The sequence below is a fragment of the Nipponia nippon genome, unplaced genomic scaffold, assembly GCF_047370975.1.
Source record: "Nipponia nippon isolate SJK-2023a ecotype South Korea unplaced genomic scaffold, ASM4737097v1 scaffold_7, whole genome shotgun sequence".
Classification (NCBI taxonomy): domain Eukaryota; kingdom Metazoa; phylum Chordata; class Aves; order Pelecaniformes; family Threskiornithidae; genus Nipponia; species Nipponia nippon.
In genome coordinates, this window is record NW_028262391.1 from 22,359,646 (window position 1) to 22,497,338 (window position 137,693).

The window sequence follows — 137,693 nt, forward strand, 5'->3', positions numbered from 1 at the left end:
TAATATTTAGCTCAGCCTCTTTCCCTCTTTCCCTCTTTATAGCACTTTGAAACATTTATTAATACCCGAAGCGCACTTGGTTCTGCTGTTTGCTTGCCCAATCTCCCATCTATCAGCTCACACATTCTTTAATTCAGCTGCACATTCTCTCATCATTCATCAGTCCATTTACACATTCTTCTATCCATCCTCACGTTCTCTCTCTCTCTTCTTCTCACTTGCTGTTCTGTCACCTCTCTCATTTTTACAAAGCTCTACTGCCTGTCTCCTGTGGGCTCTGCAACCCTGGCTCTCCCAGAGTATCAAACAGTGTGTCATTGTATACCATCCTGCACTCAAAATTACCATGAAACATTTCACAGCTAATCATATCTGTAAATCCAAGTATGTTTTAGACATTCAGTGGTCCTGATTCTGATTTCATTCACTTCACAGTAAATTAAAGCAATGCTAGTGGGAATATACAGGTGTAAAATTAGTTTAAGTAAGATGAAAAAGAACTCATATTTTTTACCAATAACATCAGTACTAAAGGGCCAAAGAGGAAGTTAGATATGTCAAAATCCAGCAACTGATCTTTTGAGGAGAATGAAAGACCCTGGAAAATCGGAGGATCATTGTTTTCTTAGCAGAAGTGTCATAAAGAAACACTCCCTGAGCTCGTGTTATTTAGTCCCAGAGACTGTAATACAACGGAATATGCCTTCCTGAGTACAAAAGATATGAGAAACACACATTAAAAATTTGTACAAAATCCAGTACAAATACAATTGACTCCACAGAGATCCCTCTCAAGGTTCACACACGAGCACCCTAGCTAATGGAACTAACAGGCAAAAATAGTGCTTGTAACAAACATGAGAATCCATAGAAACAATGAAAAAACACAAGCAACATGGACAACTTCAGTTGTCTGCACAGGCCTTGGTCTGTTAGCAGTCAGGCAAGGCATGAAAAGGGGAGGCAGATTCTCCCCGCATACACACACAGATAAGAGCTCTTGAAACTGAGTTGATGGACTAGGCATTCACAAGATCTAAGAGACCAGATGAAGATTTAATTTGGACCTAAGCAATCAGAACTGAAATGGGCCGATATAATCGTCTTCAGCATAGAGATAGTCACTGAATTCCATTTGTACCAATAAAATTAACCAGGGACAAGATTATTCACTGAAAACATGCAAAGAAAAGAGAGGGTTCTGTGTGCCACCCTCAGACAGAAAGGAGGAAGAAGGAAGGGGCAGCTAGAAATGTAGCTGGAGTGCAAGAAAAGGACAGTCATCAGGTAATATGGCACAAATGGGACTGATGGCAAATGAAAATCCAAGGAAGAGAACGCAATGCCTACACTCAGAGAATAACACCACACAGGAGGAGGACTGAGAGATGAAAACCACAACACAGTCTTAGTCCAAGAAGAATGACCAAGGAACAATGCAAGAGAAAGAGATTGAGAAGCCATTGGATTTTAATTCCCACATGCAGAAAAGAAGAAAACCATGGAAAATACCACTTGGTCATGGAAAAAAGGAGATAGATCTAGAGGTAATGTCAGCACTACGTAATCACTTAGCATCAGGTTAAGAAAAGAGTATGATGAATGGACATTGCAGATCAAACTCCAAACACTGATCATAACATCATGCAAAAGTTCTGTCTTTCTTCTTCTGTTTTACTCCTGTCAATAGTTTCACTGAATTGAACAGAATTTGGTGAGACAGAAGAATGAAATTAAAGTGGTTCTTTCGTATAAAGAATAGAAAAAAAAAAAAAAACCTCACTCATCAATACCAGAAAAACTGAATGAGGAAAATCAAGACCACAGACAGACTAAAAGACCTGACAGAAAACACTCAAGCAGCCAGCCATTATCACAAAAGAAGAAATAGTATGATTTTGCTTCCACAAATAGCTACCACATCTTGGAGAGCTTGAAATGCATTGAAATGGAAGCCAATGGAGGCCACAGAGAGGAAGAGAGGGCAGCAGAGGTTATTTGAACCCAGGAATATGCGTCTTTACTGAGCTACAGTCATGTTGACCAAATGTTTTGGAGGTAATGGAATGCAGATTTAAAGATCATGGAAGAAGTATGGGGCAAATGAGTTCAAAGAGACCTCATTGACTCTGCCATTCATTCTTGACCTCCGAAATACTTGCAGCTTATGATGAAAGCAGTGACACAGGCTTTGCCATAGCCTTGTTAATTAACTAATTATCTAAGGCCACAATCATAATGAGAGCTACAAAAACAGCATTCAGAACATATTGTCATTCACCAGATCAAGTTAGAGTCAAGGAAAACTATTTTTGTGGTTTATTTTCTCCCTTTCAGACTACTACAGAATTACGATGATGTGTTAATGGCTTAAAAGTACCTTTAGCAAGTTGGTACAAGGCTCAGCTTTCACTGATAATCAGCAGTTCGAATGAGCCCATAATGATGCTTTAGATTCAGCTCTCAGTGGCTGAGTGCCTTTCCCCTCTCCAGAGCATTCATATGGTTTTGATCTTGTTGCCTTCTCCAGAGGAGACTACCTATAGCTTGCAGGGAGTGGGGAGAAAGGGTTTAAGAGTGTTATTTACATTTCTGGGGGATAGTTTTCTGGACTGAATGTTTTAGAAGCCTGCACTTGCCTAATGCAGTTCAACATCTGAACAACAGAAATGTCTGAACAACAGAAATGACTGGGTTTTAAAGTAACTGTAACCACTCAGGAAGGAAAACCAAAACCAAAACCAAAACCAAAACCAAAACCCTATGTATCAATGGATACCTCTGTTCAATGTGCATGAGTGTTTATGCAAGCAAACTTGAGCCTGGCTGAGGGATGGTAGGGATATGAATGCTAAAAATATTGCAAATTGCATCAGTTACCATTAACTTTTACTGTGGAATACTCAGTTATTTTTTGATTATGCTATGGAATAAACAGAAATAAAAGTATTGCAAAGACAGCGATGGGCATAACCAGAGATATGAACAGGTTTTTCAAGAAAGATCAAAACAACCAGAACTACCCACATCCATCCCTCCAGTGAAGCTGTTCCCTACCACATTACCAGGCAAAAGCTGTACAAGGGCCCATGGGGTGGAATCACTTCTCCATGACCATCCTACCAGCTCAGAGTCACCACATACGGAGCACAACAGCCATTTAGCCACATCCTTGTGGACTTCTGAGTGAGAGAATCACAGCACAGAGCTGGAAAGCTTAAACTCAAATGCAAACTGAAAAAAAATGGAGAAATAATTAATAAACCTTCTGAGAGACCAAGGGGGGCTGGTAGAGGTTTTTTGCAGTCCACGAAACAACTGAAATGAGTTAAACTAAGCAGAGAAGCAAGGATCTACCCTCCACCAGCATGGCAGAAGTGGGAAGGGACAGGGAGTAGGGAACATGACTGTTTATTTAAACTCCTTTATTTACATCCTGGCTGACTTGGACATAATAAATTTTGTTTATTTAAAAAGGTAAGTATCCTAGCGTATGTTGTAATAGAACTTGTTTGTTTGTTCCTAGCTTAAAGCTTTTGTTTTTCTTTGGGAAGAGGAGATTATGAGAGAAGGTCCTGGCATGTTTCTCTCAAAGCTTTTGCCAACTTGGGGTCCTGTCACTTCCCTTTACAACATTAACAGATGTCTGCAAGCCCAATCCATAAGGTCTATGGTATTTCATTTTTTGCACATATTCTATAATTGATGTCTCATTAAAAATGTTCTTTTGTGCTGTATTTCATGGCAGAGGCTAAAGGGGGGACACTTTCCTAGAATTATGTTTGAAAACCAGTCTCAGATTTCCATTGCTGCATGTGACAGATGGAATAACAGAGATGAAAGGAGGCCATGGAAATTTTGACTAATGAGGAGAACATGAAATGTAGTTAGCCTTTGGAAATAACTTACAGCAGCAAGTCTATATATTAACCTGTGTTCTTTCCTAGTTACACATACAGTTTTTATATAGGATTTACCACTGCAGTACCTAAACATTTCAAATACATCATTTCCATAGCATTTTTCTGGGGCACACCTCACTTTATTTATCCATGCACACATTGGACATGGAAGTGTTCTAGAAACAGAGTTTAGCCAGTGTTTCTGAAGAGAAGTCCACAACTGTTCCATTGGTTCCTATTGGAACACCATCAGAGTGCTGCAGAGCATTGCTCACAACGCCTCTCTCCGAGAGACCCAGGTAGTTGCTTTGGGACACACAGCAAGTACAAAGCAATGCTAGAAATAAAACTCCAACAGATTTAATTAGAGGCTGATGTTTTAACCCTCCTTTTTCCTATCATCTTCCCTGACCAATGGCTGAAATCAGGCATTGACAAAGAGAGCTTGAAACTGGTTCCAGGAGACAATTAACAAACTATCACACTGCTATCTCTCTGCATGGCTAAGCAGGCATATCAGCAACACAAATCTAGCCAGATCTCAGGCTCTGTTTATCAAACAACTTGTTCAAGGCCACTCAAATCATCTTGGGAAGAAGGCATGTTAAATTAAAAAAAAAAAAAAAAGAAGAAAGCATGGGCATTTTCTGAGAGCTGCATCTTCTTTGGATGATCAAAAGAATTTTGTCTTTTATAAGTTGTCAATACAGCATTTTAAATTAAATATTTATGTTATTTAATTCACCTATTAGGCTAAAACTGCTGGACTGGGATCCTAAATTTAAACCTGAAGTGGTACACATACTACTCCCTGTGTTTCTGACATCTCATTTTCAGTGGTTGTTAACAAACTCATTTCTTGTTCTCTCTGAAAGTTGGACCTCTCAAAAGTGCCAGAACATCTTGGCCAGCCAAATCCTGCATTGCTTTCTACACTCTACATCCAAGAACATTAATATTAAATTTCACATGTCTCCTCACACAGGCCACAGCTTACATGACTATCAGCATGACAAATAAAACAAGGAGTAATTTAACAAAGTGCACTTCTGAAAAGAAGCAAAACTTTCATCAGTTTTTCCTCACACTGCTGGTAGAGACTTAATGGAATAGCTAGAATTTTCTCTTCAAGATGGGAACTCCTTCAGGAGAATCAGCAAAAACATGGACTGTTTGAGGGGAACAAGTAGTTTCTCTCTCTATTGCTTTACTCTTCTAATTGACTTCCAGAATCCATCTCATAGTGATTGTTCTTCTAGGCTACCAAAAGGTGCATTTCACCTCTGTCACACCCTTTTTTCATTTCTGTACTGCCACAATTAGACATGAATCTTTCACATCTGGACAGCTGAGAATACAGAGCCAAAATTATACAAAAATACCAAGCATGCAGACAACGACAGAGAACAGTCACAATGTGGATATAATACAACACCAGCTGGTCTCCATGAACTTTTTTTTTTTATTTGTTCTGTTGTGAAAGTTGTATTTTTGTGACTCAACTTCCTTTACAGACTTGGGGACTGCATATCAGTTGTACTGAATTTCCAGCTGCCACAGCTCAACCCAGGGCTGTTGCATGTCAGGGTTTCAAATTAAACATGCAGAATGCAGAGAACAGTTACAATACATCCTTTGTGATGAGAATGAAAACATAAATAAGGAAATTAAAAAGCCCACGTCTAAAATAAAAATAGCAGTCACCGCCATAGAGACTGTATGAGGCAAAATGAGAACTACATTTCAGCAAAACTGCACACACTTCTGCAGCCAGACAAGAAAAACCTTCCCCTTTGCTCAGTGGGATGTTAAAGTTTATAGCTGTACTTCTTATTTTTAGATAGTTCTTTGAATGCATAGCTTCTGGCTTCCTTAATGTCTTTTGTATGCAATATGTTTTGGTTTTGATTTTTTTTTTTTTTAAAGAGCTGAACAGCCATAAATCAGTCCAGGCTGTGGAGGTTTTAAAAAAATGTAATAGTTAAAACTATAACATTCATAAATACTTTTATTATCCTTTCTAGGCTTGTGGAATAGCTTGACATTCATGTCTGTAACTTCGCACAGTAACCAGCATAACTTTAGACATGAGCAAGCACACTAACACCATCTAATTTCAGGCTGTTTAAGCAAGTAGAAGGGCCTATGCACACTCCTTATGTGCAGTAAGTGTTGTTAGTGCTATAAAGTGTGTGTGACATAAAGCAGCAAAGGAATCTCATACTCATTTTTCACAGAGGAGAATCACAATTGTTAAAGACTGATTCATGTTGCTGACAGACACATACTACGCACCTACATGCAATCTGGTTGCTACTTCCAGGGAGTACAGGCATGCTGGGGAGCCTTACTGAGTGAGTGCTATTGAACCTCTGGAAGAAGCATCATCACAGTTCTCCTAATGAGTTGGCTGATGATCTTTCAGTTCCACCAACCAAAGAAATTAAAATGAGTCCAAGAGCTGTGATCCATGTCCAAAGAGCCAAGCAGGGGACAGAGGGAATGACCAGTTGTCTTAAGATGTAGCATTATAATTGATGGGTCTGTTTTAGCTGTGAATGAAGATCTGAATCATTGTAATGCACAGAATTTGCAAGTCATTCTCAGAAAACTGGTACTAAGCCCATTAGGAAATTTCAGTGAACTCAGCCAAGCGCTGGTTTTCCTCAAATGTCATCTTTTCCATTGGACACATGTAAGCATAGGAATGTGTTTGATACCACAGCAAGGTGAGTCTCTCGGCCATGCATTCTATTAAATGTTAAGCTTCAGATGTAAAACAGGCTCATGCCACAAAAACCACATCTAGTTCTAATCCTTATTTTAGGCTAGACAATCACTCTTTTATTGCTTTGGAACTAAACATCTCCTTAGTTTTCAATCAAGTTCATTTGGTTCAAATGAATGCTCTGCAGTTGTAGGAAATGTCTGAAGGAATTAGTGATTGTTTTGTAGGAATCTCAGAAGAAACATCTGCATGTGGTCCTTTGAGACTGTCACACAGCAAAGGCTGGGATAAAAAAAAAAAAAAAAGGTCCACGAGGAGCTACATTCATGCTCACACATGATGCAAGGTGTGTTGGCTATTTCAAGACACAGGGAGGGCAAAGATCAGGTCTAGCAAACAGAGCTAGGATCAGCTGGAGAAAAACCCAAACACTGCATACAACATTTGGAGAAACAACTGAAACACAATTGCCAAGTACACAATGTAGAAATTGAACACAACACAATACACTGCCATCAGTTATCCCTTTAAATCAAAAGACTTGAAGATCTGAGTCTGGATTTGGCTACACCTACAATTCATGAGCCAAGTCAGGGCTAGTACTTTGATTCAGTTCTAATAATACCAACTTAAGTTACTTCCATGACATCTGAGCACCAAAGAACAGAAGTCTTGAGATTATCTGTTCTTATGAGGTGACTCAATCAAGTACAGAAGACTTCCTTGATTTAGAACTTACACGGATTCCCCCAAATTTAACATTTACTACTGCAAAAATTAATTGCAAATGCCACTGAGGAGGCATGAGGCACTTCTAGCTATCCTGAGAATGCTTTTGCAATACAATACTGATTATATTAAGGCTCCTAAGACACAAATAGTGTTAGTACATATAAGACATACTATTAAAGAATGATATAGAATCCGGGGGGGGGGGGTGGGGGGGTGGAAATCAGATTACGGTTCCCAGTTTTTGCTGCATTTGCAATTCATGCCGAATATGTTCAGTGTCAAGCTGTCATTTTATATTAGAAGTTAATTTTTCTGCTATCGATCCTCTCTCTGTTTATTCTTTTTCTCATTCTTCAGCTGCCAGGATTTTGGAAGAGCAGTAACAACCGAAACTATAACAAAGAACTTGAAGTCCCAAATAAATTTTGCACACATTTGCCCCATAACCATCAGCTAGACTGCCTTCTACTTTGCCTCATGCAAATTTTCATTAAAGCTCTCATGCATTTGAATAATGAGTCACCGTTTAAAGAGAAAAGAGTAAAAAAGGCATCTTGCTTTCATGTTGAAGAGGAAGCTAAAATCAAATAAAGGTACTTCACAGTGTAGGTGTACATAATATAGTAGTTGCTATACAGAACACACCTTGCGTTTGAAAACAAAATCAGACAAGGACAGAAATATGGCCCACAAATCAGGTGTTACATTTCAGTAAGGAATTAATGAAATACACCATAAAGGATAGATTGTTACATAAACAGAAAAGGAAAAAGAATTGTGATAGGTACAATTGCCCCCAGTGCATTCAAGCTACATTCTGTGCTCATTAACAAGTCTCGTCAGCATGAATATGCCTGAAAGTTAAGTGAAAGAGCCATACATACAGTCTTTCCGTCAACCTTTTCAAACACATTATTCTTTCACTAAGATTTACTGTCTTTGCACTTCTCCAAGCTGTTTTTGCCTGAGAGATAGCATGGGAAAAAGCAAACCAATGTGTAAGCCCTGAGCGTGTAAGATCTTTCTGGCCCGCAGTGATGGGACACCCTCTCCTGGAGAAATACACACACTTTCCCTGCTCCATCAGTTTAATAGGAAACAAGTGATATCCCTGGGGTCTGGAGCAAAACAGCCACAACAAATCTTGATATAATGACAATAACTAGGAATGTTTCCCCTTGATACACACAAGATTCTTCCCTGGACTGGCAAAGACCCTGTTAGATACAGTAGTCTTCAGAAAAATCACTCATTCACATTGAAAAGATTAACGGTGTTAGGCTATATTAGAATCACACTAGAAGAGGAGAATCTCTAGATGAAATCAGTCATGAAAGGAATTAACTCAAATTCAGATCTTCCACAAAAGAGATCCCACTGGTTGATTGACTCCCTACATTTCAAACTATTTCACTTTGAATCTGACAGCATATCACCCTTCAGGTGACTAGCTCCTAAAGTTAAAAACTAAAATAGCTCAGACTGAAACACAGGGTCATTTTTTTTGGCTAGAAGTCCGAGTCCTAGACATTTCCTCTTCCTGCTTCTTTAACACGACATGGTTTCACATCTTTATGGATTATGGTAATTCTCACTGATGCATTCATATTTGCTTAGAATGTTATCTGCAAAATTTATAAAAGTTAAGGCTGTGAAACTTCTTAAAGGGATGTCTGCAAGAGGCAACCTGAAAAAAATAATCAATATGCTACTGCCTGCAGATGAATCGTCTTTCAAAAGAAGGTGAATAGAGCAGGGATTTGTGGTGCCAGTAACCAGGACTAAGTGTGACAGAATGCAAGTTCCTGCCTGATTGTAGCCTTCAAAAATTAAAGAACTCTACAAGTACAGGGCTCCCAGATGAGCAGCCTGGCCTCCAACATGGCATGTTTCCATTGGCAACAATATCTCATATGATACTGTGGCACAAACACCTAGGGGATTAATTTCAACACCCTGAGGTGGCTGGCTGCTAAGCTGTATGCAGAAAGTGGGACGGCTCTCTCACTGAAGCTTCTGACCTGGACACTGCTGATTTGCACCTTAATTAGATGCAAAAAAGAATGGGAGGAGGAAGACAAGAAGTCATAGCTCAGTGTGGTAACAGATGTTAATTTTGAATTTCATTTGACATTGGTAACATATTTCTCTCATTTGGAGAGCTTCTAACCACAGTCTCCTGTGCTATGACAAGTTTTTAATAAAATACAAATTATCAAATTCCAGGTACCTCTCTCAGTTTGCAGCCCAATTTAGAAACAGTCAGCAGAAGAACAGAGCAGCAGCACACTGCTCAGGCTATGTCTGATCAAAGGGGAATTATTCCTCACAGCTTTAAGGAGCTTTCAGTCACTGTTTGCCTCAAGGCAGGAATGAATAGCAAGGGTAAGGCACTGCAGCCCCTAGGAAGTCCTTGCAGCCCTTAGAAAGTCTGTAGAGAAACTTTCTAAGATGCATTAAGCACAAAGGTTCTCAGTACCCAAGGCAAACTGGAAAACATTCCCTCCCTCAAGTTACCTGAACTCTAAATCATCACCTGCAGGCTGAAGCTGTCATTTCACACTGAGTAGCATCTTACAGTGTCAGGAGCTCACCTGAAACTTTACTCTCCCCCTCCCCATCCCAACACACACAGTGGTTTCTTACACAAGCATTAATGGAATACTGAATTGCTTTAAGGAAGGAGTGAGATTTACTTTAATATATAACATACATTAAAGCCCTGATTAAATTCAGCAGTTGCCTTCCAGTCACTTCAAACAGTTCTACATTCAATTACAGTTTGGGGTTTATAAAAAACATAATAATAAAGTTCTTAGCATTTCCTTGTGTAAGTGCTAGCCTAAGAATGTGTGGTTTGGTCTATAAACAGTAAGAATAGAGCTTAATGATATGATACTGCTGGTGCAAGAATCAGAGAGGCAAGATGCAAATTAAACATAAGCACTCCAAAGATGGTCTCGTACTGTAGACTTTATGGCATCAAACTGGCACTGGGCAAAACAGCTGAGGTTCTGGTGAGGATCAGACAGACAAAACATTTTTCTTTCACTGTCTAGTCAAAGCACTATGTCCAGTTCATTTTGGTAAAAGCATCATCTCTCAGAGTATACACAGTGGCATTATGGCAATGGGATCTAACCTCATCTGGCAGTTTCATGACTAAAAATACAAATATTTATATTAAAAAGGCAAACATAAGTAGGGAACTCAAATTGCCATTCTTATCATCATGCGAGTTGGATTAATGGAGAAGAACCAACAGAGTAAACCACTATCAGCCTAGGGCAACAGGCAATACTGAGTTACGCACAAGAATTTAATGCAGTCTGTAATGTTTCACATCCAGTATAAAGCCAAAACTCAGACTATAGATGTTGGAAGTCCTGTGCATTTCTGTGTTAGGAGTAGTGTTCAATTTGTAAATCCCTATCCACAGAACAGTGAACACTTGCTTAAAAAGAAAGTAATGCAAATCTCTTAACTCTGCTGCACCATAAATTACAAACTGGCTCCTTGAAGAAAAATCCTCCAAAAAACCTGTAAAAATCCGGTAAAGCCAAACAGCCTGTCAGCAATCCACCATGCAGACCAGCCCTCTTACACCACGACCTGCAGAATGATAGATACTGGGTAATGCCTGCATTTACAAAAATACGGAGAGATGGCACATACTTGACATCACCCAACTGCAGATTGCCTGTTTTTTCACTGCCTTTCCTCAAAACAGAGGATTAAAGACTTTCTATTTAAGATAATTATGCAATGGGAGCACATTCTTTCAGAGCTCATACACAACTGACCAGCAAATGGAACTCAGCAATAGCTCCTTAATGAGTACCATGGATTCTCTATGCAATCAACCAGACCTTTTTGCTGATCTGCTTTTACAAGGAGAGTTGACCTAAGTTCCAGGACACTAGATTGATGTATGTATATATTGATCATATGTATGGTGTATTTATGTTTTAAGTTTTAGCAAAACACACAATTAAGCATAAAAATTTAGCATCCCCAAAAAGTTAACTCATCAACCAGGTTGATAAAAAGTTTCTCCTCAAATAGTCTCTCATTTCTGCTGTGTATTTTATCCTGAAGAATCCTGAAGGGACTTTGAAAAATGCAACAAAGCACTGTATAAATTATATACATTATATGATTATTTATCTCTCAGGTGATCTCTAGCACCTGCTTGACACTGCGCAGCATAGCTGCACAGCAGGCTGCAGCTTGAAGCAGAACAGCTTTTTATATTAAAACTGCAGGTGGAGTTCAGGGCCAATGTAATTACAGAGTCTGGAATTTCATCAGAATGCTAAGTTTAAAATTCCTTTTGCTACTTTTTGTAAAAGTCTGTAGAACCTGAATTAATAAAAAGGTTTCCCTCTAGCCACTCTTATTTTGAATTGACATTTCTTCACTCAACTGTCCATGTCAGTGGTCAGTAAAATCACAGAGGAATCTTATCCTCAGTTAGAGCTTCCTGACAGACACTGCATGTCGGAATGAGTTCAGGAGTTTCAATCAGGGTGCAGACGAGCCTTTCCAAAGTTTGGTTCACAGCTGTGAAGGGGCCACGCTCCTTTGCCTATACTGTTAGCATCCATCATCAGGTAGATGGCATATATAATTCTTTAATGCAAATACCATACTAATGCTTCCAGCAAGATTCGTTTGAAATTGCTTCTTCTCTTGACACCAAGAAAGCAGACTGCCATGTCAAAAAAATAATTTGGAACTTACCCACCTGCTCTCCCTACAGACACTCTTCAGAGCAGATCAGCTACCTAAGACTACCGGCACAAATTTGGAAATGCTTAGTTGTACTACATTTATCAACAAATCTCTATTGATGGAGAACAACAAAGAAAAAAGTAGGTTCAGGATTTAAGAAGCCTGGTGTCTGTGCATTTTTTTCTCATCTCTGATCAACTTCAGTGTCTTCAGAACATGCTTTAACTTTCCCTAAAGATGGGGCAATTGGAGGATCTCTTTCTTCTGCCTGGTCATATATTGTCACAAAATCTGTAGAACTTGGGAGACTGCTACATTCCTGTCAAATGTTGTTGAAACCAGCCCAGGTTCAAAAGTTACCAAGGGGAGACCTCTCCCCAAACCAATGCTGGGTGTGATTACAAAAAACCTCACTTCTGTGTTAAAATGCTACCAATAGACCAGATTCAGTCAAGTACCAGGTTAAAGTACCAAAGCTTTGTGTTCTTTTCTTCCACACATCCAACAAATAGGTGATTTACAGAGCTGGCCTACCACGGTAACAGCAGCATATTGGCATTCTGTCAGACTGAGGAAAACTCTGCAATAGGAAAGGCAGCTGCTAAAAGTGCTTGATAAGAGGCACCTAACTCTACTAGCAAAAGTCATTTTCTGTTCCTAACATCTCAAGAAGGTAATTACCAGTATCTTTGCCTAGCTTTATGCACTATACACCTTCCAGTAGTTTTGATAGGAATTGAAAAATGCTGTAACAGCTTGAAAATTTAGATCAATATTTAACAGGACAGACTGTAATCTCCTCTTGCAGGGAAGTGATTTCATTACAAAAACTACTTTCCCTACAGGGAACACTGCTGGAAAATCGCATAAAGAAATTTTGAAAATTCTCATTTAGGAGGGCCTGAGGAAAGAGAACAGTACACACAGAGCAAAGCGTACCATTCAAGCCCAATTCTGACTTGACAGACTTGGGAGCCGGAGATAAAGCTTTTTTCCCCTATGTTATTTATGAAAATCCCCTATAAAAATTTGTATTTATATGCAGACACACAAACAAATGCACATGAACTCACAGGCACCATTTGGATTCTGCAAAAGCCAAACTTTGCAACAAGTTTAAATAAGTTTAAAATAAGAAGTTTAAAAATTTCTAAAAATAGTGGATCAGAGATGCAATAAGCCCTTCTAAATTCTGTGTCTGGAAAAGAAGCCCCCATACACACGTCAGTATTTTTAACACACCTGAGCTGTTACTGATTTAACAGAAAAATATTTCAACTTCTTTAGAAAGAGGGAAAAAAAAGGAAGTAATGAAAGGCAACAGGTTAAGACAGTATAGATTTTTCCCTCTGGAGGTTTTTGGCAGGAACCCAGGAATGAAATCTCCATTTGCACACTCCAATGGGAACTGAGAGAAACCCCAGCCCTGCCAAATTCTGTGGCTTCATTTTGATGGATGAGAAGTCATCACATAGCTAGCTGTACATGACTTGAAGACTCCGAAGTGTACAACTTCTGAATTCACAAGTAGTTTGCCAGGAGACTACCATGAATACATGCCAGCAGTATTTTATGTGATGGATATTAGGAACATACTTCCATAGAAGCAAAGAAAAATAAAGGATGAAAGAGACTTGGAAGTCACCTGTTTATCTCCTAGTTGCCAAAAACAAAACCAAAAAAAAACCAAACAAAAAAAACCCAAAACAATGCTCCCAGTGAGATGTTTGTATCTCCTATTCCTAAAGACACTGACAGCCTGTGACTTCAGTTCCCCTCCCACCAGTTCATTCCACCATTCTGCTAGGCTTACTCCTGTGTATTTTTTCTTAAATGTCCAACTTCAGTCTTTTTTACTGCAATTACTTCTTGTCCTAACCATGAGGAAGACGACATTATTTCCTTCTTTTTCACAGTAATCGTATATGCATTTGATTAAATCATTCTCCCCTTTCAGTGTTCTCTTCTGGAATCCACCTCAATCTAGGTTGTTCAACCATATTTTTGAGCTTTCTCAATGTTCTTGAGGTTCTGTGTCCAAAAGTGAACACACCACTTGAGGTAAGTGCTAAGAAAAGTGAAAGGATTACTCCATGCATTTCATAGGCCATACTACTTCTTTAGTCTACCACCCTTTTCTCCCTCTGCCTCTCCCTCATGCAGTCCACAGACAGTAACATTGCTTGGCTCTGGTTCTCTTTCTCTCACACATCTCTCAGGGTCCTCAAGAGCGTAGCTCCATTCCTGCTCTGCTAAAGACCCCTCTTCCTCCCAAATTGTCCTTCCTTGTCAATTTTATTGCTAAATATTTATATTTTGTCTTAATTTGTATCATCTGCAGAGCACTTGATCTTTAAGTTATCCTTAGAGTTATTTTTAATAAATATGGATGAGAGAAATCTTCAAAGATTGCACCAGTTATTTTTATTTCCTCTTTTAACACCATTTCATACTAATAAAATATTACACTTAAATGTGCTCAAGAACTTGACAAAGAAGAGAAACTGTGACTGTTTCCATGATAAATTGAAAGCTTAAGAAAATAAGGATAAAACTACAGCCATGTTTCATCCTATCTATATTCGCCATTTAAAAGAACATAGGACTGAGAAAACATGGTTTGGATTCTGTACTGATGAAACAGAATGTCATTTTAAAAAGAAAAGAAAGCAACACTGCATCTCCCCTTCCACAGCAGTAACTAAATTGCTCGTAGTATATTTAGAGCTGGAAGTATTCACAATGAACCATTTATTAATTCATCATCTTTCCATCCCCAAATTAACCACAAACCAATTTAATATTTTAATTTGATGCGCAACATCCAGAAGTATTCAAAGGGATTCCATGACATAGTTCTGAGCTCTCATGCAAACTGTTCCCTGCACCTGCTGTTTCCAGTTCTCAATACTTGACATTCTGTAGCTGCTTCATCTCATGCACATGCTATTCATATTCCTGTTCCCTGATCAGACAGTTTCCAAGTCCTCCATACAACTACCACAATACCTTTATGATGGCCAAAGTTGGATGAAATCTATACCCATATTTTTAGGGAAATATACTATACATTTGTACAAAAGCTGATAACTCTCTCTCAAAGTATACCCGTGCTGGTTTACTCCCTCTACACCTACAACACAAATACTCTCAGGCAGTAAAAAAATCATTTAATCATTTGAAGCTGGCGTACAACATCAGTACAGGACATGAACTCAACCTGCATACAAATTTTCTGGATGAAGCAAAAGGTTGATTGGGGTGGCATTCAAATTACTTGGAAGAAATAGCTTCTGGGGATTTGCTGTTAGGGAGAAGAGATCCCCTCTCTCGAGACCAATCCCTGGTTTGTACATTTCATCACAAATTACTGCTGCTAAGATTTTGCTGGCACAGTAAGTGAGCAAACACAAATACACAGGCCTGCAAATACGGCTGAAAGGAGCATGCATCTTAGTCCATCATTCACTCACAGAATCACATTCCATGTGGAAACACATTCCACAATTTTTTTACTGTCACAACTTAAATGCTAGCAACTTTGTAATGTGCTTGATTAAGACATTATTTTACTACTGTTTTCATACCTAAAAATTAAACCTTGGTTGTCCTTAGCTTTTTTGCCGATCGTGTTTTTTGACGAAGCTGTGCCAGTCTCTGCGGTGGTACTCAAAGTCCTGTGCCAATCTCAAAGTGATGCTCAAAGCCCTGGAGGAGAGGTGGGAGCCGACTGGGGGGTCTCAAAGCCCACCCTCGCCCATGGCAGCTGGCAGCAGCGCTGGGGGCTGGCACCGCCGGGCACAGCAAGGGCTCACAGGGCTGCCCAGGCCCAGCTCCCACTTCGCTCTCTCACATTTTGGTAACAACTTTCCATGTTCCCTGTGGCTTTGCCTTTTGGGTGACCATCATGCTATTATTATATGTTCCTACCAAAACTGTAGCAGGAGGAAGGACACCATTTTGTTGTCACATTTACCTTCTCCACACGTTCATCAAGGAACCGCCGTCTCCTGGCGGGGTGAGCTCCCTGACCGTTGGACATGGCACCCAGGCAGCGGGCAGGTGTCAGCGCCTCACCCACCTGAGGACGGGGTTGCCGCCTTCCTCCTCCCTCCTCTCCAGTTTCGCCACAGGACTTTCAAGCCGCAGCCGCAGGGCCAGCGGTACCGGCCGGGAGGTGACAGCCGAGGTGGTGACAGCCAGCGGCGGGGCTGGGCGGGCGCCGTGAGGACCCTGCATTTGAACGGCGTCTTCCCTGCCCCGCTCCAGCAGCACACACCATCCGCCCTCACAGCACCGCCATGAAGCTCTCCTGTGAGGCAAAAACTCCTCTGCCCTGCCAGCGGAGGGGCACAGGGCAAAGCCTCGCAACCGACCAGCTCTGGGGCTGCCTCTGCTTGAAAGCAAAACTGCAGAAAGGAAAACTGCCATTTTAAAGGACAGAAGCAGCCAGCATATGCTGCAATTACAAAGTCCATAGGTAGCATTTTTCAAGCACCCACACAAACATCAGAGAATGACAGAACTGAAAAGGAGAACAGCTACAAAAACAAGCAGGAGTAAATAAGCTGGATTTTAACTGTGTCACCAACGGGAGCATGGCAACAGGAGCTCAGTGGCACAGCTGTGCAGGTTGCCGGGCTAGATCCCCAGCAGCTGCCGCGAATCACAACTCCAGTGGCTACAGCAGAGGGTCAGACCTGTGGCATCGAAAACCACCCAGCCAAGGAGCTATCAAGGACAGAGAAATGCTGTTTTCCCTCCTGCCACATGCTTCCAGGATTTGCAGGAATTTTTCCTCCTAGCAGGCTGCTGGCCCAACAGACAGAAGTTAAGGTCTGCGTCTGATGGAGTGCTTTGCAAAAATTAGGGATGGCAAGCAGTCAGTCCTTCAAAAAAAGGCAAGATTCAATCAAATTCTGAGGTTTCACGTGGATATCAGGACACATGGATACTGCCGTGACAATTAACTCCCATTCTATGCCAGTCAGAGTAAGCACTGTCGGAAGTAGCACAGATGAACAACAAGCCCTTACAGCTAATGAGACCCTGTCTATCTACATGTTTAAGCTGGCTGCCTTCCTCCTTATAACCACCACTTCAGAGCATGACTGGCTGGTTCCAGTCCCCTATTAAAAGCAAAAATATTTTTATCACTCTTCTGCAAGCTGATGCATTTCAGTGTTCTTTCTTACCAAAAAGACAATTACCACATCACAGACTGAAGGAGAAGTTAATTATTAACAGGTAAAACTTTCCATAAACATACTTAACTGTGGGTTCACATCTAAAGGGTTAGGAACACAGCTGAGGGCACTGTAATTACTGACAAATGTCATCTTACACCAGCTCTATTACATAGTAATGGACATCATTTAAACCCCTGTGGAAGAGGTTTAAGCAAAAAGATACCTCTCTGGCACTTGAGATAGGAATAAGAACACACTCAAGACATTATTGTTGCCAACTTGATAGCCAGTAATGTCAGTAGCCATTAACTATCCTTCTGATGCCTGAACTATGCATGTATGAATGTAGCAGAAAAACACTATAGCTTGTTACTTACAAAGATTTTTTGTTGTTGTTGTTTTCTTTTTTAAATGAAATAGGCACTGAATTGGTCAAAAACCTGTTATAACTAGCATTGTCAAAGGAGAAGATTAAGTATATGACCAGTTCAAAAAGGAGAATGAAATTAGCAACCAGTGGGCCAGTATCAGTGCATCAGAAACTAGGCTTAGTTCCCTCTCTGTTGCTCACCGCTTTTGGGGCGAACAGACTTTTTTAAGGGAGAAACAGTTTTATCAGCATTACATTCATCCCTCCCATCATCTAAATCTGCAGAATCCCTTTTTAGATCACTATGTTTCTGATGACAAAATTGTTTGGAGCTCCCAAATCCAGTAGCCCTACAGAAGCAAGACTGCTGCAGCTCTGCCTACCCAGGTCCAGCCAGTAGCAAGACAGCACTCAAACTATCCAGCAACTGGCCCTGAACCCTTTAATCTTCCAGTTACCTCACACGCTCATGCATACATGCCAGCACTCACACATACACACTACAGATATCCCTGTAACTGGCCTTCATTCTGTCCCATAGCTGGTCCCGGATCCTCAGCCTCCTGGCTAGTATGCTTGAAAGAGCTGCTGGTTTGTACCTGCTCCAGGGAAGATGTGTGCAAGAATTTGCAAGAGAGGCCACTTTTTATATTTCCGTTATCTATTTTTCTTCTTTTATCCTGTGTGTCCTGTTTTGCAAGGGCCTTCAACAGCAACAACTTCAGCTTGTAAACTTTTTCTCCCCACATTCTCCAATGAACATTTTTCAAAGGCCTCTTAAAGACTGACAAACAGATATATTTTTTTTTCCTCTACCATAAAGACTATTCTTAGAATGAGATCTGGACTGCTTTACATTTCACCATCACTCTTTTTCACTCTTCTTTTTTACTTTCAATAGAAGAAAAACTTCTAATGATGATTTTTGTCAGGGGATCCTAAAGGAATAGCTTAGTAGTAGTTCTAAATCACTTTTGAAAATGGCTGTCCAGGACTTTTGGAAACAAAGGACTTAATGGTATTTGTTTTCCATTTGAAGGAACTTTGCAAAGTTCAGAGCCTGTCATATCTCAATTACTTGAATAACGACACACTACACACATGTGGCATAGCTCCTTTCATGTCGAAAAGGGGAAGAAACCAAACCACAAGGCAAGCAAACTACCCGAGACCAAACCAGCAAACTGATAGGGAAATAAATACTCTGTTTTATAATTCCATATACTAACTTCAAAAATTTCTCTGCTGAAAAAAGGAGGACTGAATTTGGTACAGAGGATACTACAGAGCTGTAGTTACCTGGAGAATACACTTGTGTTCAACAATATAAACGACTTGCTTCAAAATAACCATTATAGTTGTCATCATTATTCCTACTTCACCTCACAAGGTTTTGAGCGTCTTAGAATCATAGTTTTGAGTATCTTCTATAAATAAACAACCATTCATTTAAACCATGGAGAAGGAGGCCTCTTTTTCAGACTGCAGGATGAAACCCATCTAACAACTTACCTGGTTTTAACTCTACTTTTCCATAGCGATGCAATTTCAGAGTAAAGACATTTTTTCCCAGTTTAGTCCACACAAACCCATTGTTGTACAACGGAAAACCGCCACGAGAGGGCATCCTATCTTTTTCTGTCTTTGAATACCTTGCTCTCAGACAGCATTTTCAAAGAAAACCTTTCTGTACTACTTTGCACCCGAAGATTTTGCATTTAGATGCCTTCTCAGCCACTCCCAAATACAAAAATAGGATATGACAGCTCAAACCAAGACATTTGATATCCATAATGTTTAAGGAGCATTTGAAACTAAAGCTATTATACCTATCAGAACTCAAACGAATGAGGGGAGGGGAAGAGAAACTACACATCAGCACAACACTGAAAAAGAAGCTGGATTTTTTGAGGAAACACTAGACACATTTCACTCACACTACAAGTACTCAACATGTTTAAACATCAGTTTCTAAATACTGTGTTTAGCACACAAACAAAACATCCCACTCCTACATCAGTTTCAAGGCAACAAGATCTCAAACAGCATTCCTTAAAGCAGAAGCTTTTATTTCTGCTCTATCATTTGATTAAACTGTGGAACTGCGCACGTCAATGCTTCCCAGTTGGTAGGTCTAATTCATCGATTCATCCCTATAGAAAGAGTATTCGTCAATTCCAGGACAAATAAATTCCCACTAATTCCTGCAATATTATAAAGGTATTAGTTCTTGTTGGAGTTCTGGAAAAGTTCCATTGCCAGCAAAGCATACATATGTTTAAAATAAGCAAACCATAAGAACACACCGCAATGATCTGCATTTCCCCTAGAAACAGGAAAAGTTACTTACCTGTTAATTTTCATGTAACCTTATTTCTTCTTTAAACGAAGGACAAAAGCATGCAGGAAGAGCAACAAGCAGAAACAGTCAAAATAACGTAGGTGCCTTTTCACTATACTGCACACACATGGCCCTGATTGTAAAAGCTGTTATAGACTGGAAGCCAGAAGACAAACTGACAAAGACAAGACATCCACAACTATTAAGTGCATTGTTTCTTTCACCTTGTTACATTCTGTTACGGCCACACACCTCTCTTCTTATTCATTTCTCTATGCAAAACGGTTACATTCAGCCTGTGCTCCTCCATTTATATACTGTATATTTGTTTGTAAGTCACTCAGCACCACACTAACTTGCTTAAAAACATTATGTTAAGGATCATTCCTTTATTCAGAGACCGTGCAGTAAGGAGAGACAGCAGGGGGAGTGCTTGGCATGAACAAGGCTGGAAAGAGCATGAAGTATTCCTACACCCACTTTTCCATCCTCCTTAAACACAACAGAAGTTTACAGGTAACTGTAAAGCAAAGGCTGAGGAAGAGAACACGGAAATGAGGAATGAAATACCAGTTCCCATACCTCTCTAAGCCTAAAGAGAACTATGGCTAGAGGATAGCAATACTTCATATTCACCATTATCACCATTATTAGGGACACCCTTCAACATAGCAGCATTGATTGAGATTAGGCATCCAAAAAGGACAAATATTTGACATCTGGGGCAATCTGAGGAACTGCAGCTACTAACAGAATCTGATCTTTCTGCATCTGTCTCACTTTCTTCTTGATGTATGACTATACAGATGAATACATTTCCTGGCACCCAAGGTAACCGATTTTCCTAGGGGGATAACCACAAGGTCTCCTTGAGACTTCAAGTAGAGTGCTTATTAGTTGACCAGCAACCAAAGGTCCATAAAAATCAGTGCATTTTTGCTGCTCTACAAAAAAGTTAAGCTAGAAGTTTGGAAAACAGCTGCAATATCCATTAATATCTGGGATCTCAATGCTTCTTTGAGACCAACAAATGAGAAATCCATTCAAATTCACACCTCCTCCAATTCATGGCTGCATCTCAAAACCCCAACAACAAACAAAGGGTATCTTTCTGCACAAGGACATCAAAACAAAACACTTCTATTGTCTGTCTTCAGAAGAAGATGTAAAGTTGGATTCTATTCCTAGCACAGGCTTTTGAAGACACCAAGGCTGGCATTTGCAGAAGCTGTTAAGGGTTCAAAGTTTCTAAATAACACACTTGAAACACCCATGATATATGCCTATGGTAATGTTTTCTGCACTTCAGCATCATTCCTGCAAATGGTCACCAAACAGCATCAAAGCTCCAACAGATAATACTCTGAAGAGCTATAGCTGCCTTTTGCAGATAGCTCAACAGTTTTTTGGAGTATTTGGTACTTACGTTGGACAAATGGTCCAGTTCACATAATTTATACAAAGGGAGCTCAACTTTCAGATTCTCTATTCCTGTTTGCCCTCCAGCACACAAACATGTATGATGACTAACAGAGCTAGTCTCTTAAGACAGAAAGAAAACCTTTCCAGAAGTTACACATTCTAATGTGGTACAAAATCCCCAAATTTTCTATGATGATTTCTGTTTCAGTATTCATGAAATGTTTACCTGCTCCTTCTCAGACTGGGAACCAGAACATATTAAGTGCAGAAGTTACTAATGCAACGAGCAGCTTAACAATACACACTTACCTTGTTACTGCAAACAGCTAAGGAAGTCAGAATAAACATAACACACAAGTTTACAAAGAGTCTCCAAATTTTATTTAAAGAAACATGTTCAAATGCAGCATTGAAAACAGAGAGAGTGGAATGCCAATAGTCAGAGACTTATGCTGAGTTATGTTTTCTTTGATAAACTAGCACCATTGAATCACAAGTCACAGACTAAATTATTTCTAAAGGTGTAAAAAACCTCCACCATTATAAAATGTCTGAGTTCTATTAACAATTGTTCTCAATTTACTACTCCTAAAGAGATGAAAGCAGTTTGAAGTACAACTTTTCGTATCTACTCATTGTTCAAGTTACCCATAAAAGACGGTTTATTCTTAAGTCTAAACATCCTGACCAAGGGGAAAAAATGTCTAAAAGTCAGCTTCACAAGTCTTTACGAACTAAACAAGTAAGAAAGATCTACTGTGTTATAAATATACACAGTACAATATGTACAAGTCTGATCTTACAAAATAAGAGCTTCCCAGTCCATAAAAATACTAACTCAACTACAAAATTTTCTTAGTGTTTAGTCAAGCTGTCTCAAGCAGTCACTATATCAAATTCCTAAAACACTGACTTGTTCCATAGCACAGCTACATGTTCACAATGAGAAAGAGCCCAACACTTCACCATAAAACTGATTTCTAATCCTAATTTCCCACTCAAGTTCAGTGGTAATGTTAGTGTTTGCTATCTATTTTAATGTCACAAGACCTTTACATATTTCTAGACTGTGTTCGAACTATTCAAAGTGCTGAAAGTGCAATCAAAGAATAGAGTTTTGTATCCATTTTCCAGTACACCCTTCTCTGGCACTGGCAACAATAGCCAAGTATTTATCGGTCTGTGAGGTCAAAAAGGCACACGCCCATTTGTACACGGTCAGGTAGGTGTGCACAGAAACACACATGCACTTTGCTTTAAAGGCCTGCCCCTAAATATCAAAATGCTTCTTTTTGAGTAGGGAGCTTCAAGAATTCCTTACAAATGGTTTAATGCAGATGCCTGGAATTCATAAATACCTTGATAAAAACTGCTTAAAATGACTGAGATGGTGGTGAAAAAAATGGGTTTGGCTTTAAACTTATGGTATCCAAGTATTGCTCTGGAATACACAGCAACAAAGTCTATGCTCTCTCACTCTTTATCAAGCGACATCCAGGTTACAGTAACCTATGTGATTTATCATTTCATTACAGTTAACACAGCATATGTGAGCATACACATATACATAACACTCCCTCAGTATTTGTTCTTCTGTTGGAGACCATCTGCAGTTTGAATGAAAATAAAACTATTTGAAGAATGTTTCAAGCAATATCCTTTTGTACTTACACATAAAAGTACAAGAAATAACAAAACTGAACTGTGCCTCAACAAGAATACAGACTTCCATTGACACGCAAGTTAACATTGCTTTCTTTTCACTTTCCTTCCCTACAGTGGTCTTCTACGACATGCATCATAGTAACTAGTGCTGTTAAAAGCTAAGAACATATCCCTCTTGGCAAAGTTAACAAATTTTTCTAGTGGGCACATTGGCTTGTTGGAACGTTTATAATAATCCTTGCAAAACGAGGTCTGGAATGTGACATCAGCGCCATTATACAGGATGCGGATAAAGTGTTCTTTGGGTCTCTTCCCATCCTGCCACAGCTCAAAAACTAATCTGGCAGCAAATCTTGGAAATCTGGCCTCTGTAATGCCCAAGGCACTAAGAACAGGTGACAACGTGACATCATGTGCAGAGTAAAGAACAAATACTTCTTCTTTCTTGCCTTCTGCAATACGCTGCAGCCGATTAACAGTCTGGTTGAGGAGAGGATGAGTAGCCAATAGTGCATACAAGAAATAAAGTTTCTTTTCCTGTCTTTCTCTCTCATCCTCCAACTGGTGTCTTTTGATTACTTTGAAGTGTTCCATACCAATGCAGCCACTTTTGGTACATGGAAAACTGACATTGTGGCAAAAATAGCACAAGAGAGAATCTATTGGGTTAGAAGCTCTCAACTGCCTGGTGGGAATACCTACAATCTTTGCCATATCCACATATATTTTCTCCAAATCATTGTTTTTCACCCGTAAGCTGTACTGTCTGCGCTGTTCCTCTTCTAGGTAGTGGTTTCGCATAGGACAGTCGCAGCTTCCAGAGCAAAAAATGGTGCTCCACTGGTGCCTCATGTTAATTTTCTTCCAGTCAAAATCTGGCAAGAAAGCGTACAGCAGCGCCAACGCACTCTGCAGGGTTCGACTTTTTCCTGTTGTCTCCAAGTAGAGCTGTTTTGCTGTCCAGTCACTCAGAAGCAGTTTATGTTTGTTTATATAAATTTCTCGTAATAGTTGTCCATTTCGCAAGTGTTGTACAACCCCTGGAAGAGATGTTTTTAAATAAGTTAAAACACATGATTAGAATCTTCTTAGTTTTGCAGAAAAAATAAAATACACAGCTAGCAGTCTTACTGATAAATGCACAATTAGTTAACAGGTGATGAAATTCAAAACTGTACTTCACCTATGCTTGACTATTAGGAAAATTGCATGAAATATGAGGTACTTGCTATTCTTCGCTATCTCTCAGATTCTAGGAGCTAAACTGAGATATACTAGTTCCATAAAGTTTGTTTAAAGCCTTAGTGGTTTAATGTTTGATCTGTGGACTAGAGACACAGACTGAATGTGTCTAACATGATTATAAAAGTAAGATGGTTATGGAGGTGGATCCAGACTGCATCTGAGTCAGATTTCCAGACAGGTGGTGAATGCTGTGCTCCCTGCAAATTTGTGGCAGCCAGTAAAAGTACCAGCAGTCAGGAAATGAATACACAGAATGTAAACTAGTGTGCAAATTCACAAAACAGAGTGGTGAGGTGTGGCAATCGCATCAAACTTCATTCTCCATCTTCCTTCAGGAAGTATTCAACCTGCTTGGTAATTCTTACGCTAATGCTTTGCCTTTATCCAGCTGGAAGGGAAGAGGGTGCGTATCCTTCTCACATGCCAAAACCTTTACTCCAGCATCCACCTTGCATGTGTTATCCTCTCACAGCAAAGCAACAGGCATGAACCCTTTATGCACTAGAACATCTATATAACCTGCTACAGGCAACAGGAGTCCCAAATAGTAACTCAGTTACAAGCTGCATGTAATGATCAATCCAGTTTCATACCAACGTGCTGTGTTAGGAAGAGTTCCTTGCTAACCTGACCAGATTTCTCCTGAGGTCACTTTGCAAGACTTGACACTGGCCTAACACAAATATTTCTTCTGATGGGATCCTAGAACATATGAGGATTTGACAGGCAATTTTTGGACTAAAAAATACAGGAGATTCCTGGAAAGACAGTTGTCAAAAGGAAAATGGTGCTAACTCCCCAAATCTTTAGCGCTATGTTCATTCTCTCTAGTGAGTCTCCAAACCCGCTGACTACCCAGATCCACTGTGATAGGCTTATTCAGTCATTGGTATTTAAGATAAAAAGAGCAACACATTTAAAAGCAACGTGTGGCAATAAAATAGAATGGATCAATGTCAAAATTTGAAAAGACACAGGACAACAGAAAAGTATGATTAATGTGAATTTTCATATTAAATTAATGAATGTTGATGAGAAAAATCCACATGTGACCAGTCCTTTTCACAAACACACTTCTACCCAGTTGTGCAACAGTATGTTTCCACATGTTTGTGGGAAAGCACTTCTGTAATTTCACTTTTGATGCACTGATACAAATACATGCAGAAAAATCAGTGCAGAAAACAAACACACTGACTTCAGTTCATAGCAGTTCAGCTGGCTATTCTGGGTGCAGAACACAAACAATTCCAAGAGCTGTGGAGTCTGTGAAAATCCGTTTCTTACAAAGTGGCAACTTCCTTCTATACTTGTGTCTTCTTACCTTTTGTTTCTTTCATATTTTCTATTGCCTGCTGACAGCAGTCCCAGATCCTTCCCAATGGCGCTTTTATCACTGCTCTGATCCAGCACTACCTCCACTTTCCCTCTCCAATCTCAAACCCTTTGTCTCTTTCTAATATTCCCAGTGCCCACAGCACCACAATACTCCCATGTCTCTCCTTGCTGTCTTCTACATACTCAAATCCCTGACTGCAACACTTCCAGTTACTTCCCATCTCCTCTACCCTTTTGGCATAAACTAAAGAATATGTTCACTAGCAGAGTTCAGCAGCCTTTCTCTCAGTGGTAGTATTGATGAAGTCTCAAAACTTCATGTTTTTAAAGAAGTTGTTTGTAATTTCATTGCTGATAATTTCACCTTTTCTCCCAATAACTAGCTCAGTAGAAGTGATAGATGGAGTAAGAAAATAAACTTCATTTTCCTGTGGCAAAAATACACATAAGTAAATATTCCAGAAAACATGCTTTGTTCTTACAAAGCAGGGGGAGGGCGGCGGGGGGGAAGAAAGCGCTAGATGTTTAAAAGTTTTTCAATTTCCATAATACAAGCATCAAATGCGTCTGTTACATCTGAATCTCTTGCAGGGGACCCAGTAGTTGCATCAGAGGTGAAAACGGGCAGCTAAGTGATTGTTCTTCAGTTCCAGGGCCATTCTGAATTACAAACCACTCAGTAATAGAGTACCAGATCTTCCTCAGGAGGGATTGAGCAATGCCATTGCTCACAAGGGTGACAAAGCAATTTTGTGGTGTGGAGCAACCTCAAGGAAAGGTGCTCTGACTTGTTACAAATAAAGTTAAGAGAGATGTCAAGGGTGATCAATGTGTAACAGAATGCAAGCAAGCTACAGGATAAAGCATGGTTTCTAAAACTGTTACCACTTTTATAGTAGAGAGCCTAATACTTTATTCATATCCCAGCATAACCTAGGCGATGACCAACATTATAAGCTTCCCATAAAAAAAGCATTTATTTCAATATTAAGAAAAATAGAAGACCCTTTTCAAGCAGGCTGTATTTAACAGAGCAAAGGAAAAGACAGAGCTGCTATGGGAACTTACCTGTCTGTGTAAGCTCTCCCATTTCGCACAAAGAATGACTAGGGTAACGAGGCAGGCTGCTTAGGGAACCATCCATTTGGGCTGCAGACCCTTTGGACATATGTTTAATGAAAGCTTCAAGCTGAGGATGAGAAGGTTTCCTAGAAAGGTAAATCACAATGTGAAAACTTCCAAAAGCATATGGGAAAACAGCTCAAGAGACTCAAGTATTCTAAGTATGTCAGCTCAGAAATTTCATGGTGTGAGATTATTTCCCACTGAGACAACATCTGCTCTTACTCAGGACTTCTGCAAGTACGCAAAAGAAATCTAACTACTTACTAACTACCAAAGAGCTATAGAGAGACTGATGTCTTGTCATGTTAAAATTATGATACCTTTTGGTAAGGCTTTTGGAAAGATTTTTTTGGTTTTTTTGAACACAGTCACTAATACTGTTGTGAATTAAAAAAAAAAAAAATCCTTACCAAAAAAAATACTCTCTCCAGTTTCTGAAGTACCATTGCACTTTAACACCACAGCCAAAGGCACTACCAATCTATAAACGGGTTCAAATAACCAGTGTTTTAAGTAGATGATCTAGAAGGAATTCTCAAGTTTTGTAATGTACAATGCTGATTACAATCTCAGCCTTTATTTCTAATTACTTCAGGCTTCAAATCAAATAGCACTTGTAGCGTCAATTAAGTGGTACCCAGAAAGTAGCATCTAGTGGCCCCATTAAAATTGGAAGTCATTGTTTTGGATACTGTACTATTACACAGCAAGAAAGAATCCAACACTGCCGGACACTTAAACAGATAAGATACCCCCACAATGCAAGTAATGAATACAACTGGAAAAGAGATATACACAAAAAAGTCTAGGTTAACTCACTGAAACAGAATTCAAGTCACGGAAAGAATGCTTAGATCTCCTAAACTGTTCTGCAAATTTCAAATACACTACAGAGTCAGTTCACTGTTGTACTGCTGTGCTGAAAACTACATATACAAAACAGTCCACAAACAATGTAATCAAAAGGGATTTAAACCTCTAAAAAAAAAATAAAATCTATGATCACACTTCTACAACAGAAATACATTACATAGGGATTTCTTTGTCAAATGTCAATGTTCAACAAATGTCACGCACTTTTGTGCAGAACTAAATCAGAAACTGTTTGGCAACCCAACTCTGCCCCAGATGGTTCTCATTTTAATAGGACTTTCAGCCTGAAGACCGTAAATATTTTTTAAATGTTGCTCACTATATACACACACACACACACACATATATATATATAAAGAAGATAAATTTGGTAACAGAGAGCTTTTACAGAAGTCTGGGCTTTGTGTTTATTGTTCATATTAACACTTTGCTAGAATGATAAACTGTTTTGATACAAAAACCTCAGGTCTAAAAAATACTTTCAGAGTTGCAGGAACCACAAGAGGGAGCTGTAACACTACTAAAGTATGAATAAGTGTCTGGAATCAGAGTTTACTAGGACAAAGACACTCATGCTTACATAGAAGAGCCAACTGAGAAAGTCTCTTAAATGAGAAAGCACCTTTTGCAGTCATGCTCACAGCATGCATATACAGGATGTCTCATAAGAATCAGTGCCTCTTTCAACAGAAAGGTAGCTCATTGTCATATCATTTTGTAAAACTTGAATTTTCCAGTATTTACTTTAAAAAAAAAAATCTTGGTAGGAAAAAGTTACAATAAATTATGGTACAACTGCCAGTAAGGAAAAATGCGAAGTGAGACAAAAGCAAAATGAGAGAAAAATATCACCAGATTTTTTCATTTTTACTTCAAATTGAAAGGAAAACCAGCCAATTTATGACATTCTAAACCCACAGCTGCTTCTGTATAATTTTAACAACGCAAATGAAGACTAATATTTGAGAAGCAGAGGTATGTAAAAAAGGCTTTGTTCCTTTCTAAAGCGGTGGAGGCTTCCTGTTATACTAAGCATACATTAGAAAGCTTAATCCAGCTTCAGATGTGAATTTCAAACAGAACTTTTTGTAGATTTCATTATTTTTACAGTCCAGCAGTGTAATCTAAAAATGGAAGAATTAAGTTGAGAAAATTAAATTAAACCCATAAGCAAATAGCTTTTTAAGCTTATTACAGATGTAGCAGGCTGAACTACCAATTTTCTAAACTTTGCACTTTAAAAATTCTAAACACGAATAAACTGTCAATCATAATTTTCCTTAAACCCTGTTTACTTAATTAGCAAGTTTTGCAAATACATGTGCAAGAAAACTAAAAGAACTGCATTACCCATCCTGCTTCTTTTGCTCCTTTGCTTACAAAAACCTGAATTCTAACAGAATTAAACCTGTATTGATAAAACTGTCAGCAATTACTTGTGGGAAGGAAGAAGGAAAGAAGAAAGAAGAAAGAAAAGTATTTATCAGTGCTTTGCAAAAAGATTTATCTAAAAAATTGCAGGCAAGATAAACTAACATCCAAGATAGAACGATAAAATGTATGATAATTGATAAAATTATATGCCAATGTATTAATATAGCTATACATATGTAGATGCAAGTTACTTAACTTTGGATTACATTATTTTTAAATTGAGCACAAGTTAAGCACATGCTTGCAGAAGTGAATTATGAAATATGACTGTTAGATGTATTTCTGAATATAAATTCAAAGCTTACTACTTGTTAAATATATTCCAGAGGAAGAAAAAAATAAAAATCAAACAATAGAAATAAGAGCCATTCCACCTGAAGGGGACAGACATCTCAGGCTACAATATACTTCTATCCTGAATGTAATCCTCATGTATGTAACCAAATTCTGAACATACCAGCAATTCTCCTGATTAACCCCGTACAACTGAGCACATAAAAACTTATTTTTCTCAACAGCAAAATTTACAGCACCACTCAGGCTACTAGCTAACAAATGATTCCCGCTCCCCGCCCCAAGATTTCTCTTTTATTTAGAATATGAATCCTCCTGTTGAATTGGCCAATTTACAGATGCCGCAGGAGATGGAGTTTCTAGGCAACACATCTAAGACTGCTGGGGCTGTTTGAGCAGGAAGCAAAGAAAATTACTCAGTTGTAATGTTGAAAAGACTGAAATATCCTTAAAATTTCATTTCCATAAAAGTAACCAGAAAACAAAAATGGGCTAAAGAGATATTCTTCTGTAATCTGCTGGACGTTACGATGGTAAGCTACTACACTTGGGAAATGTATTAATACAATAAATATTTCAAATTTTGTCAGAACATGGAATGGCTTTTCACCTAACACCACTAGTAATAGCTATACTTTTTCCTATGTTTGAACATTTATTTCCCATTTTTAATGTCTGTTAATTTGCCTTTTAATGATTTTATTTTTGTAAAACAAAATAAATTTTATCTGTAACAAAACTGAGGATATTTCTGTTCCCCTCAAACAATGAATTCAGCTTGTCTTTCTGTTATTTACAAACTAAACACTGGGATAATAGATCCCAGATTTAATAGTGTAGTTTTCATGCACTAGCATTAAAATGGACCGATATTTAAATCCTTATTCAACATTTAAATAAGGCCTTAAAAAGCTTTAATACCAATATGTCATCTCTTTATTGCTACATTGAAACCAGTGTACATGGAAAGAAAACATACTGTGCAACTATTTGAACTATATGTGTATTTCTGCCAGCAACTGAGCTGACATCCTTCAATAAAAATTTCCTTTTTCCTTGAGGAGTTCAGATATGAAAATGTAGAAGTTTTTTTTTGTTGTTTTTTTTTTTATGAGAAGCAAACACTAACTTACTGGTTGTTCTGAATTAGCACAAAGTGAGAAATATAGTACCAGAGTGAGCATATGCATACCTCAGAAAATCTGCTGATAGATTCTGGATGGCTTAGCTATAATGGCACAATATACTGTGTCAGAAACATGCATGAAAATACATTTATTGCATCTATTATATATGTGCAAAGTTAGGAAATGTAACCCATGCAGCTCAACATCAAGCTGAAACATTATACAGCAAAGCCTCAAATCTCGCCTAGCAGCACAGAAACTTTGTTATACCCATGAGATTAATTGAATTCAAGACTTCAAAGTCATGAAGTTCCTAAATGGGAACTGCTATGGGAGACAATGGGGCTTTCTGCCCCTGGGTAAAGTGATGCTCAGACTGTCTGAGTGCATGGAAGCCTCTTTTGGTAAAAGGTTAGCTCTTTGAGATGTCTTTGTTTAAAAAATAAAATAACAATTACAATAATAATAATAATAAAGAATCACAGCATGAAGACCATTGCTAGACTCAACAGTTAATTCACAGAGCAAGACGAAAATCGTCCTTGCTTCTCAGGGCTACTTGTCTCAGGACCACCCAGGAAAATATTGCTATTGATTTATATTGTCTATTTGTGAAACATTTTCTTCCTTAGTGATCCTTGTGAGCAGAAACTGCTTTTATTAAACAATTAAATAGAAATCAGATCTAGAGCAGGGTTTTGTTCCTCCTTTAGACCTAAGCTGCAAATCAGAGCCAACAGGTCAATTTTGGTAAAAATTCCCCACCTCTCAATCCTTACGTTTATTAATTTTGGGACTACTTTTGATCAAAATTAATTCCTTGATAGGAATAGGCTAAGATTCTTTTAACATTCTTTCCTATCAAAGCTATTGGACCATTGAACTATTGCGTTATTTCTACTGTGTATACTGTAAAATGAAGTACAGTGTAAGCCTTGTTTCTTCAACAAACCTGATGGTCAACAAACTACAACGTTCAGTCTGTCCTCCAACACATTAAACTGAACACTCTTTTGAACCACCTACAAATATCAGACTACATATCTATAAAAATTGCAAAGTTAATCTAATTAAGATGAAGTACAGTATTTAAGAAACAGATGTGGAACGACGTTATCTTGACAAGACTACATGCAACTAGAGTTTATTAAATAATTTACATGTTCATAAAAATTCAAGAGTGGCATAAATCTTCACCACCATATAGGATGCTACAGACAAAAAACTATGTTGGTCAAGGTTATGATTAAAAGAGAAACTGCAATGGAAGAAATACTTTAATTATTGAGATCAATTATTAAGAGTCATTTATTTAAAAGCTAAAACTGAATCAAGTAGAAAACTAACAGCAGATTACGGATGTTTTGCAGAATTAAGGAGGGGTAAACTTTTTATTCATCTTACCTCTGTTACTGCACAGTGCTGTCCTCCGACAGCACTATAGAGTTCTGCAGGAGATCTATATGCCTCAGGAAAGAACTTGTGGAGGTGGACATTGATACAAATGAGATATTGATTTTTTTTTTTTTCTTCCCAAATGGCATTTATCTATGCAAATGTCACTTTTGTTAGCAAATGCAGAATTTGCAAAAGCCAAGAGCACCAAACTTCTCACAGGGAGCTGCAGAACCCTCAGGGTGTCACTTGGTGAGTAAACGTGACCACGCCAGGCACACACCAAGCTTCTGACAAATGAGCATTACCTTTTTGTAATCGTATTATACCAGATTCTGTGTGCTAACTGTACCAAAAGCAAGTCCCTTTTCTCTTTACTTAAAATGCAAAAAAACTATTTTATAACTTCAAGCAAAAATAACCTGTGCGTTCTGCGAAGTTCAAGTAGACAGAAGTACTAGATCAAAGGACTATACTGTTTCCTTTTTAGAAGGCAAATGAATGGAAAGAACCACTAAAAACAACAATAGATTATTGTAGTCTACAAAAGAGATCCTTAAGACAGCATTAGTACTGTTGGGGCTTATTCATAAAGGTCTTACACTTTTTACATTTTTGTAACAAACTCTAGTGATCCAGTCTACTTCACTGCTCTCTGTGTCTTTAGAGAAGTCAGAAGAGGCCTCAGGAGCCCTTTTTTCACCTAATTCTGGTCTGGATGATGTTTTGACCTCGCTCCAAGTCAAATCCACACCTCCTTTAGCTCACAGTATGATACTTGCCTCTCCCACACTTTTCTCTCTCATTTTTCTGGCAGTTTCAAGATATGCATATTGAACCCAAAATTCAAATATTTGTTACGAAGCTTCTTATGATTAACATCAACACCTCTCAAAATGCCTTAAAGCATATGCTAATTAACCTAGAATACTATTAAATTATAGCAGTCTTCCGAAATCATTTTAGCATCTTCCAAAAAGCATTTCTTCTCTATTGCATACAAATTCAACGAAGAAACATTGCATATTCTTTTACTTTTGACACTATAAATGTAAAATACAAAGGGAAAAAGAAGCGGGAGATTAATTTATCCCCCACCTTAAGCAAACACTACAATGAAAGGATTTTCATAACATCATTCAATTAATTTTCTTGAGGTAAAAAGTATATATTATTCAGTTCCCTTTGGAAATTTGCATCCAGAACAATGAAAATAATAATAATATTAATATTAATATTAATTGAAGTTTTAGATGGAAGAAATCTCCAAAGCATTTAATCCATTTGCTTATATTCATTCCATGCTTATATGTCACAATCCATAATTCACAAAACCGAAGCGTGACCTCAAGGCTATTTTGCATACCCATTAGAAGTCCATGGGGCTGGAGCATAATCTGCTTAATTAATGAATTCCATCAGCTGAATGCCAAGTCAAATAAAGAACAGACTGAATATGAGCAGCATACTTATTGGAAACTAAAGTCCAGAAAGCTTAAACGAGCCAGACTTTCAATCAGACATATCAACTTAATTACACAGCATCAAGAAACCTTCAGTTCAAAGGTAGCAATTATATACCGTGTAATATTCTCAATATAAATACATTTACAATCAAGCACCGAATTTACATCACAAAGGAATATAAGCCTGACAGCCAAACGCAGCAAATAACTTCCTGATGTTAAAGTAATAAATGTTCCATTCAAAACAACGGCAGAAACAGTAACAATTCTGGCTTTATTCAGAAAGGTCAACACATCTGGACAGAATGGTACAGAGCCAACTCCTTTAATCTTTCTGCTGGCCTTTCAAAGTTGGCCAGGAGATTCTATTTTAAATAAACATCATTCTCAAGGAGACAAGGTCATTTTGGTTCTCCGCTCATTTTTAGCGGCTGTAAATGATAGTGGCTGTATCATCTACACATTGATGTTCTAATGCTTCATAAATCATTTACAGCCAAGGGTATCTACACCGCTGGTCTCCTCACATTGTGACACTACACCCTCTTAACTGCTTGACTCGGCCATTCTGTTGGCAGTGTCAAAAGTTGCACTACTTGCATGCCTTTTATGGATAGTTTTCCTCACTCCAGGGCCCTCATGTTGTATTCCTTGCCTGAAACTGAAGTGGAAATAGCTATAAAAGCTTCTCTGACAAATACAAAACTAAGGTGTCCTGTGTAATATTGAGAAATACAGCTACTCATCCAACTTTGTCACTTGCAGTTAACACCTTTGCATAAAGTTTTCTTACATACATTCTAACGTGACAGATACTGAGCAAGATCAGAGCCTTTAAGAACTCCAGAAAGAATCTGGATCATATTTCTTTACTTAGTATTCCATGCTGAAAATAATCTCACCCCATAAGGTCATTAAAAATGTTATCGTAGATATTAGAAAATTATTCATTTTTCATCTTGTTAGAGAAATTAATTGCCCACTCAACACTATGGCAGAGATATCTGGAGTTTGGTCTCCTGTCGGCAACCTCAGGGCGGCATATCTAATTTCAGAAAGCCAGCTGGCTTGCAGCAGCCAAAGAACACTGTTGGGGTTGGGCACCTCCCAAAGAATTCAAACTTCTCTTGGAGGATGTTAGGTAAGACCACTGAATGCCAATTCTTGACAAAACAAACATTTTGTTGGAAGTTGAAGTATGAATAAAGAAAAGAAGCAGCCAACATGATAAAGTTGTGTTTGTTGTTTTTTTTAAATTGCATTATGTAAAAGGTCCCAGACCACTATCACTTATAAAAGTTATTCAGTATAGTCAGAAAATCAGATATTTTGGATTGTATTCATAGGCAGGCATTCCAAAAGAGTAGTCTCCTTTCAAAAAAGGAGGATGTGGTTTTGTTCAATGTCTGATTTTGATACTTGTACCAAGCAGCTAAGAAAGAGGTAAGTGCATATATACACTTTAAAACCAGTGAAATGAGAAGCTCTTTGAATCTTCTAAAGTCCAATGCCATGTTAGCTATAAAAAGCAGATTCCTCATGTCTATTTTGCTTCCCATTTTACTCTTAAAAATGTATACATACATTTTTGTATGTATACTTGTAGACATTGTAGACAAGTGTATATATGTGGAATGTTGTATTCTTCTTCTGTTTAGAGGAAAAAAAATTGTAAATTTTCCTCTGTTTAGATCTTCATACAAAATGTAGGCACATAGATAGGGTAGCCTGAATATAACTTAAGAGCTGCTGAGTCTGTTTCCTACGAATAGGTAGACACACAGATGGGCTAAAACTGATGATGGTTTCAAACTTTTGTAGGGTTACCCCAGCCACCATAACAGTAGCTTGATTCAGCAATAATGGTTACTGTCCAATTACTCATACCAGAATAGCCTTACAACACTGACTACAACTGAAGAGAGCTTTACAAGCTTTGCAAATTTCAGGACATCTGCTAATAAAAAGGGCAACTTCTTTTATGCAGCCAGATATCTGAAAGGGAAAGCAACACATTTCAGCTTTCTTCAGCGAAAGATCCAATTTGCTGATCATTTTCTGCCAGCCTTTGTGTCCACTACCACATGTGTCTAGTTAGCAAGCCTCTTTAATCAAGCTTCCCATCACCTTTACAAGCATGAGATGAAGCCATACTTAATAATTAGTTTCAGGTATTCTTTCATATCACTTCAGCATGTTTTAGCAACATTCCTACTGTGCAATATTACTACTGTGTTTGGTTTTTAATATACTTGAGCCAGAAATTGACGCAGGACCAGATATGAAAATTGGTTCGCTTTTCTAAATGGAACTGCCATAGACTAGCTAATCACAAACCTAAGCATGTACCATAATCCATCTTCTCCTTCAGAGAGATTCTTTTGTTAAAAGCCCACTGAGGAAAAGCTGAAAGGACAGAGTATTTCAGATATAAAAGATAAAATCATAAATGCTGCTGATGACAGGAAGCTACTAAAATTTTAAGGAACACGGCCCATAAATCTATCAAAACAAGAAACACGCATTTGATATATCTAAGTCAGAAATGCACTTTCACTGTCCCATTAACACTTTCAGCATGACAGAGTAAAGCCACTTCTGAATAATTCTACACCAGAAAAGCGAGAACAACATCTCTTTGAAGACAGATTCTATGCTATTCTGGAAAAAGGTATTTATGGTATATCTGCACTGCTGTGTATATCAGTAGATCAGGAGACCTATTATGCCTCTTTTCCTGAGTAATGTTATGCAGGTACACAAAGCAGATGCAGCCCCCACTCACTGAAATCTCCACACCTGATGCTGTTGAGTGGGCAGCAGTATAAAGCTGTGGATTTGCCTAGAGGTTTTGCTAACACATCTGATACACATCTGATACAGTTAAAAGAAAAATATCAAGAAAAACTAATTATTCAGTCAGTTCACTGGAAAGTCCTCTATTTGGAAAAAAAAAAATACCACAGATCCTACTTAAAAGGAGAAAAAAAAACATATGTAATCAAGCAAGCTAGGACAAAGGTTGGTGATTTACATCACCATTGTTTATTTCTATGCCATACTTCATCTTTATCAATGAGTCAACTCTAAACAAGAAAGGAAGGTTCTTCCACAAGGAAGAGAAGCAATTCAGACTATATCTACAGCTCAAACTGGTTCAGGTATGAAGACAAGCATCAGCAAGCTACAAAGACATTATGGTAGACAGAAACACAGTATATTGAAACAGAAAGGTAAATGATGTTTTAATGGCAGTCAGATGTAAATCACTTATGTATGACAGCCCTAAACAGCGAGTGGTAACTACATGAAAATGGTAGTTTTCAAGTAGCAAACAGTGCACTCCCTGTTTAACTTGTATTTTAATATTTAAATGTAACCCCGCCATTTTTTCCTTAAAAGTACTTTGATACAAATCATTAATTTAAGAAAACTCTGATAACCTATATTTCTGAAAAATAGAAAATAATAACATAAAACACAAATATTAATTTTCCTACAACAGTGACCAACTGAGATCTTTTCATATTCACACAAAAGAAAGCATGCTTAGCTGAAATGGAAAGGACATCCTCACACACTGCACTTACATTTTCAAAATGCGTAGAAGCTTATCTAACAGGAACGGTAATGTAAATATTCAATTAAATAGCTTTCGTTTTTTACAGAAATGCCAAGAATTTCTTCTGAACTGGTAGCAAGTAATTGTTCCTGTTTCAAAGGAAATATTGTACACCACTGATAGAGCGTTGTTTTTTTAAAATCCACCACAATACACAAACATCAGAAATCACAACATACTTCAAGCTGCACAAGTTTTTTCCTGAAGAGGAACAAAATAATTATCAAGCAAAACACGCACTTAGTAATGATAAAAGCCAAGAATTTTACCTGCTAGGCAGCAACATACAGTCAATGTCAGGCCTCTTTGTCTTGGGAATGGCATACAGCGGATACCTATCGCCATGTCGAATCAACACTTGAACTGACACTAGCTTAAAATAATGAGGTGCATTACCTAAAGCGAAGGGGATAAAAAAATGTAAAAAAAAAAAAATAAAAAAACAGGAAAAAAATGTGAAAAGTTAAGTGAATGTTACCTAAATCTTTCCCCTGCATACTTTTTCCTTTAAGAAAAAAAGCAGGTATAATTGGCTTGATAGATTTGGTGTTGCAATGAAAGAAAATCTCCATAAGAAATGATAACTTACTGTCCCAAGAAAGATTTCACTTTAAGTTGCATGACAACTTACACAAGACTCAGATTCTTAGCACATTCTCCATAGTATATCTAAAGTCCAAAAACCATACAAGAAATTCTTCAAACACTGATCTCTGCCAACGCAATATGGCTGCTCTACTCTTATGATGCCTCTCTTCCAGATCCCTATCATAATGACAGATTTTGCAACATGCCTAATTTGGAGCTTTTTGATACACTAATTTGTGATTTATTTTATATGCATTAGGGGGATATGCTAATAAGGGAATTCATTCAGGTTAACTTGATGCTGCAGCCACTATAAAGAATGCAAATATGTCTTCTAACTGACTATGCCTAATCGTTTGGAGTTTCAAAATGAATTACTTCTGATGGTTTTTTTTTTTTCAGAATTCCAAGTCAACTGTGTTTGAGATGTTAGTAATATAATTTGCAATGCAGCTCACTTAGAATAAGCATTAAAATTCAAATATTAAATATCTATATCACTTTCAATTTTAGGCCTCTCGTTGACCATTGACTAGAAGCAGAATCACTTCCAAAAATCAAGACAGCAGAGAGGTTACAAAGGGAAGGAAAGAAGAACAGCATATTTTGAAAGATTTAACATAATTCAGCAAACAGCTGGTGTTTGCTGTACCTTCTCCAAGCACCAAAGGTCTGACAATGTACAAAGTTATTGTTTCTAATGGCAGCACGTAGAAGCAAGCAACCAAAATGTCATTTGCATTCACAAAGCTTACCTTCCATGCTGCGTTCAGCAATGGTGGGAATATTGCAGTAAATATGAGCTTCGTAAACAGGATCTATTGCAGGAGGCTCAGTCAGCAAGTCAGGCATTATTCTCTTTCGGCTTTTAGGATTCAAACCATCTTCCCTGATGGGGTTTACAGGGATTAAATGCACTGAAAGATACAAAACACACAGCACATACCTTTAGGAGGCTTTAAGGACATATAGGACTATGACTTTTTTTTTTTTTAAAAAAGTAATTATGCACAAAGACTATGGTTTCCATGAAAGGATGCTACTCTACAGTTTAGATCTTTGTTGTGCATTTTTCTTGATTTACATAGTCAAGAAGGCAAGCCCAGAGAGTTCTTTAGCAAAGTCAATGCTTGGCTAAGAGTGCAGAAACACATCCGGATGTAGAACAACTCTGCCTTTTGCACTCTTCTTGGAGTTGCTTTTTATGTCAGTCTCTCATGAAGCTCTAAGAGTATGAATAGGAAGAAAAGGCCCATAACAGGCCCAGCTGTCTCTCATCATTGTAACTTAAAAACTGACATTGAAGGACATCAGCAAAAGACACAGCACAGTTATGATGATGGTACTACAAACCACTGGGAAAACAAAGCAGTCAAGATTGAAGGGGCTGGATTGTCCATCATTTTCCTTACTAATCCCTGGCCTCACATGGCTACCTTGCCAGCCTTAAACAGTCTGACTTGTATAAAGAAAACGCACACAAAATGTATTTCTTGATATATAACTGAGACTACCACAAAAATGTTAAATACAAAGAAATGCAATTAATGCTTACACACAGCAGGGAAATTAACAGAAATACCACCACTAGTCTTCTGACACGTAGAAACACGCTGAAGCATATCTGAATTTAAGGCCAGAGTTGTACTGACGGTGTCTTTTTACCTTGTCTTGATGTGAAAGCACTAGTTATTTTGTGAGCCTTACAAGACTACACTTGTAATAACGAATGTCCACTTTTTTTTTTTTCTATTAGTATTTTCTGGTATTTGAACAGGGGCAGATTTGGAAGTGAAAATGAGGAGGAAAAGTGTTCATATTTTTATCCCTATTAGTCTTCTGTGGTGAGAGAAAAAAAGAAAAAAAGAAGAAAGAAAAGACAAGAGAACAAATTTCAAAGCAGAATTTTACTAATTCTTCTGGGTCAGTTCCTCAGTTGCACCTTGACTCTCAGTCCTAATTTTAGAGGAGAATTTGTTCCGCGATAGAGAGTTGTGCGGACAAAGAAAACCAATGAAGACAGCAAACTAAAGTGAAACACACAAAGATTTTAAGAGCACGTAGCCATTAATACAACACAGACTCTTCATTCTTACACTACAATGCACTACTATAAATATTTTTATGTGGTTTCTCTTTGCCTGCCAAAACCAGAATGCAAGCATTTTCCATACCCTTGCTAGTGCTGTTGACATGGCTAATACCCGCAAAGTGCAGTGACTTTAAACTTTTCCTTAAGTGGTTTCAGATTTTGCATACAACTGCCCACAGGACGGTGCTGGGCAAGGATATTAAACCATAATTTTGACTTTGGTCACTTAAACTGCAGGGCTCAGCTGCCATTCCAGCATTTATTTATCAGATTCATTTTTTAGCTCCTTCCACGTTATTGTGAGACACTGCAAACCACCGACCAAGAAACTCTAGCAGTAACACAAAGCCTTGGCAATATCTGTCAGAGGCTTATAACTCTGGCTTGAAGGGCGCTTGCAGCAAATTTGTATTTGGGGTATAAATCCCAAACCTAAGAATGTGTTATAACAGTTGCTGGCCTTTGCAAATAAACAGCATTACAAGACAGTAGTTCCCTAAAGAGTATAAATGGGAAATTACAGCAGTTATACTGGTCAAGTTTCCTAGCCAGAAAAGGTTAGGAGCAACAACTCTCAGCTTTCTGTTATTTTCTCTAGAGCAACCCACACCATTGCTACTGCTCACTTAATGAATGTCACAAAAACATAGAGTTGGCTTAAGTACTCATGGAGGTAACGTAACTCAATTCAGCTTTGACCCATGAGTGTTTCAGAAGACAGGGGAAACCATACCCCAATAGCAACAGCTACGAACTCTGGTGCTAAAGTTTGGTTGGGAGATTTAAAAGCAAAATAAGGAACCTAATTTTTTATCCAAGGCAGTTTTAACTACAAAAAAATGAACAGATCACATTTTTGCACTGAGACTATTAGCTACAGCAGTCAACAAATGCATACATTATCTTATTAGGATCACATCCCTACGATTCATGGGGACAAATATTTTGTTTGCAGATAGCAAGTCTCATTTCTAATCAAACCAGTTGAATAAATACTTTAACACTGCCAAATTTAAGAATAAGGAAAAGCACTAAACCTTAAAGAGAAGAATCTACTCTATTTAAAATATCAAAAATAAAACTGAATATTAAAAATAGCACCTACAGAATTATCAGATTACACATTTGATGTTTAAAAAGCCACTGACAAAACACCCTTAAAGGAGATTCTTAAATCAACACAGCAGTTATGGGCGCAACATAAGACTATTTTGTGGACTAGAAACGGACTCAGAGATTAGGAACAACAATAGTTCATGTCACCAATTTTAAAAAGATTTTATTAAAAAACTATCCTTTTCTAAATCCTGCTAACTACATTTATTAATTACTTAGTAAAACCTGGTAGATATTGCCCTTATTGTATAGTGAATAAGCTTGGCTTATACCAGGGAAGAAGGGACACAACATTCCCCCACTAAACTACTACCACCCTGTCCACGTCCAAGTATCTCAGATTAGGGATTGGGCTAAAGAAGCTTCTAACTTTGAACCCACCTGGAGCATAACCATGTTGTCTGGATTTCTGAACATGTTTGAGCCACCTGATCTAGTGAAGAATATCCCTGTCCACAGCAGGGGAATTCATCTAGATTATTTTTAAAAGGTCCCTTCCAACACAAACCATTCTATGATTCAATTTAAATGATTCAAATTGTTTGTAGGTTTGGCAAAGAAAATAATCAAAAGGTCAAAAAACTCCAGTCACCTAAATAAGCACTATCATAACAAACGGTATTTACTTTTAGCACACTTGGAATAACACATATTGGGGGAAACAAAAATTAAAAAAATCAACCAAACTACCTATGCAAATAAAAAAACCAAAAAAACCCCCCAAAAACCAAAAAACAACAACAAAAAAACCCCAACATATGATCTGGGCACCAGTCTAGGCAGTCCACTGGAAATTTCCACCAAATGTATACACATAAAAATAGCAAGTATTTCAGAATAGGGGGAAAACAAGACCAAGGAGAGATGAATTCCCGTTGGAAAGCTGCCTTCTGTTTGCTCAGCCTTATCAGCACGGTGACCCTGAAGAGCTCACCCAGCATGGCTGGTCCTCCTCTCCCTTTGTTAAAGCTCCTCACAAGCTGGAACAATCCTGCAGTTTCCATGCATTGAGATGAGGACCCCAAGTGACGCAGCCCCCCTTCGTACTTCTGCCTGGTCCAAACAATGACAGAGGTAACTTCCATACTGACAGCTAAAGTCTCAGTCATCTCTCAACTGTTTTCTCATCTTCTGCCATTCCCTGGACATCGTTAGTGTCTCACGTATTTATGATGTTTTCTCCTTTCTCCCTCCTTTTTCACATCAAGAACTTGGGCTTCATGCTCCCTTGCTGTCTTCATTTATCCTGCTTCCTAGCTGCCAAGTCCTTCTCTGCACACCTCATCCTCTCCAGCTCCCTACTGCACGGAAGGCTCAATTTGTTCCTCCATTTTGGTACCCCTTATACCACATCAAGCAGTTATTTAAAGCTCTTTGAAGAGCTGACTGTCTCTCTGTATCCAAGTATTAATGTACTGGAAGTCCTCCTCTGCAGTGTCAATCCCACCTTTGTCTCCCAAGTGGGGTTTCTGGTCCCTATGCAACCAGGAAACCTACAAGTAGTATTGGACTGACACAGCTCAGAGGAGGAAAAAAAGAAAAAGAAAAAGGAAAAAAAAAAAAGTCGTCCCTCATATGGAGTTGAAATTCATCTTTGTACCAAACTCTATTCTGCTCTTTCAGCTGTAAACCATTATAAGATCTGAATTCTATTATGTAGTTTTCACACAACTTTTTATAGCTTAGCACTATTTTATATGACTTGTTGTACTAGTTCACAGTAACATGCACTTGCCCAAACCAGAAGTCTGCCAACATGTATATAGTCATACTTAAATCTTTGATTAAGAGAGTTTTTGAACAGGATCTTTACACTGTTGTGCCTTTCGAAGCTCGTGTTTTACTACAAAAGGAACACAACAATGTAAAACAGAAATGCAACAGATGATTTTGATGCATTTCCCACAGCCAGGGCAGTTAATAAAACATATCTGAAACATATTTGGTGATCTAACTGGAAACTTTGCCAACACTGAAAAGACACAGAATATGTACATATTATTATAGAGGTAGTTTGACATCAAAAAGAGAAAGAAAATACATTTTATTTCCCAATATTCATAAACTTATTTTTAAAAACTAAAGCAGCTACATAGAAACTACTTTGAAACATTAATTTTGAAAAAGTTCTATCTAGGAAAAAAAGTAGAAGGCTTACAGAAACAATAAAATGAAAGAGACCTCAATGCAACTCTGCTCGGTGTCCCACCAAGTTAAAATTGTTTGAAATACAAAGTAAAACTAAACACATGGGCTGGTATCAGACAAAAGCAAGACCTGATAGAACAGTCAAACAGCAACTGCTGTCCTGTCAGAGACAGGGGGGACTGGTCACACGGTAGCTTAGCTAAATACTGCTGCAGAATCAGGCCAAGAAATTTGCAGCTCCAAACTGAGATACGATTTTGTTTAAGGGAACAAAATCAAGAGGAAATAAAATCCAAACTCTGATACTAAGTTTAATTAAACAAAAAACCTCCAGTAATTTTTATTTTAAATCAAACCACTTACCCTATAGAACCTGAAGACAAAATTTTAAATGAAGTTAACAGATTGACTAAGAAATGTCTTTACGAGCAAAACCAATGGCGCCTGAAATATTATGACATATGGTTTTATTCTCAGCGTACATTAAATATGACCTATTTAAGGATCAAGAAGCTAATTCATCTGACTTCCATACCTCCCCAGTTCCTCAATGTCACAAAATATACCAAAAAAGACAAATATTAGACAAGTAGTTTCTAAGTGAGAGAGACAATCATTCAGAAGTGCTTTCAGTAAAATCATAGTAACAATTACTACGTAGCAACTAATCCCCTCTGGAAGTATGTCAAGTTTATCAAATCAACTATTGTACTCAGAAGCCCAAGCAGGGAGCCAGTCTGATATGAATTAGGGCTATAAAACTGACATGAATTTGACAGAATTCAGTACAGCAGAAAAAGAAACACAAAGCAAAGTGCAATTAACGTAGAAGAAACACCAAATTAAATGCTAAATCACTCCATTACCGGTTTCTTTCCCTCCTGCAGTCCTAGTTTCAGCTGGAAAAACAAAATGTATCACCACTGTTTACCAAGAAGAAAAAGATTTATCCACGAAAAAAATCACTAACATTTACCTAAAACCAGAAAGATAGGCAAGAAAACCATTTTCCATTTCTGTTTTCCCTTGTTGCTCCAACTAGTCTGAGAAGCAGCAGCACAAGTAGCCATGTTAGTCTCAATTTTCTGACTAAACCAAGACCTGAAGTTTTCACCTTTTGTAAAACAGGAGGTTCTTTCAGCCCCATGCAAACATACTGTTTAAAACAGTCACATGGAAATGAAGCCACACAGCAGAAATGCAAAAAAAAAAAAAAAAAAAGGCAAACCAAAAACCAACCCACTGTAGGTAACCTTATGCTAATGGGTAAAGAAAAGTAAATGCGCATGTCAGAAAGCACAAAAAGTTATTTATCCCTCTTCCACCTTTCCCCCCCCCCCCCCCCCCCGCCCTTTCTGCTCCTAGCAGGGCACTAGCAAGGCTGCCTAGCACAGAGGAGAACACTCAGGTTTCTGAAATTCTGGTGATGAATGTAAACTTCTCTTCTAGTTGCTCTCTCTGAAAAAAAAGGAAGCTAGAAAAGGAGAAGTGTAGGGAACAACAACCAGAAAGAGGAAGGAATGCTTCAAAACAAACGAGATGGGGGAAAAGGTGAAGATGTGTGCAGCAAGAAAAACAACCTGGAGAAAAGTAGCTAAGGCGCACATGGGCCGAAGAGCATGTAGTGCAACACCGAAGGTGGGCGCCGTCAGTCGGGAAGCGAGGCAGCCTGGGCACCGCGCTGCAGGAGCTCCTGCCAGCGTCCTGCCACCCCGGGCTGGATCCCTCCCGTCCTGCCCTCAGCCTGAGGAACACATCCCTAGGGCCACTTTTAGAGCTCCACTTGGGATTGCAAATGCATATTTGGACTTCAAGGAAGTTCAAATGCGCCTGTGTGACGAACAAACCACCTTTTTCATCTTTTTTCTTTTGTACAGCTAAAGAAAGGCTTTGCAACTCTCAAATATAAGATCGGTATTAACAGTGAAGGCCTTCATCCATAATGCACAATGCCACAACCGCTAATGTGCTGTATTTGAATGCTAAGTAATCACACAAACAAAAAAGGCTTATTAGCCTCACACTGGTCAAACTATCAAGTGCTATTAAGAAAAACAACCATAAAAAAAAAAATCTTTAAAAAGGCTTTCTAAGCCTATGAACATAAGCTTCTAAGCTTCAGATTTATATTTATATAAAAGATAAATGGAGCTACTAAACTTTTATGTAAGTTTGTCTTAAATTTTCACTGTCTTTTACTTTATTAAGAATGTGCAGTTTAATTAAACAAAAAAACTCCAGTAATTTTTATTTTAAATCAAACCACTTGCCCTACAGAACCTGATGACAAATTTTATATTTATATAAAATCTGTCCACACTGAACTTACGGAGAAGTGACAGTCCTCAGTATCTCTGCGGTCTCTATCCCTTACCCATCCACATCTGAGCGTACTTTCACCACATCCCTGTTTCGCCTCACATTTGCCCTTCCATTTTCTCCACTTCTGCTGTGTCTTCTGCCTGTTCAGGAGCAAGTGGAGCAGGGGGCCCCTGAAGCACAGATGTATTCTCTACAGAAAGCTCCATATGCAACTGCTGCTCTTTCTACTGCAGAGCAGGCTCCAAGCTCCAAGGTTTTCTTCCTACAGTGCTGCTAACTTCGCTCAGCACCACTCCAAAGAAAAAAAAGAGTGAAGGGAGCTATGGGGGAGGTGGGTAACAGAAAGAACAGCGGGGGCTGGGGGACACACACTTAAATTTAACCTAGAAGAACAACAACAAAAAGCTCTGCCTTGACAAATCCCTGACAAGCTAAAGAAGGTTCCTTGAAGTGTAATTTCTCCGCAATACTTCAACCTAGCAATAGTATGTTTCAAGGTCACATAGGTACAGCTTTCAGATTGGAACTGTGGTGGGGCAGCAGAGGCAAACACTTCCCTTCTTCTACACTTACAAATGTTATCAAACCAAAGGACTGAAAATGGATGACCCAAAGTACAGATTCATCAACCTCATTACAGAAGCGGACAGGAATTTCCAACCTCATGGTGTCCACTGAGCAGTCAAATGGGAGCAAACAGCGAACAGAGCACAGATCCCTTCCTCTGAGTTTCCAAGAATTTGCAAACATTCAGCACTAGTGGTGAGTTATGGTCCGAGAAGTGCCCAGACACATATACCTATCTGACATACATTCAGGTTTTGGATTGCTGCTGCTATTCTTCCTTCTGTAAGACAGATCATAGTAATTTAGAGAATCTTCAAGGAGTCTGTTGACTTACAGCACAATCCTATGGCCAGCACCCTATGTTTCAAGTTCTAATACAGACTTTAAAAAATATTCAGGAAAAGTATTTGTAAGTGTAGTAACCAAGTAGCAGGTATCATTGAATAAACATTCTTTTCAAGCCTGTGCTTCTAATGAAAAGCACTGAAAAATGCTTGCTATGGCAGCCTTGAATACATGCACTTCCTACTGCAGAACCCCAGATTTCTGCAATAGCCTTCATTACAGCATATTTTGACACCAGAAGTTAAAGCCCACTAGAAGAGTTCTATTGATCCTATCAGGTAAACACAGACAACTCCCTTCCTACAGCAAAAATATCAATTACTTTTGAAGACAATGAGGAACGCTGCAGCAGACTTGTGGAACAGAACATCGTATTTTGAATTCCTACGTATAAACATTAACCTGCCAAGAGAAATTGATTAAAGTCACAAAGTTGGTTTTGGTTGTTTTTTTTTCCATTTTGATGCACTGATTCTTGTAGGGTAAATTTCTGTATTACCTGGGAACATTAGAAAAAATATTAGAATATTAGAAAAGTGCTGCTTTTAAAATTCTGTTCTTTAGTGCTATGTTTGTATTTCCTCATGTTCCTTAAACTACATCTTCTGTTTCAAAGTGATGACACAGTAGTTATAGTCCCATTTCCTTGCCAAATTATTTCTTGTGATTTAATAAAGACAAGAGGTGGATTTCCCTTTTCTTTTATTCTTGCAGACCCAGTCATCACAGAGCCTGAAGCACCAGTTCCCTCGCTGCCCGCCCTCCACCCGGAGAACCCAGCCACAGTCAGTCTTCAACCCCAAACACGGTGGGGACAGGAGCAGGGCAGGCTACATGAGGAACCACTCTCCTCCAACTGGAAAAATGCTCATGGGAAATTTTAATTAAGATTTAGGATAAACAGATATTGGTTTTTTTCATGGCCAAAGAGAGAACATCAGCGTTGCCTCAACTGTTCTTCAGCAAAAAAGTATTCTGCAGCCCCTGGCAGGAAAGCTCAGCCCATGGTCACATATGCTGCATGACACAGTTTTTAGAACTGTCTTATATTAGTATAACATTTTGTCTATGAGAGGAGTGGTGTCATTCAAATTAAGGTGCATCGGTAATGACTGTTCCCCAAAACTTCACCTGAAGCCTTGCTTCTTATTTTAATTACCCAAGACACAAGCAGCAGTCAATCATGGTCCCCACTTGGGCAGAGTCTCCCTAAGGAAGCACAGCACGCACCCCAGAATGGCAAAACCTAGATGGCAGCTTGCACGATTCTGCATTGCCCACAGGAGTGAGCACATTATTACTGTGCTAACGTTACTCAACTTCAGCATTAAGTTATCAGCATTAAGTTGACCACTACAAAACATCAGCCCAAGCCACGTTTGCTGTCAATAAATACTTAAAAGTAAAGGCAGTTCAACTATCTTTTGAAGACTGTCAAAGACAACAGTAGAGGAAAAACTGCAGCAGACAATACAACTAACAAGAGCAACAGCTATAGCAACTTGCTATTTTTCAGCTTACAGTGAAAAGAAAACAAACACTTCTTGTTTTGCCTGCTACACTTTCTCTGATATTGTTTGTAACCCGAGGAAAACCACCTGTCCAAGGCTGAGATGGACAGATCTACTGCAAATAAGAAATTTAAAGAAATGATGCCTAAAGTTTTCTGTTTTCCATTATTTTTTTCTAGTTCCTTAAGCTTTGATTAATTTTTTTTTCAATAACTTTTCTGTACTACAGGGCAATTTTTCCCCTAAAAGTCTGAGCCACTTTTAATTATTTAAGTAAATAAAAATGCTGTTTCTCTGTTTAAAGTGCAGGAAAAAAGTTTTCAGGAGCATCCTGTATATCACAGGTTTACTGACAGAAAATGGAAACTCAGGAAGGCTAGGAGGTTGCAGATGTACCTCAACTAATCTAGCAGAAATCAGATCTGATTGAGGGGAGATGAGTGTGACCTCCAAAGTGTTTGTTTTATTAATGTGTGTGTTTTTAAGAAAACCTCATTTGTACTAGGCTATGAGGAAAACATCTTAAGACTTCACAGCAGTCTCCTGCCATGCACAAGCTCAAATACAAGCTACATTGTAGCTGAACAAAATGGGAGTCTATACATACAGCCCAGTATGAGCTTTCACAACACAGTCCCTTCTTTCTCCCCGGAGCAATCATAATGTGATTGTAGCTATAACTTGTAAGTGCATCTTAACTTTACTCATCAACATTGACATAATTTTACTGCATGAAATGCAACCAAACGCTTATTCTTCAGTCTAATGCTAGCTGAGTTTTCAGCCTTCTTGGTTTTGAGATCCCTAAAGTCCTCCACTGGAAATGCAAATCTCCATATGGACAATTGAGAACTACTGTAAATTGGCTGCTTTTTTTAACTGTTTTTCACAGACTTGGTCAGAAATAGCCAAATCTCCTACTGCTTTCCAGGAGTGGGTCAAGGCCTACTTGTCCGCCTATTTTCTGGATCACAAGTTGGGAACTTCTTTGAAGATTTTCCTCATCTCAGGACAACTGCTAAAAGTAGCTTTCTGCCCACAGAGCCACAGCTAGCAGGTATTGACCCAGGGCCTTATTCCTTATCAGACGCAGGGGAAAAGGCCAGATTGCCTTGTCTGTGTATTCATGTTCAAAAATAAGTAGAACAACTACACATGACCACCATGCATGGTGGCTCTACCAGCTTTAAACAACTCAGGCCAGGATTTCTGAGAACAAATCTCTTATTTCCAGCTGCATTAGCTGCATGCTTTGCTGATTTTTTACAGCGTCCCAATCTGACTTACACAAGGAAAATAAATATGTTAAGAAAATCTTTTTTGCACCAAAGTACAACATGGCAGGCCTTGTAGTGTTATGTTTTTGAGACCAAATTTAATCAGACATGTTAAATTATGCAATGGGTGCTTACATTTATTGAGTCCAGATGTGGCTCTGAAAAGAGCTTTATAGTTTTAGGAGATGTGTCCCCCCAATTGTTTTTCAATTGACAATTCAGAAGGGCATATGGCACTGCTTAAATAGCTTCCAGGATTTTCAGCTTGAGAGCCTTTTCAAGTTCTAAAGACAGTAATTTTCTACTTTTCCTTCCAAAGTGAAAAATTACTCTCTATATATTATTCTATTTTCCTACTCCACTGAGACACTACATTGTTTAACATGGAAAAGATTTATATTTCCATCAATTAAATACACTCCTTTCTTTAAAATAAATATATAACCATCATAAAGCTTTTCCTTACCAGCTTCTCACAATTTACCTCACTACTTGGCTCTCCAGTCGATTTGAAGGCACCAGGGGAGGTTCCTACTAGACATCTAGACAAGCAGACAGATTTCCTGCTCTATAAATACATTACTCAAGTCAGATACTACTTGTGCTCCCAGTTATTTAGTGGCAAGATGCAAGAAAAAAAAGCCTCACCACTGGTTATGATGAAGTAGTTATGTTGCCTACCCCAGGCTCGTTAGGATTCACAATGAGAAGTGTTACATAAACTGCACCACGATGCTATAAATGAAGTTATTCCTACCGATGTATCTGCCTGGCTGCCACGTCTCATCAGGCTATGTCATGACTTTGACTATACCAAATCAGTATCCTGAAGGCTACCAAACAAGGCTTAAGTATACAAAGACTAAGTAGGGCTTTTTTTATAGCATGAAAGCATGATTTTTATAAATACAGTACATCCAGCCATTGTTACTTATCTACCAAGATTCATGAGCACTACAATAAGATTTTAAAGCTCTGTCCTGCTTCTGTCTACAGAACTCAGCAACTGGTAAATGAACTGATCCAGCTGAATTGTCCTGGAACAGATTTTCAAAACAGCTTTTATCAGCTGTATTCAGAAACTGTTGGCGACTCTTCCCATTTCCATAGTATTGTCTCAAAATAAAGGTCAACATGAAAAGGTAGCTGCAGGACACAATACACTGAATGCTACTGCCATAATTTACCTGTGGGTGGTGACCTTTGTTTTTTCTTTTTGTCCTGTATATTTTTTGGATCTCACAAATACTGGAGTGGGAAGCTGTGCAGCAGTGTTTACATCATGAATGAAAAACATACACTTGGCAGATTTCACATGTGAACTGACCGCAAACATAGAGGCCAACTACACGAAGTGTTCAACATAGCAGAAGAAAACATAGCAAAAAGTATTTTGTCAGGAACATGGACTGCAAATCCTCTGACTTCTGTGATCTTTTCATCTACAGCAGCTGAGAATGAGAAAAAATATGCCCCATACAGTAGAGTTCAAGACAGTTCAACAGTTGCTCCTGTTCTGTTCTCTAGCAATCTGTTGCTAACACTTTACATCTTTGACAAGGGCTCTCTGCTGCTGAAACATGTATGATCCCCTGTGCTTATTCTTAAGGAATTCACTAACTCTTGCTACTAAGTTCTCGCTTCTCAAATGGATTTAAAGAGGAAGTGTGCACAATTGTTTTCTATTGTCCTACATAAAATGTTTTTTCCCCCCTTGAAAAGACCAAATGATAGGAGCATATAGTCATCTAGAGCTTCCAGTGCATGTTGTTGCCTCTTTTCCTTAGGGCTCTCCTTAGACAGCATCCCAAAATACTTGGAATGGCTTCTGAAACTCAAGTTGACTTTTATCAGGGCGTGTACTAGAACATCCAGCTATTGAAATAGAAATCACAAAATACATAGGTAAAAAAACAAAGAAATAAAAGGACTTAAAAGCACACCTTTACTCAGCCCACTACATCTTTACAAGTGTTGCTCCCCTGGTTTCAGACACCAAGTCAGCGGCTTTTTGGGCAACAAATTCTGTACATCTGCTCACTAGTGAAAGCATCTTTCTGTCACCTCTCAACAGAGCTGCTTTCTGCACTTCCCAGCAGTATCTCTGTGTCTGCACACCTGGGTCAGATAGAGAAATCTCTCTTTCTCTTAAAGGGCTACCACCCAAAAGGCAGGAAAACCCACCATGCCTACAGTTCAGCCATAGCCTCTGCAAAGGCACAGGACGCAAACTGGTTACTATGTTAATGTCATCAGTCAAACACAATCCACAGACATCTGGCACTTCCCTGCATCAGTGACCTTCCAAGAAATAAAGCCTTACACATTCAAATCAATATTTTAACTACTGCATTAAATTAGCACCTTTCTGTTTCACATCTAATCCCAACTGTTTTCTGCCCACGAACTGACCTGCTCAGGGAAGCGATCTCAACACCATATGCCACTGCTTACCCAAGCCAAGCCAGCTCACTTGTTTGTTCTCGTCAACACCAGGGCACAGAAAGCTGCCATGGATTTGCTAGCAGCAAACCCCAAACCAACATATTTAATACAGTAGAACCTGACAGATTTTTGTGCTGGAGAAGCCAGTAATGAATAAAGCTGTTAGTCTCGGAAATTCAGAAGAGTGTTCTCAGGATCAGAGAACCATTGATGTCTTCGGGACATTTGCCGTAAACCAGCTTAGAGGAAGATGGTGAATCATATTTCTTGTCTTCATCCAGTATTAATATGCACAGTTGGTAAACCCAAAATTACACCAGGTACCTAGGGTTTCCAGCTCTTTTAATTCAATCATCTCACAAAGAAAATCATAAAGGGAGATCACTTCTACTTTCCAAGACTTCGTATTTCACTGCAGCAAGTCCACAAAAGCCTCAGCCTTTTAAATACAAAACTACTTAGACCCCACCTCATAAACAAGTAAACCACAATGCCATTTAATATGTGCAAGTACTGCTTTTCTCTCAGTGAGTGAGCATTGAAAATTTAAAAGGGAAGTAACTTCAGGAACAGAGATTACTTTAAAAAACAAGTAATAAAAAACACAGTTCAGGTCAGTACACAACTAAGCTATGGAAGAATCCTAGGAACAATTTTTTTTGCTTTAAAAGACAGACATGCCAATCCAAAACACATCTGCAGTTATCTGTAGGGCATGAAAAAGGAACAGCAGAGAACTGAATTAATGAGCTTTTGTTGAGTTGATAAGGGTAACACTCCTGAAATTTTAAACAACAAAAAAGAATATGCTAATAAATAAATAAATAAACAAATCACCTTATTTACTGCGACAGAATAAACTAATCATTTAGGTTGGAAGGGACCTCTGCTAAAACCACCTACAACTTAGAATGATAGCAGACAGACTAAAGCTTGGTTATGACAAGGCAACTCTTAAAAGAAAAAAAAAAAAGTCCAAATTTCTTCACTGTCCTATGTCTTAACTGAAATTAGCCCTCATCCAGTTGATACTCATGAAAGGACAAACAGCCCTTTTCTGAGAAAAGATTAATGGACATAAAAAGGCAAGCAACTACTGGCTCGTAGAAGGAAAAGAGAAGGAAGAAAAAGCGGCATAGAAACAAGAGGTATACTCCATATTTAAAAAAAAAAAAATATACTCCATATTTAAAAAAAAAAAAAAGATAATTTCTTAAAGCTCTACAGGAAATCTGAGCTACTTATTCAATGTACTATTGTCTGCCACTGCAATGCCAGACAGTCCTAAGGAATGGTTCCAAAAAAAACAGTACTGATTTTGTAATAAACAACCTCACAGGACTGTAAAATGACTGCAATATCTGAAGAGGCAGGAAAAAAAAAATTGAGTCACCAGAAGAAAACATTGCTCAATCATCTTCTATTAGTTCCCCCAAAAGTCTTCACTGCACTTCCACAGACTTTCATGCAACGAAACTAGCTATGCACATGGTTATTAGAGTTCAACTGCAACAGAGCTTCTAGGAGTTACATTGGCACATCACTGATTTGCAAAAAAACCAAGTAGTCCAGGTCACTAAGGAATACACCCACTCCTCAGGGAGTCTCTTGGTCTAGAGATAATTCCACCTTTTGGGCCTCCACAAGAACAAGATATAAGAGGAGGGCCGTTGCCTGAAGAGCGCTTTAGGAGGAGCAAAGGCCTGACTCATGTTTTCACAAAACAAACCTATAGGTCTCTCTCACACAGTCACAATGAACAAAATGACCTTAAAGGTCTTTTCCAACCTAAACGATTCTATGATTCTATGAAAATTTATATCCTTCCTCATTTCATATTTTACCCTCATTTACTCTTACAGCCCCATTCCGGTGATAAACCCAAGTATCTCAAGATAGCAGGACTCCGTGGTGTGTAGAAAGACAAAGCTATTCCCCACGTCCTTGAAAGAAATGCAGGCCACATTTGTTTAAATAACATACGGCTACATACAAGTCATCTTCTGGTGGAACCTAGTTGTGGCATTATTTGCAATTAGTGCAAGAGCCCAGTTTGGCAGGAACAGGAAGGATTTCACTACAGCACAGGTATTTCAACAAAGATAGCTTAACTACTAGCAACAGACCAGAGTTCATCCCAGGTTAAATATACAGAGAGGGAATTAAGATCAATGCATTAGTCTAGGTAAAGACTGACAGAAATATTAATTACTGTAAGCATAACATTTTTTTCTCCTACTGCGAATATGCATTTTCCTTTGTTGTTTACTATTCATTCAAAACTCGAACAGTTAAGGACAGGTACACACCTATGAGACTGTCCGTACAAAAAGTTGCTGACCCTTTCACGTGTTTAAAATAATTGCAATATGTATCACTATAATTATAAAAAGACTGAAGCACAGATTTCAACACTTCCAAGATTTCTTGCAGGTATTAGGACTGAGATTTGAGTTGGATTTTGAGAGAAATGATGTTAAAATGCTTATTATTTTCCAGTCTTGTTTCCTTCCCTCTAGGATTTAACCTAACACTGTAGTAAGGATTTGCAGGAGCCTAACTAATAACTTCTGCTAGTTTTTGTGAAGTATTAGGCTTTATTTCAAGTAGCCTTCAACCATATGTTTTAACAGCTCATATTAATCTCTGCTTAAATACAGCTCAACTAACCATCATGGATGAAGCCAAAAATATATATATTTAAAGAAGATTTATGAAGTTCTGTAGCCTGCCAAGTAACGTCTACTGGTCAAATCCTGTCTGAAGCAACTTAACCTGACCTATATTTAAAGGAGATATTTAAAAATGATTGCTCTGTTTTTGTGGGAGAAAATAAGACTGTCCCATAGTATCCTTCTCAAGTATTCATCGCGTCTCCTCCCCCTTCAAGGGTTAATTTCTGGACTGGTACATTATACCACCACTTCTGAGAATCACAAAAAAGTTATATAAATCTCCAGTTACAACATAAAAAGCATCTTTAACAAAAATCTGTATATTTACAGTTAGTTTTCTTCATTCATTACTAAAACGTACACAGCCTTGGATATATTATTTGTGGGTTGTTTTTCCCTTTAATCTTAAATTCAGATTAAATTAGTACTTTCAAAAAAACCCAGGGAGACTTCTCATTAGTGGAAAATCTGCCATGCTTCTGAGCTTCAAGGCAAAATACAGGAAGGGAGATATCTGGTCTCCTTTTAATTTTGTGTGCTGGTAACACATGACAAAAACAAGTTCTCTGCATCAAGAATTCTAAAGTTTTGGCTTTTTAAATATAGATAGTTGTATAAATCAGCAAAATGCAATACTCTAATTTTACCTTCCACTGAAGAAATTATATTCTTAAAATATGAAACGTGAGTAGTTATTGTTTGTTGGTAAGGAACAGTAAGAGACAGTAAGGAATTCTCCTTAAAGAGGTGGTAAGGATATGTATTCTGTCCAGAAACAGCTTGTATTATCTTTTTACTGAATACCTTGGGTTTTTTCCCCCTTCTCCTTTAGAAACGAAGTTCTGGAAAAAACAACTCACCCATTTTTTCCACAGACTTCGCATACCCCAGCTCCTCTCGGCATCCCACTGGCAGTCTCTGGGCAAGGGGCTGCGGGTGCAGCTCACACCCCCATTCTGGTCCGGCGTGGAGAGAGGGGGGTGGTGGCAGCTCTGCAGTGCCACAGCTACAGCTTCACAAGTTGTGGAAGCACATCCTGCTTTGCAAATGGAAAGGCTGAACAGGGATGCTACACCCCCTCAGCTTCCACCTCTATTCACACATGCAAGTCCCTGCTGAGCGTTTGGCACTGGCACACACTCCCCCAGAGCCTCCTCCCCAGACCATCCAAGCACCCACTGCACCGCGGCTTGTCTTACAGTAGGAGCCGAAGCAAGCAGTGGCAAGGATACCGAGCTAAGTGCCGAAGGCTTCAGCATTGCTCTTGCACAGCTGTATTGGGCCACCAAGCAGGGATGCAAACAGCAGCAATCCCACCAGAGGGGCTGAGATTATTCAAGCAAACAGGCTTCTAAGAGGGGCTGTGCAGCGACACAGCAATCGCCTCCTACGGGCAACATCCTGCTGGGACTGCATATAGTGCCCACGCTGTCCTCATAAAATAAGAGCTGCCCGCAGCACTCCAGCCAATAAAATAAAACTCTACTATTTTTCCTTGTGGAGAATCCAGATTTCTGTTTCCTATGACTCATCTGTAAAACCAAAACCTCCAGTGCAAAAGAAGATGACAGAAAGTAGTGGGAAATTATTACTGGAAAAGCAACTTGTCATCTCCAGACATGCTGAAACACCAACACCCAAGCCTGAACAATTGTGGCAGAGAAAATATTTAAAAGAAAAAAAAAAAAAACAAACAAAACAAAACTCCCCACACTTTACACAGTAACCAACACCCTGCCAGGGTAGCTGCCGACATCCTAAAAAGCAGTGGCGGATACCAAAATTCTTTTTATCGAAAGACAGGCCTGAGGCACTGACCAAAGTATCAAAGTATTCAGGGAAACAAACTTCAAACCAGAAGAGAAGCTCCACATGCAGGTGCTGCCTGAGAGCCAGGGACTTCGCGATTCTGCAAGAGCCTGAAAGAGGCAGGCTGAAACGGAAAGTCTGTAATTTATGCCTGCACAGGGTTAAATAGCTAATAAAAACAGACGCTTTCCCACTATAGTTTTAGTCCTCCTCTGTTGACTGTTACTTTCCTTAGACTTTCTGTAAATGGAAACAAAAATAAAAAAGAAAGTAAACCAAAGGTATTTACTTTGCTGAAAAAAAAAAGTATTTACATGTATTTGATTAAAAAATAGAAATCCACAGTCATTGTCAAGTAAACTTCACAGAGATTACATATGGCATCTTAACAGCTAGCTTTTGAATTTCCCTCCAGTTTGGTGTATTCAAGGTAATTCAAAGACAAATAGTTGAGATCTCCTGAGGACACCCCCCTTCAGGCTTCCACAGTCAGTTACAGGTGTTCTAATATACTGCAGAGTCTGTGCTTGCCCCGTAATTGCGTTCTCATGTACCACACCAATCTTAAGGGGGAAAAAAGAAAGCAGCTCTTCAGGCATACTTGCAAGCTCCGGTTCCTGAGCTGACCTAAGGGTTAACCAATGTAATTAACATTGACAGGGTCCTAAACTATGTTTTTTTCCCCTCAGGGTCCTAAACTATGCTTTTTTCCCCGCAGCGTGAGGCTGCAGGACCACAGCCAGATTCTGACACATCCCTTAAAACACACTTGAATCTAGTCGTGCTGCCATCCTCAGTCTCTGTACTATAGGAATTCCCACCACCACTGCATTTACAATCCCTTTGCACTGCTCTGGGCGTTTTACACAGCACAGAGTAGGAAGGAGGACCTCAACCACTGCAACCTTTTCCTCTGGCAAAAAAGAATAAAGTATCCCAACTTGCATTCACTCTATTTGTACAGAAGTAAACTGCCCAGTTTCAGTCAACAGCATTACAGATAATATTTACAGAGACAAAAATACAGCCCACAATCTAGCACAGGTCATTTTTCCATTCTGCAGTTTTTCTGACAAAGCAAAACACTGAAGTCTCTTAAGAGAAAAACAACATAATTCCATTTTAGAACAGTCTAACTGTAAAGTCTATCAAAACCAGTTTTCCTTTTGTCTCTAGTACTGAAGTTTTAAATTGTTTTAGAACCATGACCATTACATAAACAAAGAGAGGGAAAATAAAAACATGTGTGAAGTGATAAATATTACAAGGAAAATACTTCTCTAGTCTTCTCCGTAGATCTGGCCCAAAACATAAAACCAGAGGGAAACAATGACAATTCCAATAAAACTTTAAGCTGCCAGTCATATTTGGTTTGGAAGTCAACAAGTCACCCTATCAAAAGGGTTTCCCAAACAAGAACTCTCATCACTGTAACTAGCCACCAGAGACATCATAGTAAGCTTTCAGTCAGGAGCGGAACATTTTTGGAGTTTCAACTTTTAACACTGTCATTTTTCTATATTATTTAAAAATTAAAACACATATGAAATTTGCAGACATTTGCCATTGAAGAGAGTTTCCTTTCATTGCTGATCTGGTCCAGGTTTCACACTGTACAGTTTATTAAAGGCCGAACTGAATTTGAGAACACATCTGGCTCCTAGTCTTTTGCTTCAAAGTCCAGGCCAGACAATTACATGAAAGATGCCTAGAACTATTAAGACTAGTACTTTTTCATGAAGTTAAATTTGTTTTTAAAAATCTTCTATGTCCCTACTAGAAACAATAAACAACCCTGGCAAAACTATGAATAGGTTTTGAAATACTCTAGTGAAGCTTTCAAACATGTCTCAAATGTCATTCTTCTATCACCTACCACCAAATATGTTCAGAAACAAAAACTGAGGAGTTATTTATGTAAAAAAATAGCCATAGCTTGAAAACAGTAGCACTTCTTGAAGAAAGTTTCCTTGCCCTACTGCTCCAAGTGAAATACCCAGGGAGCTGGCTAGCACCCCAGGCAGACAAGCCTGGCACCCGATGCAGTGGGAACCAGCATACAAAAAGACCGAACTCAGACCCTGTGCCTTTTGCTCACGTACGAGGGCATAAAGAACACAACTGTTCAAGTCCCTCGTTGCCCAAAACCTACGTGACAGAGGACTCTGGAAGTAGGAAGGAAGGTATCTTATGGGATCCACAGCAACTACATCACCTTGAAGAATGACTATTAGAGTTTAAAAAAAAAAAAAAAAAAAAGTCTTTTCTCCAACTGCTTGGCAAAGTGTAGTCTGCTTATATGACTCCCTCTCCTCAGGACAAGGAAATGAAGATATTTCAGCTGTACCAACAAGAAATGTCAGATCTGGCATTTGATCCAGCAAGCCAGTCAGGCACACAACACTTGACAAACGTGAACTGACTGCTCCACAGAGCTGCCTTCTGTATCTCTGGTACCATGGCATTGCAGACACAAGGCAGAGGGTAGCTTCTGCTCTTGTAAAAGTGATCCTTGCCAACCGGTCCATGTCTATTCACTGCAACTGTTGGTGGGACAGAATATTTTTAAGCACTCAGAGCTGTTAGTTGCCATCAAGAGAGATTTTGGGAGAAACTTTCTCAATGATTTAGCCTGCAAGTTAAGCAGTATTAGTATCTGTGTAGAGCACCAGTCCTAGGGGGGGGAAAAAAAAAAACAAAACCACCACACAGGAAAGCAGACTAATGTAGATCAGAACTCAGAAACCACAATAAAAGAGAGAGGGACCAAGAACAACATCAAAACAGGACGAAGTTTTCTATCAATCCTGGGTCCATCACCAGCCTACCAATACTGAAGACTCTGAGGTCCAATACTGATTGTTTTCCCCAGCATTTCTCTCCTTGTGTCTAAACCCGAGACGTGACAACTGTTAACTCTGAAACAATTGCCTTGGGACTTTGTCTTACAAGGAAGGACGGACTTGCATTAGGACTGCTGACTCTTACGACACCCATCACCTGCATTTCATCATGGCTGTAGAAATCACTGCTCTTAAAGGAGTTCCAGACCCTTCACAGCATAGTCTATTAAAGTAAACCAGCATCAGTTTCTGCTTGACTGGGCTGCAAACTACTGCAAGTGATTCCTGAACCCTCACAGCTCCAGCATGGGACAGACTGTAATCTTCTCAGCCATCCCAGTGTGGGCTGGTTTTAATATTGAGTCAGAATCTACAGAAAAACAGCTGAACTTGGCCTTCATTACGGCCTTCACGTCAGAGTCAGCTACAACTCACAAGTCTGGCTCCGAATTGCCACTGTTCCAGGTGTGGACAAGAGGGGATAAAATATCAAGCATTTACAGGAGTGATGCTATGCCCTAAGGTAGAAGTTTAAAAAGGAAGATAGGTACCATTTATGTAATTATGCATTTATTGTTACTGTTTCACTTTCCTGAACAAATTGAGCACAGAAAGGAAGAGACATTTTCAACATTTACTGCTTAGAAAAGCAGTAGTATGTTTTAAAGTGACCAGCCCTCCTCCGCAAAGCTGTGCGCTGCTTGCTAACAGAGAATCACAATCTCAAAACAGCAGAAAACATCTGTTTCCACTCCAAATGCTTCAGGAGGTAACTCCCGTCAATCAAAAAAAAAAAAAAATATCAGTGGCATGGGCATTTTCCTGAGTTTAAATGTAAAAACTCTCATTTTCATTCCATCTGACACAAATTATAAAGCCGTATAACCAAAATTTTTCTCCAGGCAGCTCAGAAGGGATCAAAATTTGGAAACCAAGTTTTACAGTTTGATGAAAAAGAAAAGAAGGACCTTGCTTTCAGAAAAAAAGTTTTATACATGAAACAAGACTACGTTACTACCACTTTGTGCAACAGTGAGTATCAAATCGTGAGGGATGCATGCCTCTGAACTGTGTCATGTCTTAAGAGCAACAGATTCAGTGCAAGGAAGGACCTTCAACATGGCAATAGGAAACAAATAGTAAATACAAATCTACTACGTACATAGTGCTACAACAAACAGAGTCTGTATTTGAATCCACAGTTAAAGAAAGCTCGTCCCTAAAAATACACGTAGTAATTGGAATTTTGCTGGTTTTCCAAAAAACAATAAACTCCAGGCTACTCAAAAGGAGACTGGCAGACCATTCTCTATGTCCCACTGAGCTGGACACTTAAATTTTCTGTCCTTCAATGCTCTATCACAGTGAAGTGCTCCATATCATGCAGTATCAGAGGGGCCGACAGACATTTTCTGAAGGATGTTCTGAAATTTCTCAGGTGAGGGTTACTGCCTTCTTGAGTCAGCACATCACCATGTGCTAGTACTTGGTCCACTTTTATCAAAACAGCGATTTTATGTATTCATATTAGTCATGGAGACTGACCAAATATTCTGCTCTAAGACAGTACTGAAACTATGCTTCCATTAATATCGTATCACAAGTATTTCCCTAAATATTTGCATGCTCATTTCATTAAATGAGCATGTTCATTAAAAGCTCAAGTTCGGAATCAAGTGCTTCCTTAGTTTAACATTAAACTAGCCAGGAACTATAATTTGGAGAAGACTAAAAATTTACAGCTATGTTTAATTTGAAAGCAGCTCACCAAGCACTTGTAGATTCTAATATAACTTAGCAGGTAGTCGGTTGTTTTGGGGTTGGAGGGGAAATACTGGTTTTGGCTTTAAGACTTTGCCTTGGTTTTTAAACTCTCCAAAATCCATCTGGTTTCCAAAGCGTTACATGGTGATAGAAGAAGGGACTTTTGTCTTTGCTTTGAGGATGGTCTTTCTTCCAAGTTTGAATTAATCTCTCTACAAGCTGAAGCTGGTAGAAGTTAAAATATCAGGTTACCTGCATGCCACAAACTACTTGGTTCCTGCTAGCCAGTACTGCAGTTCTCATTATGTAAAAATCTCTACATGTATTTTGGTATTGGCACTAAGTTTCATGATGCTGCTTGCTGTAGCTTAAGTGCTTTTTAAAGCACCCCTCAAACATCTTTATCTCCTGGAATTCCTCTTGCACAAATGTTATCTTCTAATTAAGTGGAAAATAACTTCCTCTTTTGATGAAATGTGATTCGTTCTCCTATATGCCTACCTCCTCATCTCTAAATAAAGCTCCTATTTGTTAATAATTCAGTTTCATATTTCAGCTGAAGTTCCTCTAGGACCTTCATCCTCTACACAATTCATAACCAATCACATAAGATCAAGGACAGACCCATAAAGAGCCTAATGGGCAAAACAAGCTGCAATCAGACCCACTGGCATGTACCCATAGGAGGCTGAAAAGGCAATTCGGAGCCACAGATCCCTGTATTACATGCACATCAGTTTAAGCACACAAAACATAATAACATAAAACCACAAAGTTTCTTTCCCTTTCCCCACCCCCCCTCTTTTTTCTTTTTTGTTTTTCTTTTTAAGGTGTCCATCATATGCAAAAGACACATGCTAAATCTAAAGTAATCCTCGGGCGGGGGAAAGGCTTACACTGTGCAAAAAAACCAAACAAACAAACATAGACCAGAAGGACCACACTCTTTACATTAAAACATGATGCAAGACAAAAACAACAATGAAGTTCTCCTGTACTATGGATAGGCATTTTTCCTTGCCTTCTAACAGCCACTAATTACATCAGCATGTATTAGTACATATTAGATTTACATCACTTTACCTAGCAAATGTTATCATTCATGAACTAGGTGATAAGCAGTCATAAGGCACAATGCTCATTTGTCAACATACACTAACCTGCATTCAGAACCACGTCCCTGCTTAGTCGTCAGTAAATGACGGCCCTCTGGTGACCCATGATTAATTGATCTGACACACAACATAATTTATCTTTTCTTAAACAAACCGGTCACTTGTGATGAGCCAATTCAACTGTTTAAAGTTTCCTAATGTGAGGGTACAAATAAGGAGAAGTTCCAACACTCAACCCTCTCACAGTACTTTTCTCAATCCCACCTGGTCTGATGCAATGTAAAATAGGAATTGCAGCAGGTTTTACTCAAATGTGTTTTGTCTACTTTCATGGAAGGATTCAATCACATTCAATTACTTAATTGCACTACAAAATTAAGATTTTTTTTTTTCTAAGATAGCCTGATTTGAAAAGTCTATAGTCCTGTATGGTGCACAAAACTATTTTTATTCTTACATTTATTTTCCTATTTTTGAAGAAAAAAAAACCACAACAAAACAACAAATATTTAAACACAGAAATAATGCTTAAACAACATGTAAGCATGGCCATTTTTAAACACACCCATAGACCACTATATATAGAAAACAAAAGGGGAGGACACTTACAGAATTGTAGACTGAGGCTCAAAAAGGCTAACAAGGCTGCCAAAGCCAGCAAGAACAGAAAACGGTTTCGGAAAAGCATTATTATTCGTTCAGCTTTCTTTTCATGGTTTCATCTTCATATATCAATGGTTCCTGCAAACAACAAAACATGGGCAAATATATTTCAGATGTGAAGCATCAGCTATAGCAAAGAAAATTCAAGTATCCTTTTGACAGTGTCAAGTTATTTATTAAAAACAAGCACATGAGGCAATTCAAATTGGCAACAACAGTATCAATAAGTTGTCTTCACCCTAGTTATGAGATTAACTATATTTTCACAAGACAGAACTTTCAAGTAAATTAAAAAAAAATTGCCATTTCCCATAAAATTAAGTTTTCTCCTGCTAACACAAGGTTAATGTTCATGTCATAACATTATCAACAGTTCTTTAACAAAAGTCCCTTGCCCCTGTGCAAAGCAAATCACAACATGAATATTATTACTTAAGGGGTCTCAAGAACAATTTGGTAAATCATCCCTAGAAACAAAATAATCCCATCACATGTTAAAAAGGTACACACACACACACACTTTCAAATAGAGGCTAAAAATTAGTTTCTCTAACTGGTAGCCCTTTTACTGATACAAAGTTCACAATTCTTATTTAAGAGAACTAAGAGTAAGAAAAATTACCAATACCACTACGCAGAAAATGGGAAAGTATATTGACTCAAGATTAACACCTGGAATAATTCTGTGTAACAATATTTTTAAAAAACTGTTTTGACAAGGATCAGAACAATATATTTCAAATCAATAGTATTTAATACGACTTCAAAACTCAAATAACTCATTGCAAAAGTTAAAAAAAGACAAAAACCCCCAGGTTTCTCCTGAAAATACCCAAACAAGAAGCATGCGCTGTTAGTAGAAAACACACTTTTCCTTGCAAAATGACATCCCAAAGTGCACAGAATTTGCTGAAGTGCCCTGTTTTCACAGATGTCCATTTTCCACTGGAAGATGGCTCTATATAAGGGATGGGGGGTTGTTCTCACACACGCACACTTTTTTTTTTTGTTAAAACAACCAGCTGCTCTTATGTGCCAGAGAGGCCTTTTCCTAGCACTGACAGTGTGTTGCAGGAAATTGGTTAGTCTTGAAAGAAATCTTCTGAGATTCCCAGATCCTTTGAACCGAGCTCTGTTTATGACAGCACATCCAAGCATGTTGACAGAAAATAACTTTTTTCCCCCACCAATGTTTCTTTTTGCCCCAGCACTTACTTGCTCATGGAAAGAGATCTCTCTTGCTTCTTTCCTGCTTTTGAGAATGAGAAGGCTTACATATACGTGCAATTGATACATATGTGTTTATCAAAACTCTTTTGCACTCCAAAACCTAACCATCTTAGCAAGATTGTCATCTCTATCTCTGAGCGCTGATAAAACATGTAAAAATCACAATCTCAAAATTCAGAATTTTTTTCCCCCAATTAATTTTCTCATCAGTATTTGAAAATGTCTCATGAATCACTGAATTTCTTATTTTATCTATTGTGGTTATTCTTAAGAAGAGTTGTGGGATCTACAAGTTGGTGCAAGGTGACCTCCATAGTACAAAACAACGGGACCAAGAGCATAAGTGGGGATCTTCTAGAAATGAAGGCAGTGGGGCTTGCAGTAAGTGAAATGTATTATGCATGTACGCTTTGCAGGACTGAGGTCTTTCCATCTCATTTTACTTGGAGAATTACCTTTACAGTTTCTGGAAACTCTGGAAAAATGGAGAGAAGTGGAGATTCTGAGAAGCAAGAAGCCAGAGCTATTACAGTATTTTTCCAAAATGCCAATAGCACCATTAATGGCATGTGCAAGCAATAATTATAAAATAAAGCTTAAAAAAAACAAAAAAAAAGAGATAGAGAAGGAACGATCTTAACAGTCTCAGTTTCACAACATCATAGCTCATCCTGGAACATGTTAGTGAAAGGTATGCTGGAACTAAACTGAACTAAACCACTGAAACTAAACAAAGCTGCCAAGGCTAGAAGGTATAAGGATTAGTGTATACAAAACACCAGGAGAAAATAAAGCAGTTAAACCAAACAGATGGAAGAACAGAAGGGGAACCACAGGAAAAAGCAAAATTAGACTTAGCAGGAAGGAGAAGGTAAAATCTATTAAAAAGCTCTCAGGAACAAGAGGTGTTGTGCACAGTCTACACTCATTAATACTGTTGCTGCATAAAAAAAAGTTGCCACAAAAAAAGGAAAAATTACAAGACTGGAAAAAAGGAGATCATACACACCTCATATTAGCAAAATGTTTTAGAGAAAAAGCTTAATTAGCTTTAAACCTGAATTGCAAGATCAGAAGTTTTAAAACATTTTGTTTTAAATGCAATATTCAAGAAATTATAAGTAAGGTGGAAAGATTTTTCTTTTAAATATACTTTAGCCTGTTAACAAATTAAAAGTTGCTGTGTTACAACTTATGAGGAATAGGAACAGCTCCTGTTAGGTAACTGTTAAATAAAAGTCTGTCAATACGATTTGTCAGCAGCTCCTACTTGTGATCAAGCTGCCAGGAATCAGGTGAACGTATGTAAGACTGAGCACTGAAGCCTCTGCTCCTCCGTGCTGGCACACAAGGTATTCCCAGGGAAAAGCAGCACTCAGTCAGCATGTATTAAGTGAAGACAGTACAATAAGCATTGTGAGCACTCACTGAAGTGAGCATTTGTAAGCTAAAAAAGATAAAACTGAGCCGGGGGGTGAGGGGGTGGGTGGTGTGGAATAAAAAGCTAACCAACCTTATCTCCCCACAAAACTATTTTTATATGCAGACGGATCAAAAACTAAACCACACAGAAAAACACATTTTGGGTCTTCAGAACATACTACCACACAGCAAGAGGCTGCAGCATTGCAGAGCATCTGCTGCGAACGTGACATTTAGAGAATATTGATCTCTACTCTGCGCGCAGGCCAGAGTGCAGGTCATGCCCCAGCCTCAGCATGCTGTAAGCTCTCCGTACTTAAAGGTCAATTCTATCAAAAACTGACAACACCGCTTCACTAGTCTCCAGGTATGGACCTTGGTTCTTTGCTTTGGAGATAAGTACTTATTTATTGCTTTGAAAGGTGAGTAAGCACCATATCGCCACAGAAGGGGTGGAACTCTGCATGGGGAGCAGGAGCGTTCTGGCAGCAGCTTCTAACGTGTGCCAGAAAAGCAGTGATTTATGCTCATCCCTGAGAACAGGCCTTTTGCTCAAGATCAAAGCGGTCTCAAGTTGCACCAGGGGAGGTTTAGATTGGATATTAGAAAAAAATTCTTCACTGAAAGAAGCACTGGACCAGACTGCCCAGGGAGGTGGTTGAGTCCCCATCCCTGGTGGTATTTAAAAGGCGTGTAGACGTGGCACTTCAGCACATGGTTTAGTGGTGGACTTGACAGTGTTAGATTTATAGTTGGAGTCAATGATCTCAAAGGTCTTTTCCAACCTAAATGATTCTACAATGCTATGATTCTATGAATGCAGGACTTGATAAAGATGACCTACAGAACCCCAAGCTTATTTCGGCAACGCTAATTATAAGCATGACACAGATAAGCAGCCTAGATATTCTGAAGGATAATAAAGCATCCTTTATTAAAATGCAGATAATTAAAAGGCTACTTCTGAGCCACCTTTTGCAGCGTACCTACCTACACACAGAATTTATCTTTTTCTTTTAACCATGATCCAAAAGTCTCAACTCATCAAAACATGCCAGAATGACTCACGGCATTTAGAGCACCCTCAGCTCTTACCTAATCTCACAAGACGGTGCCAACTCATGCTAGTGTAAGGTGCTAGGCTACTGCATGCTCACACAAGGGTAAAAACAGTCTTACGATTGAAGGCCAGGCCAGGGAGTCAGAAAACTAGCCAAGCCTCTGCTAGGCTCTTGGAAAAAATTGGTCAAGTCACATTCTCTGTTTTAGGCCATTTCACTGGAAAAGTTAGTAACTACCTAGAAATGCTGGGAGAGCAGCATGTCTGCTAAGAGCCTAGACTAAGCACACAGCTCCCAGAAGACAAGCCAGCATGACTAACCTACTTTTTGCTCAGCACTAGCTGGTTATTGCTAGCTAGTGCTCCACGTGGAACCTCCCCCCCCAGCACGCCCTTCTCCTGTGCAAAATATAAAGATGACATTTTTTGCAGGGTTGACTAGCTAAACTATTTCTTTTGATTATTTTAAGTCAGGCCCTGAAAATAACTTGACATCAATGCTTTCAAAGTGCTTGTGAGGTTAGACATGACACTAAACCACCACCACCAAACTTATGTGCCACTTGACTGATACTGTTACATCCTCTAAATCACCCGTATCCATCTAGAATACAAACCTACTATCTAGCATGAGGCATAAGCACATTATTACACTGACTCACCATGACAGCTTAAATGAATTTACTTGATTAAAATAGCATGTCTCCATAAATAATCAATAGTACTCTTCAAAGTCTGCCTCAATAAAATTACTGTATTTATCTGATGTGGTACATCAAAATGACATTGTCTACTGAAATACAAGCGAGCAGAAGTGGTTGCGATGAAGCAGCAAAGAGAAATGGTGACTTTACCCAAAAAGGAAAGTAGCATTAAGTCTGTACCTAACTGTATGTCAAAGACAGATAGAGGTATATTTTGTAGCAAGCTTATACAGCCTAGGAGGGAGAGCAAAAAGCCTACAAATAACATAAGGTTGATTTGGAGTAACATTCATAGATAGTTTTAGAAGAAGTCACAGGAGAACGCAGGGACCCACTTACTAGTCTGATGTCTCTACATTGTAGAAGCGAGTTTTTAATTGTAATTGCTTTTTGATGCATCTTTTATCTTTCATCTACATCTGCAGGCTTATTTTCTGACAAAACCTGTTTTGAAGACATCTGAAATGAAGGCGACAGCTCCTGATACAATTATAATGAAGACTTCTGCCTTTACTTTCATTTTAACTCATGATGCTCCATCAATTATTCCCCAGCCTTTTGGCCGCAGACTACCAGGCAGTACATTTTTCATCTACTAAAACCCACAAGTCCAGCATCCAGACATTCTCAGACAGCTGAAGAACTTTATACTCTTGAATTGGAAATTGCAGAAAATAGTTGTCTCAGCAAGTGGCGCAAGCCAAACCTTTTCTTTGGTACTTCAAAGGATTTGCTTTTTTTCCTGCAGGAATGAAAAATAGTGGCTGGGATCTTGTGGTTATGACCAAATCGACCAGTGCTACAAAGATCTATGGCAAGCACCAGAACAGAGAAGAAACGGGAACACTCAGCAGAATCAATTCTCCAGTCAGCACGACCTGCTTAGTTAACTCATGCTTCTAATCGTCACATTGAGGAAACCCTCACAAAACCCCTGTAGCTGACCATAACATCAGCAATTTAAACTGGACATATGATTCCTGCAACACTGAAGTTGCATTTTGCATAGCAACACAAAGTAACAAAGCTAGGATCTGCAATATTGTTAATCATAATTCTTCATTTTCCCATCGGAAAGAAGCAAGCATTCAATTTTTTTTAAAAAGCATTTGAGAAATAGGTCACATCACTTGGTGTAAAGAACTGCATTTCTAAGAAAGTAAAACCAGTTCATCATTGAAAAAACTATACAAAACCTGCTCAGTAATGTTACTCATGTTAGCCCACCCCATGACTTAAGCTGTAAGTTAGTAACCACAGGAAACACAGAACTTGACTGAAAGTACAAACAGGTCCACAGCCTCATAAAAAAAAAGTAAGTGAAGATAAGGAAAGCCATGGTAAAAAAAGGCAACATGTACCACTCCAGGGTAATCACGCAGGGAAACAGCAGGAAGCAGCGCCTATCCAATATAGCATAGCTACATGTTGATGTGTAAAAATTAATAGCTACTTATAATTTTATTTTCAAATTACTTAACATTTTAGCAGCAAGCATCTGATTAAAAAAATAAAACTAACACCTAAGTTGCTAAAGTTTAATATACTTTAGTATTTAGAACATTAAAATATCTACATCTAAATTTCTCTTTTCTCCTATTCCAAGTTTCTTCCTTATCTAGTCAGCTCCAGAGTCCTCATACTGGCACAGCTGGTCTTGAGATGTGCAAAAGCTATTGAAAATGGCACAGTTTGCCCAGTCTGTCAAAGCAACCAACACAAGCTCTCACTTCATTAAAGCTAAGGGATCAAACAGAGCTCTTACTCAAACAATTTTGTCCCTCTACAGCACTCATTATTGTCACTGTGCTGCAAATCTACCGCTGGATTTAATAAGTAAAGAGTTGCTTAGCATTCAGAAGTGAAGGGACCATTGGCCATACTGAAATCTGACCACACCTTGAAGATAATCTGCTGTTCTCAAAATAAAAGGTCCACTTGACTCTGAGATCTTAGCTTTTAAATCTCAAGGTGCACAAGCAGACAACACGGTGAACATTTTAAACATCTCTTTCTCCTCACCAGCTTTCAGGTTTGAGCAGGACTGTCACGCAGTTTTATGCTGGAAATTCTGGGAAAGCAGTCTTCAGCTTACAACTTTGGCTTGTATCCTTCAAAGGACAGTTTCCAGCTTTTCAATTCTGTCCTACTCAGATCACCATTATGAGTTGCCTTCTTTCAGAGATCAGCAGCTAAGAGAAGCAAGCAGAACAAGTTTTTACATAGTTTAGGTTTGCATTTGATTTTTGTCAGTCCAAGTCCTTTAGAAGATATTGCTTTTATTTAAATTAGAACCTACAAGTCTATGAATTTGAGCAATAAACACAGTCATGCAGAGACATCTATATTCAAGTTATGTTTAGGGCATTAATGTAGTTAATGTAATGTAACATTATAACATTACAACTACCCTTTATGTGTTTCCCAGCATTGGAAGTTTACTTATTTTGCAGCCAGAGATCTCCTGGTTTCTGGAATTTCCATAGACTTAACATCAGTTTTCTGATGAAATTATGCCCATGTTTTCTTGAACAAAGATAACTGGGGAAAAAAAAAAAAGTGTAGGCACTGTTAAAAAACATAAAAAGATCATTAAGTGATTGATTCTTTTATCTTTTTCACACTGCTGGTTTTGGCTGGGATAGAGTTAAATTTATTCATAGTAGCTGGTATGGGGCTATGTTTTGGATTTGGGCTGGAAACAGTGTTGCTAATACAGGATGTTTTTGTTACTGCTGAGCAGCGCTTACACAGAGTCAAGGCCTTTTCTGCCTCCCACCCCACCCCACCAGCGAGGAGGCTGGGGGTGCACAAGAAGCTGGGAGGGGACACAGCTGGGACAGCTGACCCCAACTGGCCAAAGGGTCAGTTCCATACCATATGATGTCATGCTCAGCACATAAAGCTGGGGGAAGAAGGAGAAGGGGAAGATGCTTGGAGTGATGGCGTTTGTCTTCCCAAGTAACCGTTATGTGTGATGGAGCCCTGCTTTCCTGGGGATGGCTGAACACCTGCCTGCCCATGGGAAGCAGTGAATGATTCCTTGTTTTGCTTTGCTTGCACGTGTGGCTTTTGCTTTACCTATTAAACTGTCTTTATCTCAACACACAAGTTTTCTCACTTTTACCTTTCTGATTCTCTCCCCCATCCCACTGTGGGGGGGTGAGCGGGCGGCTGCGTGGGGCTTAGTTGCCGGCTGGCGTTGAACCACGACAGGCACTTCCACGGAACACCATTTAGGTGTGTCAGCTTACCTCCCCTGTACTCTGACCACTAATCACCTTGCAAGGAACCACTTCTAAAACCAAATGCTTCTGACAATTCAAGCAAGAATTTTTGAAAGAAATACCATAATTGTGACCTGTAAATAGGCTTTTTATTCAGTAACATTGCAAAATCACACTTAAAAACACTTGAACACCAAAACAGTATTTTTTTTTTTAAGACCAAGCACAATAATTTTTGACATGTAGTCACTAAAGGGTATCAGTACTGCAGTTATTTTTACATAATCAATAGTTCCTAGGACCATTAATAAGAAAAAAATAAGTAAATGCATGAACCAACTTAGAGATGATGGAAACTATAGTGCCAAAGTGTAAGGTACTGTAAACATCCAATTCCATTGGGATGATGCCATTGCCCTAGACCACTCTTTTCCTTCTCCAGTCTCTCTGCTGTTCCTAAAATTATCAGTATATGCGAGAGAAGTTCTGAACAGCTGCAATCCAAATATAATTTCTATGTCCTGCACATCCTTCCCTTAAAAATAAATAAAAACATTTTAAATTGAGTCTCCTTTCCCTGTCTTCCCAGAACACTTACCCCTTTAGAGATTCAACTTGGAGACAGTTTGCTGCCTTCATGCCCAGGCTCTGGCAGCATCCTGACGGCAGAGGCATTTTTCCTCCTACCAGCTTCACTAGCCTATTTATAAAGAACACCAAGTGTTCCCATCAGCCAGGACACAGAGATGACATGCCCCTGCCTGCAGGAACTTACAAGAGTCTAAATTAGCTCTGACTGTAAACAAAGAGGAAAAGCAGGATTGCACACAGAAACAATTATGGAACTTTTTTTGCAACCTGCCTGTAGTCTCCTTTATGTTCTACTTTGTGCCAGATTTAGACATCTGTTTAGATCAGAGGACAAAGTGATGGTCAGCATCAAAATTCATGCTCGCCAACTCATGCATTCTCTCTCTTTTGGTTAGTACTGTTTGTCATACATGTTAGTCACTGGTGCTCTGCCATATCACTTCACTCCGGGAGGCTCAGAGCTGAGACAAGAACCTCTTCTGCTGAATTCTGCTCCACATTAAGGGAAACACGCAGGTTTTCCAGAGGAAAACAGGATGACTTATTCTGTCCTCTACCACTGCAAAGTGTCCCCACCCTTTAATCTGGTTCCTTTTATGGAGTCTGTACCTCTACACATTTTCAAGTCCCACCTACCCAACTGATTACTTTTTTCTCACCCTTCCTAGTAGGTTTTGGATAACCTTAATTCTGTCAGTACCTGTATATTAAAGAAAAAAAAAAAGAAAAAGAAAAAACACAACAACAAAAAAAAAAACAAAACCTACATAATCATATATACAACATATCCCTATACCAAAGGTATATATGATACACACGGTATTTCTCTTTCCTTGGTTATTCACCAAAATTGCTGTAGGTGCACAAGGTGGAAACAAGTCTTAATCTCTTCTGGTTAGCCAAATGTTTTTATTTAAGTCTGTATTTATGTCACTGCTTGCAAGCACTAAATGTGACCCAAGTTTTAATTTTGCTATTGCTGGTTACATCCAGCATAGGATCCATAAGATTGCATCTGTAGGATGCATCCAGGGAAGGAATGGCGACGGCTGCTGTGATGCCACACAATGTATCTGGGTTATCTTGCTGGGCTTGTTTCTAAACCAGTATGCTGCCAAGCAAGCCACCAAAACATGGGAATGAAAACACGCTAGAGCAGATTTCCATTGTGTTTTCCAGCTTCAGAGTTTACAGAGATCAGGTGGTAAGCCCAAATATGCCCTCACTACAGCTCGTTACAATCGATTTACACTGCTGTTATTTTTTTAAGTTGTAACAGATGTATAATCAATCTCTACAAACATGAGAGCAAAACATGGGCCTTCATACACCCTTGGGTTTCACGCCTATGCACTTTAACAGAAACAAAAATCTAAACTAAATATGCAGTACCTTTCAGTTTTTCTAATTACAAATACATAATAAAGATTTGTTACACTCCTACTAGGTAAAAGAAAGAACATAAAGCCTACCAAATAACATGAAAAAGCATCACTGAAAGCTGATTAATGACATCCCCTTCTGTAGCAAACAAAAAAACTTTGGAAACAAATTGGAGTATTTTGAACAAATATTTGTTTTCTGTCTGACAACAGAGAAAGTGCATGTAAATATAAAACTTTACATTTTCTAGGTCACACACTAGTCTGCCTTTGACCACTGCTTTGAGGACAGGGTTTACACGGAAACATTTGTGCTGCAGCCTGATTCACTGCTATAGATAAAAGATTTTAGAAACATGTCCTTGCACCTCACTAAGATAAGAAAAAAAGCCCCGTGAAAGTTCTACTACCAATAGCATTAAAAACAAGCACGTGCTGCTGCCATGTGCATTTCTGTAACACTTCGAAGAACCAAAATTTCTCTTGCTGTTCCGTTCCCAAACCTCCTTTCCCTCATCTCAGCCTATCGGGACTATTCATTTACTACACCGGCTACAATCCTGCTCAAATGAATCAAAAAGCTAAAAAAAAAAAAATTTCCCAGCTCTAAGGAACCTACACATTTTGGAGTACCCAAATGAAGACTGAGAAAGATCACTTCATTCAACAGGAAGAAACCCGCAGATCTACCACTGTTGTAAGGTCTCATAGTGCAGCAGATACTCTGAAGATGGATGTGGTTTTGAATTTGAAGCTGCATTTTGAACAGAACATGATACAGCATGGACCACTTCCTTTCAAACCACAGAGAAGCTTCACTGTTGTGTTAAGTCTATCAATAAAATCCAGTCTATAATAAAATCTGTCAAATTACAAAGCTTTAAACAGTCTTAAATAACTTTGGATCACAAACCATTCCCGTTCTTAAAAAGTCAGACTTCATGGCATGCCCAAATTATAAGTACTGAAAAGATGACTGCAATTCCTTTGCTACCTTAATACATCTCTCATTTTCATATTCCTTTTAGGAATTGTTGAAAGTTTCCATGCTTTGGGCTTTGGTTTTCCAACTATGATGATTTTACAGGTCTCATCGATTTACTTGTTGGAACAGCAAATGTATGAGAGCATGAAATATTTCAAGGAGTAGGTGTCCTTAACTTTGGATTCTTTTGGTCCATTTAAACCCTGAGTTCAAGACATGCTTCCATTGAGACAAACTTCTCAATAAGTGCTTTGATCTGGCCTTGACTACCTCTTTTTGGTTGGAAATAAGGTCAGTGTCCTACAGCTGTATACATTACTCCATAGAAATCTGAAAAAAGTTGAAGTCAGTAACAACCCACGAGTCCAGCACGTCACTTTGAAGGCCCTGTGGAAACAAAGTTTTAATATCTAGGAAAAACTGTCACAAGCCCAACTCTTCATCATCCACTTCAGGAATGTCACCATATTCCTACTCCTTTTCCTACGCAATGATAGGTCATACACGTCTCTGAACTGCAGGGAAAGTAAAAACAAAAACAAAGGAAGTTATTTTACTTCCTTAAAGGAAACCGAGCAACTCTTTTTTTAACATTATTATGAAACTTGAAAGAAACCTTATGATTTTGATGGCTCCAGGCCAGAACTGAATCTTAATTGGTGGCTAAACCACTCCAGAACATACAGACAATTAAATAATTCTTAAAAAACAGCACCAGAATGTGCTGTTTAAAAATTATTTTAAACTTAAAATTTTAAAATGGTATACCATATGCTCGTAATAGCATGAGTATAGATCCTAATCACACACAGATCACAGCCAGTGGGTGATCAGATAACATCACAGCTCTAAAGAGCACACAAAGGCAAAGCAGTTAATGTGTTTAAATCGTTATACGGGGTTTTTTTCCAGTTAAGCTTTTACTTTTTACAGTTTTAATTGTTTGAACAATTCCCTCTCCTACTATAACACTCCCCTCTGCATGCATTTCCGATATAAACCTTTGAACATGCCTCTGAACAGGAACATTTCTGTTCTATTCTTGTGCTCAAGCTATATTTTGACCCTCATCCCAAAATATTTTTTCTCCTGACTATGGCCCTGCTATGAGATCTGTTCCATCCCATCATCATATGCCAGGTCACCCAACACTTCCATATTCAACCACCTCTATACAATCACAAGGATTCAAAATTACGGCGTAAATGTACACTTCTGTTTCCTGTCTTCCAAATGGAAAACTTTTGTTTCTCTCCACAGGTTATACTGTTACCCATTGCAGCACCAACAGCTGGCAGCTCATACCAGAGAGAGAAAAAAAAAAAAAATAAAAATAAAAAAGACCAAACGGACTTTATTCAGCAATTTTGTCATCTTCCTGCAATCTAACCCCAAAATGGTGATTACACAGATGCGTTAGCAGACAGTCAGCATTTTCTGCTGCCCTTTCTTCCCCAAAACGCTTCGTACAACTGCCAACTTGCCTGGCTGCTGGACAGCCAAATGGGGAATAACACAGGCAACATACTGGGAAAACTGCTGTGCTGCTGGCAAAAGGGCGTGCCTGGTTTTTTCCTCGATCCTCACAGCAGCAGCACAAGCTAACCCCTAGAAACACACCATCTTACCGTTAGAGACAACCTGATCACAAAGGTGCAAGCAGACGAGTTACTTCTTGAAAAGGAAAAATAAATATAGGTTTAGGTAAACGGCACTGGCACTAAACACGATGTCCTAGCATTTCATTTGAAAGGCTCACTGCCCACATTTTTGTTGCTTAGTTCCACAAAGTTGTTTTCACAATTTACTGGCCCAACAGAAGCTCCTCATGAAGGTACCCAAAAGTCTTCATAGACAGAAATGCAAGCTTGTGTTCAGACTTCTACTTCAGGGGCAATCAGCAAACCAACATCATAACCATAGATGTGAGGAAGATGAACAAAGCATGAAAAACATGGCAAAGTACAAGATCCAGTGTCAGCATTGCTTTGTCCTTTTAAAATAATCATTAACAACAGAGTGTACCAGGTATTCACAGGGCCTCCCTTTTATCACCAGAGACTATCAGCATTAGGAAAACATAGTACAGTAACTTCCACTACGTAAGTAATCGTGGAATTCATCACAGCAGACATTGAGACAAAGTTATGGTGTTTATTTTTTTATTTTCACAAGAGAGGCCATGAATCATGTGACAACTCCCCGGGGGAAACTGACCTCATGCTTGGCACATGAAAAAGTTTAAGGTGGCTGTAGAAACTATGGATGAAACAGCTGGAAAACAGTCAATAATTAGTATTTCCAAACAGCATTTCTGAACAATGTCTTTACCATGTGGCACAAATAAGCCTAATTATATCAGCTTCCAAAAATCAATTCTTTTTTAAGAAATATGCCAGCTATCTAGCTTTTCAATGCCCAGTTTACCTCTCTAATCAATACAGAATAGCCTGTCACTCTTCCTCTGAATCCTTTGCCTGTCATCAGAACCACTTAGTGCAGAATTACACACCATCCACCTCTGTAGCCCTCCTGGAAAACGTTCCTATTATCATCTTGCCCAATGAAAAAAATGCTCTTTTTTGCTGCTTAGGATGAACCATTACATTTATGATTCAGGCATTCTCTGAACACAGTAAAATGACATTATCTGATTTTTTAAAAATAATCATAAACACTGATTGTCACAGTACACCTTCCCACTCTTTATTTCTTCACTGAGCAAGAAAACGTCTCACCAGCTGTAATCAGAGACCACCTAATACTTTTAAGGCAAACAAGAATATTAATTTTGAATTCTAACCTAAACCCAATCCCACAAAGCAAGCCACACGAGCAAAGCTCACGTGCTCCTGGGTAGACATAACTCAAGACGCATGTATCCTCCACTATAATGTTTTAGACAATAAAATTTGCAAAACTTTCTGCCCTAAATGGCTTGCAGAAACAAATGCTTGCTTAAGGGGACTCCATTTGGGTTCCACCAAAGTGCAGCCAGATTTTGACAGAACATGAAGCGTGTCATGGTCTGTACGACATTTCTACTATCTTTCTGGAAAGCTGCTACATAATCCTTCAGTCATCATCATCCTGTATGTAGCTTTATGATCAACCGTTTCTATTTCTGTGTCATTTATACCGTATATTGGCCTGCATTCATTACAGAAAGCATTTTGGAAAGTATTTCAAAGAAGAAAAAAAAATATGTATTTTAAAGCACAATCTTTTTATCAGCAGTGCAATATTTTAGTACAATTCCAGTAAAATTACCAGGACACTAAAACCCATGCAAGTAGAAATCTTGCATGAAATCTACATTTGAAGTCTCCTCCCAGGCATTTGGCATTTATTCCCTTTTTGCTACACAATTTAAGTTTTCATTTTTATATATAATTTATCACCAAAGCTACAGTATTTTTAAATACAACCTTCTGATTGTGAATCAATGCACAGCTCACTTGCCGATTCCCTCTCCCAGCGAGTCAAGATTAAAGGCTATGTTCAAACACTTTCCAAATGTGACACACTGCTTGAACAGTTTTGACCCAAACCACTCTGTTTGTCCAACATTTGGACCATTGAGGTTCTTTTTAAGCAAATCTTTCCTCACCCTTGAGGCTGCTGTCTAGCAGCGTTTGTGTGTGCTAGTCAAGTGCTTGCCAGTGCAGTTGAGCTGCCATGCTGGTTTTTTCGTGCATCGCATCAGTAACTATCTTGCGCACCCACCAGTAACTCCCCAAACCTTCCTGTATTACCTATAACAAACTCAATCTTCTTCGATCCTCTCATACTTCCTTCACCAAATGATTTCTTTAACACCTAAAGCAATAGCTGCATGTTGTGTGTGCGCTTCCCAATACTCCTTGAGAGAGCACCTTCCTCACTTTGGTAGAGGCAGACTTGAAGACACCACCCTCTTGAACAATTAAGGTACCACCACCTCCTTTGTAGCATCCATCATAAAGCATAAATCTAATCATATCTAAACGATAAAGCATATGTTAGTAGGTGGCTTAACATTTCATTTCTGCACTCACTTGATGTGTGTTTGTGAGCAATACACATCTCCCGGTGTTTTTTTGCATATTAATTGCCAATATTTTTTTAGTTAAAAAAGAATAAAAACCTTGGGGAGAAGAAGAGAATATGCAACTAGAATTGACCGTAAATCCAGATAAAAGCCACGCTTAGGACCACATGAATTCATCATTCATCTTTCCAGCAATAATATACAGATACACTTAAGAGACAACGCTTTTATAACTTAAAAAACAAAACAAAACAAAAACACAAAAAACCTGCAACTTCAGCAGAAAAAACATTCAGAAAAATTCAACCAAAGTCTAGTTTCAAAGGTCTCCTATGAGATTATGAAAATGAACAAAGACCTACATAAGAAACCTCACAGGACGCTTAAGGTTTCTTTCGTCTAAGGAGGTCGTGAGGGAAGATATGTATGTTAAAATATACATCTCATTGTAAAACCACTGGAGAAAGCAAACTTCATGGGGGACAGTAGTTTTGCACACACAGCGAAGCACCGCTTTTTGTGTGCATTCATTCCAAGGTGCCCGCTTTTTAAACTAAAAAAAGCCCAAAAGACAAATGAAGGCTGTTAGAGAAAAGCAAGTTCACAACTATGAAACTGAAACAATATAACTAAATGCCTGAAGTCTAACCAGAGGTACACCTCTCCTTAGGTACATAGGTCCAGATACATAGGTTTAGTTACACCAATGCAGTTTTATAGCTCTGTTGTTGTCTGACCTTCACACGAGACCCTGCAGTTCCTCAATACTTCCTTTTTTGCAGAACAGTGGGCTCATTTAGTACGTATTGAATCTTATAAAAATTAATGTTTCAGCACTACTGAGTTTACATAAAATATTTAAGAGACTACAATTAAAAGCCATTAGAGAGAGGAGCATATGTGTTTTAACCACGTGCGCTACTTTTAGTTACCTTTTTGAGAAGATTAAAATTAAGCAGCTTTTGCTTTTCATCCCACTCACACCCTCCCACTACAAATTCTGTCTGAGCTAATCCTCCTTCTACAGACGTCAAAACAGGGCATAAGTATTACAGCTACTTACTGCCAAAATGTGTTGGTTTAATATCCCATTACTATTGTAATACTGGCACAATAACTTATTATATGTGACAGCTTTTGCAGTTATTCAAGGATAGAGCCACTTACCGTGTAGTTTTTTTCATCCACATGAAACCATATTTGTAAAATTTGTAAAAGGGAAAATCTAAGGTCTGAACTAGATGCTCATCTCAGACTATAATGCCAGACAAAATAAAAGGCTTATAAGGTCATCACACACACTCTTCCCACCCTGTCATTTCCATTGTCCCAGCCTTTATGTAAAGTGATCTGCCCAGAAATCCAGGTTATGGTATTTACAAATACACTGTTTAAGCCCTTACTTCCCAGCATTTTAAAAAACAATTTCACAGATTTTTATTTTTAAAGTGCAACGTTCTGCATGCAGGCCAAGACGACCTCCGTGTCAGAACACACTTCCGATGAAAAGTCCATGCTTGTCAAAAGGTTCAGGATTATTCTTCAGGAACCTGCAGTGCAGAAATACACTAAGAAGCCTGCTCGAGGCTCTAAAAATATTTAGGTTAAAGTATATATGATGACAGGGACCGCTATCAGATGCACTAAAGACAACAGGCATCAAAAAAAAAGATAAATTCAAGTAAGTTACTCCACTCTAGCCACAGTATATCAGCCAACAACAGACGACAAAGTACCAGCGCACCGGAGAAGCACAGCAGCTCTGCAACAGTACTGTGTTATTTGCCAGCCCAGGCTGGTAAATACGAAGTCTGTCATCGCAGGGACGCCGAGGGACTGACGAGCCCGTCTCGGGCTCCTGCCTCGCACGATGCGTGCACGCACGGACGGTCTGAAGCCGCCGGACTGCAGGGACGGCGGGCACACGCCGAGTTCAGCCCGGGCACCGCGCCCTGGGTGCCCGCCAGCGGGTACCACCCGGAGGCAAAGTTTCCCCGCCGCGGCCTCGCGGCGGCGGCGGGGCTGGGCGCGGGGGCAGCTCGCCGCCGGCCGAGCCCCCGCCCGCCGGGCCGGTTCAGCCAGCCCGGCCGAGACCGCCGCTGCCCGCGGCGCTTCTGCTGCCCCAGGTCTCCCCGGTGCGCGGGGCAGGCGGGACCGGAGCGGACCCTTCCCGGCCCTCGGAGCCGGGCACGGGGCAGCCGCTCCCGCCGCGCCGTAAACGCCCGGGCCGCAGCCCCTCTCTCCCCAGGCGTCGGCAGCGACCGCCCGCCGGAGCCGCCGAGTATTTAACAGGGGGAGGGAAGCACGGCAGATGCAGCCGGCTCGCACCGGGGCACCAGCCCGAGCGCTCCCGGGCAGCGCAGCCAGGGCGCCGTCCCACCCGCCCGGCCGGGGGGGGCCACCCCCGCCCGCAGCGCCCCCTCACCTGCCCCGCCGCGCTCAGCACCTCCTCCTCGGCCGGGGCCGGAGCCGCTGCCCGCCGCCACGCCACGGCTCCGGCTGGGCAGCCCGCCCAGCGCCCGACTCCTGCCAGCACCGCCCCGCGCCGCCCGCCGGCGCCCCCTGCCGCCCAACGCCCGCCGCGCGCGGGGGGCGCCCGCCCCGCCCGGCCCCGCCCGCCGTGACGCCCCGCGGGGCGGCGCTGGCGGCAGCGGGACCTGCCCGGCCCCCGGCCCCCGGCCCCCGCACCCCGCCTCCCGCGGCCCGGCGTCGGGCGGGGCGGGGGGGGCACCGCTGCTGCCCGCGGCACACGCGGTCCCCGGGCCGGCCGCCAAGGGGCCCGGCGGTGTCAGCCCTCTGAGGGGGACTTCTTTCATGCCCGCAGTTGCGGGCGACCAGCGAGAGGCTCCGTGACCAGCAGCGGGCAGCTACTCCGACTGCCCCCGCATCACCGCCCCGTTTCTCAGCTGCCCGCTGCTTCCAGCGTTTGAGTTCCCTGGAGATGCGGCACAAACATCTAACGCGGCTGCTAGTGACCCCGCTCGCGAATTCTTCTCATACTTAACTTACCGGGGAGTACAGCTGGAAGTTGTCGTGGCCCTTTGTAAGAAACGCCAATTTCAAGTCCTTGTCAAAGGAGAATTCCACGAATTTCAATAAAAAAGATAAAACAAACATATTCCCTTGTATAACTGATGCAAGTGAAGTCATTTCGTAACTTGCAAAGTATTTGCCAGGATTTGTTGCCAACAAAGAAGCTCCCAGCTAATCAGCCTTTCCCCTCACAGGAGCAGATTCTTCTTTATCAGCGGGAACGCTTGTTTAATCCTACAAGCCGATCATCTTTCAAATACACCAATTTTTCATGTATCCCCAAAACAGACTCTAAAATTAATTCTGCAGATTTGGGGAATGCCTTAATTCCCTTCACACACCTACTTCAACATGTCTATGCAGAACCTATGCAAATACTGGGTGATCAAAGTAGATGCACTGACACCAAGCATTTGGCACCAGCGTTTATGGCAAATGGCTGTAGGGTTTTTTTGTTGCAGTCAGGAGTCACCTCAAGGAGCATATGTGGTTCACATACTCGTGTGGTTCCACCTGCAACCCTGGATACTTCTGCCAGCTTCCAGCTGCGTTGTCATGCTGCTCTGCCAGCCAAGCTACTTATCTGCGTGGCATCTACTCTTGGGTCGTGGCGACCGGTGGTCGCTGCCCTGTAAACAGCAGCATGGAGCCAAATCTGCTTGCTTTGATACTGCACATCCACAGAGTGAACTTGCCTAGCAAAAAGATGGGGCATGTTTTTCTAGCTAGACTAGTACTTTTGCCTGACTGGTATGATTTCACCTGGAAATGTGCTGAGGTTCTCCATCTTCTTTCCTTTGGGGATAAGAAGTAGGAATTAATTTAGTTCTAACCAACAGACTGCACAGTGATGTGGAAAGTGGTCATCCATCTGCAGATCAGAAGACCAGGGCCTTTACCAACTGCTGCTCTTTAAAAACCATGCCCAGAGATGCTCAGCAGCATGGTGGCTGGCCTGCCAACTGACAGCTACCCATCAAATACACAGACGCTGCTGGTCTTCCCTGCTACCAGCATCACATCAGATTAGAGCTAATCCATCACAACGATGATCTTATTTGTTAGAAAACCAGTGCCGACCATCTGAAAAAGAATGGTTTGCAGAAGAGCAGCAGACAAATTATGGGACCCTAGGTGTGGAACAGTGAGACTTCTGACTGCTGTTCACTAGACCACTTCAGGGCACGTTAGGATTGCATAGTGCCTGACATCAGCACAAAGAGATCCGGCCTTTCCCTACCCAGAAAGCAGAATGTGTACTTTACAGAAAAATCATCTCCATATGGAAACAATGATTTAGCATGATACCAAATGCTTACCAGGGCAGTTACATTTCCACCTCTGTCCAGAACAAAGTGCAATTCACAAAGGATTTGGGAGTCAGGAACTGTCAATCTGTTCTCCATGTAATAAAAGGATTTAATTTTCTTCACAGAATGTTTTTGCTTTGGAGAATAAAATATGGTTGTCTATACACACAAAAGAAATCAACTTCGTTAGAGATAAAGTCATTATGATATTTATAATACAAAAGACTATGTACTCAAAAGTTGTTAATAGCCTGAAAATTTCTCTGCAGAAACTCCATACACTTGGATTTTAAAGATGAAATTGGAGGAGAGAAACTGAATACTTGCAGGGCAGAGCAACTGTAACTACTGTCTTTGGAGGAGTCTTGGAGTTATGCACAGTCCCATATCACTTCACTCGATAATCTCGTCAGTTGGACCTACTTTCTCCTCTACGTGCTGTTATTCATCCAATGAACTTCTCATACTGCAACTATCATGTATCATCAGAATTTGGGCAAGTATGGTAAGGATGTCCTTACAGTAGAGTGAATTAGCTATGAACTAACAAAAATTTTGTTGCATTAACCAAACAGTAGCCATGAACATGTATGGATGCTAAAAATGTGAGCTCATTCACTAGCATCCACCAGCTGCTACTGAGACAATCCACGATTATATGTGGTCAAAACACTGTAGTGTTCCTCGGTCTGACCTCAATCCCAAGAGGTAAGCTGACAACCTGAATAACAGAGGATAGGTCATGGTGAAACACAGTCCCATCACCCAGGGAGGACAGTTCTAATTTTATAGTTTACTTAGATTGATCCTCATCCTGGTGCTTTTTTTTTTTTTTTTAAGGAAAAAAACAAACAGTTTCCAACTGGGTGGTAGGTTTTTTTCCCCTCCCCCTCCTTCATTTCTAGTCACAGAGTCAGAGCAACTACACATCCTTCTGTTTGCCAGAGTTTTGGAACAGGAGATTCTTGGGAGAAGGTAAGGGTTGGATCAGGGCTCTCCTGCAGACAAATTCTAACACACATAGTACACAATCAGTTACATTTTACAGTATAAATTAATTCAATTCTCTGTTTAATCCAACAGCTAATACTTTTGAAAGAAATGAGAACCAGAAGTAAGCCCAAAGACTTGAATCAAAATACCAGCTAGATCCCAGCTACTGCTCCTAGAAGCTGTGACAGCAATGGAGCAAAGTACATAAGCACAAGGGAGTGGGAAGAGAGCGAAGCAAGTCACTGCTCTACAGACAAGTTTGCAGTCAGTTTTGCTCATAAAGGAGGGTTGTACATTTGAACTATGTGAGTATTTTATACGAGGTAATATTTGAATAAGGTATTTCAGTTCTAGGGTTACTTCTTCACTCTAACAGTTTCAGGCCCTATATATTTGTAGGGTGTTTTTTTTCTTCTTTCAAGAACACAAGAGTTTCAGCGGTCTGAATCATTCTTTCAGTTCCATTGTTTGACTTTGGCTGCATTTCTCAGCTACATGCCTGAATGCTTTAGAGAGTCCTTACTCTTTATCTAGCAAAAGGTTGCTTCTGACAATACCCCATTCTTAGCAAGCACTGTTTTCAGTTTGCTAATTACTGACTGAGATGCTTTGTGTCTCAGTCCTACTGCTTTTAAGGATTTAAAGAAACTGCTGACAGTTCTGGAAGGAAACCCTTTTGAAAACAGTTATTTATGCCTGCTTTTTGCTACCACATACCTGAAGTCTGATGTCACCTCTTTCATTTGCTTTGTGCATGTTCCTGCGTCATTCCAAGTGTCATATGGCATATCTGTCCAATGCCGGACAAAGTTAGCCCTGGTTTTATAGCTCTGAGTGCCTTGAGGACTTCTGTATATTTCAACATTATATCCCTACAACCTCCTGGGATGCCAATATTGTTACCCATTAAGTTACCTCACTCCAACTCTCACTGGATCTTTTGGAATCTTTTAATAATGTCATAACCATTGCTCTAGATATGGTGCCGCAGCCACTCGCCCAGATTTCTGTAACTCTTCTGTTGCATTACAGCAGCTCCTGTTTTCTTCAGAGGCTGCCTATTATCTTATTCATCAGCATTTCTACATATATGACTTTACAGCATTTAAATTATCTCTGCAGGGAGTCACTCAATTCAACCCTCAAACATGCTGTTTTGCAGTGTATCGTGTTCATGTTCAATGTTATGTTTTCATCTCTTGCTCTCAGGCTTAACTTCCTGATAATATCACACTCAGCCTCATCAGTTTCAGCAGTAATCAAGCAATCAGCAATTAAAGTACATACTAGGAATATTACCACATATTTCATTATTTTTCCTCTACTCTTTCACTGGTTGATTAAACCCCAAATAATAATTACAAATTCTACATTGTTTCTAGGTGGTATTAAACAGACACAGCAGAAGATGCCTTGTCTGGCTGTACTTGCCAATATTCCCCTTTCTTCTGGATAGCATCATAAAAAAACCTGTTTATTTTTCAGAGTTCACAGAAGACTGCTGTTTGCATATGACTATGTCCTGGACTATAACCAGGTATATAATACTCCTTCATTTGCAAAATCATCTGATTTAGTTGCAGGATTTTCAAACATAAATTAGGAGCTCTGAACAAATAGAACTCGAATAGTTAGTTCGGCCCATTACTTCCTCCTCCTTCCTTTTCCAAGCCCCACTGTCATGCAGCTGGATGCTTACTAACCATGGGATTAAAATACAGGCATCTCATCCCAGCAGGTCCACATTTTATCCCAGCAGGACCCTACACAGTCACAAGAGGATTGCCAGTGCATGGCAGAATAACAAAGACCAGTTAATCAAGTCACTCGACGACAATGCAGTCAGCTACCTGTGAAGGTAGTTTTAGTGTTCGTGGGATAGGTATCACCAAATGGCAATATTGCACATCACATTCCAATTGTGCTTTTTCTAAATGTGTAAAGAGGGTGTCATATTTTGAAGAAAAGAGCTTGTTGTCACTTCTTTATGGAGAAATTACTGCAAGCAGCAGAAACCACAAACTAAATTTGGGGCTGAAATTTTTGAAAGAGGAAGTCTGTGTGGGACCACACTCATGGAGGAATGTGTGCAATATAAATAGACTTTATGAGTATGCTAAGAAAATACCCATACCATGCTTTGCTGATTTCTCCCCAACAGAAAACCAAACACCTGTTTCCACTCTGCAGAGGTTCAGCAATAGTCTTTGTAGCCAAATTTCTTCAGTATGGACATGCCAGTATAAGACACAGTATGAGAACCATAGCTCTCATTTCACTCAGTGCCACTAGAAAGGAAGCTTAAGTGACTTCTTTTTTTGGCATAATGCCTTATGACGAGTCATCATACACGAGTTCTGATCAAAGAGCTCCTGTTCATAATTCACACTTCAAAGCAGTTTTAACTAAGATCCTACACTCATTTGAGAGCATAAACAAGTGACTCAAACTCTAGCTTTTGTTACCATCTAAGATCTCTTTTAATGAGTATTGGTTACATTGATAATCGGTTCTTCTATTCATAGATTTTTATCCAGGTGTTCTTCTGAACACCTATCTAAGTTTGAATAGCACATATAATGAGATGTGACAGACAACTTCTTGAACAACAGCCCTAAAGCAAAATTAAATGTTAAGGAACTTTGCTCTTAAATCACTCCGCTTTGCCTCTCCAAATAGTAATGAGCAGTGTAGGGCTATGAGATGGAAACCGACTTGGAGAGAGCACCCACCTTTGCCACCCTAGTAGGTGCACTATTCGGCTAGCTTATTATTTCACCTATTTAAAGCTCTCTTTGGTAATTTTCCACTAGGATTAGCTTCTGAAAAGAAACTCCACAAGGGGTTTAGCATAGTCCTCTGAAACACAGGTCTCAGATTGTCTGAATATGTATCATTGCTTTTATTTGCATTTCAAACAACTCAGATGAAAGTACAAATGCCCAAAGAGGCAGCAGGTGCTCAGAAAAAGCCTCAAGAACAACCCTTAAAATAACTGCATCCATACACAACTACTCTCCACTGTCATTTATGATCCCAAACAGCTCCTTCTGCCTCCCCGGAATAAGGCAATGCATTCTTACAGCACTTAATTGGTTCTAGGGGTAACCAAGTCCAGCTGCTCTGTCTAGCAAAGCAGCACAGCTGCCTTCTCTCAGTCCAGAGGAGCTGAGGAGAGGGAAAAAAATGGAAAGTACCCACCACTTCAAGAGCTCCATTCCCAGGGTCTCACAAACCTGACTAGAATCTGGATTGGAATTTTAAACAAATCCCTTAGGAGCAGCAATCGGCTTCCTAGGCAACCAGGGTGGCCGCATTGCTGTGCTGCTTACATGGAGATAGGAGGAAGGGGAGGGGGTGTGGAAATATATATATGTATGTATAAAATTGCCCTTATACACTCACAGGAGGGTTTCCTAGTTCATAAATATTCTTGCTGCAAGCTGTGATTTTAGTTAAATTCAGACTCAACTTGCCAAAGTGGTAGGCAGTAAAGTTATTCAGAGTGACAGCTTTTAGCCCTTCTGTTGCTGGGTGAGTTGGGACCAGATGGTTAGATGCCAGCAAAACTGGCTTTAGAGTGTCTGAACGCTTCCCTGCGCCTGAGGAACACCCAGGTACCTTGCTGGGGAAGACTTCTGACCCCTCTGGTGAGCAGAACTAAAGAGTTGTCCATGAAGCTAGGTGAATTTTAAGCACATTATATTATTTCCCTGTTGTATTTAGTTCTCAGGGAAACTGCCAACTTTAAAAGTCTAATTAGGGAAACCTACCTAGAAAAAAAGCCCTCAGCACTGACATTATCACTGCCAACTGCCTTATTAGCCCATTCTCTGACATGCTTCAAACCTGCTCATGAGGGGCCCCAGCCAGACACAAAAAGGGATGGCTATTCCTCCTTAGTCGTTGTCTTTCTATTAAAACCAATGCCAAGGGCACCCATACAGTAAATCTACCTCCCATACTGCTGTCCAAAATCTGAAGATGAGAAATGCCTTGGAATACTTAATGAAGACACACATAGAAGCTCATGTTGACATACAAACATTATTCATACTGTACCCTTTGTCACCAGGGAGTCAAAAAATTCATATGGAACGGGACACGTCAGTCTCCTTAGCCTATAGTCAGTAACACCGGTTTGCATTAAAGCCAGCAGGTACAGCTGCATTTGGCATACTGACCTGATGTTCCATTAGGAAAGAATGTATGCATGAATACAGATAACATGGGTGGGTATACCAGAAACAACATTTAAATAAGAATATTAACTCATTGCTACTTGAAGTATGAATAACACCAAATAATTTTGGTATCTGAGTATCTTAGCTTCCTATTTCTGGGAACAAATCCATTGGCTGAGAATGCAAGACATGTATAGTCTGGAGCCATGTCCTAGCTTAAGTAAAGATAAATAGCACCGCAACATCCACCTTCCCAAACTTTTAATCCTTACTACTTAAAATTAACACTGACTGATATATTGTGAATCAGCAGAAGGCTGCTTCTACACATATACATGCACATACTGCTGTATCAGATGAGCTTCCAGTATGGACACATACAATTGCTCCAAGGCAGGAATAGTAACGTGCTAAGCAGATATAAAGCCAGACACTTCAATATAATTTATTTCTAACTTTATTTAATATTCATGTCAGGAATACACCACATTTTTAGGGCTCAATTCTTCTGCATTAACATACAGAAGGCACTTCTCCAGTGTTGTAGGAGTAAATAAGAAAGTGGGTAGAATGTAGAGAGTGAATGAGTTGTGTAGTGTTTTCTCAGCGTGAGAGAGGAAAAGCAGTCAGTGTGGCTAAGCCGGGCTTCTCTGTTTCTACGCCCACATAGGGCGAGGATTTCAAGTATTCATTTCCTCCTCACTACTTTAAGGTTTGTCAAATGAACAAATATGGTAACCTTAAGAGTACCTCCAACCCTAGGAGAACTTGCTTTCAGACAAGGAAGAGAAAAAGCCATATTTTAATATTTGATTCAACCTGGATGACCCCGCTGTGAACACCAGGGATGAGCAGGCAAGTGACAGTATTCTGAGAAGATCTAGATAAGGAAACTGCAATTGTAACACTGCCTGATTCCTTTCAGGTCATTTAAGCTTCTTCTATTCTTACAGATCTTCACTTAGTACATTCTGGGGAGAGAAAAAGAAAAAAAAATAATCCCCATTCTACTCTATACCTATGAACTCTTTAGCCAGTTAATTCTTAATCCTTCCCTTGCCTTTTTTAAGGGACTAGAATGCTTTGCTTTTCCATGTATAGGTTTCAGATACTGCACAGCTGAAGCTTCAGGGGTCAAAGCCAGAGCTTCATCAGAATTAGTTGTTGACAATATAACTGAAATAGAACAGAAACTGGGAAATAAATAGCAGCTGAAAATAAACATGCACACAGTCAGATGCATGGACTTTTAAGAAAGAATTTCTAGATCCCAATAAGCTTACTTCAATACTGAGGTAATGGGCCAGAGTGTTCTACACTGCTTAGGCAGCTCAGAACAGCTGAGAAACTATCAAGCAGGGCCCTCTCCCAGATGTGAATTCCTAAGCCCATTTCTAATATCATTTTTCCTAGGAGAAAAAGAAAAAGCTATTAGGTCCAATCCTCGCTAGTAAAGCCCTAAACAGATCTTTATTTTTGCTAGAACATGAAATAGAATTGGCAGACCCAAGAATCATGATTTGGTAAGGTGTTTACAGTTTCTTGCTGTTCAAGTTTTGTTAATGATTTAGTAATACGTTACTACAGACTCACAGGTCATAAGTGTCCTTATTTCCCTGAATTCTAGGGCTATCTGTTAAAGTTGTCTCCATATTCCTTTTTTTAAGGCTCCCCTTCTTTCCTCTGAAAATGTAATTTAGTAGCACTTCTTACATAGGGCGATAGTTCCACTACCTTCAGTAGAGTTACTGCTGATTTAAAGCCGCATAAGTGATATCAGAAAAAGACCTACTTACCTCAGGCTTTTGAAATCCTAGAGTCAAGTACCTTTGACACTGATGACTTCATTTGGTGCACACCCCATTCATACTGCTTCTAAACTGCAGCTGCCTACTGGGGGAGTGAAAGGGCCAGCTGCTCCCTATGGGGAGCGATACCACAGCCAGCAGCCGCCCGGGGCCAGCCCCACAGTACCCCCGCAAGGGGAGCAGGGCAGACCCGCAGGTGGGGGCCAGGTTCAACCAACAGCCCAGATCCTCAGGTGAGTTTGTGGTGAGGAAGCAGGTCGCAGGTCAAGCCAGGAAGTAAATCCACAGGTCAGAATCAGGACAAGTGATTGACAGGCAGGTCCATAGTGACAAGACATGCCCAAAGTCAAGCCAGAAAGTCAGCCCACAGATCAGTGGTGTCCATGGCAAGGCAGAGCTATAGCTGAACTAGAGACCAGCACCCCAACAGCATAGTTCATGCCGGGCCTGAAGGTCCCAGACTGAGCTTAAATGGGTTGCTGTGCCCTCGGGCAGGGGTTTGGATGGGGGCACCGGGTGAGGCTGGTCAGGAATATTAAGGCCCATTAGTGCCCTTAGGGCCGTAACACCTCTTTCTTTCCCATATGAGGTTTCTTGTTTACAGCCATGCCCAGTGACACCTTCCTCAGTGAACTGTGTATTAATCACTTCTTTTAATATTCTACAAATAGCATCACTGGCTCTCAACAATCAGCTCTTGGGATATTTCCACCATCAGTTCAGATATGTGTGAAATGTGGCAAACACGGTCCAAAGAGGCAAAGGGCCAGGATACTAAGCTGAAATGCGACAGTAGGTCAGGAGAATGACACCTTCCCACAGCTGAAGATCCAGTACCTACAATGGGATGGCAACAAAATCTACTTCAGTGGGTCTGACGATTGCTTGAAAAACCCTGTAACTTTTGAAGTGCTCTGTAAAATGACAGATACTAAAAAGGCTACTTGGAGGGTACCCTTTATTGCATATGTCATAAGGGGCAATGTAATACTTTTATTTTTGGTATGTTAAAGACAGCATAATTTTTTTAGGTTAAACCAACAAACAACAGACCAAGTGATGGTCCTAGAGGTCACCCCTATCTAGCATGAATACAGACTGTTTCAGCATTCAGTGTTCATGAAGAGTGCCTGCCAGTATAAATCATTTATCATTGTCACTCTGAGAACTCATGTTTGGTTTTGGTTTTTTTTTCCCAGAAAATCTGCGACTTCTTTGTCTTGTTAGTTTTTGCATACAGCTAGCTAGCACATTTCAAGGGCACGACAAGACCAAGAAAAGATGGGAGAGTATTAAGTCAGGAATGTTGAGAGAGACAAATGAGTTATGCACTGTGTGATGATAAAAGAAGACCATTTAATAATGGTCACTGCAGAGAATACCTAAATAACACAAATTGTATGCATGAGCGTCATATTGCCCGTAATGAAAAGAATCAACCAAGCAACAGCCCAAATGCTTATTAGCTCAAGTACGTGTCTGAAAACAAACATATTCATATGAATGGAGCTGTCAGTAAGAAACTGATTAATCCCATGATCCCAAATGAAGAGTGACCCAGCTGCAGCAGTCTTAAGAGCTTCCTTTTCAGATATAGGAAAGACATGAAGATTTTTACTACTGCTACCCAGAAAAAGCTGCAGGCCCCCTTAAACATGAATTAGGGACCATACCTGAGGGATCACAGGTCCTACCTAGGGATCAAAGCCTGAGGGATCCATCAAACTACTTATTTATGTATAGCATGGTAAAGAATACATACCGTGGACCTTACCAACCAGACAGACAGGCAGAGCATGAATACTCTCAGTCTGTCACTTGTTCAAAGGTCTACAAACACCTCCTGATTTGAACCTCCTCTCCACGTCTGTGCTATGGGAGGGCTGGGGTTCAGATCTGTATCCCAGCACCAAACATTTATACACATTGTGAGCTGTAGCCCAAGTGTGGAGAAAATAGAGCAACTTGCCTCTCTCTCACTGACAGTCATTAAAGTGAGCTCTCACTGCTTTCACAGCTGCAGGAAACCAGGGGACTATTTGCCTGACAGCGTTCAAGTGAAGAGAGGTTTCTATTTTGAGACTTTCAATTCCCTTCCCCACTTCCAATAGTTTGATATTCCTCTCCAGAAGCTTGAAAATAATATTAGCCACTGAAATTTATCCTTCATTTTTTTCTCAAAAACTGGTGTTCTAAAATTGAATTTGAAATTGAAATTTTGAATTTGAAACAGCATTTAAGTGATTTTTTTTTTCCTGCATGCAATGGCAGTCTTAGTAGATTCTTAGAGCTTTTAAAGTAGCCTATATTGGTTGTGCTTATTTTGTAGGCTGATTTCAGATACACAAAGAGGACTCTGCCATCTCCCCAGTGACCTCAGTGGGGTTATTTCAGGTTTACATCAGCATGACTAAGAGGAGGAGAATTAGCCCTTTTAAAAAGTCAGATAGCAATGAATGCCTCTTGCCCACAGCCAAGTGCAAGTTCTGAATGAAGAAAGCGTTCTTACATTTAATACATATTTGAGTTCCATTGAACTGCTGCTAATATTAGGTACATGTTTAAAGACTATTTAAAAAAAAAAAACAACAATTTCCTTTAAATTGACACAGATAAAAAACAAGCTACCTCTTACATTCTGCTCTCAGCTATGCTGGTGTCAGATTTACTACACCTCCCTGCATGAGAAAGAAAACCAAGCCAGATGGGACTTATGAAGATGAGCTGAGGTGTCTCAAAGGAACAATCAAAACCAGACCAGCCAACTATGCCAGGTAACTCAGGTAAATCCTTTTAAAGCTTTATGGCTCTTTAGGGGTGGACCGTGTGCAATTGGGAAAAAGGACAACTAAAACCAGACCTACACAGGGTGTGCTATGAAACTTAAATGTCTTTTTTTCTGACTGCCTGTACACAAAAAAGCAAAACCACTGTATAGGTCTCAGTCAGGTTCATGGGTTAAGCTTTCTATGAGTAAAGTGAGATTGTACTGTTTGCATGTGTTTGTTTATTTGACAGCTTGCACATGAGGAGCAAATGCTGTTTCTTAACAGATTATACAACAACCTGTGTTTCTCTACGGGTACTGTCTAACGTTTAGAGGTTAGAGGCCCCTATTCACAATGCACTGAAAGTGTGTTTTCTTTTTGATTTTTCTACTCTGGCAAATTAGAAATCCCCTGCAGAGGGGAAAATATGTAACTGTAGACTTTTAGTATGCCTTCAAACTCTTCCACTGAATAATTTGTTGATTAAATGTAGTAGCCTTCAGCCTCTTAACAGCTTTCTCATTGAAAATGGTAAGTAGGCAGCAGAATTGGTAAAAGACATCTTTTCCCAAAAAATCTATCACCAGCATTCTTGGGCATATTTTTTCCCCTCTCATGTACATAATTACTTACTCTTATAACAAATGTGCAGTTCATAGTCCAGTCAGTGTAGGGTTGAATAGACTTTAGGCCCTTGTGATTCTGGCTCTCATAATACAATCTTTTAAGATCTAATTCATCACAGCACTTGTCACAGCAAGCAATACTGTGTTAAGCCCTGTTTTGTTCTCAGCCAATGGATGAGTGCGGCATTAAACCACATATAGACGAGAAAGCTAATTTAACACTCTGAATGCTTAAACAAATAAGCTTATTAAAAGAGATGGTGATTTCATATAGCTTTCCTACTGCTGATAAATAAAAAATGACAGTTTTCCTCTCCGGTTTTAAAGCTAAACATTTCAGTTCTGAACAAAGAAGGTGGGTTAACAAGTGGCTTTGAGGACAGGAGGAAAACACTGCTATTCTTTGCAATGAATGCCCTAAAGCGTGAAAGCAGAATACTCTGCATTGTATCTATGATACTGCTCTCTCCCTAATGCACAAAGGGATGGCACATGGGCTCACACAACTTTGCAGCAAAGTAGCAGGGATCCCAATGGTGTTCCCATGGAGTTTTCATTAGAAATGGAGACTCATGGTGTGTTTAATCTCATCCCCTGAAAGACTTTGCTATGTGTCAGTTGGCAGCAGCACATAAAGATTAGAACAGCACTCTGGCAAAGTGGGTTTAAAGTTGCACAATTTAGTGTAAACTAGCACCCACCCCCAGAAAAAAAACCCTAAGAGAAAGGGAAGAAGGATCAGACTTCATTCCACCAAATATAAAGAGTCTGAATTATGATGCCTCTGCCTTTCCTCAGGATATCATTGTTATTACAGGACAAACTCCTGTTGGAGTTGCAGCCCATATGTCACGTGATTATGTACCGTTCTCGCTGTCAAAGTCAACAGAACGTAGGCACAAAGGTATTCATTAGTGAGCACCCTGATAAAACACAGATGAAACTTCAGACTCGAATGAGCCGGAACAGTAGTTGTATATTGAGGAATTTCTTGCCTGAAGAGGAAGACACAACTTCATTGTCTGTCTGCTCTAAAAATCTGAAAATGATGAGGTCAGACAGATCTGCCCACAAGGTTATTGTTTTATCTTATATGATCCCAGGTAGTGCCTCTGAAACAGCTGTTCAATAAATTTTCTCTCTAAGAAGGCAGCGTAACAAAAGACTGCGCCTAGTATCTCAGCTTTGCCTCTAATTATTTCAGTTTCTCTTTGTGTGTTTCTTTCTTCTGATACAGGTTACAGGTATAGCTGAGAAATTATTTTGTTAACCCAGAATCCTACAGGCTTAGCAAACTCCCCATACCTATGCCATCTTGCAGAATTTTATTTTCAGGTAATTTGTGAACAGACGAAGAGCAGAAATATTACTTCACACCAAATATGGATTAGTTTGACTACTTTTTGAAGTTAAAGAGTATTATAAGAGAAGACTTGAAATCAATCTTTATTCCTGTACATTTTAAACATCTTTTAACACATTGCCCAGTCTGGTGCCATACAGACTTTTAACTTGAAGGCTTTTCAAATATAAGTGATGGCAAACATGTTTCAGCTCTATAATTGCTTTCTCTTCTTTGTCAGAACTGGTAACAGAACACAAGTCCCGTATCCAATAATGCTGATATTAAAATATGCTGTAAATAAATTTTTTTTAGGCTAGTGATTCTTGTTACTCTGGCAAGTGACTATTTCAGCATCAGCCAGTTATTCTGGCTGTGACAATAACTCCCAAAAGTTTCCTAAGTGTCCACAGTAGTATAATATTCTCTGCTTTCAGTTTTGCTTCTTGCTTTTTGTCTTTTGGTTTTCCTTCATGAGACAATAGTAAAAAGGATCATTTAGTATTACCAATTACAAAAATACGTTGTTTTCAGTCCACTGCTGTATTTTATTTTGATTGCCTTTTCAATTATCTCCAGATGGATTCTGTTAAAATGTTTTTAATTGTACATATTTTGTTTGAAAAAAACATTGATATGTGGAATACGAGAAATTATTGTTGGAAGGAGTTCTTCAGGCTTGAGTTAAGTTCTTCAGTTTTAGCCAATGTTTTATATTTCCAACATACATACATTGTATAACCTGAATGGTGTTCCCAGAACTTTGTGCTCAAACTGAGCTCCACTGGGAAACTGCTAGTAAAGTAATCAGTACTTTTTGTAGACTGTATCTGTCTTGTCCATTGGTGATCTCATTACAAGCCTGAATAAGATACATGAATCTCTCTCAGATCTGCTGGCTTCTGGCATGTTGAGAGAGAAATCGTAAGAGCTAAGTAATACCTAAGGTAATAAAATAGACTGTTCTGTGATGTAAATAAGTGAGATATATGACGGAAGTTCTGCTTACAACTTGAAGCAAGCAGATCAAAAATACAGCCATGCCAAAGATCTTTTCCACTGCTTCCATCAGTTGATTTTGTTTGTTTTCTGCTGATTGATTTATACATCTTGTACTATCAGTCTTTATCCATTATGGATATAATAGGTATTAAAAGAAATTGGTAACTTGATCAGCAGCTGCCAGGTTTCAGCAGCCATTGCGTTTACTGTTTTACTTCTGGGAAAAACAGAGGAACTGCTGTGTCCTGCTTCCCAAAAGTGGCAAAAGACAAGGTGAAACTCCTTATTATCAGGCATGTGTAGGCTGGCTGCAGCTGAACAGTTTAATAGCAACAGACAGAAGCAGCCATGATATGTCTATACAGCAAAATAGGGATATCATTACATTGGCACTTACCTTGCTGGTCTGCTAATGCTTGCCATGAAGATGTGGCAGCCATCTCTGACAATAGCAAGCTCTATTAATATGGCTGCTATTCTGTGCCGGAGAGCATGCCACCAAATCTCTGCTGCATTCTTACTGCTGCTGGCTAAATTAAAGTTACCACGGATACAGCAATCATGCTGTGATCACTGTAATACATTTTATTGCACTCTGAGAGTATACGCAGAGAGAAATACCCCAGTACAAACAGCCCCTATGCACTGAATACTGCCCTAGACTTGATTTGCCAAAAAACAAGCTGAGTGCTTTGAACATTACCTGAAAAACCGCATGAATATTGCCTCAGCTTTCAGTAATGTGTATAATAAAGGACACAGAGGAAAAGGTAGGATCAATCAGAAGTTCTCTCTGGTAACTGCCAGTTTACACATTTGCAGTGGAATCAAAACTTAAATTGCCCATAGCACATACAGGGCTTCGATAATACCCATTTATGCTAAGTCTACCTGGCAGTCAGCAACTACTCGTGTCCCTCAGGGATCAGTGCTGGGATCAGTACTGTCTAATGTCTTCATTAGTGATTTGGATAGTGGGACAGAGTGCACTCAGCAAGTCTGCAGACAACACAAAATTGTGAAGAGCTGTCAACATGCTGGATGGCAGGGCTGCTCATCAGAGGGACCTGAACAGGCTAGAGAAACAGCCTGACAGGAACTTTGGGGTGTACAACAAAAGCAAATGCAAACTCCTGCATCTGGGATGGAATGACCCCTTGCAACCCAGACAGGCTGGGGCCAGCTGTCTGGGAAGCATCTCTGCAGAAAAAGATCTGAAGGTCCAGGTAGACAAGTTCACATGAACCAGCAATGTGTTCTTGGATCAAAGAAGGCTACCTTCAATCTGGGCTCTATTAATGTCGCCAGCAGGTCAAGGGAAGTGATCATTCCCTCTATAAGACCTCTCATTCCCACTCATGAGACCTCTCTGGGATATAATGTCCAGTACTGGGCTCTCCAGTACAAGAAAGATGTTGACATACTGGAGTGAGTCCAGTGGGTGGCCACCGAGATGGTTAGGGGGCTGGAGAACATGATATAACAGGAGAGGCAGAGAGAAGTGGGCCTGTTCAGCCTAGAAAAGAAAACACTTGCAGGGAGTCCTTACTGCTATCTACAACTACCTGGTCGGAGGGTACAGAAAAGATGGATCCAGATTCTTCTTGGAGGTGCACAATGGTAGGATGACAGGCAACAGATACAGGTTGGAACATTGGAAAGTGATTAGATATAAAGAAAATATCTTTACCATTAAAGCGGTCAAATGCTGGTGCAGGCTGCTGAGGAGATTGTGGAATCTCCCTCCCTCCTTGGAGGTGTTTAAGACTCAACTGGACACGTGTGGGTACAACCTGATCTCATTAGACCTCCTCTGAGCAGGGAGTTGGACTAGGTGACCTCTGGAGGTCCCATCCAACCCAAATTATTCTATGACGCTACGATTCCTAGGTATAAGAAAGAAATGCTACAGGGAGCTGTTGACAGCTAACCTGCACATGGCGGGAAAATAACAGGAAGAAAAGCAATCTAAGCACCTATGAGCCTGTTGGTCTATCTTCAACAGGTTTTAAGACTTTAGGATACATTTTAAAGGCAAGAAATACTGAAGACCAAGTGATGAATGGACACTGAGATAATATCCCATAGCAAATTACCAGCAGCACATCCTTCAGGTCATCCTAGTATCTTCTTTGATAAGAAATTCCAGGTAGTTCAGACCGGCTGTGTTTAAATAGCACTTTATGTTGGACGTTTTTCAGTCTGAGGAAAATGTTTAGTACAATAAGTATAAGCCAGCTAGGGATCTGATTAAACTAAGGAACTGATAATTTGTGCCAAAAAGAGAAGACTGGAAATTGGTTCCTAGCTGGTCTTTTCAAGGTCTGATATTGGGACTACCTCTCTCTTTAATATTTAATTTTGCCATTGCCATTACAAAGATGCGGGAGGTAATATTTGTCAATGTCAAAGATGGGCCATGTTATCAACATCAGAGAGGACTGAAATAACCTACAGAATGAAACGAAAGATCTTGGGGATGACAGCATAGGAACTGGATGATATGTAATTGCACAGCATGCAAAGCCATGTATTTAAGGAATTGCAGCCAGCTGGAAATGACTAAGGAAAAAGATCTGGACATGCTGGCAAATCACCCGCACTCTGTGTGGTGAGTCAAAGGGGTATGATGCAGTTGCACAAGAAATACAACTCAACAAAAGGTTGTAATTTTTACTGACTCTTTTGATGTTTCTAGATTTCCTCCCAGAGAGTGACCCTGAATATTGTACAGTTTTTCAGAACCAGCTTTTGAATTTTTAGAACCTTTTGGTTTCCCATACAGAGAACAGCAGATGAAAAGTGTGTGTGTGCACACAGAGGGAAAGCAATGGAAAAAGAGGAAAGACAGGGGAAACACCGAAGGAAAAATATAATTTTTAGGGGTTGTGATTTTCTGTTTGAATAAACAGCCATTAGTTCCAGAAATATGTCCAAAGACTACTTTTGAAAGATTTTGGCAACATCAGTTCCACTAAGTAAAGTACTACTACAGTAAGTGATTTTAGAGGGTATGAATGCAGAGATAGCAGGTGATGTCTTACCAGCTTCTCTTTTGGCAATGTTGTTATTTCTATGCTAGACCTACAGTAAAGATTCTGCATGCTTGAAGTATTCAGACAATGTTATTCATAGGCTGTGAAAGCCAGAAGTAACAATTTTCTTAAATTGAATCATATTAATAAGTTCTCTTATTTTGCTCTGATAGTTTCTTATTTTATTATTACATACTTTATTAACTATGCTAGCAGCAGGACATAACAAATGCAAAATACTTGTTCAAGAACACTACTGTTTTCAGCAGGGAATAATTAAGAATACATTTCAATAACATTTAGGATTCTAATGAATAAAAGATAACTCATGCAGGCAACTCAGAGGCCTGCATAATTTTCTCCAAGGAGGTTAAAATGCATGATGAGTGCCTAATTCATAAGGAAGCACTTTTGGGTCATATATTTCAATAGCAGACAAGATGTGATCAAGGTTCAGGTAACATATAGGTTTGAAATGTCATCTTTCCTGCAGGAAGCCTTCAAAAGGATGTCAGAACTCTTCAGTGTAATTCACCTGAAAGGCAGAAAATACCTCCGAGAGGTGGAATTTTAGAGCTTCAGCACTTTGCAAACAGGATGTGTATCAAAACCAGAAACTTCACTTCTCATTCATGGAAGCAGTGATTGCATTTTCCCAGCTGGATCCGAGTTAGTAAACAACCGCTAAGCACAACTGTGCTCCCATCTCCGTAACAGTGACATAATGAAAGCAGTAAAGAATACAACCATCAGACCGGCTTTCTTTCAGACCCTCCACCATTCCTCTAATTCTCCTAATTGCCAGATGCAGCTATTTAGTTTTGTATCCCCAAATTGCCTTGCTTTTAATTCTTCTAGAAAAATAACAAAGAAGGACAAAATGTGTTTATGTGGCTCAGTCCATTCAGCCAGCCTGTCTAATTTGGTTTAAACTTTGCTGTCTACAGCAAGTGTAGGCTGTAGCAGCATCGTCTTAATCCTCTTGGATTCCACACCACAGTACGGTAACAGCCCGACCAGAAATGACTCCTACCTCTTTATTACTCTTCATTTCAACTGGCATTCTGCATGCATTTTGGGAGCAGGGGGCAAGATGGGGGTTGTGGGGAGATAACATAACAAAGAAAGCAAGTGCAAGGGCTGTGATTGTACAGAACAGAGGCTTTAGATAACCAGGATTGAAAAGACAGGCATTTGTACATGGATCCACACACAGTGCTGCCCTTAAAACAGCAGATCCCAAAATTATCAGAAATTTCTAACGAACAAAGAACAAACAAGATTAGTTTGTTGGTTTGGGAGTTTTTAGATGCCTGTCTCTCAGTCACTTTGTCTGATAAAAGCAAATGCTGAAATTCAGCTACTGCCTTTGTACTCTCTTGGCATAGCCTCCTCCCTTACGCAACTCCAGCTGAACAGTTTTTCCAGATTTTCAAAAATTCCTCTTAAAGCTTGAGCCAAACCCAAAGAATATATTTTTTTGATAGATTACAACTGCCCATCCCTACCAACTGAGAAGACAGTAGCTATGACTCCCTGCGAGGCACTCTGGGGTTTTCAGACTGACATTAGCATCTGGGAGGTAACCAGGCACAGCCAGGCCTCCGGTGCAGACTGACGCTGTTCAGGGCTGGTGCAAGACACGCAGAGGAAATAAGAGCCTTTGTGTGGCCCATTTTATTGCCTATAGAATGAGAACAAAGAACTGCCACTTTTTGTCAGTGTTGTGCAAAATGCTTTTCAACTCATAAATCTGCTCGCCTGGCAGCCTGCTTTGTCTGTGTACATTCAGAGATTGCAACTAACTAGTTTCATTCCTATTCCAAGTTGGGATAAGCTACAACAGAGCTAGATTTAAGGCAGCTTTATCCTTCTACCTCTGTGCTGTTGCCAGGACTACAGATCGCAGACCAGGTTTTGGCTAGGTTGGTTCCTATGACGGATGGGCACAATGAAAGCTCTTCTGTCCCTTTGGGTGCTTCTTTCCCTTTCAGCATAGCTCCCTTCCTAAAGCAAGCCCTTTCCCTTAGCCCACTACCATGTCATATGTTTAAGTAGCTTGTTTTCATTTGTTTTATTCCTGCCACCCCATTTGTTTCTCTTTCAACCCAATTTCTTCTTCCTGTTATGAGGGAGACTAAATTTCTGTGTCCAATTCTGCAAGCTGTATTTTTCTAAAAGATTATGACTATTTCATCTATGGGCAGTGATGTGAATTCAAGCTACTGATCTCCTGGTTCCAGGGGCCTCCAGGTTTCTAGGGCTAGGTGATGCTTTTCCAAACTTTTAAGCTTTCATGGATTTAGAGCAAAACTTGGAAACATTATCAGAGCAAATCCCACGCTTAAAAGCCAGAAAGCAAGCCAAAATGGACCTAGAAGCATTAGTTTAAAACCCTCAATTGACACGTTTGTTTAAAGTCAGTATTCTAGGTGCTGCTTGGCCACAGGATATGTAATTAAAATGGTGTTTGTGACAAGGAAAGCAAAACCCTCGAGGTTGATCTCCCTTACCCAGACTCACTAACTGCAATGATTTAGCCCAAGGAGTATGTGGTGATGCTTTTACATCAGAGCTTTTGAGAGTATTTTTTAAAGAGCAAGCATGTGGTGGAGGCATATCAGGCAATTCGACATTGTAATATTGTCTGATCTCCACCAGCCAGACTCTGCAACCAGCAGCAGGAAACAGGGCATCAGCTGGCAGCTCTAAGTTCATATTCAAAAGGCTGAGGTACATCTTGCAAGCCATCTGTGGCCTGGTCTCGGGGGGAGAGAAAACACACAGGAGTGCTTTGAATTCTAATGCGTGCGTTGACTTCTCAGTGCCCTCTGCACTGGCACCCTATCTCCCTTCACGCTCAAAGTCATTTACCTCATACTTGCAAATACAGCTAAGGATCTACGCTAAGTCATCACAGTTCAGCTGAGGCACAGCGCTTTGTAATATCCTGACCATATAACTGCAGTTCTCCCTTTTCCCCCCATTCTCTGAGCAGACAGAGTTTCTTGCTTGGAAATAAGAATCTAATGAGGATGTGGAAAGAGCCTCTTTGCTAAAAATGGAGTTAGGTAGGCACCAGATAATATTTTTCTAGTTTCTGAGAAACGCTATACAGCACAGATCTTGAGACATCAGATACCAGAGGCCAAGCAACAACTTACTTGATGGATCTGTCTTTTCATTGACCAATCTAGGGAAATCATGTGAGATTTGCCACTCACTGACCATTTCCTGGAGATGTTTTCATGGGAAATTGTTACTAGTCCTGATAAATATTCTGCAAATCCCAAACCGGGAGAGGATGACAAGGGAGAAGGGTTCCACTACATGCAGAATAATTACGTTAGACTTACTGTGGTGCAAATGAAGTCAGTATTTGGCCCTAAGCCTCTGTTTTAAAGATCTAAGTCTAAATGTCTTTCTGAAAACAGCAGTTACAGTACTTTCCAGCAAATTAGGCAACATTCCAGGGGTATACTTGGGTTTACTGGAAATGATCCTTTAATTCATGGTAAATGAAGGACTAAAAATTATGATCAGGTCAAGAGACAGAAGGTCTGAGGTGCACTTCAGAATGTAGATCAATAGTCAGAAAAATTCAAAATAGACTCCCAGCTAAGTGTCAGTGCAGATTTTCCTCATGAAATGAATAAAGTGCTGCTCTATTGGCAACCTCATTATTCATTACTTAGCAGATGCAGTAATGACTTTAGGCAAATGTGAATATTGAACCTGAAAGGTCCTAGTACCATGAGCAGGAAATGAGCATAAATGACAGTTGTGTTATGTCGTGGCCCCTCAGAGGGCCAACAGAGCAGAAAACAGGAACTCAGAATTTGAGCAAATTGTTCTTCTAAAGCAGAGCTGCTCTGAGAGCAGGGGGATGGAAAGTGAACCAGAAAAACCCTGTGAAGTTCCCTTCCTTGTTTACTGTGTCTTTCTTTCTTTGAGAGAGTAGGGGCCCTGTGAGTGTGACACATTTCTAGTAATGTGCAGGGGTGGATGGATCGCATAGATTCCTACTTCCCTACTACACCACTAATGGGGAAAAACATGAACCATAGCTTCCCCCATAGGAATGCCAAGCTAAGCAAGGCGTAGAGTATGGGAAACACACATAGGAAGTCTGCATGAAACATACCACTGTATATAACTGCAAATTGTATTTCATCAGCCGATGACCCCTATTTTGTTTAACAGCTTGAATACTATCTAGGCAGAGCTGGGTTATTCCAAGAGACACTGTGGTCCTCACTCTGGTTCTGACAGGTCAGAGCAGGTTCAAAGCCCCCCAAAAGAACAGATCAGACTAAATTTTGCTGGCCCAAAACCCCTTTGAGCAGCAAAACCTTAGTGCCGTGATAAAGCAGGTTTGGAGTGGCAGTGAGACAAGGCCAATGGTATCTTGTGGAACAGATATTGTCAGCAGGGTTTAGGAGGAAAGGGAAAATGACAAGGAGTCATTTGGGATCTCGGGATAAGCCTGAGGACAGCTGTGAATTGCAGAGTCAGTCAGTAAGGTTTCAGACAAGAGCTCTCACATCAGCAAGCTTTGGAGGCTTTGTAGAAGGCTTTGAAAGACTTATAACTGCTTCTCCTGGAGATCCAGCTCCTTGCTCTTCATTGTCAGTTCTGTGAGGAACAACTGCTCCACCAGCAATGCCTTGAGAGAAGCTGGGGCTTACTCTGTAGGCTGAGAAAGAAACAGGGCTAGGAGGAAGATATCTGCCCATTTCCCAAAGTACTCTCTCCTTCAGCAGGGGCAAGGATTGTCTCTCTGGTTTGTGCTAATCCCAGCCTCCTTCAGTACAGGTACAGGAGACAATCTCCCACCACCCTACACTGCCAGGTTCTTTGCTAGTACTTTAAACTGTTAAAGTGGTAAATTACTCAGTTTGATAACTTCTCCTCAAAAGTGGAAGCCACTCTGCTGTGTTTCAACTAAGAAAAACATTTCTGAGGAAGATGAGAATGTAAGTAACTTCAATTCTTTTTCAAGACTTGACAAAGGAGGGAGCAGGGTCTTTGTGAGGAAGCTGGCTCTGGAAGATAGATATAGAAATGTCCTATTGCACTATGGATATTTAATGAGCTGTATCACATGTGTATAAAAGAGATGTCAGAATAAATTAGATGGGGCATACTGGTACTTTTTTAAAGAAAACAAAGGCACAATTGTCCTTTTCCTTCAAGGAAAAAGAATAGATGCAGTGATAACTTGCACTTATTTGAGACAGGTAATGAATGTCTCACCATAACAAGGTGCAGTCTGTTTAAAAGATTATGTACACGGTGCTTTTTCCTGCTCCTGAAAGCTTAGAAAAACCTAATAAAATTACAGGATGTTATGAAGTTTAAGAATAGCTATGGCTATGGTTAAGAATACTGCTGCTATTTAAAGTGCATGTGTATGATTAAAAACATTTTAGAGCTCCCAGATTCTCAGATCTCTCTGCAGGCTAAATGCCACCTTTATAGTGATGAAGCAGTAGTTTGCCATCTTGAACAATTGTCTTAAGCAGTTACTGAAGAAGCCATTTCAATCAATTGGCTCTAACATTTCAATCACTACCTAAAGTTTGAATAAAGTTGTCCTTAAAACTTTCCCATAAAAGTGGTAATTTGCAAAGAACTCATAGCTTTTCGGATGTGGCTCCTAGTGCAGGCTGCACTGTAACAAGATAGCAGGCTTCAGTTAATTGGTGTTTCTTGTGGTTCCTTGGACTCTAATAAGACTCGACATGATGCTTTGAGAAGATCATCTGTGGGCCCTTACAGTTCTAATACTATCTAGTTTCTTAAATCCCTCTGGCATCTTTGAAATGAATGTGATTGGAATAAACTGAGATCTGTCTCACTATTTGTTATACTTAATTGCTGTCTGTCCTCTGAATACTCCACAAAGGGCTGGATGAAAGGGGAATGTAGTAGGCCAATCTCTTCCTTAATGAGACCAGTTTGCATAGACAGGAATGCAGAAAAGGAAGTGAGAACTGGAATTCTGTCCGTTTTCCTTACTATTTCTCTGAAGTAGAAAAATTTTTTTTAGGCGTTGACAAATCTATGGACACCTAACGGAATTCAAAATCATCAGACAAGGAAAGGTGAGGAAAACACTGTTTTTTGAAGCCTTCTGTAATACACTGTGATTTCATTGTAAAATAAATGTTATTCACAAAACAACTCTATTTTATGTTCAATGCTGTAAGCAAAAGTAGCTGTGAAGAAGCATTTCTAGAATTAAGTGATGTAGCATTGAAAGGCTTAAAATGACTATTTGCTGTAAACATATATTGAAAAATCTACCAGTCAGTGTTTGTAAGTTTTGCAGCTTCTGACAGGTGAATTTTTTTCACAGGGGTAAACAGTCATCTTCAAAGACAATAGGTTTGAAGCGGTAGAGTTTTTATTTGTTCTTGGTTAGTTGGTTTTTTGGTGGTGTGGTTTTTTTTTCCTAATGTGGTTAGGAGGATTCATGCTTCTTCCAAGGTAGCTAAAGTTTGTGAATGAAGGTCAGTTGCCAGCTTGAGGAAACAGATCTAGAAAAAGTGAAATTACTTTGATTTAAAACCAGTCCTAGCACCTAAGTTATTCAACTTGGACCTCTGTCATGAAACTTCTTACCAGATTGTAAAGAACTGAGGCCATGGGTCCAAACACTTGAAGTTTAAAGAACTGCACTCTAATTAGGATCCAGATGTTGTGGAGAGCTCCCTTGACACTGCAGTTTAACACAACACCAGTCTTGGAGGACAGTGCTGTTGCATAACAGCAATCCTCATGTAACACCTCCCTTGTCCATTGTGCTTGAGACAAGTTAAGGTGTTAGTGCTCCTATAGAAACACACTGAACACTAAGGAATACATAAGCGAAACTTAACTGAGCAATTCCTTTAGTCCTCTGGTACAACAAAACTGCCTTTCTAGTTGTGCAACACATCCTGCCCTGTTGCTTGAAGTTGTATTGGATTCTCTCATGTGGACAGTTCGTTATTTCCCTCCCATTACTCAGTGTGAGTAAAATTAAATTACAAGTATAACATTAACTGGCTAGTGAGATAAAAATCCCAGTTCTTCCAAGTGCCACAACTTGAGCCTGTTGTATTTCAAGCCTGGGAAAAAAGCAAACAGTGAATTTCAATGGCATTAACATAGGCAGAAGGACCTGTCACAACCACCAGCACTGATTCTCAAAAGCAAATTTCCTCTGCCAAACAACTTATGTATTCTCAGACCAACAAACAAATTAAAGGGGAACCTGAAGCAGCTGAAGACTGCTCCAAATTCTGTCCGATTCTTATTTGGTTGCAAGTGAAAACACTTGTCGCAGTATGGCACAGAACTGTCCTCAGAAATGGTAGATGGAGGTGTCATTTCACAACGGGTTGAGGGAGGCTGCTCTGGAAGAAGCCGTCAGTTTTATGGCATCTGATTTAGTGTCATGAGAGGAATGTGTTGCAGATCTTGGCCTGTGTTCAGTTTAAAATTGGAAACACAAGAACTATAACTAATTTAGCTAAGGGGAAGCTACAGTAAACTGTAACTTCTAAAAGTAGTTGTTTGTATGATGTGTGAGGGGGAACCTTGCTGTTTGCTTCAACCCTACTGAGCAGAGTGTTTCCAAAATGAAAAAAGTGCACGGGGAGGAACTCCCCTCAGCCTCCAGCTCCCTTTGTAACTGCCTATCCTTGTAAATTTTAAATGCCTTTTGAAGGTCATGGCATGGAAATTACTAAATGGGGCTGCTTATGTGGTCTCCTAAAAACCACAGTGTACATCACCATTGTTTCATCTGTGTCATTTCCTTTGCACACTGGCTAGTATTCAGCTATGCTTAAAAAAAATTAAGCAACCCCACCCCATCTCTCACTGTTTCAGTGGACATCTCATCACTTGTTTACATCATTTTTCTGTGTCTTTCTTAAATGCACAAGCAAAGCATGCCGTTAATAGCAACCGGGGCAAGCTTTTGTGTTTTTAGGATGTGCTAAGTCCAGAAACACTCAGCATTTTGAAAAATCTGCTCGATAAGTAAAGATCGCCTGCCCTGCCTCCCTGTGGTTAGTGCGCTCCATCGCACATCACAAGGCTGAAAAGAGCACAACGTGTCCTGCGAACCCCTGCCAGGTTCAAAGCAAAACCCCTCCTGCAAGGGTTGCCTGACCAGCTTTTTTAAAAGGTTGCAGTGTTATCTGCTCTGTGCAGATGGCCCATGATTTCTCTGTGGATTCTCTTTAGGGAGGGCTGGCTTAGGCTTAGCAGGATGCAGTGCTGAATAGAGAGAACTTGTACTGAACTAATAGCCTGTACACCTCTGGAAAAGGCAGACACCTAGCAGAGCAAACAAGCTGCCAGGCCTGTAAATGGAAATCACTTGTGTGACCGCATATGTGGTCTCCTGCAACCACTTCATGGATCGTCAATGCTCCATCTGCGCCCCTTCCTTTACACACTAGCTAGTGCTCAGCTGTGCATAAAAGAAACACCCCCACCCCCCAATTTGTAAAGAGCTCTCTAGACACGGCTTCTGTCTCTGTGCTGGCATGGCCCTACCGAGCGGCTGAGTAGCGGACAGCTTGCCAGCAGCTCAGTAACTCATTTCTCTGACTTGCTTAAGCCTGAAAATATTTTGGAATAAGCAAAAGGGAATTCTATGTGCTGTGGAAGCCAAAAGCATCATCAGTGGCAAACTCTCACGTCAGTAATCCTGGAGTTTCTCTGATTATGAAGAGATATTTAAAAATACCAAGTAAAGTAAGACACATTCTAGTGTAAATCAGCTGAATTCTGATCTCGACTAACTGAATTAAAATTATTCTAAATTAACATATTAATCTCACAGAGTGAGGCTTTTCAAAGGAAGCTTTTATAAATCTCTTGTCTAGAATTTGGTTAAACTTCTCTTTTTCCAGTCTAAAGCGTGATTATAACACTGGTGTAGTATGCTTGTTTGCTTTCTGGAATAGGTTAAAGGGCATTTGTTATTATTAGCCTTTCCCTTTATTTTACAACAAAGAACACTTTAATGAAATTACTATGAATACTGAAACACTTCGCTTGGACACTTTAGAACAATTTTCATTATTTGCATAAAATAATCACTTGTATTTAGAACATTTTCAAAACTCTTTAATTCTTTTGGCTCACTGACGCTTGAAGGGTAGCTCACAAAGGGTGATGATCTATGCAGCTGATTTTTCAGTGTTTAAATACTGCAGATTGGTTTTAATATTTCTAACAGCTCTTGCAAGGTCTGAGCCTAGTCTTACTTCTCTCCACCACTAGAGGGCAAGATGTTCTCACATAACTGCTTAGCAAAAGACGTAACAAAAAATGTGTACAAGACGTTAATTATAAAAGTACATAAACTTTCCTGAAAACAAGAGAATTACACAGATAAGAAAAGGAAAGAATAAATATAGTCCCCAAAACTTAGGCAACACTAAATAGTTAATAGGTACAGGGGAAAAAAAAAATGTATCTTGGGAAACCATATAATCTCTTCTTTACCCTAAGATCCTATGTCTGCATTTTTCAATTATTCTAGAGTTATCAAACTAGAACAAAATTCTTCTATAACTACAAATGAATAACAACGCCCTATGAGATGTATGTCTGTGTCTGAACTTCAGGAAAATAGTTTTAGTATACTATTTTTTGTTCTTTGAGAATGAATTAATGCCCAAAATATCAATAGATCATGAATAAACAGAACTTCTACGCATAACCTCCTATCTGTTAATGTAGTGTAATGAGTCTAAATCAGATTGCATAGATGTAAGGAGATCTTTTTCCTCTATGTTTTCATTAAGTATTTGCTTAAAGGCTACAATAAATGAAGGGGTTTTCCTCCCTCCAGATTCCATCCCCCCCTCAGTATTTGAACAACCTGACTTTCACCAAGCATCAACTTCAAGGGTTCTCTCACCACTGCAACCTGCAAATGACTGTCCTCTGAACAAGCACTTTAAGGTTCTAACACTTTATGAATGTATTGGCTTTGATATTTGGGCACATTTTGATGGACCTGTGCTGGCACCAGCTTGCTTATTCTACAGTGCAGTCTTCCACATAGGAGCTATCAGCCAGCCGCTTGCTGTGAGATACAGGCGTCATTAGTATCGCCATTTTCATGTCTTTCTCAGAGACCATTTTCCAGTGGATTGCCATTTTAAACTGCAGTTAAAGCACAACTCTTCCAGCAGACCCCCAGAGGAAAGGCAAGCAGGAGAACTGTTTCACACATAGGTCTAAAGCACCCTCAGGCCCAAAGTGCAACATGGAGCCAAGAGGTACACTTAGCACTGGGAGATGCATTCTGTTATTGGTCATGTCTTTCTCTTGCATTGATGATCCTTCCCAGATAGAATTTTTTTCAAGGACTATTATCTCACTTCCAGAGAGATAATTTAATAGTAATTCCCAGAATTAATCATACATAGAGTTCCTGGGGAAAACTCTTGTCTCTGCTTTCATAACATTCTAGATAAATACTAGATGGCACTCAAAATTGCTGCAAAAAGTAACAAGTTGCAGAAACTTTTTAAAACCAAAGAAACATTAGCTTACATAGTAATATCCTTACTGAACAACTCTTCTACAATTTAATAGGAAATGAATGAAACATGGCATTTTTCTACTACATTGCCTCCAGTACTGACTAGTTTTGAGTTTGTTTTCGATTAAAAAACAAACATAAAATGACAACATTTCTCTTTCTAGGACTTTATAATCATTTCCTAGAAAGTGACTGATTGCCACAGAATGACAGGGCTTAGACATCATAGCAAGGAGCACAGTCTGAGAGCTGCAATGGAACAGAGAGATCTGAAACACTTAACACTACTGACAAGTCTCAGTGACGAATCTGCTTTCTAGCTAGAGTAAGAATCTGCTTTACCTAAAAGCAAAGCAGCTGATTGCTACCATTTGTTTATATATTTCAGCTAAATTTTCATGTGTTAACCTGAACTCTGAAGCAGAAAACGTGAATGAAAACTGAGAAGTATAAGGATCTAAGGGTTTATTTTCGAATAACACAATTCAAAATAAATGAGAACAATCAAAACTGCCACCCTCAAACAGTTCATCATCTGAGTCTCTCTAGTAACCAAGTAAGGTCAAGAGACTGCTTCAGTGTTTTGTATAAGTGCTTGAGGACCCAGTAAAGACACTAAAAAATATACATATGCTCCTTATCCTATTTATGTAGCTAGCAGAAAAATAAAACAAATAGACTTTCTATGTAAGACCGGCAATACCGTTAGTATAGGTGGTGCAATTGGGAGCAGACACTGGCTTGAAGGAACGATAGGGAAAGACATAAATAGAAATGGGGAGTGGAAAGAATGTTCTTTCCTGCCTTGCCATTCAGTGAACTGTGATGGCATTTTGTTGCCACCAAAAATGGGGCTGAGAGCTTCGCAATGTGGTCTGAAGGTAAGTGATAACTGGATGAGGAACAAGGCATAAGAATACCGCAGCCAAAACAAGTCATCCGTAAGTCATCCAGGATCCTGAGTATTTTTAACTGAGGTACCTACCATGTAGTAGATTAAGAAAAATTACTTTATTTGTTCAGTAATAACCCCTGAAGCAGAATATTAAATTCTTGCAAACTTACCATCTATTTTTCGAACAGGTTTGCTTTTTGAACTCATGTAACAGAAGCTTTAAATACATACCCATATTTATAGATGCAGATATGGCAAAATCCTGTAAACCTTTTATACGTAAAACATCTGGCTATCCTAATTAAAATAAATTTATACAGTAAAGGAACCAAACAATTAGCTGTTGGGATTCCACGTGGAACTGGGAACACACATAGTAGTGACTTCAAGTGTTTCCTCTGCAAATGTATCTCTACAAAATCAAATTGCCCATATTTAGAGCTCTCTTCTTCCCATGCACACGCCACTGGCAATGAGGAAACACCTCTTCAGTGAAAGTTTAGTACCTATGGCAAGAAGAAGGAAGCATGCAACATCTTGTTGCTATGATCTATATCCACCCACCAGCTATGCACATGTAAGAAGATATATTGCATACTTCATAAGAGATAGATGCAAAAACCAGCCTATCTAAAAGCAAGCTTTAAATTATAAAAGGCACATGCAGTGAATAATGTTCAGACAACATTTCATCCTGAAGGCCAGAGTGTTCTCAGTCCTTTTATGGATAACTCAAAATACAAAGAGAATAGCAGGAGCTCTTGTCACAGTATATCCTAAAAGGCCACAGACCTTTCTAGGCCAGTCCCAGGTTTTCTAAAGGCACAGAAACCATGTGAGAAGTGGGCTGAAGTCACCTAGCTCACCATGAGGCACTGGACCTCTGAGGAGCTCACTTCTTGCCCTTAATTCTGGTGCACTGGAGTGAATTCACACCACTCCAAATCACTGCTGCAAATATTGTCATGGAAGGAGCCTAATGGAGTAAAAGGAAGTGTGTTACAGAAATTAGCATACAGGCAGATTAAGAGTCCAGATTTCTAAAATTTGTTTATGCGCTCTAATGATAACTTACTTTCTAGTCTTGATTTATTTCTGGCTGTGGTTTCCTCTGGCCTTAGTTTAACTTGTCATGCTTCAGTTCACCAGTCTGTAAAGCAGGTTTTTAAAATGCACCACAGCTAGGTAGTGGGCCTTTTCAGGGTTTGGTAAGCACTCAGCTACTTTGAGAAAAGGTTACTGTGTTAATTAAAAGTAGTGTTCTTGTGCATATCTTACTTGGGATATCTAAAGGGTCCATTCTTTCATGGAGCTTCTACCGCTATAAGAAGAAGAAGGGAACTGAAACCACCAAAATAACAGTTTCAAATAATACTGAAAACCAGAGTTACGAAATCTGGTGCTGATGTTGAAAGCTGGATAAACTCGTTCATGTTCCAAATCCAGTTTTCAGGAGACAAATTGCCTCCACTGCAATTAGCATTAATGTGTGGCATTTTGGCAGCATTAAAAGATGGACAAATACTTGAGCGAAAATGTGAATTCACCTATGTTTTCACCTCAAAAAGAGTTCTCCCCAGATGAAGATAGGCCAATAAATACTTATGGATAGAAGTGAAGTAGTGAGAAATCAGTGACACAATTGGTAACTCAACACATACCACCTATCCTGGAAATTTTTCCTCCAGCACTACCTAAAAATATTTTTCATGATCTTAAGGCTTGAGTCTTCATTGAATAGTTTCTTCATGCCTTTTCTATAATCAATGAAAAACAATACAGGGATTTTAGTCATTAGTCTGAATTTCCTTTCTTAAACTTTTACTTTCTCTGTGTCCACACATGAAGATCTACATAGACTTTGAACACGTAAAAGTAAATCCAGAGCTGCAGATTAAGTGCAATCTTTCTCCTTTCTCCATCCTAAAAACTGGAAAAAAGGCAGCAGGAAGAATTCTAACATAAATAAATGTATAGCATCTGGAAAAATGATAGAAGAACTGTAAATACATAACACTAAAAAAACTGTGTACAGTAGTCATTGGAAGGACTATCTTAGGGCCAAAGATAAGGAAACATCTACCAGTTTTTACGTAGTCAAACTGTACCATCAGTTTTTCAAGTAAAACTTCCAATATCCTTTCAAAGGAAACATTGCTGCAGAAAACTCTCTTTCAGTAAATCACTGGTCTGTAATTGTGGAATCCTTATTGGAATCTGTGTAGGCAGAGTGGAGATGTAGCTCAAACCCTGAAAGATTAAGTTAGACATGATTAATGTCATCATATGGAACAAGTATCTTTGGAAAGTAGGAAGGGAAGCAATGACTGATCTTCCAGATTTGTATCAAGAATTGGGATGTGAAGCAAGACTTTATTTAACAGAGATACACATTCATCTCTGCTCAATAGAAAGTGGCCTGGAACGGATAGAGATGCTCCCTCATGTCTTCACTGGGCAGTCAACTTGTATAAAAGAGTGAGTTAGAATGCTGAGTTAGAATGAAGTTTTAGGTGTGGGCAATATAGGGTAGGAGGAGGACTGGATTGAGATGAAGTCCTATTTAGTCTGACTTAGTACAGTTTTCCATTTAAATTGTTTTCCTGTAGTAATAGTAAAGGAAAAATAAAACACATCTGTGACAATAAGATGTATGTTACTCCCATGAGAGAGTCAAACAATTTTCAGAAGCAGCTAAACAACAGGCACTGATAAGAACAACCAAGATTTCTTTCTCTTTACAAAGCAGTGTTTCTTGAATAATTCCCCTACTAATGCTTTTGTGAGTGGTGCTCTGAACAAACTGGTCTTAACGGGTTCTTGCTTGTTCAGATGGCCTACACAGAGCTTCTCTGGCCACAAGATTGAGTGGATCTTTTAATTACACACTTGTTGTTATAATTCACTGACAGATTGCTCAGTAACTGCTGGTAGTAAGCTCCTTTCTAGTGTATTACTTATACCTAGATCAGGGAGATAATTGATCCACAGCTCCATCAAGACAGACTGTGCAAACAGAGATGACTTGCAGCTTTAGTTGTCCAGGGTCCAGTTCTTTACACTAAGCGTACTGGATGCTACTGCAACACCACAAAACAGCCATAAACCTAGACATCCTGTTTATGTGGGATATACTTTCACCAAAAAGCATCTACTACTTTCCAGATACCTCATCAGATGGACTGTCTTGAAGGGAAATAGTTAGATAGAAAATGTGTCTCACCACTGGCACTTATAAGGAAGCAGTCACTTCAAGTACAGCAACAACGCAGCTGCTATTTCATCTCCTCCTGCCAATTCATAGAATCATAGAATGGTTTGGGTTGGAAGGGACCTTAAAGATCATCTGGTTCCAACCCCCTGCCATGGGCAGAGACACCTTCCACTAGACCAGATTGCTCAAAGCCCCATCCAACCTGGCCTTGAACACTTCCAGGGACCGGGCATCCACAGCTTCTCTGGGCAACCTGTTCCAGTGCCTCACCACCCTCATGCTAAAGAACTTCTTCCTTATATCTAATCTAAAACTACCAGGATAAACCAGTAGACCAGGTTTCTCAAAGCGAGTCCCATGGTCTAAGTAGCTGAACCCCTGGCTGTGGCACCAGTCCTGTAACCACTTGTTGATTTGCTGGATTTGACTGGCCCTTTCAAATCCCTTCCCTTTGATAGGGAGGTTTGATGAAAAAACTATCTGCACTCCAGAGTCCCTTACCACTGCTCCCAGGGCTCTGTAATCCTTCTTGATACTTCTCAGACTGCTCCTGGCTGTATCATTAGTGCCCACGTGAAACAACAGCAGCAGATAATAGTCAGTGGACCATACAAGGCTTGGTAGTTTCTTGGTGACATCCCTGATATGAGCCCCTAGAAAGCAGCACACCTCGAGAGAGAGTGCATCAGGTCGGCAAATGGGTGCCTCTGTACCTCTCAGAAGAGCGTCGACTACTACTATCACCCATCACCTTTTCTTAGTTGCACTGGTTGTTATATGGGGAGCAGATCGGGCTGCTTTACTCTGCTCCAGCATCTCTCCTGATGTATCCGGTCTTTCCCCTTCGGTCTGCAGAGCAGTGAAGCGGTTCTGCAAGGGCACCTCAGGCTTTGAGCAAAGTCTCTTCCTCCCACTGGTCCTTGCTGTTGCAAGCTTCCATTCTTCCGCATTATTGCCCCCCCACCCTTCTGTGTGTGCTGGTGGGGAAGCTTTTGGCTGTTTGGCTGTGGGTCCACTGCAGACTGTGCTTGGAACCAGCTACCTAATCCCTTCTAAGCTTCCCTGATGTTACACAGCCTCCTCACTGTCTCCTGCAGCTCAGCCACCTGATGCAGGAGGTCCTCCACCTGGGCACACCTTTTGCAGGCAGGTCTGCCTCCTGTCCCTGCCCCAGGAGAAAGGTCTAGGCACTTCCTGCAGTCTGAGGCCTGCACTGTGGCCACTCCCTTCAGCAGCTGCGTCTGCGTGGAGGCACTGGTCACTGCTGGGGCAGATGGTGTAGACCCCCCCAACCGGAGCTGTAGCCTTTGCTCTCAGATGAGTGCCCACCATTCTGCCTTGAGGATCAGGTCGCTCGTGCTCCCCAGGCTGCTTTTTATTAATGTGGGGACGGTTGCTGTTACTTGGCCGATGCCCAGGCTTCATCAGTGTGCCCCGCAAGAGCTGCCAGCTCCTGTTGGGCCTCTCCGCACTCCTGGCATTTCCCTGCCTCAGGAAAACCCCCTGTGCAACAAGATCTGCCACTCCGCTGCGGATCAGACCGGCTCCAGAGCAGCTCACCTCAGCGACAATTACTGATATAAGGGCCTATAATACACAAGGCATAACTGCTGCCTAATTCAATCTGAGTAAATCTTTAGATGCATTTTTGCTTCCTATATCTGAATCTGAGGACATAAAGCTGTGTGAACAATTGCTTTTCTAGGACTCAGATTTCTGAATGGAATATAAAGAGGAATAAGGTGGAAAATATTTTGTTTTAAAAAAAAAAAAAACATCATCTTGATGCTATATAAATCCTTGCTTTGCCCACGTCTTAAGTACAGCATGCAGTTCTGGTCTCTGCATCCCAAAGACATAGATGAATTAAGAAAAGGTAAACAAAAGGGAAACCAACCAGATCAGAAGGATGTGCAGTACTGTTTCCTAGATGTCCATAACTTCCTAGAGCTACATTGTTCATGTACAGTTTTTACAACCAACAGCCCTCTGTTCTTTAACAAGGCAGGGAGGATGGTTTACCACTTTACTTGATAAAAGGAAAGTATTCCCACAAGCATAAGATTGACTTTATATTTTAACCTTGCGAATTCTTTCCTTTTCTCCATCCTATTTGTTTTTACGTGGTTTTCCTAACGTAGCATATCTCCAAGAACGGTGACTGATAAATGTCTGCCTGCGAGTGATTCAAACTAGTGTGGTTGCTTCCTGAAAATCAGATTTTCCTATTAGCTTAAATCAATTAAAAAGAGCAGAGGGTTCTAAAACTCTTCCCATTCAGTCTCCCTGAAAGTATTTTCTCTTCTGGGAAAGCTGGAGTACATGCCTCAAACTTTACTTCCTCCATGTTTCTTTGTGGAGAAATTCAAGTAAAATGAATGGAAGTTGTCTATACACAATTCTTCCAAACATGCAAAGTAAACAGAAATCTTCGATTGTTTGTTCTAATCCACATAATCTAGTATACCTTCATAGGGGGGGTAACAAAAATGTTGGAGTAATGTGATTTTTTTTTTCCCTGAACCAACAGTGTCCCTTTTGTTTCTATTTTCAAATAAATGACAGTATTTAATATTAATGACTCAGATCAAAAAAGGACAGAAGAATACAACTGGTTGGACTGAGAGCCACTCCCATGGAAGTGATACTGAGTGTCACGGATTTGATTTTGAATAGACTTGCTCTCACTTTCTCTAGAGCATGCATTTTGCTTGTTTCCGCATATTTGAGGAAATCTGACTCTGCTTTCAAGAAGCTGGAAATAAGAAATCAAAAATTCACCTGCACAGAAGTAGACACTGTCTAGGTAAGTGTGAGATCCAGTTCCAAGACTTTCTCAATGCCTCGCACTTGCAGCACTACCAGCTGCTGTTTTCATTCTTCCATACTGCACCCAAGCGTACAGTTTTCCTCAGAGCTGGCATGAACTCTTCACTGATGAATGTTTTTCACAGAAAGTAACTGTTCTGCCAAAGTTATAACCTTTCTTAAAGACACATCTATTTTACTTAAAGAAAAAAAAAATTACAGGAAAGTTTCTGAGATCCAAGATAGGCCTGATTACCTCTGAAGGTCACATAGATGATTTCTTTGAGCCAAAAATGGTGGCTACAATAAATTAAAATATCTGTAAGGTTTTAGGGTCTGTATCAATGAAGCAGGAAAACAAAATGCTGGCAAGTTGTCAAGTGAATTGTTCAGGTATTCTCCAGGCAGGGCTGGATTTATGAACACTAGAGGAAATTCTGCTGTCCCTTAGGTATCAGCTCAGGTGCAAGAAGTGAAGCATGAAATCCAATTACCCTGAGCTTGCAGGGTCCATAGCATCAGTCATAAAATTATCCAGCCTTTTTGAATATTCATCCTCCTAACAGGATTGATTAATTCCAGTGACTTCATTTTAAAGCCCCCCCTCAACAGTACCCAAATTCCTATGTACAACTATGTGCTATACGAGTAGGCCAAATTCACTACTGTGAACTGGGCATAACTTCCAAAGTTAGTAGAGATCTGCAACAGCTGAGAATGTGGCTAACTGTCCTCCATTAATTTAAAGTAATGTTATAAAACAGATATGACAATATTGAAACAGGAACTTTAACATTTTGCGGGTTGGTTTGGTTTGTGGGGTTTTTTTACTAATGTGTTAGGTTTCTCTACCTCATGAGAAGAGGATCAACACTGGTCCTACTCTGAGATGAAAGTGTTTTGACACAAAGAACTGGACATCACACCTGAATTAAGCAAGTCATTTAAATGAGCATCGCTGCACAGAGTACTAGATGCGCACTGGCTACTCTGGTGTGGTATTGCAGCCGTGAGGTCAGCTTCAGTAACACAGTAGCTGAACATCACAACCTCAGTATCTGGGGATGCTGGAAACTATTGCAAAGGAGGTAAAGAAGGTTCAGGGGTTGAACACACAACTTGTTTATTTCAAAGTCCAAAGTTTCGTAGTTGTTTTCATTCGTATCATTTATGCCATTGCATATATTCTGGAATGAGACTTGTTGATCAGAGCAAGTGAAAAGAGAACCTGTCCCAAAACTAAACATACTTTCTGATTTCTAGCAGAACAGAGCAGGGAACTAGAGTGAAAAAATTCTCTTAAAAATATAACTGAAATAATACTATTTTTCCCATACCTACTTTCTATCAAGGGTTGCTTTCTTTCCCAATCTGGTGGCCAGGTAATGCCATCACAGCAGCATATTTTGTGCACAAAGTGCCTTTGTGATATAAATAAAACCAGGTATCAGTGAGATTAGATTATACCAGAAAGCAGAATTGCTGTTGTCAGAGCAACTTCAGCATGCCCTTGGGATCAGCGAAGCATGGGTCTTGTTTTGTTAACACTATGAGAACCAGCTACACTATTACATTTCCTTCCCTTTTTGGTCTGCAAACAGCACCACCATGTACACTGCCTACATACCTCAACATTACCAACGTATTCCCCATAGAACTGAAGGGAAATAGCACAAGTTGCTGATCTTTGAATCACCAAAAAGAATCTTTTTCCTTGCCTTGCTGTTAACTCATTCCAAGAGCTGAGCAAGTCAGGCAGATCTCAGGCTGAGTCAAGGGAAGTTTTCAATAAGCAGTTGCATCTGCCTTAGTTGATGTGCCTCTAGTTAAACACCTGCCATAACACCTGTCTTGTAAATCTTGGTGTTAAACCCAGTGAAGGCAAACAATTTATGTAGTTTTGCTTTATGTTTTTAGACATTTGGAGACTCATGCTGTGAGGCATGTTTTCAGTCAGAAACTGGTCAATGTAAGATCTGTGAATACAAATGCCTGATTTCAAATGGTTCTTCTAGGCTATCCTGTTTTGCAGAAAGGGGAGGGTCAAAGCTAAGTTGTGAGCAGCTGAAAGTAATTCCATTTATACACTTGCAATATTTATTTATCCTCTATGACAGGATAAGTAGGTTGAGCCTATTTAGTCTTACCAATTACATTTGTCCTAAAGTATTCTTGGTCCATTTAGCTGTGACCATGGCTGATCTGCTTAGATACAGTATCACACAGAGTAGCATAAAGCTGCACCATGAGGTGGCCCAGGATGTCGGCACGCATATTTCTATTTCACCTACTCCTACCCGGTGTAGGCAGCCCTCTCTGGTGATGCAGCCTCATAAGCTTCAATCCTATCTCCTCCTGAGATGCAGCAAATGTCCACATTAATTTCGGCATTATCCTAAATGCTGGCACAGTGATTTTTGCTCAGTCTGCACTTTCCAGAGACTCGGGACTCTTCTGCATCCCAAATTCTATTGTAAAATGACTCTGTTCTCCACGACCAGTGTAATACTGTTTTAAAATAGATTATGAACTTCCATCTCTGATGCAAATGCTTCACGTTTGATGTTGATAACCCTTGGACAGCACTTTCAGATGCACTTTTAACTATTGCAGCTAACTGGAAAGCTCTCATGACCAACTGAGCACTATTGCATTGGGATCCAAATGCAAGACCTAGCCCATTTTAGCTATGTTTCACAAATAGGTTTGTTCATTTGTCCCATCTCTCTGAGGAAGCAGAATCCCTCCCTGCCTGCAGAGTTATCCTACAGACTTTTTAAATGGGATGAGGTGATAAAGGATGAGATCAGAAGAGCCATTGAAGTTACACCCAGCATTAGCGACCACCTGCTGTCTGCATGCCCCATGTCACAAGGGGATATTTGAGACATTAGAGGCAAAAAAACACCCAGGCAAACAGGAAGCCTTGTACACACCTAGCATAAAATCTGTATTTGTCTGAAGTATTGCTGGCTTATGAACTGCCCTTCTCTTTTCCTTTCTAATGACTCAAATAAGCTTGCTCAGCAGAAGGGATATAGTCCTTTTTTCCTGTGCTGCCATGCACATTTTTAACACTTCCATTTGAGAAGCACTTGAGAAACTGAGCTCTGTAGTTTAATTAAACAGAATGTCAGCGACTACAACTGCTTGGGCGTGCGTGGATTTGACACCCTGGCAGACAGTATTACAGACAGCTACCCCAGACATCTGTGCCGACACACCTCATTATTAGAACACAGTAATCCTGCTGCCGTTGTCCTGTTCGCTGCTGTGCTGGGGCAAAGACAAGCCAAACAGCGCGATGGTTGGTTGGGACTAGAGTAGGTGAAGCACTTCAACCTCGGGAACGCAAACCAGCCCTAGGCTTCAGAAAAGCATCCATGAAGCTGCACATCATTCCTTTGACCTTTTTCTTTCTTGCTAAAAGATAAGTTTCATTTCACCCCAGCCACTACTAAATCTATTTGATGCTTGAATCTCTATGTGACATCTGATTATTCTGATATTAAGTTTACATTGTTTGAGCCAAAATCTGCAGAAAAACATGGGTAGCATATGAACGGAAGCTTTCTAAGCAGCCATTATTTGGAAAATGAAATCTCTGATCCAGATTTCTTTATGACTCACACAACAGGGATTATATAATTTGTTTATATAGAATATTAGAAATGAACTGTGGGATTATTTAAAAAAACTGCCTGTTTCCATCTTTACATAAATAATAATCTGTTAGACTAACAGAAGGTGTATACTTTTTCAAATTCCTTGTAGAGTTAATTCTGTGTCTAATGCTTATGAAATATACAAACTCCATTTCATATATACTGTTATATCAAAGCCCCATGAAGTCAGCAGAAACAATCCTGTTGACTACATGGCCTCCAGATGGACTTCAGAGAGCACAGTTTTCAAGCCCTTTCGAAAGGACCTTTGCTGGAGCAAAGAAGGAATATAGATGAAACTACTGTTTTTCCAGATTATAACATGCGTTATGTCTCAGATTTCATAAAATACGCTGTCAAATTGTTTGTGCCTATCCACATATTTAGTCATCAGCAGAAACAAGTGGCAATTTTCCAAAAACTACACTGTTGTTAGGCCCTCAAGATAAGATCTGCTTAGTGGTGGTAGTAGAAGAAATAGTATAGCAGTAGTAAGTTTTTAATTACCTGATGCACATTTAGTACACAGAAGGTACTGTTACAATGCTTTTGTAGCTATCTGCCCAACATGTGCCTTACACACCTATCTCAGGGGTGGTAGTGTTTCTGGTTGTTTTACCTACCCCAGTGCTGAGAAGCCTTGAAATGTACCATCTTGAGCTTTTACACTGCCTTCTGCAGCATTGCTGCTAATAACAGAAGTGGCTGTTTTTCACTAAATGATTTTTAAAGCATTTATAAAACACATAATTGCATTACTGCTTTTAAAAGGGCTACAGTTTTCAGCTCTACCTTGCTGGAAGACAGCATGAAAGCCTAACACTTAGTAAAGCACATCCTTGTCTGCTTCTAGTCAGATACAACTCTGCTACAACAAATTAGTTTTAGTCCCTTTCTGCCACAGGTTGGGCCTGCTTCCAGCTGAAGCTGGGTTCATCGGGAGTTGGTAAGCACAGTTCAAAGCTTGGCAGATAGTAACTTGAAAGCAAGATGGAAGACAAGAAAGTAAAACAGGTGAGGGTGGGAATTGTACATTACAGCTAAAAACCAGTTAGCATCAGCCAAAGCGATTATGTGGATGTCTTTGTGCTGGTTGGTTTTTGAGCATGCAGGATCAACTACCATGTCCAATACATGTTGTTGTGGATTTGCCTGCTGTGACGGGAAGCTGCAAGGACTTTGATAACTGGCTGAAAAAGAGATTGTTTCCAGTACAAGTTCTGCTTTGCCTTAGCACAAGTTGTTGATGCGACAATTTTCTTCAGAGCTGTTGCATGTCAGATAGGAGGCTGAACATAACAGCCAAATCCAAATCCTGCTATGTGTTAAAAGGAGGGGAAGCCTACATTATGGCTTTAATATTATTTCTGGCCTAAAGTAGGACTTCTGGATTCCCATTTTGCAATTTTTTGAAGAACTGATTATTCCTCATAACCTCTATGTACTTTTCCTAGATAAGCTCAAAGATATATCTCATGCTGAGAAATGTACAATTTAACTTCAGAACGAAATACAAGCTTTCCATAAAGATGCAATCAAACTCTTAAGGGAACTCACCACACCACAGGGCAGTCAAATCCAAGTGCCCAATCTTAATGTTAACTTCATCCATATCAGACTCAGAACACTGCTTCCTTCATCTTTGTTATTTTTCTAGGCAGACCGTACAATAACTCCTTCTCCTCTTTTATTCACAGCACTGATATTTTTAGCAAAGCTTTTGCCAATGCAGATGAAAACACTGGGCTTGTTTTGCACTGCTGCCATGGATGTTCCTCTCAAGGATATCAGCAGGCTGTTAGTACTAGCAAATCCAAAGTTCAAACAGCTGTCTCCGTAGCATTATAGTTCTCCATAAATTCCTTTTTGTTCTTGAAATCAAACAAGCTAGCCAAAACAAAGCCTCTAGCCACTCATTGCATTGAAGAGTTCTCCATTTTCTGAGTTTTACTTGTTCTCAAGATTTTCAGCTAAAGAAAATACTTTAATATATAATCTCTCATATTGGCCATGGTTCCATAAAACAAGTTCTCATTGTTTTAAAATTTTTAAGTTTTTCCACTGCTTTCCATTAAAAAAAAGCATTTTATCTTGCATAAAAAGCAAACAGTGCAAGAATCATTTGCCAACAAAAAACAAACCACTGAAAGAAAGTGAAAGTGCTCAATGCTCATGAACAAAAAACCCAAGCAATAACACAGCATCTTGGGATTCAGGCTGTCTGACTTTCCATCCATCCACTACTTGACAATTTCTCTCTCTCTGCTTGTGTAATAGAGGTTATAACCAGAGGCTACCAAACTTTAGCCAAGCTAGCCTCTTCATTATCATGTGTTCTGGCAATTCTGTCACTTAGAAATTACTACAGACTATAAAGGTTTGGGGTTCTCAGCAGAGGCAGTACTTGCAGAGATAAACTACCTTTTAGAAAAGCAACGCGGCACAGATAGTACATAACAAATGCACTGTGACGTCACGGCAATGACTGTGTGCGGCTAGGAGAGGGGAAAGCGGCAAGAGTGGGGAAAAAAATCTGGAATCAATCTTTTATCAATGCCCCGCTGAAACACCTACTAAGTTTAGTACCTTCTTTCTCTGAATTAATACAGGGCTGAACTGTAACTACTCCGCCTGTCCAGCAGAGCAGTGCAGTGACTGTTCCCATGCTGCTGTGCACTCTTCCCCCAAAGGGAAGAACTGACTGACAAGTGTGGGGACAGAGTCTCCGACCACCCACCTGTCCTTCGCTCCCTTCCAGCTCAAATGCTCCCCATGGAGGATGGCTGGTGAGTCATAGCATGGCCACAGTCAGCAGCCAAGTAGGAGAACAAAAAGACAGGAAGGGGAAAAGTCTTAGCTCATCAGTCTTATCTTCTTGGAAGTGCAAGCTGGGTTCCTGGATAATAGGGTTTTAAATACTTCTTGGGAAAGCAGAACCTTTTAACTGAACCTAAGCCTTATGGATTTTGCTGATACCAAAAATAGGTTTTCACTTTCTTAATTCTTCAAAGTACATCTCAATATAAATAATGGTACAGCACTAATCCTCCTGTCCCTTGGCGTTCATACCTGTCAGAGATTTATTGACAGTGTATTTACATTCAGTACTGCACTACAACTTAGCCAAACTCGGACTTAGCTCTTTACTATTCCTTACTATCCTGTAAGAATTATAATAAGAATATCTACTTTTAGATTTAAATTTCCAAATATCAGACTGGCAGTTTTAATAGCACAGTTACACTTAGGCTTTGTTCTGCTAGGTTTATATATATCATAAATTCAGGCATACTGGATGCAAATGCACGCCTGCAAAAATAAAAGGTTATCACAACCTAGTTGAAAAGCAAGTCTTGTATATTTTGATGAGAGTTTGGAGACATACCTTTAATGCTGATCAATGTGCATGTCCGACTACGTAAGTGCCCATAGTATGTCTCATTCAAAATGCATGGTTTATAGGACTTTATGAAAAGAGCATCAAGCGATTGAAGGAAAGGTAGAAATTGGCTGAATCTGCTCTGAATCTTCAGGAATAACTCACCAAACTTTCCCCAAAAGCATCTGCATAGTTATGGCTTTGGGGTCAGCAAGTGTGTTTGAACCACTTTCTTACAGCTTACTAGTAGGAATAAGCTTACTCGTAGGAATATTTTAAAAAGGAAAACAGGAAAAATATCCTATGCGCTGAGCTATTCTCTTCCAATATAGCCACACACTGATACTGGTTTTGCCATATGCAGGTATCTACTTCCACTACAGACGATAACTTAAGTAAATTAATATCACAATAAAAACAAAAGTTCATGCAGTTATTGAACTGTAACAGTAGAGAGCAGCCACTTCACAGTTTCACTGCAGTTTTCTCCACGGTCTGGACTGTGGCTAGCATAGAGTTAAAACAAGGAGTGTGGACAGAGCTCCAAGCACTAGAAAGCCAGTTTGTGCTGCTAATTCATTTGGGGACTCTGCAGGAACAGTTCCATCTTCTGCTATAATATGTTAATATAAATGGATGTGTCAGACATTAAACATAATCTGTGCACTTGCTGTAGGCATTTCCACTTGCGGGGCTTTAACAGAAATGTTATTACAACGAGACTCCGTTTGCTCCAAACCTTGCCTCCATCACTGACTAGGCAGAGGAACAAGAAGCCTTCTTGCTTTGCATACTTGGCTTGAGTTTGGAGGAAGGGACAGACAGGAAGAGAAGAAACATCAGTGCAGAGACAGGAAGGCTTTTACTGGCTTAGCACTTACAAACTGCAGCCTGTCTCTTTGCTCCTGCCAGGAGGCTGGAACAAGAGCTTTTGCTAACCTCTGTACAATCAGTAAGTTTCCACTCTCTAGCAGCATGAGCATGCATTTTTGCCTCCAGGAGGAATGTGAGAGCATCATGTGAATAGGAGTGGTGCAGAGTCCAAAGGGCTCCAGCAGACAGTCACTGATATTGATGAGAGCAACATGCCTAGATTAAGTTGAAAACATCACTGAAAGGAAAAGGATTTTGCTTATCAAGGCAAATACAAGAAAGGGAACTGTTGTCAGTTATAACTGCTCCAGTTCCAGGTCATGGGAGCACTCAGCACTGAATCACTTTTTTGAATCCATCTGGTTTTATCTGAGAGTAAATGCAAGGAAGGAGGACAGGCAGTGTCAGGCCTGATCTTAGCTGTCCTACTTCTCCCTGAATTTTCTGTAAATTTAGAACCTCCTAAAAGCTGTCCTTCTCCCCTTGTATAAGATTTAGTAACTTCTTTCCTTTTCTGGAAAGTTAACTGGTTAGACTCCCTGCATAACATCTAATACTCAGTATCATGTTCTCTTTTTTTTAATGTTACAGCTTCTGAAAATGATACGAAATGGTTATGAAAGCCACTGCAGTCTGTCTTGAACCAGCTATAACTTTTTAATTTCCTGCACTGTGGTTCCTATAGGAGCAAGAAGCTTTCAGCAATACCAGACACAAAGTCTTGTCCAGCAGAACTGGTCTTGTAGTAGGTGGCTCAGCTGACCTGCACTATGGCATGGTAAGTATTTCACATACTTTGCCAAATGTATATTTCATATACAAATGCCAAATGCATTTTTGGGTGATAATTTAATTATCCCAAAGGTTACCATTCATTTCCTTCTGAAGTATCTTAAATATTTGACAGCACTAGCAAGATCATTCCAACCTGCTCGTCTGAAGTAAGCTTTACCTCTGTAGGCATTCCCTGATGCCCACAACAAAATGCTACCATAGTATTTTAAAAAGGCCATTTTGGCCGTGTTTCTTGAACACGCCCTCAGTAACTGAAGACTAATAACTGGACATTCTGGTGGTGATTTGAAAGCCTCTCATCAGCCTTGAATACTTCACCTTTAATGGTGTTACTGACTTGACTAATTCTGGTGAATGCCATCACACTTGTCTGATGGCACTGCTGCTTTTAAAGACCCTGGGGTTAAGTTGCCGAGCAAGATTTTTGTGGCAGTGCCAACATCAGTTTCATGTAGGTCCCTCTAGCCGGACAGTTCAGCATCTCACCAGCACATGTTAGGACAGGCAGAAAGGTGGCTAAGGTTCAGCTCAGTCACGATGGAGGCACACCCTAGTTATCTGTGATTAAAAACTGGAGAGCTATCTCATGCTTTATGTGGGGTAATAGTGCACATATTGGAAACTGTGGGTGGCGACAAACTAAGCAGCCATTCTCTGGAGAGGTGTTACATAGGAGCATGCTACATTGGTGTTACTGGCATTCTCTGCTGTCAGTGTCTGCACACTCACAAAAGGACAGAGTAATTTCCAAAGTAAAGAGCAAGTTTCTCCCACTGCCCCAATGAAGTTTGATCACTTAGTTGGCCTTTAGAGTGTAGTTCTGAAACATATTTCTGTTGAACCATTCAAAAAGTACTACAGATGACGTAACTGCTGACTGCAAATCTCCAAGTTGCTTGAATTCAACTACATCCTTAAGCACAATTAAAAACTCCCATGACGTTGTGGCAAATCTATTGCAATACATTTAGGCTGAAATATATTGCTCGGTATTTTGACGATATTTCTTACTCTGCATCTGGTAGCTCTAGTTGCTCTGCCTTTCCCCTTCTTCTGGGCAGGGGGACTTGCTGCTGGTGCAACAGCTACTGAGCTCAGCTACCAGGAAGGCCAAGTGGGAACAAATATGACAGCTCTTCCAGTTCCTACTGTCACCGCGGGACCACAGCAGTAACAAAAGAGAAGCCAAAAGGGTAGAAAGCAAGAATAGAGATAGGTGCCAAAATATCAGGTGTTTGGCTTCCTATTCTTTCCTGTTACAGGCTGGAATAAAGGGAATCATATCTTTTGCGTAAGTACCTTTCTACCAGCTCTTCCTGAAGTAGGCAGAACTTCATGTATCTAGAGAACTTGTAGTAAAGTGTCTATCTAATATTAGGCAATTTAAACAGTGCTGAACACATCCTGATTAGAAATCAAGTGAGCTAATCTACCACAGGGGTAATGTAGCATTATGTCTGGGCTCTTATCCTCAGAAGTACTTAATAAGTCATGTTACAGGATATAGTGAAAAAAAACACAGTCTAGCTGGCTGGTTCTCTAGGGCAACACTGCAATAGAAGGACGGACCCCCACACCTCCCAAATCATCTAACACACCCAGTGTGTAATGTCACATAGCAGAATCTGTATTCTCGTATTTGTTCGTTGGTTGTTGTTTCTAGTAGGGCTGTGGCTGGAAGAAAGTGCACAGCTAAACTGGGACACCATTACCTAATTCATCTTCCTGAATTGTGCCTCCACTTTTCAACAGTGACTCACTAATAGGCTAGGTATGCTAATAGTTACAGCCCACCTCAAATCATTTTCAACCTCTTATCTAACCAGCAAGTTTTCTCGAAGATGCTCTACAATACAAGCAGAATCCCTCAGCCTGTAGGATCCCTGCTTTCAAGAATTACTTTTGCTGATACCATTAATATTTATCCCTTGCAGACTAGTCTTAGCCAAGACAATATGGCCTGCTTTTTAGCAGTGCTAGTTATCTGCAGCTCTTCGATTTCAGCTTGAATTGGAGCTGGACATTGGAATATATCTAGCATTTCTAAAGACTAACATCTCTTCAAGGAAGTGCGTGTGATACATAATAGAGAAATAAAAACAAATTATAGATCATATGCACGTGATTGTTCCAGGATGATTTAGAAAAAATATAAAACATCTGTCCTCAAATGTTATATTCTTTTTAAAAGTCACTTTGGAAATGACTGAATGGCCTAGGAATGGAAGCTTTACTATTACAATTACTGACAACATTTGGCTTTGTAAACTTTACTGTCTTCTCCCTCATCTGAAATTCTCTGTGCTTGCTTTAATCTCAGCAGTGATTTCTCTTACTTACAAAAAGAAGTAGTAGCAGGTTGGTACCTTAGACTGACTGTAACAGGGGAGGGGGATTTGTTAGGAAGATCCAGATATCTATCTGCAAATTACCTTTGGTGCATTCACTCAGCCCTCGACCGTTCCTAGCTGTATGCACTCTCAGAGCTCAGTTCTCCACAACACTGTTCTAATTTTATGTTGGCATAAGAGGTTGTTAATAAGGCTGAAACATGGACAAATCTTTTTAGTTGCATTGTCTCCAAAAAGGTGAAAGATTAAAGGAGGAAGTTATAACAGAAAATAACAATCTGAACATTTACTTTAAAAAAAATCTACTTTATCTAACTCACACTGAAGACAGCACTCCTTTTACACATGTTGGGCATGAGGTGGCACGTACTCTAGCTGTCCTGGGTAATACTGGCACTTCCTGATTTGCCTGCTTATAGCCCTGACCAGTGCCCAAGGGTACTGCTGACTGGAATCAGAGCACTGCTGAATAAACTTTCTTCCCTCTGCTTGAGACTACAGCAAGCAAGCAGGAGCCTGGCTGGTGACCATTCTCTGCTTTTCTGCCTCTGCAACTCTTCTGTGCTCTGATTGATTTAGGAGAGAAAAGAAGGCCCCACAAATAAAGAACGAATTCATCCTCGCATTCAGCTGATCCTGAATCATGGCAGCAGCTCTCATTTTGCAGAGCTTTTCGGTGCTGCAGCAAGTGAAAGAGGAAAAGAACGTGGCATCTCTTTTCCCACTAGACTTTTCGTGGTGGTGGTGGTGGCAAGGTGCCATTGGTTTTGGAGAGAAGGAGGAAGGTAGCACAGCCACCCCCAGTTTGGGAAAGAGACCACATGTACAACTCACACAATATTCTTGAATTCAGACTTCTGACCGGAATAATCTCCAAGTACTTCTTCACTATTTACTGCTTTATAGATTTCAATGCAAGAAAAAACATCTATTATAGTCAGAAAGTTAACACAAAAACAGCCAATCACCCGTACAATCCAAGTGAATTTATCTACAAATCCAGACATCTCTGTATGAATAACCTTTGGTATCATTCACTCAGCCTTATTCCTGACTGTAGCTCTGTACACAAACCTCCCTCTTGGGTGTGGAAACATATGCGGCTCCATCTGTCTCGCAGCTGGCTATGCCTTCTTGCATAATAATTGTGCAGTATCAAAAACAATGTAAGAAATCACCATCAACTACCAGAGAGTGTTGCGTTTTGGCTCTTTTCTAATAAGATGCCTATAAATTTTCTGAGCTACAGCCAAATGACTGCATCTGTTGTGGAGCAGAACACAACCCCATAAAGCCCCTCAGGTATTTCTCTTTCCTCCGCAAGCCCAAGACTACAGGCCCTTAGAATCAGAACAGCCAACCTATTTTCTAGTTTTGAGGACAAACCACTTTTCAACAGACATTCTGATTCAGCATATACTTTACTTGCTAAACAACAGCCTCAGTGATGGTACCTCTGACTACTGGAGGAACCATTGTTTGGGGCCTATAAAACAAGGCTAGGAACAAAAATATCCCCCTCGCCCTGAAAAAAGATACACACAACAAAACCACATCTGAGCAAGATGAAACCAAGGTATTTACCAAGTCTATTGGATTACAAGGCAGTGGAGGAAAAAAGGGTATTTACATGAAACAGCCTGGATAATGAAGGTCAATGGATAAATATTGTAGTTTCACTCCACAGAAGAAATTATCATTGTTGACAAAGACACTTGGGAGATAGCACACTTAGGTTCCATTTAGAGTCTGAGGAACTGGAAGTGGCACATTGAGGTTTGCTCAGTTTTATTCAAATTGAAATATTTTGTTCACACATACGTGCATCACAACCAACTTTCATTCTGAATGAAGTCATGCTGATATAATTGGAACAAACACTGGAAAGTGAATGAGGTTGAAAAAAACACTGCTTTCTGTAAAGCAAGATTGATGTTTTCACTCAAAATCTACACTCTGCGTTCTATAAAACAAGTTTGAACATTGACGGTTTCACTGGCCATGTCTGTGATATATTGGATATAAACATAAGCAACGATTTGGCAGCTTGCTCTAAAGCTAAATTCACACTCCCATTTAAGAAAGGAAAAGGCTATTGCACTGGAAGAAGCCTGATGTTTATCCTGCTTTTAATTGATGTTTCCATTATCTGACCTCTCAAAAAGACTACAAAAGCAAACATCACAGTGCATGTTTCTGACTCGCCTAATCTCTCCCTGTCCGGGCTGATTTATTGAATTCAGTTGAAGATTAGCTAACACTGAACTGTAACTGATTACATTCAGTGTGAATTAGGTTCCATGTAGAGTCTGAAGAACTGGAAGAGTCACATTGTTTGAGCATTGCTCAGTTTTATTCAAACTGAAGTATTTTGTTCACACACATGTGCATCATCTCCAATTCAGTGTGCCAAGTCACTTGGTATAGCCAAAATCTGTGGTGCTTAGTGCCTGGCCAAAGATTATTAAAGCCAATTAAGTCAAGCCTCTATTGAGATTGCAACCCGAATTCCAACTATTGAAGTTCTCAGAAACTGTAGTCAAAATAGTGGATGTGCTTATCTGACCTGGTGAAACATAAGCCTGTCTTCTGATCACCTAATAGTTGTGGGGTTTGGTTTTGGTTTTTTTTTTTTTTTTGGGGGGGGGGATTTTTTTTGTTTTTTTTTTGTTTTTTACAGAATGCTGCCTAATTGTGTATTATTGACATCATAGGACATGCTCCTTTGCAGCATTATACACCAGTGTTGTTTAAACTTATATGAGCAACATACTGGTATCTGATAAGCAGTGACAAAAATAAGGAAAAAATTGGATCTATATTTCTAAGTTATTCTTCTATCTATTTCTTTCCAGAACTAGGGTGAGATTGAAAATTAACTTCCACAGCAACCCATTCTGATATCACAAGCAAAACTAAGTACGTTTACGAAATTACATCAGCAGCTGGCAGTGCTGGAAAATTCCTCATATATAAAAGTTTCAGGATATATTTGTCATATGATTTCGAAAACAGAGTTCCTCCTTTCAGAAAATCTCACTAATAACTACAAGCAGGAGAATGCAAAAAGTGGAGAACAGTTTTCAATGAGTATATATTAATATTTGCCATGATGTATCAACAATGCTTTGTTAGTTTGCTTTGTTAGTATGCTGTCTTTTAAAAGAAACAGAAAAAGTCAAGTCTATCATCTTCATTCGCTGGCAATCCAGCAGTTTTCATTATTTATTTTCTATATTTTTTCATTATGTTTACAGAAGAAAGTTGCACATGCATAGCATAAATTATTTGCTATTTTTATTGGTCTATGAAATTCTTAAAGAAAGAGAAAAGCATATCCTTGGATCTCCAGTCCTTTCTAATATTTGACTAAGTCACATTAAAAAAAAAAAAAAAAAGTATCTTGGACTCACTCTAGGATGGAATTCTTAAAGGCAACTCACAGAATTAGGAAACAAAAATCCCATCTGTTCACACTAAATATAGGTTACATGAAATTGAAAGTCTCACTTCTAACATTTAACATATGTTCAGATCTCAGGATTCCTACCCTCCTCTCCTCTAAACAATTTAAACGTATCACTGCAATTGGTTTCAGTAACTCTCTTGCATAATTCGGAATGACTGTTTCCTGTAAATGCCACCTGCCTTTTTTCTTGTAATGCTCACCAGTATATTTTGAACTGCTTTTCACACATATTTCAAAGGTGGTTTGGACATACTCTTTATGAGGGTTACATCAATAGCTCTTTTGTAAGATCTCAGCCTGATAATCGTAGGGGAGTTGGATAATAACCTAGAGGTTTGTTTCGTTGTTTTTTTTAAATGAAAGGCAATCAGTGTTCTTACTGTGATAATTCCTTGTTACTTGCCAAGCTCTGAGAATAGTACATTCCTAAATTAAGTGTATGTTTACCTTAAGGAAGCAGCAGATATCAATCTTAGATCCAACTCACCAGTAGCTTACTGTTCTGGAAATAATTGTTGCAGAATGGACAGTAACTTTTCCTCTAAACACTATGAATTCAGTTTTCTAAGAAGAAAGTCAACTACCTGAGTACTGTTGTTCAGTGCTTGTTCCTTAAAAAAAATCACTAGAAGATAAAGCCATTCAAAAGAGATCTTTACATATTGCTAAAATACAAACTGGCATTTCATTATTAATATTTATCTCAGAACAAAGTCAAAATAAGAATCCACTGTTAATATCTCCACCACCATCCAACAGATGCAGGGTCTACATATAAATTTGACAGTTACTCGAACAAAGTTGTATGCTTCCCCTCACCATCCTCCTTTACATATCAGAATGGACCATATCCATTTCTGAGGATGATTCTAACACCCAGAATGATGACTTTCGTCATTGGAGCGTTCTTATTATTGACACCATAAAAATCAGTAAAAGACTGAAGGACAGTGGGGTGGAGCAGTAAGAGCTGGACTGCTCCCTAAGAGAAGGCTGAGGGGGGAGCCAAGGACAACCACAACACTGGCTGGGCAGTGAGCTCACCCACAGGGCACAGTCCCACAGCACCCAAGGTGGATGATGACAACAGGTCCTGTCAACGGTCCAGTCATTGTCAGGCAAAAGCAAGGCAATAAGTCAGATCCAAGGTCAAACTGGGAAATACAAACAATAATTCATGAACAGGACTGGGAACAGGTACATCATCTGTGACACAGCTCAGGCCAGGATTGAAGGGCCAGGTTTAAGCTTAAATAAGGCTTTTGGACCCATGGGTAGGTGGTGGGTATGCCCTATAGCTGGATCCACACCATCTCTTCTAGAACCTACTGCTGAAAACTCAAACTCACACTGGGTTCTCCAAACTTCAGCCTTTTCTCTCTGACATTCTTTCCCACCTCTAAAGAAAATAAAGTTGCAGTACAGAGGTTCATCTCACCCACTCTCTTAATTAAGTCTGTACCATTATTACAGTGGGGCTGTCCCTTCCTTTCTTTGCAATGACAGGTGGTGGCTAGTAACTAGAGCTTGATTTACAGTAACTCTTAGTAACATAAAATAATTCAAAATATCTACTCTAACGAAAGCAAGATGTAAGCCTCAAGTTACACAGCAAACCTCCCATCAGACTCCACTTCATATAAAAACGCGGCCAAATATCTCAGAACTTCAACCTTATGCTCTAGTCTGGGTAAAACACAGTAACAGACAAGGAATCAAACTGCTACTGATCTACCCTCAGAATCTGAAGGACAACAGGAAACAAAGTCAGTACTGTACTACACAGCTGGATTTAGGAACATTTGAATTGTTTGGAGATACTTGAAGCACATGTGTATTACATAATTACACACTGACTTGGCTTTGTGAACACATAATAGACTGCTGCTTTGCTCACATGGCAAACTAAAATTAAGATAAGATTCAAATATAACTGGAAGAACATTGTGGGAAAGAATAAACAGTATATTCTTAGCCAGAAATTTTTGTCTTTTGAGAGATAGAAATTGAAAAGATTCTTTTTAAAAAGAGAGAAGGAAAATTTCATGGTATAATTAAAAATAGGGGGTTTGAAGGGTAGGTCACCAATCATGCTGGGTTATACAGAATTTCTATGTCATTTATAGGGAGAAATGCATCCTGTTAGACATATGTTTCATCATGAAATCAAGATAATCAATGAAATTTCCTCATCACTTTATGTCACAGTTAAAAATCAAATATAGTTCTTCCCACCACAGTTACTAACAACCTAACTCCAAATCCAGTCAAGACTTGAAAGATGAATTTGTCAAAAACACCTCCATCAGATCTCACTACTATCACTTCACAAAAACCATTGCTACTTCCACAAGGCTGATAAGACCAAATCCATCCAAGCTGCAATTTCACCAAGGCTAAGGGGCTTACAGCATGATATGAATGCAACTACTTGAGGTTCCTTGTGTCCAAACTTACAAAAAAGTGTGCAAAAGATTTTCCAGAGTATTTTCAAAGAACTAGGGGAAAATAACTCATTTGGTTGGATTGTGTTTGATTAGAGAACACGTTAAAAAAAAAGTGAGCTTGTGCTCCACAGGAGAGGAAATAACAGCTCTGAGAAAGGAATAGTTATTGGGGCTTTGTATCTGGGGCTGTGATGTATCCCCAGAATGTACATGAGCCTATGTGTGCTATATAAACTCTAGAACAAGTGAGGATTTCATCCGTTTGACCTGATGCCCTGTCTCAGAGCTACCATTAACTGCTCATCATAATCTTGTTAAGACGTTCTCAAAAGTCAAGTAAATCAGTATTCCATAAAGTCTTGAATAAAATAGATCAACTTGTAAGTTTCCTTTTTCACAGCTAAACATCTTTTAAACCACTATTATAAGTGCCTTTTCTAGGCAAAGGTATCACTCCCACGGGTTGTTTGGTAGCAGAAAATCAACTACAATCTGATAACCTATCACCCTTTATAAAAAAACCAAACTTTGTTCTCCTTCCCCCCTCCATTTCTGGAAGTAAATGAAGAGACTGTCAGAAGAATCTGGACCATGATGAGCCATTTCCATCGCCTACAGAAAATAATGAAGACTTCATATATTGAAAATAAAATTTGAAACAATATTTGCCTTATTAGGATAAACAACCTATTAACAATGCTCAATATCCTCCATTTGTAGCAGCAGCTAATCTAAGAGTTTTCATTTTAATTATGGTTGCTGCATTTCAAAATTGAGGCTCTAACTGAGCTTAGTGTCATACGCATAATATCCAGGGTACAACCCAGGAAACAAAAACTGTATGGTACAGCTATGGACAAAAGCTTCAAATGCATTATCTCTTGAAAAAAGCAAAACCTCCTCGCAATACTTCCTTAATTGGTTCATTAGCGATAATGAAGCTTAGGTCCCTAATGTACACCTGAGTCAGCAAATTCCTTGTCCAGGCTTAGACAAGCTAGAGAAGTAACATCTTCTCCAGATGGAAATTAATTATTAAGCCACATTTATCAAGCGAGAGCAGCAAGGTGGCTGACTCCCTAGGCAACTGCTAGTGGCCTGAAAACACTTCTACAGACTTCAGGCACATCTAAGATGGTTGGATTTGCTCAGTCGTCCAAATCAGGCTGCTTACATTATGTGCTCCACTTATACCCAGCCTCTTCCAATAAACACAACAGTGAGGTGCAGTCACTAACCACCGTACTACTAAGCTCCCTCGTTTTGTTTGCTCTAGCTGTGCAAAACCTATGCAGTCACACATTCACCTTTTCTAAATGAGTTGCTCTTCCTTCTGCCTTTTTATGAAAAACTGCAGAGGTTCTACTTCATTCTATTTAGGATTGAGTAAATTTCTCAAATCTTTGAAAATTTTCACATCAGGAAACTAATTTCCAATCCGTGGGACATTGTTTATGCACCGCTGTCAAAGTAAGCTAAGGACAGAAGCCTGTGCTTTAGAGATGGGCTGAAACAGAATTGCATGAGGGATTCACATTTTTTAAAAGAGGGATGCCTTGACAGGGTAGCCTACCCATCTCACAATTTGGGACTCATGTGAGCATAGGGTGCATACAGTACTTTAAATCTTCCGTTCTAGACTCCAGGTGCTGTAGAAAACCACATCACAGACTCTCACTTCCTTTTCTCAACCTGAATTTATTCATGACCTCTGGTAACTCTGCTAATATGGACCTTTAGCTTATGTAGTATTTCACTTGTCTGCTCCCTGTAGTTTATTCCCTTGACATATTTATAGGCAGCAATCATATGTTGTCTTAGCCAGTCTAAACAAACCAAAGCTTTTAAGTGTTCTCTGATACGATAAGCCGTCTATTTTCCAGATAACCTGGATGGCTCTTCTGTACACCTGATTCAGTTTGAATATACCTGTCTTGAAAACTGACAGCCTAAGTCATGCAAAGTGTTCTCCACAGCTCTCACAAGGGCCAAGTACAATAGAATTAACTACTTCCTTGTCTCTCCAGTAAGTATCTGGATGTTCCCAATCCCAAAAACCAATTTTCAACACATAGGGCTTATACCCCTCCTAACAAGCACCTCCAGGTACTATGATAGATCCTGTCGTCACTTTTTGTTTGCAAATCAGCCTGCCTTATGTTCTTTCTCAGTCTTACATACACCACTCTCCCAGTCCTCATTTTCATGCTGTTGATACCCCTAACCCTTTTTTAGAAGAAGGTCAGCTGCTCCTCTCTTCTTCTTTCCCTACTTATTATCCTTTTTCCCCCGTCCTCTTCTGCTTTATCTTCTGGATATTTCCAAAGAGATTCTGTAAGCTACAAACTTCAGATAAACAAGCAATGAGCAACAGGCATACAAATGTATGTGTCCTCAAGGAACAGAGGCTGCTCTATTCTCAATAAAAAGAAGGCCTACACAAAGTACAGAGGAAGTTGTTTACCACAGTCTCCCTGCTGGTTTTCTTGGTCAAAAGGTTATTTCTAAATCCATCAGTGATCTGTTTAATGGTTTCAGTTAAACATCTGACTTGTCTCATTCTACTTCACTATTTGTGAAATGGAGTTAAAAATACATTCATATACAGATTGATAGAAGAGTATCAATAAAAATAACAGTATTTTTTTAATTTCTCAGAGTTAAGTGGTCAGCTTTTGCTAGGATGGAATAGAGGTCCTCCAACTATTGTACTTTACACCATTACACCAATTCTACCATTTCAAGAAAGCAGTACAAGCACACTCATTTTATTCACTTTCAGAATCAGTACACTTTATGAGCTAAAAAACATTCCTTGTAACGTCTTCCTTGATTCCAGACCTGTAACTTAAAATATGCCCAACACTTGGCAACAAAAAACCTAATCCCGTCATTTATGATGGTGGTATTTATCACTCAAGTCTGAGTCGCACAAGTCAGAAAATGAGTTACTTATAGGACAATCTTAAGATTTTTGGTTTTGTATGTCTAAAGTTCTTTTCTCTTCATTGAAAGGCATTCTGAACGTATTAGCAGAGAGAAACTGAACACTGTATGTGAAAGCACAACCATCATCTCCCTCCATTTTGAACAGTTTATGGAAACACACTAGAGAAAATATCAGGAAAATGGTATTTAAAAGAAAAAAACCCACCTGTCTTGATCTCATATACCATGTACTAAAGAAACCCATCCAGTTTCTTCCCAGAGGCTTAGTTTACATCTAAATTTAACCCTTCTGCCAGGTCTTCATTAGCAGTAATGAAGCAGTTCAATTTCTCAGTATCATTAATAAACACTAGGACAAGCCTCATTTCTCATGCAGACTTACAGGGAAATTAATGCTGGCTGTTTAACGAGCTGTACTTCATCTCCTCACAAATGTTGAATCAAATGACTTTTAAAAATGCACTTCATAGAACACAAAAAAGAATATGAAAACAGGAAGCCTTAGTCACCCACTATCCCTTTTCCAAAGCACAAAAGTTGCAATTTAAAGTCTCCTTTCTGACTTCCCCATGAGAGCAGGTCACTGGTTTCCCCCTTGGAGCAACACCCCACTCACACTTTGTTGCTGCCAAGTCCTAGGGCTTTATCTCACTTCATGTACTTGTAACAAGGCCTCATCTGCGCTGCAGCTGACCCTGCAGTACCAGCTACCTTCAGCCATTTTTGTTCCTCCGACCAGTTTCCTCATTTGGCTCTTAAGTAACTTCTACTGTTTAGCATTTTACCACACAGAACCATCTACAGTCTCTACCACCTTACTTGCTAAACTGTCTCCTGCACCTCCCTCTTCTCTTTGAGCTAGGATTTTTGCACTCTAAGGCTCCCAGTTTACACTTAGCTTAGGGTGGACCCCTCCTCCACAAATCAACTACTCAATTTTTAAGTTCTGATACAAAGCTGATAAATCCTATGTAGAAGTTGATGAAACCATGCTCAAACAGACCTCAATGGAAAACACTTGAACACAATTCTTGTCTTTCACCTTCACCGTATAATTAATCTAGCTTGTAATCCTTACCTCATGCTTTGCAATTCTTCACCTTACAGCTGACTACTATTCACTTTAAATGAATTGACACTAAAGCAGGAAGGTAGCTGTTAAACATGCAGGTGATAAACATGAAGGGACCCCATCAGCTCAAGGGACCACTGGAAACTGACTGGGTAGAAAAATCCATTCCTAACTTGCACAAAGACTGTGCAAGAAAACAAGTTCTCTGTTACTTTCACCAACAAGGCAGTGAGAATAGACTTGAATGTATATAAACCTTCAAGCCCATCTTACTTCTCACTGATACATACTTTCATCCCACAAGACACAGGCATTTTGCTTTGCCTAGCTGATTTAAAGGGCAGTTGGAGGAGGCAAGTAGCTAAGTAAGGTGCTAAGGAATACCTTTTGGACATGCCTGCTCTGTGCTGTGTATGTTATAGTGAAAGGAAGGAGAATAACTCTGGGCCCAGAAATGCTATACGTGATTGACTGAAATTAAGAACTGTTACATTCAGATGAAGAACAAATACATCAGAAATAACATTCCTAATAATATTACTGCTAAAAGCAGTGGAAATTCAGGCATAGCCTCCTTCTGTAATGACATCCACGAGCAGGGAACATTACAAAATTTCAAATGCAAGGATTCCCTAATGGGATATCTTCCTAATAATCCCCTGGAGCCCCCAAAGCCAGTACGTGTGATAGCACTTCAGGCATAGACATGCTGTAACTCTGTACTAACTCTGGCCCTGCAACAGAGTAGCTATGGGCACAAGCCCTGGAAAACTGCCTTTCAGCAGGCATATTCCTTCTCTACTCCCACCGCACTCCCTGTGCAGTGCATGATACGCTCAATCTTATTCCTTCTGAAAACAATAAAGGAGAACCTCATATATCCTCAGGATAGCCCACACCAAGCGTGATTACACAAAGTATTAGCTTGTGAAATTTAAAGAAAATATGCTGTATTCTACCAAATGAAAAGTGCTCTGACAGTTTCTCAAATGATACAGGCTGAGTTCCTAGAAATAAAAAAAAAAAAAAAAATTAATAAGGAGAGCATGAAGTTAGTGGCCACAATTTTGTGAATAGTCTACATTCATTCATTCTTCTATATGCTCTTGAAGTATTAGGAAGACTAAAGGAAGTGAATAAAAACTTAACTTTATAGGCTTCAATTCTGAGTATTCCTAATTTTTAATTCCACACATCTTATCATTCCTGAAGACATGTATTTAAATGGAATACCTTAAGACATCTCCTCTAGCTTTTCATGATGATTGAAGAGGAAACAGAGCAGAGCAGATGGGATGGTCATTTGAAGAACGCATAAGAGAGATTAGGAAACAGTAGTTCCTAGGAAGAAGAAGAAACACAGCGTACCACAACTGTGCCTCTGTGTTTTGAGCAACTTCTGTAGATTGCCTTGGTCAAGGGAAATTGGTTTCTTCCATCTCACTACTCAGCAGCTCAGGGCCAGTAAGCTGATAATATACGTTGTGCTTCATGAGGCCTTGAAAGTGTGGCTGGTCTCTGCCTCCAGCTCACAGGAGCACCACAGGCCATATACAGTGTGCTTTATTCACGTGAGATTCCCTGAGCCAGGGCCTTAGGTGAGCTCTGTGTCACTGTCTTCTGTTCCTCAGCCTCAGTTCTCCATTTATCAACACGAAAGGGTGTTTGTTTTTTGTGTTTGTTTGTTTGTTTTTTTTTTTGTCATTCACACCAACTTGAGGCATTTGTCAGAGACTGAAGGATCCTATCTACTTTTTGAGTCCCCCAGGGATACAAATTTCCCTCTGTCAACATGAGGATGTAATATATACATCCATTACAGCATGATATCAATAAATAATCTTATCCCACAGCAGAAGAATTTCATAGAAGGAGAAAGAAGCGGATTAAAATGGTTCAGAATCAAAATTCCCAACTGAATAAACCTTATTTTCACATTTCTTGAAGGGAGAAAAATATATTTCTGTGAGCTTGGTCAGGAAAGGGAATAATGTATCACTTCGATAAACATAGCATCTAAGAACATTAAATTTTTAAAATACGTTGTTAAGTACAAATATTATTTCATAGGGAAATTGTTTTCTATTGTTTTATGAGGGTTAACCTTGGCACTGGCAAAAGATAGGAAGTACTTGTTTAAAGAACATTAAAGAGCAAACAAAGCCATGACTACACTAAATCTATGTTTCGAATGCGGAGTT

The 137,693-nt window shown here is 39.7% G+C and overlaps 1 protein-coding gene across 4 annotated transcripts; it reads right to left on the reverse strand.

The window, feature by feature from the left end:
- Positions 1-21,800: 21,800 nt before the first annotated feature.
- Positions 21,801-109,579, reverse strand: PXYLP1 (2-phosphoxylose phosphatase 1). Of its 4 annotated transcripts, none has more exons than XM_087739855.1 (7): positions 109,546-109,579; positions 68,721-68,890; positions 62,229-62,360; positions 38,346-38,507; positions 37,272-37,398; positions 26,735-26,874; positions 21,801-24,123 (listed from the first exon to the last, which is right to left on the reverse strand). In XM_087739855.1, exons 3-7 carry the CDS (start codon positions 62,305-62,307, stop codon positions 23,192-23,194), a joined length of 1,440 nt encoding a protein of 479 aa, XP_087595981.1. In that variant the 5' UTR covers positions 62,308-62,360; positions 68,721-68,890; positions 109,546-109,579; the 3' UTR covers positions 21,801-23,191. The 4 variants fall into 4 exon arrangements, with proteins under 4 accessions (XP_087595981.1, XP_087595983.1, XP_087595980.1 ...); XM_087739857.1 differs by lacking the exon at positions 109,546-109,579 and adding an exon at positions 79,339-79,409; XM_087739854.1 differs by lacking the exons at positions 68,721-68,890; positions 109,546-109,579 and adding an exon at positions 79,339-79,468.
- Positions 109,580-137,693: the final 28,114 nt, after the last annotated feature.

Bases quoted from the DNA above. Each gene is read 5' to 3' on its own strand.
- PXYLP1 (XM_087739855.1), bottom strand. From the start codon at position 62,307: ATGCTTTTCCGAAACCGTTTTCTGTTCTTGCTGGCTTTGGCAGCCTTG. The intron at 38,508-62,228 runs GTAAGTGTCCTC...TGTATCTTTCAG, and splicing joins GAGCCTCAGTCTACAATTCT to TGCATTTAATCCCTGTAAAC. The intron at 24,124-26,734 runs GTAAGTTCCCAT...CATCTCTTCCAG, and splicing joins GGGAGAGCTTACACAGACAG to GGGTTGTACAACACTTGCGA.